Here is a 144,179-nt window from a genome sequence, read left to right as displayed (position 1 = left end):
GAAAAAGCCTGACTTTTATAAAGGAAGGGAGATTTTAGAAACACATGTGCTCATTTGGCTATATTTTTGTTGGAGTCAGGGCTAAGGACTTCTTTTTGAAGGATGTTTACAAATGTTTCCTTGAGGAAATATTTGCCACAGAAGTGACATTTTAGCAACTAAGATGTACCACACTGAAGAAAACATGTTAGCTGAAACAAATGTTTTACTTAGGGGAAAGGAAAACTTGCCAGCATAGATGAAGGTGCAAATACTCTCTAGATTCAAGGCTAGCTTGACCATGTTAGCAGCCCAGCAGCTATTTGGTGGAGGAAGGGATGGTGTAGGGTGCCCAGAGCTTCCCCAAAAGGACTTTTAAAAACAGAGATTTGTGCTGAGAAGAAAGAAGCCCCCAAATATCAAATGGCAGTTACAATAAAGTAATAATTTCTAGCTGTAACATGTTTCCACATCCTTCTTTTCATCCAAACTTTGAATGGGTGCCAGATATTTTTGTTTGCACACACATAACCTGCTTGCTCCATGTTTAAATGAGAAATTGACTATCTTGTTCAAACTGGAACAAATTGCTGAAAGAAATACAAGTGAGGCTGGGCACGGTGGCTCACGCCTGTAATCCCAGAACTTTGGGAGGCTAAGGCTGGTGGATCACTTGAGTTCAGGAGTTCGAGACCAGCCTGGCCAACACGGTGAAACCTTGTCTCTATTAAAAATACAAAAAAAATTAGCTGGGCTTCATGGTGGGTTCCTGTAATCTCAGTTACTCAGGAGACTGAAGCAGGGGAATCGCTTGAACCCGGGAGGCAGAAGTTGCAGTGAGCTGAAATCTTGCCACTAAACTCCAGCCTGGGCAACAGGGTGAGATTCCATTTCAAAAAAAAAAAAAAAAAAAGCAAAGAAAAGAAATGTAAGTGCTTAAATGACTTCTTCAGGACTGCGAAATCATCTATCATTTGGACTTTGAGTTGGAGCATTCTAAAGAAACTTGTTCTTTACAGTGATGCTGCTAAACTAAGAATAAAGACCGCTGTTGAAAGAGATGCTTTAGCAGTATCTGGATGAGAGATTAACTCCGCAAGAAGCAGCGGAAATCACCTATTTCCCCTTGTCCAACCCACTCAACTCAAACCACCCAAAACTGTCAGTGGATTTGAAATGAGAGGAAGTGGCTAATTGTATGACCAATAACAACATTGATGGTTAAGGATGTTAAGATAAGGGTAATTTAACTCATGTTTCTAACTATGAACAAATCAGCGGCAGGAATCAGAAAAGCACCAGCAATAACAATTGACTCAAAATGATCAATATTGGATGTTCCAGACCACAAATTTTCAAAGCAAAGAGTAGTTCATTTTATCTCAAATGGGCATCCATCTCACTATGCAGTCAGAGTTGTACTTCATCACCAAAGTTTAAGCTAGACAAACATGTCAGTGCCAAGCAAGACTTCCCAGCCTCTCAAGATATGAGAGGGCATCTATTTCTGAACTCAGCAATAAGACTGTCATCCATTAGTTGGTCCCATGTAAATGGTTGCTAAACAGCAGGCCACTAGCAGGCATTCTGAGAGATGTCAGACCCCCTCACGTGGGTTCACTTTCCCTTTCATGCATAAAGTACCTCAAAAGTATGACTGTAGTGAGTTCCGTGCCAGTGGCAATGGAAATCATGCCAGAACGTTGTTCATTTTGCACAGCAGACATTGGGTGATTGACATACTATAGAAAATTAAGTACTTTTCATATCAAGGTTTTGGCATGTTACTTACTTTGGGAGTTGGAGAGGGGGCACCTTTTTCACTCAATGTCATCTACACAAACAGATGTGCTACGGAAGAATTATCCCACCTTCTTCCCAGATTTTGACATGTGGCCTGATGCCCATGTTTGGAGGGAATCAGTGGCTCTTCCCCTATGACTGAATATTGTTGGTCCTTGAGAAATGGCTCACCTCCCTTACAGAGGCAAAGAGCTGGGTTCTGATCCCACGGAGCACTGTAGTATTTGCAGCCCATGTGCAAAGAGTGAAACAATCTCCTTTCTACAAATGATGATTTCTCTTGTTTCAGTGGTATGGCTTCTCAATGAACCTTGGCTTGCCTCTTGGGTATTTTCAATTCTGCAGTTGTGATTTTGTTTTCACCCTATCCAGGACAAAAAGCAAATGACACGTGTCCAGGTTTTAAAGTCCTTCCCCTTGACATGCTGATATTTAAACACTCTAAGACTGCACACTTTCTGTGTTGTCTTCAGCTGCTTAAGCCTAAATCTTGTGCCTGTAGGTAGGGAATGACTGGATACTATTACCCTGATAGCTGATGATAATATTTCTACATCCATTGCTAAGCTTCTTAAGTTTCTTCTTCACTTTAGCAGTGTTTCGCATATCATTTTCTAGAAACCGTACTCAATATGCCTTAGGTAAAAAGTAAGATTCGATACTACATTCATGGGAGATTATGTAGGACTAAGCTGCTGAGCGAATGTCTCAGCCTCACTCATCCAGTCTCTCCATAAATGCACCTTTATATATCTCTCAGGGGTAAACTGGGTCACTTGATGTTGTTTCAGAACATCTGGAAAATAGTCACTGGGGTAGAAGGGCTGTTAAAGCTCTTTGTGCTAAGGCTCAAGGGATATAATGAAAACATGGATGTGACACATACCAAATGATTCTAAAACATCCACTTGTTTGTAAGTACCCAAACTACTCATTATCTACTTTTACTTCAAATAAGAGGGGTTTGGCAAGGATGCTGAGTTCAGATATGTATTATTGCTCCTCACAAGCTTAAAATCCCTTTTCTGGTATTTTGGGACAATTGAGAAGCTAAGAGTGACTGAACTGAATATCCGTTTTGCAGTCCTAACGAAGAGAAGTTCCAGAGGAACAAAAGCATGCAGATGAAGAGGGTATAATGATGGTTGCCAGGAGCTGTGCATGAGGAGGGACGCAGGGGAGTTAGTGAAAGGGTACAATAATTCAGTTATGCAGAGTGAATAAATTTTGGAGATCTAATGTACAGAAAGTAACTTAGTTAATAATAGTGTATTGCATACTTGAAGTTTGCAAAGAGAGCAATTTTTTGTTTGTTTTGGTTTTGTTTGTTTGTTTGTTTGTTTTGGTTTTTGTGGGGATTTTTTGTTTGTTTTTGTTTTTTTGAGACACAATCTTGTTCTATCGTCCAGGCTGGAGTGCAGAGGTTCTACTCACTGCAATCTCCGCCTCCCAGGTTCAAGCGATTCTCTTGCCTCAGCCTCCCAAGTGGCTGGGACGACAGGAGCACACCACCACACTGGGCTAATTTTTGTATTTTTAGTAGAGACAGGGTTTTGTCATGTTGGCCAGGCTGGTCTCTAACTCCTGACCTCAAGTAATCCACTTGACTTGGCCTTCCAAAGTGTTGGGATTACAGGCCTGAGGCACCGTGCCTGGCGTGCTAAGAAAGTAGATCTCAAATGTTCTGACGATAAGGGAAAGAAAGGTAATGATACACATAATGGACATGTTAACTAGCTTGACTGTGGTCATCATTTTACAAGGTATATCAAAGCCCCACATTGTATGCCTTAAAGGTATAACCTTTTTTTTTTTTTTTGAGACAGGGTCTGGGTCTGTGGCCTAGGCTGGAGTGCATTGGCACAATCTCGGTTCACTGCAAACTTAGCCTCCCGGGCTCAAGTGATTCCCCACCTAAACTTTCCCAGTAGCTGCCACCTACTACTAGATGCCCGTCTAATTTTTGTACTTTTGTAGAGACATGGTTTCGCCATGTTGCACAGGCTGGTCTTAAACTCCTGGGCTTAAGCAATCCAACCGCCTCAGCTCCCGGAGTGCTGGGATTACAGACATGAGCCGCCATGTACAGCCTAAATATACAATCCTTATTTGTCAATGACACCTCAAAAAAGCTGAGGGTGGTGAAGAACAAGCACAGGACTGAGTCATGAAAAACAAGAGCCTGCAAGAGACCAGCAAGTTTCCACACAGTAGATCTGATATTGTCTCTATTGGTAGCTACTTCGGGATCAACTGCCAAACATGACCAACATAAAAGCAACTAGCAAATTAATAGCCCTTACCTTCCTAAGCCACTTCATTCACCAACTTTAAGACTTTTTTCTAGCTAGAGATTCAAAGTTTTCAGGTATAAAAAGTCTTTCCTGGAGCATCTTTAATTCTAAGCCAAGGAACTTCTTAAGTGATTGAGTAATGTGTTTTGTGATTCTCACTTCCCTTAAAATATTAATTAAGAAAACAAATGAGAGCTTCTCCTTAAGGGGTACACTGAGAGTTAAACCGACTGGCCTTCAATGCTAGCCATATTGCACTTTCTTTCCTGATTAGCACGGGTGCCAGGCTGTTCCTTCAAATTAAGACAATATGCTTATAGTGATGAGCCGTATTGGCCATCTATCTTCCTTTTGTGATCTGGCTCTCGTCGAGCTGAAATGAAGCCATTTCTTCTGCCTGGGGCTGATTAAACACAGAGTAAACCCAGTTCTCTAAGGAGGCTCTAATGATTCTCTGCAGAGCGCGTGTCAGCCCGGCACCTGCAGGCTTCAGCTTCTCTGTTTCTATCATAAAATGAAGCATCTGTTTCAGGGAGGTGATATCTTTTTATCATCCAGTGTATCGCTCTGGACGGAGTGGATGCAGCTCATTTGGTACACAAGGCTGCTGCACCACAGGTAACAAATGGTCCCCGAGGAAGTTCTGCTCTCATCAGGGGTAAAAAGGGCACAGCTTTGGGCAAAAACTTTTGGTAAAAGTCTTCATGGCTCACATCAAGTGGTCTTCTTTCAGTAAAAACAGGTTAGGAAGTGTAAAGGGGAATACTTGAAGTAAGACAATCCTTTATTCATCAACTCATTTATTCATTCATTCAATGAATATTTATCAAGCACCAACTAGGAGCGGTGCCCCATGCCAGGATCTGGGGAGAGAGAATAAATATGGCAGATGCAGCCTCTGCCCTGTTGGAGGTCAATGCTGGTGATGGAGACAGACATTAAACAATTAATGGTGAATTAAGTACTTAATTACCACTGGGAAAGGTATCCCAAATCAGAAGGCACCCTGGGAATTTACAAGGGGGACCTGATGCTTTGGGACTTCAGAAAAGACTCCCCTGGGGAAGTGACATTTAAGCTGAGATCTTAAGGACAATACGGAATAGTGAGTTAATACAAGGGTGAAAGATTATTTTTCAGCCAAGGAAATGGCATATTCAAAGGCCCTGGGGTGGAAGGTTGACACCATCCCACATGAGAAATGAGAAAAAAATCAATGAAAAGGAAAATGGCTAAAGATGGGGCTGGTGACATGGATAGGCAGGCCTTTAAGGTAGAGTTTTATCCCAGGAGCATGGTAGGCATGGGCAGTTTGTAAGTAGGGTAGTGAGAGGATTGTTACTACCAAGAGCTTTTCTACTATTTATCTAGTTAATAGTAGAAAACATAGAACTTCCATTGCCAGGCACTGCACAGACACATTTAATTTATGAGTTGCAATCAATCTAACATTTTTTCAACAAAGACATTTTAGCACACCTTGTAGGTGAGGCAATTAGGACTTAGAGGGGTTAGGGATGGTCTAGGTCCATGTAGCCAGCAGTATGGGGCCAGGTCTCCAACCCAGCCCAGCCAGCCCAAACCCTGGTTCTTTCCTCTGTGCCATGGTGCCTTCCCACCCACGGACCAAATAATGAACTGCTAAAAGTTTGTGATGTTTGTGCAACTTTGTACTTTTTCCAATTGTTTGACTCTTTGGGAGAACTTCTAAGTTACTGATTGATAATATTAAAATAATAATAACTCTATTTCTATCGTTATAGAATTAAAGATAGTACAGCAGGTTTACCTTATCTCTTAGAATTTTTGGCAAGAAGGGATTAAACTAGTGTCATGTAGAAACTAAAAGCCTGAGATCTGGAATTAGATTGACCTGGGTTGAAATCCCAGTTTGTCCAGTTACTGACTGAGTAACCCAGAGCAAGGTGGTTACAAATATTGAGACTCAGTTTCAACTGTGTAAAGTGGACATATTCACATCTACTTCAGTTTGTTGATATGAGGATTGAATGAAATAGCTAGGCAAACTAATTTTCCAAGTTCCTGAGCCACTCAATCCATATTCGCACTTGTCATCACCACCACCACTGCCAACATCTTCTTCATCATCACTGTTAGTTAACGGAGTTGCCAGGTTGGTGGGACACAGGACATCAAACAGCTCATCTCTTTCTCCTGGCAGGTGTTTTTGAGCCTATTGCAAGAGTGTTGTCCATTTTCCTGCTCTCTCATTATTGAAAGGAATGTGAACTCATCCCTGGCAGGCAGCTGAAGACTAAGTCTGCCTAAGAATGTTGTGCAGCTATTAAATTCAAGAACATTTGAAAATGACACAAGGCAATTCCAAAAAGGCTTAACTAACTCTACAAAAGGAGATATAGATGAGCACGGCTGGATAGGGGGCATTTAAAATGTATCTTTTAAAATAAATGACTACACCAGATAGGAGGACTTCGTTTTGCTTTGAAAACTGCTTTTTTGTCATTAGAGTTTTTATGCCTTTAAAAAATTATTTGAGGCATCAAATTGATCATTTTTAAATAGAACAAAGTTCACATGCAAATATTATATAAATATAACATAGGTGTGTATAGATGCGATGCAAGTTCCCCTGAAAAGTGTATGAAACATCTGAATTGAGAAAGATATCTAGACAAAGTCATCTGCTCCCTTGATGGTTATCTGGATTTCACCAGAGTACCTTCCATGCCTCTCCTTAGGCTGCTTGTAGCCAGGTTTACACAAAAAGATCCACAAAAATCACTTAATAAATTAAACAATGCTTATCAGAGCTCCCTGTCCAGTGCCTGGCATCTAGTTAGACTTTGATCAATGTTAGCTATTGCAATAATACAACAATGATACTTTGGGATTGCAAAAGCTTTTAAAGTCCTACACTTTAATGTCTATGTTTCACAGATGATAAAACAATGGTCCCAGGAGGTCACGAAACTTTCACAGTATTTCAGAGCTACTAAGACCAGAGCCTACCTGTAAGGACATGAAGAAGTTTAAGCAATCTGAGATCTGAGATAACCAGAAAGTTTCAGAATGCCTAGCGCTCTAAAAAAGCTATTCCTATCTCATGGGATTGTTCTTTCATCACACTAATTCCACTGGCATTCCTTTCTTCTCATCTGTCCCCACTAGGTTCTGTGAGGGCAAGGATTGTGTCTGCCTCATTTCCCACCATCTCCCCAGGAGCAGCACAGTCACCTGGCATACATTATGCATTCAATGAAACATTTGTAAATTGGATGGAAGTGTATCAGCACATACCCAATGCCAAAGGACATGCCGAACTGTCATGATATCCATCCCAGAATGACATGCAAGACTTGGTTAAATGTCAACCTTTTATGACTTTGAGAGATAAGACAGTTTTGTTACATAAAGAGGTGCTGAACAAAAACACAAGGTAACATGTGCCCAGTGAGTCAAACTTGTTGTGGCTGATCCCTTCTCAATACAACTTCCTGGCTATCAGAGAGAGAACTCTATCTACAATGAACAAAACCAGGTTAAAAAAGAAAAGTAAGGTAAAGCAGAAGCTATGGATTTAGTAGAGAGCTCTATACACTATAGGCATGCTGGTGACCACCTTCAGGCAGAAGATCTGTCCATTTGGAAATCTCATTGCCAATCCCACTGAAATTTGTTCATGGTTGTCTTCAATGTGGGTTGATACTCACTGTGGTCCTAGAGGCAAGGTGCCAGTGATGATGGAGAATCCTGTGACTGTATAGGAAGGCTCTGTCAACTGTCACTAACCCAATCCATAAATTCAAACACACCATTTGTCAGCAGCCCTTTTTCCTGCCAGCTTTGCAGGGTAATGCTCCTTTCCCTCAACATAAAGTGTCCAGAGATGGGCCACAAGAAATGGATGCGGTGAAAGACATGCGGGAATTGTAAATCACTCACTCTCTCTGAAATTCAAATTCATTATCTATAAAATAAGGACTGTAAGGCTTGCTCAATCCACCCCACCGGATGGGTGGAAGGACCGTAGAAGGCCACTGACAGGCATCTTCCAGAAGGTAAAGTTGATACAATTATAAACTGGTTTTCATTTCTTGAGAGCCTCCCACTAGGTGTTATAAGGTTAACAAAATCAACAATACCGTATGGCCCTGCCCTTCAAGGAGATTATAGTGTAGAAGCATGGTGAGTTGAAAAACATAGAAAGATATAGACACACACACACACACACACACACACACACACACACACACACGTCTGTTCTCTTATCAAATATCCTTGTAAAGAAATCCAATATAGAATATACTAAAGCACATGTTAAATAATCTTTGTTTGATTGATATTGACTACTCTCAATTTCACTCGAATCAGCATATAAAGTTTTACATCTTTAGAGAAGAATAAGAAACTTATAAATAGGGCCCTTTATGTGAAATCCTATAAATTCAAAATCAGGCATTATTAAAATGGATGAGAAAGACTTTCTGGAGTACATATCTGCCTCTTATTTCTTGTACAGGACCTGTATTTTCTGTACGAGTCCACAAGATCAAAGACTTGATGGACAGAAGTCACATATCTTCAACACAGGTAGAGGACTTGTGTTCATGAAAAGTTGGCGGTTTTCCTCCCTTATCAAACAAATGAGCACACTTGGTATTTTGCCAAAACTGCTTAAATTAGACTATATCTACACTTAACTTTGCAGTAAGTGCAAAAACAAAATCTCTAACATTTAGAAACAAAAGTTTCTTTCTTACTTCAGAGTTCAAGGCAGGGAACAACTTTCACTGACTCTCAGACATACTACAGCTTGAATGTTACAGGGACATAAAATGTATTTATTGTTGCTGTAGCTCAAAATTTCCATCCCACTACATTTGAACACTGATTTGGGGTTTACAAAAATAGCATCAGCAACACTGCCAAGGAGATCCTATAACCTTAACCCAAAGTAAATATGAAAGTAGAAAAGAAATGCAACCTTTTTAAAGTTCTCTCTATGCAAATATCATGCAGATGTCACTGACTACTGAACACTCCCACGCCTCTCCAATATCTGAACCACCCCGGAAAAACATCATGACAATCTCCTTGTTATTTGGATCTTTCACAGGTTTCACAGGTTTCCTTTCATTCTTATTCACTCTCTGTGTTGGTGTCTGTATCAACAGCCATCATCTGTAGGAGATAAATTTATTAAAAGTCCAATAAAGTCATCACCACAAAATCACAAAAGAAGCTTTTTATAAAACCTCTGGGTCTGTTTACATTTTGAGATCAAATAGTCACTCTATGCCTCAGCCATCCATTGAAATGAAATATATTAATAGTAGTGCGGCATGTGCTGAGACTCATGGGGCTACAAACTTCCTACCCTGCTATCCCCAAAACATGTATCTGCATGAATTTATGTCCAACATTGCTGGGGGTCTGGACTAAAAAATACTTTGGAACACAAGGTTCTGGGAAGACATGGGAACCCAAGATGGAACAGAATGCTGTGTGTTTCCCAGACAGTGCCAGAAACTCAGTCTGATTCTCTCTACAGAGAGACACTGCAAGATGACCCTGAAGGGGATACTTTCATAAAAGCCATTATGAAACTCAGGTCCAAATTGTACTGCCTACAGGCTGAAGTGATGAAGTGAGACACACAGACAGAGGGACCTGCCCCACACACTTCACCACAGACTTCACAGCCACTCTGACTCCTCCAGGAACAACAGTGGAGAACTGCTGAGCCCAGTGGAGCCCAGATGAAGCAATAGAAGAGGGGCCAGCCATGACAGGTGGTCTTGTTGGGGGCCATGGGAGGCTCTCAAGAACTATGAATGTTCATTTGACTTCATGTAATCCCATAACTGAGACCTAGGAATATGCAGGTGCCCTTTGTGTATGGAATGTTGGATTGAACATGCATTACCTACCTAAAACATGTACATAAAATTTTCTACATTTAAATTTAAAATTTGAGCATCACTTCAAGAATACTTGGCACCAAGTTCCCTAAAATACTCATTGATGATATGATACTGAATAAGAAAGCCTGTCCCTAAGGTTCCTTTCTCTAGGACAGACACACCACCAACACTGACATACCTCTTCTGTGTATTAGCAAACAATTTTATTAGCATATCTTCATACAGCTTCTAAGAGACCTAAGTTATTAATACTCATATAGTACAATTGCATAAACACTGGGAGAATCTGGCTTTTAAAATGCATTCAATATTCTTAAAACCTAAAAAGTGTGGCTCACCTTCAAAAAATGATGGGTGTCCATAATTGTGTCAATATACGTCTAGAATTTGGCATTTACCTTGTGATACACAATGAAGAAAATAGAACTAAGTACTCTTGAGACCATAACCCAAAGTATCTAGGTGGGGAATAGATTAGTCCGTCAAGCATACAAGTGAGGAACACTTGCTAACTTAAAAAAAAAAAAAAAAAAAAAAAAAGTTGCAATATCAGAAGCCTTCTAGTAACACAGTAGCCTAAACAGAGAACAATTCAGAACTGAATTGTTTCTTCTAGCTTCTGGCCAAAGCGCTAACAAAAAAGAAACCATCTAAATACCAAAGAAAGTTTTATTGTATATTCTTTTTGGTTTTTGTTTTGCTATACAAGAGATTATTAAAATTTACACTTGTAAAGTTAATTATATGAATCTTTCTTCCCACACCATCCTTGTCCCCTTAGCAGTTATTAAAGCAGGTGCATTTTCCCTGAATTGGATAAAATATCATCAAAGTCCAAAATTAAAAGATAGAATTACTAGCAAACGTTGATAAAGTATAGAAATTGATATAAGAAAAAAATTGTATCATCTCCTTAAACAAGACTATTGAAAAATTTTACCCAGTTAATTCAAAAGCTTTTTCCTGTCGTGGGGGGAGGGGGGGAAACTCTTACTATGAATGAATATTTTAGCATTTTGAAAGCAAGCCTTTGTGAGAAAATTCCATAAACAAAGAAAATTTTTAGATGTGTCAGATTCAACAATCTGCTTATGTTGGTGACATAAAACACACTAAGTCTTTCAGGAAGTCCAACTTTAAAAATGTTTTAAGTGACCAATGACATGAAAGAATGAATTTGCTTCAGCCTTTTCTTTTTGATATCAGTGATGTGTTAAGGAAAAGATAAAGTAACTCTTAACAAAGTAATATTTTATCTCCCGTGATTAGGTCTGTTCACAAATATAACAGCTATAACCAAAGTTTTATTAAGCAGTTCAACTTCCAATCTTGATAAAAGATATTCAGAACCAGGTCACATTTGTATTTTAAGTGTTTTTGTTTAACTATTCTGCAGAAAAAAAAAAAAGTGTTCATCAGTCATTCATATGTGATACTAGATTCAGTGGATCTTGCAAAATATTATGTAAATATTTGAAAAAACTGCTCTTTTCAATTGCAAGAAACCAAACTGTAAAATGCATATTGCGTGGCAGTGTAGATTTACTGTTTCAAATTGGATGATGCAGGCAAAAGTACTTTGTAAATGGTAAATAAAGTTCTGCATGTTTGCAAGTTATTCAAACTACTTGTGAAACTTCCTACATGAAGTTGATGGTGGTGGTGATAATTAATAACAATAACTATTATTTACTGAGTGAGTGTGCCAGCCACCATTCTAAGCACTTACATATATTTGCTTATTTATTACTCACAAGAATTGGTCGAAGTTTGGTTGAAGTAGATAGTATTATTATCTCCACTTTACAGATAAACACTGAAAGTACAAAGAAGTTAAGTAAATTGCCTTAGGCCATACAGCTCATCACCTTATGACTATTAAAGTAGTTCTTCATGCCTTCACACAACTGTAGTCACAAATGGACATGTTGGCACAGAATTTATGAATTACTGTGTAGTTAGAATATATGATCTAGGTAACCCAACCTATGGCCACATTTCTTTTTGGTTGTTAAAGTAAAAGCACACACGTGAACTTATTTAGATACCCAAAGATATGGCAGGCATCTTTGAACTAACGCACAGACTTGTTCTCTTTGTTTGAAATTGATTCAAATGAGTCATATGATCTGTACAAATACTTTTCCTGCTCTAGAGTAAGACATGCTAAATGTTTAATAAATGAGTGTGTGCTTCCCAGTGTGGCAGTGTTTGCCTTTCTTACTTGGTGTGTTACTCAGAAATCTTTGGTTTTCTGGCTGGGGGCAACTGCTCACACCTGTAATCCCAGCACTCTGGGAGACCGAAGCGGGTGGATCACCTGAGGTCATGAGTTCGAGACCAGCCTGGCCAACATCGTGAAACCCCGTCTCTACTGAAAAAAAAAAAAAAAAAAAAAAAAAACAGGCGTGGTAGTGCATGCCTGTAATTCCAGCTACCTGGGAGGTGGAGATAGGAGAATTGCTTGAACCCGGGAGGCGGAGGTTGCAGTAAGCCAACATTGCGCCACTGCACTCTAGCTTGTGTGACAGAATGAGACTGTCTCAAAAAAAAAAAAAAAAAAAAATTTGGTTTGCCATGAGTAAAAAGTCAGCTCAAACCAACTAAAACCAAAAAGGAGAAACACGTTAGTTCCAATAAGTGAGGAGTTTAGAGAATACAGGTTTCAGGTGTGGCTGGATCCAGGTACTCAAGTAATGTCATCATGCCCATCTCACTATTGCTCCTGCTCTGTGCTGCTCTGCTTCTCTCTTCATTGGCATCCTTAATCAGGCTCTCTTCACTGCAGTTAATGGTTCATATGTGGCTATTCTAGAAGTGAGCATGCTTCTTTCTTTACATCTCCAACCAATGTCTCAGGCAAGTCTTATATTGGCAGAGCCTGGTATCATGTACCCATCTCTGAACAAATCACTTCCTTCAGAAGAATAAGACATCTGACTGGCTAATCAAGAAGTAGGAGGAGGAGAAAGTGGGGGAAGGGAAGAGAGCATAGAGAAGATGATGGTGATAAATGGACATGTGACATTAAGAGTAGCCTCTCACAGCCCAGACGTGTCTTGCTGATTTTTATCTTTAATGTTATCACAAAAATTTAGCTTCCAAAAAAAAAAGAAGAAATAGACTATTCCATCTCCTCATTAGGTTATGTTCCTTATTTTTGCCTTATTTATTTTATTTAAAAGAAAATAATACAGAGTAGCTTTGAACAAGGCAACGCTTATATGGATGATGCCATTTAGGAGCGAGATAGTTTCTTTCTCTGCTTCATTGTACTTGGTGATAATTATGATCAGTGCCCATGGTGACTCTTCATTGTATCATTGCAATAAATTCACATTCATATTTAAAATCATAAATTAACAAGGGTTACTACAAAGTGTGCCTTATTACCCATTTATAATTTCTCAGACACAAGGAAAATAATGGGAGTTTCCCTGTGGTCATTTGTCACATAATAATATCCTTCTGCCCTGCTGCATACAAAGGTCCCATTGACTGGAAGAGCAGCTACACTTGTGTGCAGGGCCAAAGGATTGGGGAAATTCTCAACTGGTTTAACAAGAATGAGCACCACACCTTCTGAAAGGTCTGCAGTGACCAAGTCACAAAAACCGGGTCTGCACTAAGAATTGGGAAAAATTAGGGAAGTGCCTTTAGGCAACTAGAAACTGAGAGACTGAGAGTTCAGATAAGAGCAAATGAGTATCTTGCGCCATGCCTTACATTTATCCTGAAACTTCTTCCCACTCTCAACAGAGCGAGAGCGAGAGCGAGAGCGAGAGAGAGAGCGAGAGAGAGAGAGAGAGAGAGATCCAAGGGAGAGGTATTCCACAGCCACACGGGTGCCTGTCCTCACACCCAGACCCTGAAGCTCCCACAGCATTACTGTGAATTATATTCTCCCCCTTCCCTTGACTTTTTGTTGAACTTTTCTTTTTCTTTTAGACCCGGGACAGAACATTGAGTAAGTCATACTTCTCAACTCATAGCATGCTATCATTACAAGTTTATACCAAGCCCTTTACTCATTTGTTCATGAACTTTTATCTCCTTTTCCCCTTCCATTTTCCTCCCACAACCTGTAAGCAATAGCATTATTGTGTTTGATGACATCCTTGAGTTTGTATGCATTCTCATAAGATGCCCCAAATTTCCTTGTTCTGTCTGTATATGTACCTTATATACATATACATGTTTACATATAAGCATATATATACACGTATGCATTTACATATATACACATATATATGTTTATACATAAATGGTGCCCACAGACGTTTTTGTGGTTTTCCTCCCTCTTAGTCAGTTTTTAAGATTTACTCTGCACTGCTTCAAACTGCTGCATAGCATTGTAGGATGAGCCTCCCTGACACCTCATTACCCATCTCCCCAGTGGCAAACACCTCAGTCACCACCATCCTCACCACCACACCCAATGCCGGGATGGGTTCCACTCCCAGGAGCAGGACAGCTGGGTCATGGGGCTCATGGATTGGTCTCCATCTGACTTCCCTGCCTTGACTATGAAGCACCCGCCATGATGACAGTATCAGGTTCATAGCACGTGAATGGAAGAATCTGGGGCTCAAAGAGGTTAAGTGATACGCCTAACTTCACATAGCTAGTTAAATGCTGGAGTCCGGATTCAAAGCCAAGTTTCTCTGACTCCCAGGTTCACATCCTTCCACCATACCACACTGCCTTCTGAGACAGCCACGTATAAAAGGGTCCTGGAGAACCCCTGACTGGCCCGCACACTGGGAGGAGTGTGCACTGGGGTGGAACCTCGGGAAGCTCATGCCATTTGCAGGAGCCTGGCTCCTCCTCTTCCTGGGTGGTTCCTGGGATTCAATCTGTGAGGTGGGAAGCCTATACTAGCAGGACTCTAACTATGCTGAGAATCTGTTTCCCTTTTATTCCCTTTTGCCCAATAGATTCCGTTTTCTGAACCCTTCAGAGTGTCTACCAGCCTAATACTTCATGGTTGTGTGACAAGACCCCTATTTTAGCTGAACTAAGGAGAAAGGCCTACAACACTTCCATGGAGAGCTATGTTTCAATATCCTAGGCTGTAGGTAGCAAAGATTTGGTTAGGAATCTTTCTTGTAAAAAGGCCAGAAAAAGTATTCCTTCCCTTCATCAGGCATCCATTCCCCGCAGTGCCTTCAGGCCTACTGGGAGTGAAGAACAGGGCCTGCCGCAAGGTCATTGTACAATCAGAGGTGAGGGAGAGCCCCACTGGCTAGGGGCCAGGCAAACTTAGGTCTCCTCGCACCCTGATGCAAGCAGATTAACAACTACCATCTGGCAAGCACAGTTTCTCCATGCAAACTGCAAACCTCACCCCCCGGGTGAATCACCGGTGTGTCCAATACCAGTCAGGCCCGATGAAACTTTGATGGCTCTATTAATGAAGATGAAAACTTCAGATACGCCAAATACAGATTAAATGGCATCTTGGTAACATGATTATCTCTGAATTACTAGCTGCAGAGTGAGATGGCCAAGTGACTAATCACGGGGAAGGCTGAGTGCTTTGGACAGAGGATTCACTACTCCAGCCCCAGGGCATCATTTGCTATATCAGAGTCGTATTTTACTACAGGGAGCACCCAAGAGTGGTGGCTTCCACTACAGTAGAAAGTCACTCTGTTTCCAGAGAAGATTTAATTTCTTCAAGTTCTGAGATACCGAATGTAGAATGGTCTGAAACAAGATGACTAGCGTGTGTGTCAGGAAAAAATAAGGAGGAATCATAGGAATCTGGCAGACGTTCCTGTCAATAGCATTTTTGAAATTAACAGAAATGAAAGAATAGAAATGATTGAGAGGAAAGCCTAAAAGCCACAAGCCAAGCCATTTTCTCCCGCTTTCTTTCCACTTCTATCTTTAGCTCTCTAGTGTTTAGTAAGCTTTTCATTCTTGTTTGTTTGTTTGTTTGTTTGTTTGATGGAGTCTTGCTCTGTCGTCCAAACTGGAGTGCAGTGGCACTATCTTGGCTCACTGCAACCGCTGCCTCCTGGGTTCAAGTAATTCTCCTGCCTCAGCCTCCTGAGTAGCTGAGGACTACAAACTCCTACCACCACACCCAGCTACTTTTTGTATTTTTCTTTTTTCCCGAGACAGAGTCTTGCTTTGTCACCTAGGCTGGAGTGCAGTGGTGTGATCTTGGCTCACTGCAACCTCCACCTCCCGGGTTCAAGAGGTTCTCCTGCCTCAGCCTCCTCAGTAGCTGGGATTACAGGCATGTGCCACTGTGCTCGGCTAATTTTTGTATTTTTAGTAGAGACGTGGTTTCACCATATTGGCCAGGTTGGTCTCAAACTCCCAACCACAAATGATCCTCTTGCCTCAGATTCCCAAAGTGCTGGGATTATAGGCATGAACCGCCATGCCCAGCCTGTGTAGTAAGCTTTTCTATGCTAGTGCTTTCAATCCATTAGCACATGTCACCTCTGTGAGGCAGGCATTGTCCTTTCCATTTTCCATGTGGGAAAGCTAAGGCTTACAGTGTTCATGACCAGGCACAGTGGCTCACGCCTATAATCCCAGCACTTTGGGAGGTTGAGGTGGGAGGATCACTTGAGCCTTGGAGACTAGCCTGGGCAACAATTGTGAGACCCTGTCTCTACAAAAAAATTAAAAATTAGCCGGGACACCTGTGCTCCCAGCTACTTGGGAGGCTGAGGTGGGAGGATCATCTGTGCCCAGGTGGGCAGTGCTGCAGGGTGCTATGATCTCACTGCTGCACTCCAGGCCGAGAGACAGAGTGAGACTCTGTCAAAAAAAAAAAAAAAAAAAAAAAAAATAGTTAATGACTTGTCTGACATCACACATCAGCTGGAACAGGGAGGTTAAGAAATTTTCTTTCTTTCTTTTTTTTTTTTTTGAGACGGAATCTAGCTCTGTCGCCCAGGCTGGAGTGTAGTGGCGTGATCTTGGCTCACCACAACCTCGCCCTCCTGGGTTCAAGCAATTCTCTGCCTCAGCCTCCTGAGTAGTTGGGATTACAGGTGCCCACCACTATGCCCAGCTAATTTTTATGTTTTTAGTAGAGACAAGGTTTTACCATCTTGGCCAGGCTGGTCTTGAACTCCTGACCTCGTGATCCATCTGCCTCGGCCTCCCAAAGTGCCGAAATTACAAGTGTGAGCCACTGTGCCCAGCCCATCTTCTTTAAAACAGATGATCAGGACTTGTCAAGTGATGGTGATATTGGAGGAGTGGGATTGTTAGTAAATATCTGTAAATAATTTGGAATGGGTACAGTGGCTCATACCTGTAATCCCAGCACTTTGGGAGGCCAAGGCAGAAGGACTGCTTGAGTCCAGAAGTTGGAGACAAGCCTGGGCAATATAGTGACATTCCATCTCTACAAAAGATAATTTTTTTAATTAGCCAAGGGTGGTGGCATGCACCTGTAATCCCAGCTACGCAGGAGGTTGAGGTGTGAGGATCTCTTGAGCCTGGGAATGCAAGACTTCAGTGAGCTACTATCACATAGTTGCACACCAGCCTGGGTGACAGAGTTAAATCCTATCCAAATAATAAGAATAATTTGACAAATAAAGTATCTTTTAATTTAGCTGGAATTGTGTAAGTGTGTAAGAAAGTCCTTCCCCAGCAAATAAGAAATGGACTATGAAATCTCCCAGAATCTTTTTTAGCCCCTAAATAGCTATAAATCTCCTTACTATTTAGCCATGGGAGGCCCAAGACATGAATTGGTGGCATGGCACATGGTCAAATGTGCGTATTGTGTAAAGTTATCTAAATACATCTTGAGCAAGCCCACACTTTCTCCATTCTTTTGAAGTACACGTCCATGTATAGCAGACAGATGAACAAAACGCTGGTTCTAAGACCTCTGATATACTGTACCTGTTTCAATCAGATGCATAACTGTGGTAGGCCTGTTATTGTTTACTTTTCACACTATCACTAGCAACTTTAATTTTTGGTTAAGTTCTTGAAATCTCTTTCTGGAAAAGCAAATGAGATCACATTCTCCATTCTCCTGGTTAACAGTGTCATTATCACGCTGCAGATTCTCAAACAAACAGCTAAATTCCATTGTCATTCCGAATCCTTTCTCTTTCTTTTGTAATGCATTCACAAACATATTCAGTCTTCTGCCTTCTCAATGGAGAAAATGTTATAGAAACTACCGTAAGCGGTGCATAATTGTAAATGGCTTTTAAAAGCCATATGGAAGGATGAATAATCTTCCTTTTTGTTTCCATCTTTCCTAAATATTCTTTCGCTTTGTGTTTTGCAATACCTTTTGCACCCAGCTTTGGTCAAAATTGTTATTGGCCGTTTGCCAGTTTGAAATGTCCTACAAAATGAATTGCTTCCTTTGTAAATAAGAAAAATCTTGGTAACTTTGGAAAATATTGCTTGGAAATACCACACTGGAGCTATAGCTAGCTGTGAGCACTTTCTGTGGGGGCAAAGGAATGCAGTGAGTTTACTGTCTGTTCAGCATGTATGAATCATGATCCAGGTAATATTTTGTGCTTGCCTTCATATCTTCTGGCAGCTGTAGTTTGGGGCATCGCAAATATTCTTTCAAGAAAACACCATATATTTCCTCTCTCAGGGTGGCCTTTCATTTTGGGTTAAATTTTCAAATAATGCGAGTACCAGATGGAATTTGGGACAAATTTTTAACCACTGATTTATTGGCTGAGGCTTAATGAGGACACCACGATATTCAAATGAATAAGTTCACCCACTTGTATTGGCTTCCTTTTCTTAATTTTTACATTAAGAAGTTAATTTAGTCCTCTCACAATTTAAATGGCAACCTCTTCTAATATTATTCTAACAAGGTAACTTCTGATTTGGCCACTTTTTATCTTTTCTCTTTCTCCTATCACCCTGCGCTTTTCAGAGTGAAATATCTGTAAATGGCACATCAAGGACAGAAAACAGAGTTGTGAGTTCATTCTCAAACCAAAGCAGTCATCAAAATTAACCCAATAATGCACTGCAGGGCACTTTAGGGTACATTATCATATAGATAATAATGTCTGCAATTTTTAGGGACTTAGAAAAGACAACGGAATCACACCAAAGGGGAGTTATTAAAGCTCACATCTTTTTTTTTCTTTTTTTTGAGACGGAGTTTTGCTCTTGTTGCCCAGGCTGGAGTGCAGTGGCATGATCTCAGCTCACTGCAACCTCTGCCTCCCAGGTTCAAGTGATTCTTCCGCTTCAGCCTCCTGGGCAGCTGGGATTACAGGCGCCCGCCACCACGCCCGGCTAATTTTGTATTTTTAGTAGAGACGGGGTTTCTCCATGTTGGTCAGGCTGCTCTCAAACTCCCAACCTCAAGTGATCTGCCCACCTCAGCCTCCCAAAGTGCTGGGATTACAGGTATGAGCCACCGCGTTCAGCCTAAAGTTCACATTTTAAAAGAGAAATAGCTCTCTATTTTTGCCCATTGAAAGAAATTCTATACATATATACACTATGAATCACTATGTAGGATTATTAAAGCAACTTTCAATAGTTTTCTTCCCAATATATGATTCTACTTGAATCATATATCTTAATATATTATTCAAAATTATGAGAATAAAATTTTGAAGCTTTATTGAAATGATGGACTACTTAAGGCAGGATTAGATTAATGGTCACTTAAAGCTGTATCTCTACACTTTCATTCATGATGTAGATTGTTTTTTATTTTGACCTCTGAGAATTAGCTGAAATAAGATGTATTATGCCAAGATACCTGGACAGGAAATTGCCACTAGGTACGAACAAAAGATATCCAAGCTCTCCACTCTAATGAAAACGCAATCAGCCATATCTATACTTAGAAGAAAAGACAAAATATGCCAGCAACTCAGATATTTTGAAAATTGTCATTAAAACTCAGCTTATGCATAACTCATAGTGAGCGGTATCTAACTAATCAATGAATGAGAGGTACAAAGCATCAAACCTTGGTAATTTTCAGTCCCTCTCCCACAGAGTTTTAATACCATCTTAAGAAAAAAATCCATGTAAATGTCTACCTAAATTCAGAAAAAAATCTTATGTAGATAAAACATCTTGCATCTCCTTGGACACACTGAAGAGACTACTAATAAAAGCTACTCAGAATCACTATATAAAATAATACAGGTGCTCTATGACACACTGGGTCCTGTCATAGCCACATACTGAACAAAAATACAGTTAGTAGAGTCTGTTGGGTACAAGACATGGTAATTCTTCGTTTTTCCACATATCTCAAATGGTGTTTCCTCTGAAAGCCAAGTTTTATCTTGGGAAAGACTTCATTTTAAAGACCAAACATTACAGAATCTTAGAATTCAACAAAAATACAGACAATATAGTTTTAGTGAAAATTTTAATTGAGACCAACCTTTGCTGATGTCACTACAAGCAAATATACTATCTTAAAAAATATTAAAATACCCAACTCTCAGACTTTATTTCTGTGTGGGTGTGTGTTTGTGCATGTATGTGTGTATATTAATGCAAGTCTTTTCTACAAAGAAACTTGGCCACAGAACTCCTTCTGCTTTGGGAGTGTTGTATTTTTGTTTTCATATGTGGCACTGTACGTATTTCTATAGTTGTGTACAACTACATTTGATTAAAATCTGTCAGATTTATCTTTTTAGCAGGAGAAAAGAAATATGTGTTTCTCCAGAAAGGAAATCAATGTGTCTTTATGATAGATGCGGAGGGGAAAGCTGGAGACTGTCGCTTTAAGTGATGAAGCAGAAAGACAGGGTAGCTATCACAATTGGCTGCCGACATAATTGTCGTGAGGCAAAGCCCTGTTTAAAGATCATAATCCTTGTTTATAGGGTAGACTTACATTCATTGACTTAGTAGTTATTACTCCAACTTGTTAAGTAACAAAATCTTGCATCTGAGGTATCCATAGTTTGCTTTGTTTAAATTTCTTTAGCAACATACTTTGGACAGAGCTGTGCTCTGTTGCTTTTCTGTAGTACAAGGAAGATTATTTCCCTCCTTCTAGGAAGGCACCAGGCTTTCAAGCCCCTGTAAATGTATCAAAGAATCTCCCTTCTCAAGGCAAACAGGAGAAACCCAGGCTATGCCAGAGACAGATGTAGCAGGAAGCATACTCAAGGAAGGATGGGAGGCTGCTTCGTGACAAAAATATGTCCAAGGGTCTTCTCCCTTCTGTTGGAAATCTCTTTCCTCCCTGAGATCCCCAAGGTCTTCAGACAGAGCTACGCCAGATGGAAAAGAAAGCCTCTGCCCTTGCATTGTGTGACTAAGACATTCCCCATTCAGAGACGGTACAACCAGCAGACACCCTATTAGGATAGCCTAGTGGCCGGGCGCGGTGGCTCTCGCCTGTAATCCCAGCACTTTGGGAGGCTGAGGCTGGCGGATCACGAGGTCAGAAGATCGAGACCATGGTGAAACCCTGTCTCTACTAAAAATACAAAAAATTAGCCGGGCGAGGTGGTGGGCGCCTGTAGTCCCAGCTACTCGGGAGGCTGAGGCAGGAGAATGGCATGAACCCGGGAGGCGGAGCTTGCAGTGAGCTGAGATCGCCACTGCACTCCAGCCTGGGCAACAGAGCAAGACTCCGTCTCAAAAGAAAAAAAAAAAAAAAAGATAGCTTAGGAAAATTAGGTGAGCTCTGATGTCTTTGCAGCAGAAGTATGTATGCCTCTATGGTTACAGCCAGCAAAACCATTCTAATGAACTTGTAAAGCAATGTCAAGATCTGTGAACTCGCACATCAGTTGAAATTGCTATATCTTTTGTCTTATGAATGAAATCTGTCAGCAAAGTATTTAACGTGTTTATCTGCAACCAATTTCAATAATCGCATTCTATGCATAAGCCCTTTTTTTTACCTAACTTCTTCTAAAATGATATGTTGATTTCTGGTCCTCAATGAATATTTCTGGAAGGCATTCTATTAATATGAGTGTGTGCTCAGCGTATTAACCCAAACCTGATTAAATCGTTAAATGAAAAGGCATTGTATGCAAAGCACCCTAGTAAAGGGTTTGGAACATGATAGACACTCATCACAGGCCCATGGCTTAGTCATCACTCCTCTTTTCAACTTTCTTCCTAAAAATTAAATCAATAAGCACACATAACTAATGCATTTGTCTAAAGCTAAATGACTCTTTTCCACCAATGTCTACTCTCTACCCTTACCCCACTCCTGCAATAGCCAAGTTATTCAGAAATCAGGATTTAAGGATTCATTGACCACCATTACATCCATTACAACTAATTGGAAGGCTTTCTATAATTTACTAAAGAATTGTAATAACTAAGACACATTCTTGAATTCTGGTAACAGACTCTATCTAATAGTGGTGTCATAAGTTTTTAATACACTGATGGAATTTAATTTGCTAAAATCTGTTTATAATTCTTTATTGAAATTGGTCTTCAAATTCTGTACTGTCCTTCCAAGTTATCTTCACAAAACAATTTGAATGTCATTCCTTGTTGTGGTCAAAGAAAGTTTATATAATACTGCAAATGAAATTTTTAAAAGACTATAATGTCATCTGTAAAACCATCTGGTTCTGGCGCCTTTTTAAATGCAAGGTCTTTCACTTTCCAGCCTCTTCTACTAATAATTAATTTATTCGTATTTCCTACCTCTTCATGCTATAACTGATTTCCAGAGTCTATATTTTTACTTAAAAAAATCCATTTACTCTAGGTTTCCAAATTTATTTCTGTGGAGTTGTACGTAATATCCACCAGTAAATTTTCTTATCTTCTTCATATCTGTGGTTGTAGTTCCTTTATAATAGTATATTAATTTCATTTTTTCTCACTTTTTCTCTCCCTCTCTCTTTACTCATAATAGACAGAATTGTATCTAGTTCATCAATATTTTCAAAGAGCCTAATTTTGATTTTACTTACCCCTTTTTATGTTTGTCTTCTATTTTGTTAGTTTTAGCTTTTATCTTTATTAATTCCCTCCTTCCTCATTGCTACTTTATTGTTACTTTTGAATTTAAGTTCGGTATTTTAAAATTTATTTTCAATCCTTTTTTTAAAAAAAAAAATTTATGGGTATAATTTTTGCCTCAGTAAAAAGCTGTTTGAATGTCTTATATAGCAGGAAATATTCCTATTTTTATTACTCTAATTCATAACTTTAATTTGGTTATCTTCTTTGATCCAATGATTATTTAAAAGAGTGTTTTTAATTTTAAGAACTTTTCGTTAACTTTTTATGCTCATGTGTAGTTTTACTGCATTATGATCAGAAATGTAGCCTATAAAACCTCTACTTTTTAAATTTTATTTAGTTTTTTTGTGAGGTCAGATACCTATCAACTGTTACAAATACTTTATGGACACAGATGAAGATAAAAATTCCTGTAGAGTACATTGATACACACACACACAGGCACACATTTGCATAGATCTGTGTGTATGTTTCTGTGTTCTGTGTTACTGGATATCTTATTGAAATCCACTGTATCTTTGTTCACTGTTTGGCTTTTTTTTGTTTGTTTTTGTTTGTTTTTTGGGTTTTTTTTTTTTTTTTTTTTTTTTTTTTTTTTTGAGATGGAGTCTTGCTCTGTCACCCAGACTGGAGTGCAGTGGCATGATCTCGGCTCACTGCAACCTCCATACCTCCCAAGTTCAAGCAATTCTCTTGTCTCAGCCTCCCAAGTAGCTAGGACTACAAGTGACTGCAACCATGCCCGACTAATTTTTGTATTTTTAGTAGAGATGGAGTTTCACCATATTGGTCAGGCTGGTCTCAAACTCCTGACCTTGTGATCCACTTGCCTTGGGCTCCCAAAGTGCTGGGACTCACAGGAATGAGCCACTGCACCTGGCCTGTTGTTTTCTTAATCTACCAGATACTGAAAGTGCTTTATTAAATATCCCCACTATAATTTTTTTTTTCTTTTTTGGAAAGAGAGTCTTGCTCTGTTGTCCAGGCTGGAGTGCAGTTTTACTTTATGTGTTTGTCTCCAGTGTTAGTTGATATTTTGTGTTCATCATATTTCCTTAATAGGTTATGCCTTTTATCATTACATAGCATCTTTCTTTGAGGTGTTTCATGAATTCAAACTTGCATCCCAGTTGATCAAATACCTTGGGGTTTGTTGTTTTGTTATTCTTTGCAGTTGTCTAGGATGTCTTTGCCCAACCCTTAATTTACAGTATTTCACTTTGTCATGGGTATAACTCTTGTGGGGCATGAAGCTGGGTTTTGTTTTTTAACCTAGTCTGACATTTGATAAGGAATTCTACCCACTTGTATTTCTTGTAATAACTGATCTACTGAATTCCTCAATCTTATATTTAATTTCTAATTTTTTACATTTTGCTATTGTTTCTTTTTTACCTGTTTATATATATATATATATATATATTTTTTTTTTTTTTTTTTTTTGCTGACCTCTTTAAGTTTCTCTTCTTTTTTTTATTTCTTCTGGTAATTTGGGAGGTATTTTTGTTTGTCAAATGTGCTATACATTACCTTCCTTCCATAACCACTGAAGTTAATGTTGACTCCCCTATTAGCATATCATTAATAAATAAATATGTCATCCCACTGTGATATTAATTTCCCTGCCCCCTACCATCACACACAGCCACCCCTCTTAACTCCAGAGTTTTTCCCAACATCTCATTCTTTCTGTTCCAATAATCCATACTCACCAATGTTTTACAACATCTCAATTACATCATTTTCATGATCCAGTGTTTCCGATCCTTTTAGTCTTGAGATCTCCATTGTTTTCAGTTGTCATTTGGGTAGATAATTTTCTGCAGTGTTTTCATCAGAAAGGCTGTAGGAGTAATAAACAGAGTCCTTACCTGTTTCCAAAATAATTTTTTGGAACCAAATAAATAATACTTTCTTAATTATATGCTTCTTTGACTTCAGACCTTTTCTCACAATAGATTTTATTTCACCATCTCTAGCTTTCAGTTGACTTTTCTCTATACACTTCATGTCATCATCTTTCAGTTTTCAGTATAGCAGACAAGTATAACACTAGTTCAATTCTCCTTTAATTTTTTTGTCTTTTTTTTTTTTCTTTTAGTGGAGAACTGGGACTCATTATGTTGCCCAGGCAGGTCTCGAACTCCTGGGCTCAAGTTATTCTCCCACCACTTCCTCCCTAAGTGCTGGGACTACAGGCATGAGCTGCCACATCCAGCTCTCCTTTATTTTCAATAATCAGAATGCTTTATTAGAAAAATGTCATAAGTTTAGGGGTTTTCTTAAGGGAGAATTTTGTTTTATTTTTGTTTTGGGATTTTTGTTTTGTTTTGTTTTGCTTTGCTTTGTTTGGTATAAAGTGTCATAGGTCAGGTTCCCTGGGAAACATTCTGAGATGGGGATTTGTGGGCAGGAGGAATTTTACAGAGGAGTGCTCTTGAGAACAATGACTATAAGGGATTAAGAGGCAGGATTGGGCAGAGGGCATAACTCAGTAACCATGTGCAGCCTCAGCTGATCTTATGGGAGCTGAGTTTGAGTTTTCGAATTGGGACAAGAGAATCCTTCTTTTGTGCATCGCATCAACCAGTATTGGATACGGACAGCAGTGGGTGGGGAGTTAGGGTGCCCCAGTCCTGAAAGGGGTAGCTGGTTGAAACTCCACAGTGTCTAGTATGCGGAATAGTCATGAATTTAATGAGGATATGTTGAATTACATGTTTTTGTTTGGATTTGTTTTGTTTTGTCTTAATTCTTACTTAGACTCAGCTCTTGTAATCAGGAAACTAATGTTTTCCTTCAGCTCACTGAAATGTTCCTTCATTTTGGATATAGCAACCACTTTTCCACCCTTTCCTCTTTTTCTTCTGGATGGCTTATTTGCATGTTCCATTTCCTGGATCTGTGCTTTAAGTCACCTACGTTTTCACTCATGTGTTTCTGTCTTTGTGGCATGTTGTGTTTCCTTTTACTTAATCCTCCAGATCTCTAATCCAGCTGCTATCAAGAATTAGGCCATTTTTCCCTCATTCATCTAATAGCTATTTCAATGCAGACATCATGAAAGTAGGTATGGAAGATCTTTGTGGTGTTTCAATGACATATCCTTGAGAATGCTCATTTTTTTCATCTTCATCTCTCCGTCTCTTCTATCAACAATGAGTCGTATGTCCTAACCATTTGGGTTTCTCTCATCTATTTCCTAAATCCCACTGGAGAAGCTATGATTTTTCTTGAAGGTCATGTTCTATTGATTTGTACAGGTCAGATGTTTCGCTCTGGGCAAGGAGAAAGGCCAAAATGGTAGGGAAGTTTCTCTTCCTGCTACCATCTGCTGAGGCACTGAAAAGACTGACAGGACACCCAGCCGACCAGATGCAGAAGTTCATCTGCTTGTTTCTGCCTCACTTCTCCAGGGCTACCATGATTAGCAGCAGAGGGTCCTTCCATGGACCACATCCTGATGAAGATATGTGAAGCGTCTCCTTCAGGATCCACACAATCTGCTCTCTTTGCCCAGACCTTGAAAAGAGGCTGGCTTTCTCTTTCTTTGCTCCTTCACCTCTAACTCAACCCTCAGATGTCTCAGCATCCCCCTTAGCATCAGGTTTACTATCCCACTGGTTGAGGCCTTGGTACCTCATGGCTTGAAGGGGATGAAAAGGGAAAAAGTGTTAGGGATGGACACTCAGGCAGTATCCCCAAAGAACCCCCCAACCCCACCATGTTTTCTTAGGTTCTTCTGATGTGAGCTGGTCTCATCTTCCTTTTCAAATGGTAAGTTTCTTGATAGCAGGTTCACATCCCCTATGCCACTGCATTTCTCTCTGCAGCTACCACAAATGCCAGGCCATTGTAGACACTCAATAAACAGGGGCTGGCCTTGACAACAAATCCTGTTATCTTATTTGGTGCATTTCATAACCTTTCTGGCTAAAAGTAACAGTCCAACTGGCTGGAATACCATGTGTGAAACGTGCCAGAGTGTCTAACTCAGGGAGGCCCATGCATATCTACCCACTTGTCTTCCAAGAATCAGGTGATGCTGGAAAACTGAAGCTTAGTGGAGTTGGTGCCAGTACCTTGGGGGATAAGGAGAGAAAGTGTGGCATCGGATTTAGCAAAAGAGATTGGAGCTCCAATTCCAGTCTTTCCACTTACCAGTCAAATGATTTATCTTCTTTGAACTTCAATTTATTCACTTACAAAGCAGGTTAAGAAAATAGTTACTCCTTCACAAGGCTGTTACAAGGATTAAATGAGATCATGAATTAACATGCCTGCTACATAACAAGAGCTCAGTGACTGTGAGCTTCCAGTATTCTTGTTATGACCATTATTGTTACAGTGGGGAGAGGGGATGGGCTGGTCAATAGTTGAGGGGCAGAAATCAGGGAAGAGGAAGATGAATGGGGAAAAGAATGAGAAAGGGTGGACCTTAACTCTGAGTCTTCACCCAGAGATCCTGAAAACATTGACTATTTAAGGAGATTTTAATTCCTTTGCCAGTAATAGTGACATTTCTACAGACTGGGTCTGTATTTTTTTTTCCATTTTCCTAATGTCACATCAAACCTCCTAAGAGAGTGCCTTTCCCACCCAGTCACCTCAAATAGGGTCAGAGGTATGGAGTGGATGGGAGGAGGTGAGACGGAGCAGAAGTAATGCAGCCCCCAGCTCGTCAGCAGGTGCCCATTGTTGGAATTCTTCAGCTGTAATGGTCATTCCCATTTCTCCCATGGAGAAAGACAGCACCTCCTTTGACATTCTTTGTGGGTAAGGTGAAATCAGGGCAGGAGGAGCCACAGCTCCATCACTTTCTGAGTTGACCAGAGATCCCTCAGGAGCAGCCTGAGTTCCTGTGCCAGATGGCCCAGGTTCTAATTCTACTTCTTCCACTGAGTAATTGTGTGACCTCAGGCAAGGTACTTAACCTCTGTGTGTCTCAGTAAAAGGATGCTTTATTAACAAACTTTTATATTGCACTATTTAAAGGACTTTACAAATACAAATTCATTTAGTTCTTATAGCAATAGAAGGTAGGTCAGTGCCAGGTGCTGTGGCTTGTAATCCCAGCACTTTGGGAGGCCAAGGCGAGCAGATCACTTGGGGTCAGGAGTTCGACACTAGCCTGGCCAACATGGTTGAAACCCTGTCTCTACCAAAAAATACAAAAAGTATCCAGGCATGGTAGTGTGAGCCTGTAATTTCAGCTACTCGGGAGGCTGAGGCACAAGAATCACTTGAACCCAAAAGGTGGCAGTTGCAGTGAACCAAGATCATGCCACTGCACTCCCACCTGGGCAACAGAGTGAGACCCTATCTCAAAAACAAGAGAAGATAGGCCAGACAAAATGTGGTAAAGATTAAATGGTTAATATATGCAACATGCTTAGAGTCCCCTATTTGGTACACGGTAAATGCAAGCATGATCCGGTGTTGTCATTATTATTGTAAATGTTATCCATTAGCTGCCATCATCTTTTTCTCCTTCATCTTCCAGGGGTTCTGTTGTGGTATAGCACTTGAGGGCATTTTTTCTCTCCTCATTCCACCACCAAACTCTCCTCATTTCAGGGGGGTAGGGGGGTGGCATATCTAAGTTTATTGATTTATGGTTTTTTGTTTTTTGTTTTTTTAGCAATTTCAACTTTCAGATTTAGGGGCTACATATGCAGGTTAGTTAAATGGGTATACTGTGTGATACTGATATTTGGGGTACAGATGATCCCATCACCCAGGTAGTGAGCAATAGGACTCAATAAGTAGTTTTTTTAGCCCATGCTCCCTTTCTTCCCTCTCTGCTCTAGCAGTCTACAGTATCCATTGTTTATGTCCATGCATGCATGTTTGACTCCCATTTACATGTGAGAATATGCGCTATTTGGTTTTCTGTTTCTGTGTTAGTTTGCTTAGGATAATGGCCTCCAGCTGCAAACAGGTTGCTGCAAAGGACATGATATTGTTCTTTGTATGACTGCATAGTATTCCATGGTGTATATGTACCACATTAGCCAGTCCACAGTTGATGGGCACGTAGGTTGATTCCATGTCTTTGCTATTGTGAATAGCTCTGTGATGAACATAGAAGTGTATGTATCTCTTGGATAGAACAATTTATTTTCCTTTGGGTATATACCCAGTAATGGGATTGCTGGGTGGAATGCTAGTTCCATTTTTAAGTTCTTTGAGAAATCTCCAAACTGCTTTCCACAGTGGCTGAAATTGTACATTCCCACCAGCATTATAGAAGCATTCCCTCTTCTCCACAGCCCCACCAGCATGTTATTTTTTGACTTTTAATAATAGACATTCTGACAGGTGTGAGATAGCATCTCATTGTGGTTTTTAATTTACATTTTTCTGATGCTTAGTGATGTTGAGCATTTTTTTCATGTTTTTTGGTTGCTTGTATGCCTTCTTTTGAGAAGAGCCTGTTCCTGTCCTTTGCCCATTTTTTAATGGGTTGTTTTTTGCATGTTGAATTATTTAAGTTCCTTATAGATTCTGGATGTTAGACCTTTGTTGGATGCATAGTTTGGGAATATTTCCTCCCATTCTGCAGGCTGTTTGTTTACTCTGTTGATGGAGGCTGTTGTTGTGCAGAAGCTCTTTAGTTAGATGTTGCTTATACATTTTTGCTTTTATTGCAATTGCTTTTGTGGACTTAGCGAAGAATTGTTTACAAGGATGATGTCTAGTAAATATTTCCTACGTTTTCTTCTAAAATTTTTACAGTTTGAGGTCTTACATTTAAATCTTTAATCCATCTCAAGTTAAATTTTGTATGTGGTGAAAGGTAGGGGTCCAGTTTCATTCTTCTGCATATCCCTAGCCAGCAATCCCAGCACGATTTATTGAACATTCTCCCTGTTTTTGAGACACCAGTCATTTTAGTATTTCCATCACATTCTTGCCTCCCCTTGACACTGCTTACCTTTTCCATCCTTGTGTTCTGAATCCCTGCTTCTTCCCAGTAACTGAAATGGGTTCCAACTCTCCCCAAGCCCTCAGCATGCCAAGCACAGTGCTAGATATTCTCACCTATCCATAGTCTAGGACTTGGGGAAGCTGGGTGCAAACATCCATTCATCTCCAAAACCCAGTCCCATCCTATTTTACCAAATTATTTAAAAATATTCCCTTCACCTTCCCAACATTTTTATTCATCACTCTTAAACACTAAACTGATTTGTTTACAAGGCACAACATCTAAATGTTTAAAATAAAGATTCATGCTAACTTAATGTATTTATTATGATTCTCAGTTGTCTGTATCTTTTAATTTTTTAAAAAAGATAGTATGTGAGCTGCTATGTATCATGTAATGTGCCTTCTTGACTGGCAGTAGGTTCTTATTCAAGCACATAACCTTAAATAGGCCTAGTGACATGGATGTATTTGATATGTTAAGAGGAAAAGCTGGTTACAAAACATATGTAGAATAGCATGCTATTTTATACATCTGCAAAGATATATACCAAAGCAATCACAATGGCTAACTTGTAGAAAAGGCAAAAATTCTTTTTCAGGGTATTCTCCTTAGTTTTGCTTTTTGTATATTTTAATTTTTCTTTGTTCTGAGTATGTACTGCTTTTATAATGTCACAAAGAAGTACAAGAAACCATATTTTGGTGGGAAACATGGTTGGAACTTATCTCAACCAGTTGAAACCATCTTCAATAAAGCTTTTTATGTTTTGTTTTGTTTTACCTTTTTTTTTTTAAGATAAAGTCATACTTCGTTGCCCAGGCTGGAGTGCAGTGGCATGATCACTGCAGCCTCAAACTCCTGGGCTCAAGCAATCCTCTTGCTTCAGTCTCCTGAGTATCTGGGACTACAAGTGTGTGCGACCATGCCAAGCTAATTTTCTGGGGGGGGTTAGTAGACATGGAGTCTTGTCATGTTGTCCAGGTTGGTTTTGAACTCCTGGCCTCAAGCAGTCCTCCCATCTTGACCTCCCAAGGGGCTTGGATTATAGGCATGTGCCCCCACACCTGGCCCCATTAAGCCTTTAATCTGTTGTCTCATCAGGCTGTGCACTTGTCTGAAAGATGGCTCTGTTTATTGTGTCCTATCATGTTGTTAATTACTTTGAACTCAAAACATCTGGGTGGTAATGTCTATAGCTGTTTAAGATTCTTTTTTCCATGTTTTGAATACATAGAAAGGTATATAAAATTTTTTTCTGATCATAATAATGAAATCAAAAACAATCAATCCTATGTGTTGAAGGCAAAATTGACTTCCCTAGCTTGGTGCATGAAGAAAAACAAAGGTTGAGCTGAGTCCTCCCACTCTGCCCCATCACTAGCATCTTAGGATGCAGGGCACACTGCAGGCCCTTGGCCATGTCACAAGCAACCTCAGATAGAGGGCACTTACTCTCTCACCCCATTTTCTTCCTTGTATAACTGTGCAGTTTCTTAAACTACCCTTTGCCTCACTACATATTGTAATCACGTTCATTAATTTTCCAAGTGCCTCTTTTTCTTATCGTTCTAGAAGTACACTTCATATAGTGAAAGCTAATGAGCATGTGTTCAGGAAATAGTGAAGAGCTGAATTTAGATTTTTATTAAATTTGTATTTTATATTTTTTATTTACATTTTTCTGATTAAAAGTGTGTCTTATATTTTGTTTTCTTCTACAGGAAACAAAGAGGGTGATTATGTCTGCTCAAAACCAAGCATGTATCTGAAAAAGTAAAATTTCAATTAACTATCCAGATATTGCATCTTTTTGCTTTTTATTTTGTTTTTTTCGCTTTTTGTTTTTGAGAAGAGTGTCGCTGTCTCACCTAGGCCAGAGTGCAGTGGCGCCATCTTGGCTCACTGCAACCTCGGCCTATCGTGTTTAATTGATTCTCCTGCCTCAGCCTCTCAAGTAGCTGGGATTACAGGCACAGGACACCACACCTGGATAATTTTTGTATTTTTAGTAGAGACAAGCTTTCTCCATATTGGCCAGGTTGGTCTCGAACTCGTGGCCTCAAGTGATCCACCCGCATCAGCCTCCCAAAGTGTTGGGGTTATGGGTCTGAGTTACCGCGTCCAGTCCCAGCTATTATATCTGTTTAATATCAATACGTGAAGAGCTGGGTTGGTATGTGTTTGCTTTGCTTTTTGTTAGGTTGATTGGCATTATGTAGAATGCCACAGTGGAACCGAAAAGCTCATCTCTACTTCAAAAATTAGAATAAAATGAATTTAAATTTTTTCTTATACTTTTCTCAGGTGCCTTTGAAAAATATTAAGGGCACCAGGTTAAAGCTATTAAAAGGCATATGTTTGTAAGTAAGAATTGCAAGAACTGACGTAACTGAATATTAAGAATTACTTTAAAAACTAAAAACTTTGAACAAATATTAGCGTGGAAAAGTGGAGAAAAAGGGTGATTTAACAATTAGTTCCAAATAAATAACAGATTGGTAGGGGGTAGGCATCTTGTTGCCACCCCACTTAAAGACAAGGACTGTAGAGAATTGTCTTTAGATTCTATCGTGTCTTTGATCAGACGTAACACAGTGCTGGACACGTAGTGAATGTCCTTCAACACCTCCTATTCAGCATACATCCCACATGTATGCAGACACTGTGTGACCACCTGGGGCAGGTAAACAGAGCTGCTCCATGCTGCCATAGAGCTGAACCCGAAGTGTTCTGAGAAGTGTCCACTAATAACCCAGGCGAGCATCAAGGAAGAGAAACTGTGCAGAAAGAGCAACATCTCTAGGAGTAGCTTTTACAGGTGAAGAGAGATTGTGCAAGTGAATGAAAGAAAGTCAGGGATTCCAGGCAAGGGGAATTGCATGGTAAAAGGCACTAAGGTATAATGTGCCTAGCAAATAGACTTCTGCAGGACTGGAGAGCTGGATTTGTGGCAAGAGATGGCATAGTAGAAATGGGCTCAGGCCACGTTAGCAAAAGTTTTTCTTGTACACCTTGTTAAAAGTCTGAGTTTTGTCTCCAAGACAATTGTAGAACTCTTATGGTAAGGACTTTCTACAGAGAAATGACATTATCTTATTAACATTATAATGTTTAAAATATCACTATAGCAGCAGTATGAAGAATAGAATGGTAAGGAATTAATACTGGATGTTGTTGCAAGATTCTAGGCAAAAAAAATTTTAGGAACTGAATTAAGACTGTGGCTGTACGGGATAGGGATGGAGAGAAGGAAGCAGAGTCAGGCGATGACAAACAGCGGAGGCAGAACTTGTGAATCACCTTGATGAAGACAAAAGAGGAAGAGAATCGTCCAGGATGACCCTAGGTTCTTGCATTGAGTGACTGAGTAGATGATAGCTTATTTTCCCCGAACAGGCAATACAGGAGGAGATACGGATTTGCAGGGGCTACCAAGGGAGATAATCCATTTAGTTTCCTAGTTGTAGAACTTAAGAGTACCTCTAAGGAGGAAGTCACATTTACTAGCATATAAGAACCATGAGAATAGGGGACCTTGTTGGTTTCATTCACTATGTCCTCAGTGCCTAGCACAGTACCCAGCAGATGATAAATCCTGGTAAATTCTAGTTGAATGTGTGTTCCTGGACACGTTTTTGGGTCCAGGTCTCAGCAATTATTCAATGCTCGTTGGTTTTCTTCCATAGAAAATCCTAAAACCTCCTTTGATGTTAATAGAGATTGTCTTACATCCAGAAATAAGAGATTCTGCTCCGTGCTCACAGGGGCGAGTTACAAAACCATGACTAAGATTCCTATTGGTCCTATTACTCTTCGTTAACACATATAAGCAGGGCTGGTTAATTGTTAACTGACAAAAAAGCAAAAACTGCAATAATAAAGTTTGAAGTGGTCAGACAGAGAAGAATTAGTCACTGGAGTGAGCCTCTAATAATATTGTATTAAGACATGTGGCTTTCAAGTTGCCATTGAAATGATTAGGAGGCAGGGCGTGGTGGTGCATGCCTATAATTCCAGCACCTTGGGAGGCTGAGGTGGGAGGATTGCTTGAGCACAAGAGTTTGTGACCAGCCTGGGCAATACGGCAAGACTTTCTCTACAAAAAGACTAAAAAATTAGCTATGCATGGTGGCTCACACCTGTAGTCCCAGCTACTTGGGAGACTGAGGTGGGAGGTTCACTTGAGCCTGGGAGGTTGAGGCTGCACTTAGCTATGATTGTACCACTGCACTCCATTGTGGGTGACAGAGTGAGACCCTAGTCTCAAAAAAAAAAAAAAAAAAAAAAAAAAAAAAAAAAAAAAAAAAAAAAATTAGGAGAACCAAGTATAATTGTTAAGAATGACTATGAGCCAATTTAATTTGGTTTTAGAGTACCAAAAACTCTAAAAGGGATTGTTGCATTAGAACAAGAAACAGTGAGCAGTACATAGATCAAATAAAAACCTGGAAAAAACTTTAAGAAAAAAGAAAAAAATCTAATAAATGTCATTTCTACTTGGAGAAGTTGGAGCAAATCTTCCTTGCCAGGGAAGCTTGAATTACCTGCCTATCCCTTTAAGCATTTTCATGTACAAATCAAACACAGATGGCCCATTACATTTATGACCTCACTGTCGATTACTCTAGATGGAGCATGCATTAATTATTGAAATATTTTCATAGTATACAAGTTTTTAGTGGGCTACATTGCCACAGATAATTTCAACTTTCTGATTAGAAGCTGGTATAAACAATTTTATTTATGAGAATTAATCTCTTGAATGTAGTAAACACAACGAATACAGTAGTGATTTTTCCCCCCATTTAACAAAGCCAAACTAGGAATCCTGGTCTCTATCCTTGAAACTCAGCATTATGTTAGCATTGCATACAATACATAAACTCTGCCAAAATCTATTACAATTGCAGTAAATTTTGATTACCGGAGTTGTTTGTTATTTATGTCTACAAGATAAAGATAATATTGGGAATAGCCCTCTTCTATTCAACGTATACATTACTTCCATAAAATATCTTGTTTTGTAAACAGTAAAAAAAGAAAAAAAGACTAAACTTGGTTGAAGCTTCAAATTGTTGCATCTACTTTAGTTCGAGTCAATAAGCACTTTAGATGATATGGAAGCCCACGGAAGGGTTTAGACTTTTAATCGTGCCCTGGTTTTTTTTTTTTTTTTTGAGACGGAGTCTTGCTCTGCCGCCCAGGCTGGAGTGCAGTGGCCAGCTCTCAGCTCACTGCAAGCTCCGCCTCCGGGGTTCACGCCATTCTCCTGCCTCAGCCTCCCGAGTAGCTGGGACTACAGGCGCCCGCCTCGTCGCCCGGCTATTTTTTTGTATTTTTTTAGTAGAGACAGGGTTTCACCGTATTAGCCAGGATGGTCTCGATCTCCTGACCTCATGATCCGCCCGTCTCGGCCTCCCAAAGTGCTGGGATTACAGGCTTGAACCACCGCGCCCGGCCTAATCGTGCCCTGGTTTATCTCTGGCATGATAAACAAAATGCTCGGGCCATTCACTGTTAAAGAACAATAAAAACATTCCAGTGAAGGAGTGCGCGGGAGAGAAGGCATGTGGAAAAACATTTTGCAGGACCTTAAGGAAGACACGTATTTTCTATCATTCTGGAAGAAAGCTATTCATTCAACAAACATCAACTGAGCACCTATTGTGTGCTTGGGACTTTTCTAAGCATTTGTAGTGCTTTGGGATGAAAAACTAAACTCTGTTTCTGCCAGGTATAGATTCTAGCAGAATTGATTACCTCCTTAAATCCTCTTTGCACAGAGAAGGAAGCTGAAGCTTAGCAAAGTGAGCTAACTAACCGAAGATTACCCACACAGAAGGCAGTGAAGCTGAATAAGAGCCCGGGCCATGTGGCCCCAGAGCCCCTATTCTTCACCTACCATATCTCAGTTGCCTTCACCATTTTCACCCTTTCTCTGGCTCGAAGGTCTATTAATCTGGGTCATTGTGCATTTATATTTAAACGTAGGCAGTTGGACTTCCTTCAGTCTAGGTCTTCATTTAGGTCAGTTAGCTTTTAAAAAATAGTTATCTGTATTTCTTCTCTCTGAAATTCACCATAGGAAAGAATGTTCAGGTAAAGAATGGCACAAATAAGACAGGCATCGCAGAAATGCTAATTTTACAGCCCAGTGGGATATAGTGGCCCTAGAAGCAGCAAGCAAGGTCAACATGCAATTATTGGTTTCTTTCTCCGGCCCAAGCCAAAGAGGTATAGAAAATTATACTTCTAGCAAACCACATATAGCAGCGCTGATGGCACTGTGCTTTCACAATGGGTTGCACAACACAAAAGAGAGAAATTCCTGCATACCTCGGGGACAACTAAGGCTGGAATAATATGATCCTCAACCAGAATCGTGCAAGAAGATAGAAATTTAGCACATGTATTAGGTGAGAATCCTCTACCAGTGAGTAATGCTTACATATAAGACCCCTCTAGCAAACATTTATAAGACACGCTGCTAATGGAGAGAATTCATGTAAAAATTAATGATATATTAATTAATTTAATGCTGTTCAATTAATTTTGGATATTCATTTCATTAAATTACAAAGTAATGCATTTTTCTGCTTTTTACAATAAAACTCTCTCAAGTCTGTTTAGCACTTTATACATTTAAAAACTCTTTTGCTATTGGTGCAAGAGAGAGGATCAGAGACATCTGACAACTTCTCTGAGGCCATGTCAAATTTGGCAGGGAACAGCCTAGAACCTAGAGTTACAGATTTACAAGGTCAGGCCATGAACATTCTTTCACATTATTCTTATTTGATCCCCAATAAAGTAGGTATTATCGTGTTCACTGACCATAGGAGAGGCTGAGGCTTAGGGATGTAGAACAAGTCAACGCTCAATTCCATTCCAAAAAATGTAACTGTGCATACAAATTCTATTAAGGGTGTGTTGGTAAGAGGGCATGGCTATTGGGAGCCAAAGTGTGCAAGAAAAGAACATAAAATATGCAATAATGTACAAGGTAAAGAAGTTGTACCATGGTAGAAGTAATTAATTTTATCTAGAATGAAAAAAAAAGGTCCAATCAATTATAAATACAACTGATTGTAAAAACTATAATGATAGTGATTGGACACGGTGGCTCATACCTGTAATCCCAGCACTTTGGGAGGCCAAGGCAGTCAGATCACCAGAGGTCAGGAGTTCGAGACCAGCCTGGTCATGGTGAAACCCTGACTCGACTTAAAAAATGCAAAAGTTAGGCAGGCGTGGTGGTGGGTGCCTGTAGTGCCAGCTACTCAGGAGGCTGAGGCAGGAGAATTGCTTGAACGTGGGAGTCGGAGGTTATAGTGAGTGAACTGACATCACACCACTGCACTCCAGCATGGGTGACAGAGCGAGACTCTGTCTTAAAAAATCAAATCAAATAAAAAAGAACTATAATGATATTGTGTATTGTGACTGGTTATGTAGTGTCTGATGCTATGGTTCCTTACAAGATCATGCAATACAATTACCTTGGACACTTGAAAAAAAGTAGAATCTTGTACCTGTGGAATCAGACACTTTGGACATAGAGGGCATAAACCCGGTTTTTAACAAGCTGTATTGGGGCGCATGGTCTAAAATCTTGCTATTCAAAGTACGACCCATGAGCCTGCAGCATCCGTGTCACCTGGGAGTCTCTTAAGAATGCAGAAACTGAGACCCAACCCCAGATCTACTGACTCAGAATCTGCATTTGGTTAAATAACAAGATGGCCTGGTGATTTCCTCTAGACTTTATAGTTTGAAGAGACTACAGTTTTCTGGTTTCTAGTATCCCTTACTACCACATTCACCTTATCAGAAAAAAAAAAAAAAAAAAAAAAAAGAAGTCAGCATGACTTGAGCTGTTTTTAGTGAATCCATGAGGGATCTAAGTGAACTGTTTCTATTTCCAACTTCCTTCTCAGTCTAATGTTCTAGATTTCCATCATCCTCCGATAAAGGTTTACCAAATATCCAATTAAAAATGTATACTAAATTCTGTTGAAGCTCAACATCTAATTCATGGGCTATCAAGTGTTTCATTCCAAAATTCACCTTCAGAATATTTTTGAAAGTAAAACATCATTTGCATATCTCTAAATTTCCACTAATTCTTCCATTTTTTACAGTTCCTCAAAGACTAGTAAGGTGCGTTGGCAATCCCATTGGTTAGTTTTCTTCATCCTCTCATAAGATAATCAATCTATAAAAATCAGGATATCGGGGTGTGTTGTTAGTAGCAGGAAAAGCTATAATGAGTTCTACCCTTATACTGAGGCTTCAGGTTTCTCTTTTAAGTGTCGATTTAAACCAGTGTCCTCAAGTGAAATCAGGGTGGTTTTTAAGTTTGCCCATCTCAAGTTCCTTGTTTGCAAGAGCAATGTGTGCTCTTCCCTAGTTTTGGGGGAACCCCTCCAGCTGCCTTTCTGAGGCTAGGAAAAGACAGAATCCTCTTTCTCTGATCCAGCTCTCACCACTCAGCTAGGAGCAATACAGCTACTGTAATGCTTGGATTTCAATGTCCACTGAATATAACATTTTTTTTTTTTTTTTTTTTTTTTTTGAGATGGAGTCTTACTTTGTCACCAAAACTGGGATGCAGTGGCCCAGTCTCGGCTCACTGTAATCTCTGCCTCCTGGGTTCAAGCAATTCTACTGCCTCAGCCTCCAGAGTAGCTGGGACTATAGGCATGTGCCACCACACCCAGCTAACTTTTGTATTTTTAGTACAGATGAGGTTTTGCCATGTTGGCCAGGCTGCTCTTGAACCCCTGACCTCAAGTGATCTGCCTGCCTCAGCCTCCCAAAGTTCTGGGATTACAGAAGTGAGCCAATGCACCTTGCCCACATTTTAAAATGTTTTAAAGAAATAAAATAACTTCGGCCGGGCGCGGTGGCTCAAGCCTGTAATCCCAGCACTTTGGGAGGCCGAGACGGGCGGATCACGAGGTCAGGAGTTTGAGACCATCCTGGCTAACACGGTGAAACCCCGTCTCTACTAAAAAATACAAAAAAAACTAGCCGGGCGAGGTGGCGGGTGCGTGTAGTCCCAGCTACTCGGGAGGCTGAGGCAGGAGAATGGCGGGAACCCAGGAGGCGGAGCTTGCAGTGAGCTGAGATCCGGCCACTGTACTCCAGCCTGGGCGGCAGAGCGAGACTCCGTCTCAAAAAAAAAAAAAAAAAAAAAAAAAAAAAAAAAGAAATAAAATAACTTCTCAATCTATCACCCTGACAAGTTCATAGTCCATATAAAGTTAAGTTTAAATATGGGTTTGCCTTTTAAGTGTCCTTAAGATTACCGTAAAACCTTTTTCAATATTAATATAGACTTTATAACATTTTAAAGCCCATATAATATTTCAATATTGATATGTTATATGTATGGAATCAATCTACTATTCTTGGACATATAGTTGGCTCCCAATTTTTCATTATTATACATAAATTCTAAAAGCTAATTTTAGAGATTCAATCCCAATATTTGACAGTAATCCTTAAAGAAAAAAAAAAAAAGCTCGTGCAAGACCAGGATTCCATGGCTAACTTCCACGAGGCTTCTCATAAATGTATACCATTAGTTACAGGGGGAACAGGCAGAAAAGGGTAGAGACAACTGTATAAAACAGATCCTTTTTATCTTAAAAATCAGCTGAAAGTACATGTTCTACTAATAGACTCGAAGTATCATTTTCATCTCTGAATTGGTATACATAACATAGTCTAAATATGTTATTAATATAGATGGGGTTAGCTTCATTGCACTTAAGGGTTCTGAGTTACAAACAATCCATGGGTTATACAGGAGGCCATTTCCTGATTAGATGCCTGCACTAGAGTAGGAGCTGAACAGAGACTTAACTGTAGCATAACATTTTAATACAGTTACAATTAGATTACATTTTCACATTCTGTTTTAGACTGTGGAGTGGAAAATACATCCATCACTTAGAATGTGTGTAACCCTTATTTAAGTTATACAGGATCAAGCCATTTCACTTAGGACTTAGAGGTTAGCCCAACCTCTGACTTCTGGTTTTCCTCTCCGATTTTTTTTTTTAGACGGAGTTTCACTCTTGTTGCCCAGGCTGGACTGCAATGGTGCGATCTCGGCTCACCACAACCTCCGCCTCCTAGGTTCAAACGATTATCTTGCCTCAGCCTCCGCAGTAGCTGGGATTATAGGCATGTGCCAACAAGCCTGGCTAATTTTGTATTTTTCGTAGAGACGGGGTTTCTCCATGTTGGTCAGGCTGGTCTCGAACACCCGACCTCAGTTGATCTGCCCGCCTTGGCCTCCCAAAGTGCTGGGATTACAGGTGTGAGACACTGCACCGGCCTCCCTCTCCCATTTTAATCCCTGTCATTGTCTTCTATTAACAGTCACACTCATCTGGTGGAAAATGAGGAAGACAGAAAAAGCCTCATGGAGTGGCCTGACTTTGAAGACATGGATTTTTCTGCAGTTGAGGAAAGGGCATTCTGGCCAAAGGAAGAGTAAAGAAGCAGGAAAGTTGAGGGAAGGGTAACCATTTCGTTTTGCTAAGTTAAAATATACATAAAAGAGAAGAAGAAAGGAAGTTTTTTAAAAGACAATTTTGGGAAAAAATCATGGAGGACTTTGAATGGCAGGATAAAGAGTACAAGTAATAAGAAGCTATGTTATACAATAGCCAATCAAAACCAGATTGGGACCAGGAAGGATGATTTGTGCTTGCAATCTCAGCATTTTGGGAGGCCAAGGTGGGAGGATGGATTGATCCCAGAAATTGGAGACCAGCCTGGGGCAACATGGTGAGACCCCATATCCACAAAAAATAAAAGCTAGTTAGCTGGGCATGGTGCTGCATGCCTGTGGTACTAGCTACTCCGGAGGCTGAGGTGGGAGATCACTTGAGTCCAGGAGTTCAAGGCTCCAGTGAGCTATGATTGTGCCACTGCACTCCAGCCTGGGTAACTGAGGGAGACACTGTCTCTTGAAAACAAACAAACAAAAATACTAAAAACCAGATTTGTACTTCATGAAGATTTAGCAGGGTAAAATGGATGGAAGAAAGAGGAGACTAGCAGAGACAAATTAACATGAAGCCACCAGAACAATTTAAAGGTGAGTCTGAATGAAGAGGCAGCAATAAGACTGGGAAGGAGGTCATGGGTGTAAAATACTATGCAGAGGACCAGAAAAACACTGGGTGAAGGGGACAAGGAAAGTGGTTCCCAGGAGCATCCCCTTCCTGGGCCCTAAATCCTAAACAATCACCACAAATCTGATTATAAGTCTTTCTACCTTGCCCCCAAGGCTGTCTTTGAAAAATAGTAAAAATGTGTAGGCCTCAGCTATAAAACTGGCTGAGACAATTGTTTGAATTTGGACATGTGTTATGATCAAAATGAAAATGTGTCACTGACTTTATTGATGCATTTTTAAAAGACGAATAGGCTTCTTTTGTTGACCTGATGCTCCCCAGTTTCTGAATGTCTGGTCACCTCAATGGCCCTGAGCAGCTCTGTTTCTGAACATCAGGCTATGCCCCCGTGATTAGCCTGCCTGGCCCCAGCTTGCCCCAGAAAAGGAAAAGCTCAGTAGCAAAGGCATTCTGGATGGTTTCCATCTTCTTGGAGAAGCAGAAGCAAAATTATTAACAGAGTATGAGACTGGCTGTAGCAATGTGTAGGTTTCAGTAGAGTTGAGAAAAGCTGTATCAGAGATTATGGTAGGACTTTCATTTAAAATTAAAATTGCTGGATAATATGGCAATAACTAGTAAACATAAATATGCATACTTATGACCAAGCAGTTTCACTTTAAGTGTCCATGTAGAGACACGGCATAAGAGTATTGTATTATGCATACGAGCATATGAGGAATACTAGAGTACATAGGAAGTATGTACCAGGATATTTACTAATGTGCTATGTGTAATAGTGAAAAGGTAGGAGGAATCTACATGCCCATCATAGGAGAAAAACTCAGAGAGCATGGTCTACCCCTGTCATGGGAAATTCTCTAAGTAGTTAGAAAGAATGGGGTATATCTGTTTCTCCTAACCAAGTAAGATCTCCAAAACACGGATAAGTGAAAATAACAAATGCACAATGATACATATAATATGGCACATTTTGGTGACTCATTTGGACAGAAAAGGGACTGGCAAGATGCATATCCTTGGTAACATAGATCACATCAAGGGAGGCAGAGAAGTCATAGCAAAGAGCACTTTAGCCTTATCCTTTAATACCTTAATATTTACAAGTAGAATAAGTATATAGTAATTGTTTGGTGTTTCAAAATTTATTTGAAAATTTTAAATTTCTTAGTTCTAGGGAGTCCCTTTTCGCATTAAATATTAGATCTTACACCAAAGATATCTTTCTTTCAAAATGATTGTTTAAAAAAGTCAATAAAGGCACTGGTGTAATGCAGGACCTAATCGTTGAATAACAATAGAAAGATAGAACAATAGATACATAAAGAGATAGAAAGACAGAGAGACAGAGAGATAGACAAATCAGCCAAGCTACTTCCATAGCCAGTTTCCCGAAGAGTTGCCAATTTTATGCAAGATTATCAAGGCAACTCTGTTCAATATAATGATGGGACCCCCACAAGTTAAATAGTATAGCAAAATAAATATCAATGGCATGCCACCTGAACTGCCAACACAGGCAAATCCTTGCATATGTCATATTTAAAAGGCAGAATGAAACATCAGGAGACTGAGATGAGGTCCAGGAATGGAGCCGATTTAAAATCAGAACTGAAGAATCTAGGCCGGGTGCGGTGGCTCACGACTGTAATCCCAGCATTTTAGGAGGCCAAGGCAGGTGGATCACGAGGTCAGGAGTTCAAGACCAGCCTGGCCAAGATGGTGAAACCCCGTCTCTTCTAAAAATACAAAAATTAGCAGGGCGTGGTGGTGGGCACCTGTAGTTCCAGTACTCGGGAGGCTGAGGCAGGAGAATTGCTTGACCCCAGGAGGCGGAGGTTGCAGTAAGCCAAGATCATGCCACTGGCACTCCAGCCTGGGCAACAGAGCAAGACTCCATCTCAAAAAAAAAAAAAAAAAAAAAAAAAAAAAAGCAACTAGACTGAATTTATTCACTGGAATATTTTTCTAGGTTCAAAAATCAGTGGAAGCAAATTATTTTCTAAATTAGAAACTGTATCTGCAATACCTTTTTATCGGTTCCCATTTTAGAGGACAAGGTAGAGCTAATGCAATGTTAATACAGTTTAGCAGATAATGATTATTGGCAAAATCATCTTTTGCTCCCTTATGACTTTTTCACTTAAAAACTTGATGGTGTTTGGGGTAAAATGTCGTAAGAGACATTCTAGCACGTGACAGAAAAGAAAATATTAACTCACTATGTAGCCAAGAGATGGATTAATCTTTCAAGCAATTCAAAAAGAGAATTGGAACATGAACTCTAAAAAACAATTCAAGTATCCTGAAAACGGCTAAAATACTTCTGCTTGTAAAAGGACCCTTTGGTGAATCTCAGGTATTTTGGTCACATCGCTTCAACTCCTTAATTCAGAAGTTAAGTTTTAATGTGAGTTGTTTCAGTTTTCATGTATTTAAAAGTAATAACCACCGAAACGGTTTTTACAAAAATACTTCTTTGAGCCTAATGTTGAACACAGTCTGCACTGCTGAGCATGTGAGAGTCACTCTGGGAAAAAGGTGTTTAATGAATAACTTTACAGTAAAAGGCCTTGAAAACTTCCTCTAAACATTAGATCCGTGCTTTCTTTCTGAAACACATTAACAGCCTCCAGAAGCTTCATAGATGCTGGCAAGCCCGTTTTAGGCAGACTTTTGAAGTCCGTGACATTTGTGTGCAGGGAAAGGTGCCTGCCCGCTCCCCACCCCGCCCCCAGCCCCTCCCCCACCCAGGCAGTGTTTGGAGATCCTGTTGACTTAAGAGTTTTGCTGGAGAGAAAGATTGATAAAGCAAAGCAATCGGAGTTATTTCCTATGCATGAAATTGATTAAATGCTTCACTAAATGGCTTATAAATTTGCTTCTCATATTTCTGTCACCCACTGAAAAGATTACAGAAACTCTGCATATAACTATGTTGTATACAATACCAAATTACAAAAGGTTGTAAAAACTAATGTTTTGTTTAAAGTTTTGAGCAGGACCATATGCCTTCAGTGACCTTGAGTAAGCTATTTTAATTCAAAACATTTCAAAGAATATAAAGGGGAGAAATATTCAACTACATAACAAACCAGACCAGTGGTGGGTAGATCTCTGTTAACTATGTTGAACTTCTGCTCTGTTCTACGAGGGTGTAGAGTGAATCTCGTCATACAAACGCCTTGTGTCTGGAAAGCTTGGAAGCACATGTGGTGTCTATGGGGATATATTTACAAAGGAGATGAAAAAAGGGCTTTAGGACCTCCCAAAGTTGAATCCGCTCTATTATTTCTAGTTGAGAGACACATCCTAATGAGTTCTGAGTCTTGCAGAGACTTGTAAAACTATGTAGAAAAGGTGACAAATATTAACAAGGGTGGTGGGGTTGTTTTATTTTGGAGGAATTTTTGTTTGTTTGCTTTTAATCTTTACACATCTTTCAAATGTCAGCTAAGTTCTATTCTTTCTACCATGTGACAATTTCTTCTAACTATTGTGTAACAGTTGGAAGGGATGTTAGCATAGAGGCGATTTACAAGCAAGCAGGTGACCTGCAGATGTTATGGGGAAACTAGCCCTTTTCTTAACACAGCCTTAAAAGTACCTGCACTGCTACAGGAAAAATGATATTCTTTCATAACGTTTATAAGACATCATGTCCCCGGCAAGAATTAACATTTGGCATTAATGCACAGTTCTGGCCATAACTTCTAGAAAAGAAATTTTACAACAAGTAATGTGCTTATATCCCTCCTGGCCTGCCCTCTGTAATACATATCCCCAACCTTTCACCTTCAGAAATAGCCAGTGCGGGTACAAAGGTAGCTGACACAGCTATGGCCATCTGGAGCCCTGTGAACTAGAAAAGACCAGGGAAGTACTGTCAATGGAGGGGGGCAGAAGTACTTTCTAACATCAGGCCCAGTCCAATGACCATCTGCTTATGCAACCAGTTTCTGGGTACAGGCAAGTAGTTGCACTGGAATTATCCCTCATATATGAAAACACAATGTAATCTCACTTAGTAAAACCCAGGTTTCTTTCTTTCTTTTTTTATGAGTACCTGTTCTGGGAGATATGCCAAAAATTCAGGGATAATTTAACCAAACCATCAACAACTGGACAACTTATTTAACTCTTTGGTGAGTGTCACATGAACCTTTTTGCTGGCATCAAGCCACCACATAATGAATCCTGATGCCAGACACAGAGGGTTTGAAAAATTAGAATACAGGAAGAGGTTCCTTACTATACAACATATAAAAGAACTAGCTTCTACCAACAGGTATTTGCCATCTTAGAAGATAAAAATCTGTGTCTCCTGAAAGTCTATTCCCTGAACTCCAATGCTACAAGCTTCTCCTTTATAAAATGGTTTGGGTAATCAAATCTATTGAAGATCAAATGTCCTGGGGATTCACAGTGCATAGTAATGTGCTGGAGGCTTTTGGGAGCCCTGCTGCAAACACTCCTATTTAACTCAGGTTAATCTACTCTTTCTAACTTGACCCTGGACATTTTTTTAATTCGACGTTTTGAGACACGGAATTACTCTTTCAAACGTATTCTGGAGAACACTGCTTTAAATATATTGCGTGGCTGACAAACGAGTCCACCTCTTTTGAAAGTTTAGCAAGCCCCTTTAGGAGGACCCTTGGCTGAATAAAGGAAGTCCCAACCCAACTGCAAGAAGGTCTTTGCCATTCCTCTTCTAAGGATATGCTGACCTTGGGCCATGCATATTCTCCTCTTCTAATTAAGACATGTTGCATGGTCTGCGGCTACCAAAGACAAAAACAGTAGACCTCACTAATTTGCCCATGGGTTTCACAAATGGCACCGGTTACCTAGATAAATATTAGTCATACATCAAATAAATGCTTCATGTACATTTATTTTTCTTATGGACTCCTTTTCTTTTAAGATTATGTACAAATCCACTCTTTCTTTCTACTTCAAATAATAGACAAAAGCTATGTTTATTCTTCCTATTCTATAATCAAAGTCACTCATACATCAAGATCATTCAAGAACGCCTAGCAGTATGCAAGTGAATGAGAGTGGCATGATTGTGAAGATAATCTTGGATCTACTCTAATTTAATTTTTTTAAGTAAATCATTTGCAAACTCCAGCACTCTAACTAGTACTAGTAACAAATTACCCATGAGGAGCCTCAGAGGCTACAGATGACAGAGCTGTGTTGCAACACCTTGGCAGGATCTTTGTACTACAGCCTTGGTTCTCAAACTGCAGAGTGCATCAGAATCACCTGGGGGCTGTGTTAAAACACAGATCTCTGGGCCCCACCCCTAGTGAGTTTCAGTTTCAGTGGGTTTAAGGAGGGGCCCAAGAAAGTGCATTTGCAACAAGCTTCCAGGTGATAGGAATGCAGCTGCTCTGGCTGGGGGACAGCACTTTGGGAATTACAACTGTACAGCAGTTCCCTAACACCCCCAATCAGGATTACCTGGAATCTTTGTTAAAAACACTGAGTCCCACCCTTAGCCCCAGACTCCTGAGATGGAATCTCCAGGAAGGAAAGTCGGGAATCTGTATTTTTAATAAACTCCCCAGGGGATTCGAATCACGCAGCTCTGGACTACTTCAACCTGAGAAGAGGGGCTTGCCTTTTAGATCTGGGCCTGAGGTCTTGAACCTTTGCCTGCCTCTGGACACACGGACTCTCCCTGCTAGAGGCCCCTTCAAAGTGCAAGCAGGCTGAAGACACGTGAATGCCTCCTCCAATAACTTGTCCAGTAATTGGTATATTGATTGCTAATGTCATCATGTTTTAGTATATGTAAACCCCTCACTCTATGACACAGCCCCCAACAATCCAAAAAGTCATTGTTTGTTCATTGTGACTCCCAAACTGGCCCTTGTCAGCTCCTGCTGGAGGGCTTGCTGATAAAAATCAGCAGATGATTGGACGCACACATTCTTAACATGACTGACCCATGACATCTCAGAGGGCAGCTCAAGAGCCTGTCATTACAGTACAATACTTTTCTTTCTTCCTTCTTATCTAGCCCAGATGACTTCGAGATTTTTATTAACTCATTAATGACTGAAGATGTCATTAGAACCAGTGGGAAGGGTTTTTTTTTATTATTATTATTTTCTTTCTCTCTCTCTCTCTTTTTTTTTTCTTTTTAAGTGGGAATAAGTGTGCAATTTGCTGGGAACAGGGGAGGGGCTCATTGATGAAACAGCTAAGACAAACCTAAGTGGGGAGACTCTTGGACTTTATTAGAATCGGAAATCTGATCGACAGGTCCTGGACCTGCAAATCTGCAGATAGAAATACCAAGTTGCTTCAGAAACATGTTGGAAAGAATGGGACAATTTGATCGATGAAATAGCGACCCATAAAATTCAGTAATTTTTATTGTATTGTGGGCCCAGTCTTTCCAACATAACAGCTAAACAAACAAACAAGTCAGAGTAAAGCTACTGAAACCTCTAAATGTTTCTTAACCTACACATTCATTAAACTATATCTTGTTTCTGCGTGCTTTTAATTTTCACATCTGCAAAACTGCTTTTAGAAATCAAATTAGATCTTTTGAAGGCACTTAAATTATAACAACCTTGTGTTTTTTTATATACTCTTGGGTTTCAGCCTTTTCATCTGGGTTGTGTGTTCAATTAATAGGATATCTCAAGGAAGGACTAATCATTTTGAAAACTTAAGAATATGAAAAGCAAGCAGACTATTTTCATTATAACTGATTGGATTGAGAATAAGCTACAGAGGAAATGTTCAATAATTATGATAACTTTTTTAGAGGAGATCACAAAAAAACATCAGTCACAGAAGGTGCTTTTCATTGCGACAAAGGCTTTGAAATCCAGTTTCAGTAGATTCCTCTTTGGGCTTCAGCCTCGGGCATGTCAGAAGGCTGCTCTGAGAGTGGGTTTTACACTGATTTTTATCAGCCCTGGATAATTCACTTGGCAAAGAAAACATCTATTACTAGATGTATCTCATATGTTACTGAATGTTTACTAAATTTTACTACTGTCAAAACACATTGTAAACGAACAGATCCTCATAAGAACCAGGGAAATCTATTCCTCAGAAGAGAAAATGGTTGTCTGAGGACCTAAAAAGAGTTTTGCCCAAGGAAATTAATGCCAGTAAACTATGACCAAGATGTAAATGTGCTTTAAGCCAAGTTTTACACTTAAATCATCTAATGACATCTTTCTTTCTTTATTTGCCTGGTGGAGAATTATATTCATTACATGTTATGGTAAACAGAATAATTAGTTAATATTTACAGATTAATTAAATACAATCATTTTATCTAATTCAGTAATAACAGTGCTGAATTTTATCTTTCTCATTTCTGAACATGATGCCGAACACCCAGATGAAACCTAGGAGAAGGAAAGAGTCAAAAATCCAGATGTTATTAAAGATCCAGATGTATGGTATCAAGTAAACAGAACATCAAGGATTTTTACTTTTTTTTTCCATTTTCATCCAGATGTTTGGTGTCATATAGACACAGTCTTAATCTGTTCAGTCACAATCACAGTGTTCTTTAATATCATTTGCCAGTATTTCACTCCCTTTTTCACAGAATGATCTCTAAAAATCCTATGTAATTCATTCACGAGGAAGATAGGGATATTTTCTTCAGAAACAAAAATATAATGCCCAGTGGACTCATAAGACAAGATCACCATCCAGGATGATGCCCAAGTCTTTATGTTGGAAAACATTTCATGTCTGCATTTTTAAATGATGAAAGTTAATTCAACTTAAATGGTTTGAATGGTAACTTAATTTTAATTGACATGCACATGCGAATTTCAGTCCTAGTAAGTAGCTTTGGAAAATAACAGGCTCTCAAGTGTAAATGATGGTCATCTTTTCAATGGGCTCTTTTCCCAATTCATTCACTTATCATTAAATCCTAAAAGAGATTACCTGCCATTTTAGCAATAATTTCTGCTAATTAAAGCACTGACCTGGGGACTTGATGCTGAGCCCCAGCATCTCGTTTTTCTGTGTGACCTTGAGCCAGTCACTTAACCTCTGAGCCCCAATTTTCTCTTCCTTAAAAAAAAAATTAAATAACAGACCCGATTCTAGTGAACCCAAGGATCAAAAACAAGAACTGGGGGAGGGCAAAATCCTTTATGAATATAAAATTATCAGTAATACACAGAACATTTTATCACGAGCTTTACATATCATTGTTACATAAATATTATTACTATGTAAAAGTGTCATTACTATTAAAATGAAATCCAAGAGGGCACAGTAGAGACAGTCATGCTAAAAAGACCTTGTCAGTTATTTACTGTTCACAAATTAAATACAGCAATGACTGTAATCCCTGGATGTGCAAAGCAATACCAGATTCTACTTCCTTGTGCTGCCATGTTTCACCAAGCTAAATCTGAGAAATAGTTTCAGTGCTACCCTTTTCATGGTACTAAACGGACTAATCGTAAGACACACTGTATCTCTGATTACAATAGGACACTTCTGCCACTCCAGGACCCTATGCGTGGCTGACTGGTGGACTTAACTTTGACAGACACATGCACCCTCCTCCCTCCTGGCCAATGGCAAAGACTCAAGCCTTCGCATAGAGCAAATTGTTGCTGCTGAATATTCAAACAGATCTCATGGTTTTCATCATGGGAGATTGCTTCCACTTTTTGTGTGTGTGTGTTAGTAAAATGTATATCCTAGGAAGTTATTATCAAAGAACAAGCTTTTCACCAACATTCCTCGGTACAATATAAGAGGGTTTCTAAGTGAGAAATCAATTCATGCACTTGTAAAATGCTAAGCACTAAAAATCTCTGAAACATTTTAGTCTTACACTTTTCTGTAATGGCTCCGAGATTTTGGGAAGAGACGTGGAAACTTTTGAGTTGTGCATTTAAGATATTAAAAGATTCTGGAAGTACAAAAAAGGGAATAAAATAAATGAAAGGAAGATAACTTCATTAATTTTAAATTTTAAAAAATTCTGCAGTGTCAAGATGCTACAGTCAAAACAAAAAACAAAAAGCAAAAACTCACACATCAAGAAATTTCTTTCAAAGTTTAGCCCAACTCTGTGCTCAATTATATGACTACAGAGAAGATGGGATGAATAATCAAGTTTTAGTTCTTCAACTTTGAAGGCACAAATCACTCATTAGCATGTTGCTCTGTTTGATGCAACTTACTTGGAAGAGCCAGAAATCAATACAAAAGGAAACAATAATAATAAAAGGAAAGATTTCTACTGTCATAATAGGGAAAGGTGTGTGAGCTGGAAGAAAGTACAGTACAGAAGCCCATGACAAGTCATGATAAATGGGTCGTTATAAAATTCATGTTTAGGCAGCACCAGGCCGCGGATAATGCCATTCGTCATGGCAACACGAGGCCGCTAATGAGCCCTCATTGCATATTCATGTTTGTGGCATTTCTTCCCTCCCTCCCACCCTGAACTAGTGCCTGGAAATATCTCCACCTCAAGCTGAAGCTCAGCTTAGGCCTTCTTCTTCTTCTTCTGTCTCTCTCTCTTTTTTTTTTTTTTTTTTATTTGTTATGTTGCAGCAATTACACTGTAAAAGTGCTGCCCAAGATTGATTGCTCTGATCTGTAGTTCAATTGTAAATTAGAATACACATCCCCCCAGGGACACACGGCCCCTATTTGTGATTAAGAAAAAAGCCCCATAATAGACTAATAGCTAAAGTTCTCTCTCTTTTACTTTCAGGCAATTAGCTTGATGAAATGGCCTCTTTTTGTGTACCCTGGAAGTGTAAACCGATATCATAATGAAGTATATGATGTTTATTCTATTATTTTCACCTTGCTGGGTATGCAGGAATGCATAAGTAATGGCTGCTTTGTCTAGTACGTTTACTGATTCACAAGTAAACTATTTCTTAAAGATGCAGTGTATGTTTTCTGAGGCTTGAGTTAAGTAACTCCTAACTGTGGATTAACCTTCACGCAAACGTCTACTGCAGGGGCAGGAAAACGAATTCCCCAGGTTGGGGGACAGCATGATACTGATATTCAAGAGGCCTCCAGCCACTGGGGCAGCTCTGGGATGGATGTGGTGACAAAGTGCAAGTGCCAGCACTCAGGATCAGTGCAGACACCAGGGTACTTTGGAAAAATGTTCTATAGTGATTTTAGGCCCAAAGAGACTCCCCCTGACTACAATGTACCCTTCATCTCCCCCAGTTACTTGTGGAACACCAACTCACTGCCTGCTGTAGGGTGGCTGAAGCTCTTCCTACACAATGGTCATACAGTCTTTTTTTTTTTTTTTTTAATTGGATTGCACCCTTGCGCCCACCCCCCGCCAAAAAATGTCTTGTATTTTCAAGATCCAAAAAGTTGGAAAGGAAATATGCTTCAGCTTCCTACATGCACCAGCTGACACAGAGCCAATCCACTTGCAGTTTGTGCATTACCAAAGCCATTTGTGTTGTTCCTATGCAATATTTTAATATTTGTTTTGTTTTCATTCATGGGGATCTCAAAATTAGAGGGAAAAAAAGGGTGCCCTACATGACAAGATAGAAAAAAGAAAAAAATAGAAAAGAAGAAATAGAAGAAAAAACAGAAAAACAAAAATCTATCTTGCTCTAAAGCATTTTAGGGTGGGTAACTTACCAAGATGTTAACTACTCTTTCAATTCTATGTTCCAATTACCCGCTGTTCATCCATAACCCAGTTTGTTTCACCCCTCAAACCCTTCCTGGGTTTGTGTTGTCTAAAAAATCCATCCTTCTCTTCTTTAATATGAATCCAATTTGAGTTTCTAGAAAACATAAGGAAATCGTTTTTATGGCAAAGGATCTCAATAACTTTTAACGCTGAGTTTGATATGCACCTTTAGATGTCTTATATTTTGAAACTAATGTGTGAGATAGTTGTTTGTCACATATAAAATGTGCTTGCCTTTCCTCCAGTTACTTAGCTCCTTCTTAATTAAACAAAACATTTTGGGGAAAGCTTGTTACTGTATTCTGGAAAGTAATTCTATTGTTACATAATTTCCAAAAATACTACAAGGTGAGTTACCAAGAAATATTTCATGAAAATTCACTTTATGCCTTCTTTTCTAAAAATCAAAAGTTTTTATCAATCTTTATTTGGGGGACTGACTTTCTCTTTAATTTGTACAACATTGAACTGCCTTCTGAACTATAAACCTGCAACACAATAAGTATAAATTTTCACTGCTCTCAGAAACTTTTGAACGTCTATCCATATTGCCATATTTGAAATATGCTATTTTCAATTTTCAAATGATACTGAGCTTGGGTAGGGCCTCTCCATTCACTTACATAACCTGTCACATTTTTAAGTATACTTTTTCTAGAATAACAATCCTCCTATTTATAAGGCGCTTTACAATGTTTAAAGATTTTTCAAATAGATTGCCTTATATAAATAATTCTATGAGATAAATGAGCCAAATAACCTTATTATTACCACAAAGTTAGAGGGGAAATACTATGACTCAGAGAGGTTATGCAACTTGCCCAGAGTCACAGGTTAGTAAGTGCCAAGTTGAGCCTTGTCCCCAGGTCTTTAACTCCAAAACATGAGCTCTTTCTGGTATGCAGTTCTGGCTCTTCACTACGTATACATTCCAGAAGCAGCAGCTCGCCAAAATCTCACAGCTCTTAACATAAACAAGATCTGTGATCTTTATTTATACATGAGTAAGATTAACAAATGAGTTTGAAGACACATATGTGCACACACACACACACACACATGCCCTTCTTGATAAAAACCTAGGAGAAAAGTTAATGAAATTCATACTGTGGCAGGGTGCGGTGGCTCATGTCTGTAATCCCAGTACTTTAGGAGGCTGAGGCGGGAAGATCACAAGGTCCGGAGTTCGAGACCAGATTGGCCAAGGTGGTAAAACCCTGTCTCTACTAAAAAATACAAAAATTAGCTGGACATGGCGGCACATGCCTATAATCCCAGCTACTCAGGAGGCTGAGGCAGGAGAATCGCTTGAAACTGGGAGGCGGAGGTTACAGTGAGCCAAGATTGCGCCACTGCACTCCAGTCTGGGCGACAGAGTGAGACTCTGTCTCAAAAGAAAAAAAAAAAAAAACAAAAAAAAAAAAAAAACAGAAATTCGGACTGCATTGTTACCTACCAACCAAAATTTAAGATAATCTATGTTAGATTATAAACATATACTTAGACTGGGTACATACCAGGCACAAAATTGAAGCAATTATCTACATAATTCAAATTTGAGAGACAAAGGATTACCACTCTTCTCACAGTCCATTAATTGGTTTTGTATGTCCAGAGATTTGGTTGAGCCTTTTCGCCAAACATCTCTTTAGGCCTTTGCACTGCTATTCCCTCAGCCCACCCTTATACCATGTCACATATGCCTATCTGAGTAACTCAATCCTGACCACCAATTTGGATTCAACTCAAAGATCACTTCTCCCTGGAGACATTCCCTGACTTCTATCCATCCCCTTATCCCTGTTCCAAATACCTCTTTGGTTTGCTCTCCACTAAGGAGCCTCCTTCATCCCAGTTTTGAAGCCAGTGAAGACAGGATTCTTGAAGACAGGATTTGGATCTAGAATTCAGCAGATATAAACATTTTTAAAGGTTGTGCTGGACCTGTCTGCCAAGGTACCTCCCATGCTCAAGACCCTCTGTGTGCCAAAAAGCCATGTTCAAAGCCCCGGGATTAGCAAAGCAGTTCTAGACTGTTCTTTGCAAAGTAATGGCCACCATTTCAGTCAGCAGTGGGCACCTAAACCATGGTTTGCCCATTGTTGGAGTAGCCTTGAGATGACAACTTCACCAAATAAAACACCTAGAGCAGAAACCGCTGAAGTAGACAAAATCATGTCAGCCACGAATTTTTTTTTTTTTTTTTTTTTTTGAGACGGAGTTTCACTCTTGTCCCCCAAGCTGGAGTGCAATAGTGTGATCTTGGCTCACTGCAACCTCTACCTCCCGGGTTCAAGCAATTCGTCTGCCTCGCCTGCCTCAGCCTCGCAAGTAGCTGGGATTATAGGCATGCGCCACCACACCCAGCTAATTTCTAATTTTATATTTTTAGTAGAGATGGGTTTTCTCCATGTTGGTTAGGCTGGTCTCACAATGCCGACCTCAGGTGATCTGCCTGCCTTGGCCTCCCAAATTGCTGGGATTACAGGCGTGAGCCACCACGCCCAGCTTGGCCATGGTTTTTATGAGAAATGACTGCTGCCTGAACCTGAGAAAGAAATGACTCCAGAAATGAGCCCAAAACACTGTATAGATACTTCTAAATCTCAGGTGTAGCATTACCTAAACATAGGAGAAATAACGGTATATGTCACTATGTCTTTCATTTATTCATGTTTTCATTCATTCAGTAATTAATTCAACAACTGCTTATTGAGTCTTCAGGAGATAATCATAAAAATGACATCATTCCGGCCCTCATGGAACTTACAGTTTAATGGGAGAGATAAATATTATATAATCACGCCAATGAATAGAAAATTGCATACGATAATAAATACGCAAAGTAAAAGTAAGAATAAAGTGGAGCTTACAGTGAAGGCTTCATATAAACAAGTGCTTCAGTATAAAAGGTGTTGCAATAGAAGCCTTAAGAAGGAGGTTATAGATAAGAGTATCAGGAAAAATGAAAACATTTCCAAAAACAAGTGGAAAGGTCCAGGAGTAGGAAACAGCTTGGAAGTGAAAGAAATAATACAGGCCAGCATGCTTGGACCACTAGGACCTGGAGATAAAGCAGAATGTGATGAGACGTAGGTGAGCAGAGCCACATCACATAAGGCCTTGCAGACCACATGCTTAGGTAGGAATTTTGGAAGCCACCTTAAGTCTAGTGTAAAGCAGCTGAGGGGTTCGAAAAGCCAATGATCAGACCCACAGCAGCTTAGAGGGTGATAGTGTTGTCCCATTTTGATTAAGAAACCTCAATTTGTTAGGAAAGAAAAACACAACTGTTATATTTTTCCAACACCAACTAAGCAACCATCCTCTAGGAAAACACTTCACCTTCACTGGGGGAAAGCAAACGCTTCTTTACCCCATGTCCTGTGTGAGCCCAGCACCAGGCCTGCCAGCACTGAACGGAGAAGACCTGACACCAGGTATGACATCAAAAAGTTTATTTGTTTGTTTTTGTTTTTATTTATTTATTTATTTATTTATTCATTTATTTATTTAGAGACAGAGACTCACTCTGTCACCCAGGCTGGAGTGCAGTGGTCACTGCAGCCTTTATCCCCGGGCTTCAACTGATCCTCCCACCTCAGCTTCCTGAGTAGCTGGGACCACAGGTGCATGCCACCATGCCCAGCTAATTTTTGTATTTTTTGTAGAGAGGTGGTTTCGCCAGGTCATCCAGGCTGGTCTCAAACTCCTGAGCTCAAGCTATCCTCCCACCTCGGCCTCCCAAAGCCCTGAGATTACAGGCATGAGCCACCACATCTGGCTTTCAAAGAGCTCTTGATTCAGTTCTGAGAAACATTGACTGCTCTTGTGATAGCAAGCCATCTGCTAAAATGTGGTAGCACAACTAGAAGATGCTTTATGGGGTCTGCATGAAATATAGTCAGAGATTGGTTCAAAGATCCCATAAAGCACTCATGCTCAGCATCTTGAGATGCTGGCCTTGACCTCATGACACACTCCTGAGTCACTTTCCTATACCCACTGATCTGGTTAGGACCCACCCACACCGAACCACAGCTCCCTGTTAGAGCACGTTGCTGTCATCGCTCGTTAATGGTCTTATCTCCTGCACTCAGCAGTGTGCTCCACAGAACAGGAAGAACATGCATCTTATTCACCCCTTTATCCCTAATGCCTGGTGCAATGCAGGGCACTTTTAGGTGCTTAGTCATGTTGGTGTGCTTCATTTGTGTTATGGTATGCAGCTACGTGTTGTAATTGTTGATTCATTTTACTATCTCCTCCTGTGAGTTCTTCGCGAGTAGTATCCATGCCTCCATCTTTGCATCTCCAGTTTATCAAAGAGGCTGGCTCATAGTTGGCACTTGATTAGGATTGATTAATTGATTAGTTAATTAACATATGGATAAAGCAATTAGGTATAAAGGACTTTCCTAAATGCAACCAGCTCTACTTCGCTTTTAGTCAGTCACAAGATGAATAAAACCACATTGTCTGAGAATCTTGCATATCATCAATATTCATTGGTGAGAGATGCTTTCTTAACGCTGGTGTTTTATGCATTTCTACACGTTATTATACATACCAGAAAAGAGTGCATGTAAAACTGCTGGAGCCTGAATAAATCCTCTGAGTTAACACTATTGAATCAATTTCCTAATGTTTAGAATGTGCTGTGGTTATGTGATATGCTTTCTTTGGGGAAAGCTGGGTGAAGGGTACAGGGGATCTCTCTGAATTATTTTTGCAACTTCAGTGAGTCCTATATTATTTCAAAATAAAATGTGATAATTTTTAAACACTTTCTGATTTTTATATTTACTTTTACATACATTTTAGATATTTCTATAATATCTAAAATGTAGTTAAAATGTCATAAATAATAATTAAATGATGTTATCATATATTACACTAGCATACAGGAAAGAAAATGCCCTAATTTGGGGCACTATTCTTTTTGTCTGGCTAGGTTGGCATTTAAAATATGCTAGGAGAGGAAGGAGATGCATTACTTTTGCCTGATTCAAGCATATTTTCGAAATGATGTTTTTATAAACAAAGTGCCAACAGCTATGATCTTATCTTCTCTCTTCTTTTTATCCTAATTCAGGTCAATAGCAAGTATTTCTGCTCTCTTCTGCAGATTCTAGGTTTTGAAAGAGAGGATGCAATTACGAGCAACGGGGAACTGTTAGTGAAAAATTCACCAAGAAGTCAGAGAGTGCCTTTAGACTTCTTTCTACCCAGTGTTGTCCTGTTAAGAAAATAATGTCAGTTTCAGAGAGCAATGTTTTAAATAAATAAGGCTAGCATTTACAGTATTGCTGGAGTTTTAAACTACATTTCAAGATCCCACGGTTGGTTACATGGATAACAACGTAGGTCATCACATCTAAACTCTGAAACGTAGTAGGCAATTCCTCTGCTACCTGAGAGATCTGAAAACCACCAACAAAAAAAATCCATACAACAGATTAAGGTAAAATTTCAATATATCTTAAACTGCTTAAACATGTAAGTTCAACATCCCCCCCCCCAAAAAAACCCTCTTTCAGCATAAAGAGCTGCAGTTTCCAATTCTATTCAATTAATTAGCTTCCTGTAGTCAATCAAATGAAAATTCTGAAATAGCCTGTAGATGTCATAAACCTAAAGTCAAATTCAAAGACGAATGACATTCTCCCATACGCTTCCTTCTTCTCTGGAAACTGCAAACTCATTAGTAGGTACATCTAAGAAGTATACCTGCCCAGAAGTCCCTGTAGTTTTGTGATAACGTATGTAAAGTAAGTTCAGCTCAAGGTATGGCATGGTAGTTTCATCCTACAGACCCACCGGTTTATCCCGGAGAGATTCTGAAGGACACAGTAAAATAACCAGGTGCAAAGAAAAGAGTGCCTCCCTGCTTGTTAAAGCTCATTAGAGAAGGGCATCCATCTTTACTTCTTCAGGACAATATCCATGAACTGTAAAAAATAGAGTTTTACTTCGTAAAGGAAAGGGAGAATAAATGCAAGAATTTTTTAGGATCTGGCATATTGAATCATGAATCAAAGAAGAAGAAACTATAATTACCTCTCATTCTATCGAATAGAGAAATTTCTTCCACACGATCTTTTGTGTGGTAAGAATAAAGCTTCATTCCAAAGAAAATCCAGTTAAAATATCCCAAAAGAAATAAAATACAAGATCCTGCAGCTCTTTGATGCTTGCTACTGGCCAAATCTTGCAATTAGAATCAGTCACTGTAAGTGCTGAAGTCGTATAATGCTAATAGATCACTTTATAATGTGAACAGTTTTTTAAAGTTGTATTTAATTTTCCATCATTACAGTACTGAATACCAGTAGTGTCTGTGCATTCTGATATAGGTTCTTAAGTCTCCAAAGGGTACAGACTACTGCTTGCCTAGGCATTGCTTAATTCTGGCTTTAATTCTCAGAGGCCTGAATTAGAGCTGTAAAATGGACTGTATTTCAACTTTCTCCCTAAATGTGTTTATTTTTATTCTCAAACCAAATGATGAGGGCTCCTTTTTATTTCATAATTATTTTATTTCAAAAAATATAAATTGGGGTGAAGTGTATATGTCTGAATGTGTGTGTGTGCACATGCACACATGTGTGTGGTTTTCTTTAAGAAAATGAAATGAACCAGAAAATAAGCCCTTAGCAGTAACCTAAGAAATAAAACAAAATCATTTACAACACATGGGATTGTTGCAGGATATGTCAAGATTAGATGGTTTTAAGGGAGCTATCCTGAATGTGGAAGCAATTATAATGAAATTCATGACTCATTAGCAAACATTCCATATTGTGTTTCTCATTTCTGGGTCAATGTTACTAGGAAATATAGACTTAAGATTTAGATGTTTCACTGACTTCAATGCCAGATTATAGATAGTTGGACTGTACAATGACATAAAGCAAAGACTCCAGGGTTTTGAAGTTTTTCACTTCTCAGATGTAGGCAATTTGGTCTTAAGATACCTATGAGCAAAGTAACTTCAAAAACGTATTGGTAGGAATTAAGTTGGTGATAGAAGGGTTGTCTGTAAATGTGAAGAATTACCTGGTGCAAATGCATATACTGGTGGATGACGGTGGGGATTTTGCCTGCACACTGCTTGGTATGCAAAATGGCTGGTGAACTCAAGTACCCAATACTGTACGTAATGGGAACCAGATGTCTAACAGAGAGAGAAAAATATTTTATAGCAATAAATGTGACATTGACTCTTAAAGGGTTTGCTGTTTTTAAACAACTTCCCAGTCTTACTTTCCCTCATATTTTAATGTAGTTTAAAGTAGATTGTGTAAGGAAATTATTTTCATATTTTAAAAGAAAAAGTATTTAACTTGCCACTAACTTATAAAATGCAGACATAAGGAGAAATGATCTGAATAAGATAATTTTGGAATTCATTCATTTACCAAAGCACTATGCTCAGCAATGCAAAAAAAAATTAAGGCAAATAAAGCATAATTCCTCCTGCCCTTAAGGAACTCAAAACATACTAGATGTGATAAGATGCACACAGCTGGATGGGGACATGGCACAAGCAAGCCCTGGGAAAGACACTCAAAGTGCTTCAAGAATTCCAAGGAGGAAAAGAAAAGGCGATGCGATGGCCAGCAGGTTCCATGAAGGAGGGTCCCGCTGATCCATCCTGCTCAACATCTCCCCCACCCACCCCTCCTCTTCACAGCACTAGGCCACCTTGGTGAAGGCCCTCCTGCTCTCTGGCCAATGCTCAGCAGCTTTGCTCTCTCAGTGTCCCCACAGTCACACCCCATGCAACCCTGACTTTGCTGCCAGGGTAGTTGTTCAGAAGCACTAATCCAGTTGGGAAGTGGGGTACTCTGATTATTAGATTGCAAGCTCTGTAATGAAGCTTGGAGTTCACTCCCTGCTTTGATGATATTGGTTGTGACCTTGGAGAAGTCACTTAACCAATCTCCCTCGATCTGCTTTTCCGCTTCCCTTATAGCAAATGTATTATATGCTTGGAGTCAGGATTTCATGAGCTGCTGCACACCATGTGCTTTGCACAGCGTCAGCATGGAGTCGGGGCACTGTTGGAAACTCTTTTAGCTATTATCCGATCAGTCATCCAATCTAGTTTGTTTGTTTGTTGGAGACAGAGTCTTACTCTGTTGCCCGGGCTGGAGTGCAGTGGCGCAATCTTGGCTCACTGCAACTTCTTCCTCCTCTGCCTCCTGGATTCAAGGGATTCTCCTGCCTCAGCCTCCTGAGTAGCTGGGACTATAGGTGCCTGCCACCATACCTGACTAATTTTTGTATTTTAAGTAGAGACAGGGTTTCACTATGTTGGCCAGTCTGGTTTCGGACTCCTAACCTCGAGTAATCCGCCCACCTTGGCCTCCCAAAGTATTGGGATTACAGGCGTGAGCCACCGTGCCTGGCAGAGGAACTCATTTCATTCCCTGGCTAAAAGATCAGCCATGCCTCTGTTGCCATGGTGGAATAGGGGCTCATTATTGTCAATTCTTTCGTTTTTTCAAGGTAAGACAGAAATCTGTATTTTTTACCTAAAATCTCCAGTGTTCATTGTTTTTAACTAAAGAGAAAAATCAAATACTATAACTTTAGAACAATTAAAACCCCTGGGGACCAAGTGGCTAACTGCATGCAGACCTTGGCTCATGGAATGCCTTATTCTGGGATTTCCTTACAGGTGCACACCACCAATCTAGCAAATTTAACTTCTGGGAAATTTAACTGGCCCTCTAAATGTTTGCATATCTACTTCCCCAACAAATTATACTCTTGAGGATAAGGATCATGTAGGGTTACGTTTGTCTTTCCAAGGTGCCTAGCACAGTGGGTGGCTCAAAGAAGCATCTCACTAAACTTCATATTGATATTTTCCAGAGCCTTGAAGCCAGGGAAGGGTCTGCCAATGGCAGGTCATTCCAGGCACATCAAAAGATAAAGATGTTCATATTCCAAATGTCCCTGTTTCTAGAAAGGAAAGATTTTACAGATACTGTAAGCCTTAGTCTACATCTGACTTCCTTAGGACCATCTGGAACTCTTCCTATGATGGCTGCAAAGCCCTCTCCATCATTAGCAACATTCCATCCAGCTCTCAAAATATAAACCTAATCCATAAATCTAGGCAGTATATAAACCTAATCTATACCTGACATGTAAGTGAATAGCTAAATGAATTAATTAACTTTACCCCAAAGAGTCCCAACTCAAATGTCAGATGTGACGTTTTAATTTTGTTGGAAAGTGAACATAGACCACATCCTGGACTCAGAAAGAAACATGTTTTCTCTAAATCCGAGGCCAAGAAGAAAATGGTTAAGGCTAGGGTGGTGGATAACACTGAAGATTCAGAGACAGTCATCCTAGTGCATGTTTTTTGTTGTTGTTTGTTTTGTTTGTTTGTTTGTTTGTTTGTTTTTGAGACGGAGTCTTGCTCTGTTGCCCAATCTGGAGTACACTGGTGTGATCTTGGCTCACTGCAACCTCCGCCTCCTCAGTTCCAACGATTCTCCTGCCTCAGCCTCCTGAGTAGCTGGGATTACAGGCACCCGCCACCATGCCCAGCTAATTTTTGTATTTTTAGTAGAGACGGGGTTTCACCATCTTGACCAGGCTGGTCTCCAACTCCTGACCTTGTGATCTGCCTGCCTCAGCCTCCCAAAGTGCTGGGATTATAGGCATGAGCCACCACACCTGGCCCCTAGTGCATGTTTTAAATAATTTTTATGTCCATAATCTTTGATCCAATAATGCAACTTCTTGGCATTTTTCTCAAAGAATAATTATGTGCAAATATTTGACTGTAAGGATGTTCACTGCCATTCTGTTTATAATGTTGAAAATAGAGGCCAGGTATGGTGGCGCATGCTCCTAATCCCAGCACTTTGGGAGACTGAGGCGGTCGGATCACCAGAGGTCAGGAGTTCAAGACCAGCCTGACCAACGTGGTGAAACCTCATCTCTACTAAAAATACAAAAGAGGCAGGAGAATTGCTTGAACCCAGGAGGCAGAGGTTGCAGTGAGCTGAGATCGCACCATTGCACTCCAGCCTAGGCAACAAGAGTAAAACTCCATCTCGAACAAGAAGAAGAAGAGGAAGAAGAAGGAGGAAGAGGAGGAGGAGGGGGAGAGGGAGGAGGAGGAGAGGAGGAAAACAGAAGGGTTTTTACAGGAGCAATAACAGAGTATTGGTTTCATGATTATAAATAATGAGAGGTGAAATCTACTGAATCCTCACTTATGTGACAGAAAATGTGCTGTGAGCTTTAAGAATCATTACATCATTTAACCTTATTGTTGTGCCTATCTTACAGAGGAGGGAACTGAGGCATAGGGTGTTTAAATAATTTGCCCAAATCACATAGCCAACAAGTGTCAGAGTGGGGCATTTGAACTCAGTATTCTTTAACAGCAGAGCTCAAGTTTCTCCCACAAATTGCACTTCTCCCATAAATATTGAGACATCCACAATAGTCACTGTGCAGCCATGAAAATTATAATCTAGGAGGACATATGATGACTCAGAAAAAAACGATGATGTGTTTTTCAGTGAACAAAGCCTGTACCTATCATTCTGCACAGGCATTGTTAGATGAAAATATCAGAATCCCATAGACACTGCTCCATTAAAGACGAATATGAGGTAAGGATGCAAGGCTATTCCACAAAATTCCCTGCAGGGATCAGGGCCAGGACATAAGGAGTCTCTGCCCCCAGATCTCTGCCATCTCTTCCTCTGCTTCTTACTGTCTCCTCTACTCATCTCTTGCAAACCACCTTCTCCACTACAGCTTTAGCTTTCAAGGAACAAATTCTAATCCCCTGTTGGTACGGTTTGGCTGTGTCCCCACCCAAATTTCACCTTCAATTGTAATAATCCCCATGTGTCAAGGGAGGGGCCAGGTGGAGATAATTGAATCATGGGGGCAGTCTCCCCCATACTGTTCTCCTGATAGTGAATAAGTCTCATGAGTTCTGATGGTTTTATAAAGGGGACTTCCCCTGCATAAACTCTCTTGCCTGCTGCCATGTAAGACATGCCTTTGCTTCCCCTTTACCTTCTGCCATGACTGTGAGGCCTCCCCAGCCATATGGAACTGTGAGTCCATTAAACCTCTTTCCTTGACAGATTACCCAGTCTTGAGTATGTCTTTATTAGCAGCATGAGAATAGACTAATACATATGCCAATGTGCTATTATAGCACCAGTCCTGCATATACTCTAATTCAATCCCAGGGAAAGAGCAGGGACTAGTCCAGCTGGGCCAGATGTCCATGCCTGTTCCAATCAGCTGGGGCCAGGGAATAGAGTTCTGTAGAACTGGTTCAGTAACATAGGAAGTAGCTCAGAGGAAAGCACTGACCATCTATTGATAAGGCAACAAAAATGTTGCCTTACCATAATTAGATATAAAAACCATAATTAAAAAGAAAAAGGATGAGAAAGGCCCACATTAAGTTGTTAACAGTGTTTCTGTCTACAGTGTTTTTTTTTTTTTTTTTTTCTTATTTTTGCTTGTCTGTGCATTCTAAATTTTCTAAAGTGGACATATATCACTTTATACTAAGAGGATAAAAGAGATCTAACCTACATGGGGATTAAAAATGAATATCCCTTGGCCAGGCACAGTGGCTCATGCCTGCAATCCTAGCATATTGGGAGGCCAAGGCAGGCATCCACTTGAGGCCAGAAGTTTGAGACCAGCTTGGCCAACGTGGCTAAAAATATTTGTATTTTTAGTAGAAAAAATACAAAATTTTTAGAATTTAGTAGAATAATACAAGAATTTTTTTGTAGAAAAATACAAAAATTTTGTAGAAAAATACAAAAATAATATTTCTATTAAAAATACAAAAATTAGCTGGGTGTCATGGCACAAGCCTGTAATCCCAGCTACTCAGGAGGCTGAGGCACAAGAATCACTTGAACCCGGGAGGCAGAGGTTGCAATGAGCAGAGATTGCACCACTGCACTCCAATTGGGGCAACAGAGCAAAACTCTGTCTCAAAACAAAACAAAACAAAACAGAAACAAAGAACGAGTGCTATTAGGAGACTAAAGGTGCAAATCAAGATTAAAGGTAATTTCAGTGATGATGGAATATAGTAAATGCTTACCAAAGAAAGGTTAGCAGTTGAACAGCAAACCCCACCTCAAAGCCTTGGATTGGAGCAAGCTTCATCATGAAGATCTCAGAGATGCCGGGCATTGTGGCACCAGGGCCCACCATCCCATTACACTGTGCTGGACAACTGGCTCCTGGGATAAGACAAGTCAGAGCAGAGAAGGGCGTGAGTCACGTGGAATATAAGATAGGATTTGAGGAGGCAAGAGACAGTGGCCATAAAGAAGGAAAACAAGATTGAAAATGTATATTTCAAGCAGTTGACTGAGGAATGAGACAAGGGCAGAGACAAGTTCACTGGTCTGAAAAACGGCAATGGAGTAGCAAGTAAGTAGGGAACGAGAAGGGGAGTTGAATCTTTTTCTTTTTCTTCTTTAATTTCTTGCTCTGTCACCAGGCTGGAGTGCAGTGGCGAGATCTCAGCTCACTGCAACCTCTGCCTCCTGGGTTCAAGCGATTCTCCTGCCTCAGCCTCCCGAGTAGCTGGGATTACAGGTGCCCATGACCACACCCAGCTAAATTTTTGTATTTTTAGTAGCAACTGGATTTCACCGTATTAGCCAGGATGGTCTTGAATCTCCTGACCTTGTGATTCTCTCTCCTTGGCCTCCCAAAGTACTGGGATTACAGGCGTGAGCCACCGTGCCCAGTCCAAATCTTTTTCATGCACAGAAAGGATAAAGTCACAGCAGAAGAACAAAAAAGGGAAGGTTTTTGGACCATTGCAGAATGATGTAATTGAAATAAAGGATAGTTGGTCATACCAAGGCAGGGCAGAGGAGGATAAATAAATCATTGAGCACAGTCATAGGAGTTTGAACAAGGCAAGTAAGCATCCCCACTCCACAGTGAGGGAACCTCAGCCACTGCTGTCCTATTTTCCTTCAAAGCTCTCCAAATGATCAGTGGCCACAGGTCTTCCCAAGTACACTGTGCCTGTGAAGTATATGAATGCGAGGGTTCATCTTGCATCCACTTGGTACACGTTCTTCTATCACCTCACTCACCTGGTGAATGGGTATTTATTTTATTATTTTTCACAGAATACTTAATTGACTTTGATAGCTCCAACGAGATTGGAGATTGGAAGCTCCCGGAGATCAAGAGGCTGGGAGTAGCTGACACCATGATTGGACACTTTAGCAGTTTTAAGACATGTCCACGAGTTCTTTAACACTCCTCACATCCAGAGGAGGTATCAAAATGCCCTGCCCTTGAATCTGAGCTGACCTTAGCGATTGGTGCACAATAGAAAAGGTGACTTGGTAGGTCAAAAATTATCATTCGGGCCAGGTGCAGTGGCTCACGCCTGTAATGATAGCACTTTGGGAGGCCGAGGTGGGCAGATCATGTGAGGTCAGGGGTGCGAGACCAACCTGGGCAACATGTTGAAACCCCATATTTACTAAGAATACAAAAATTAGCCGGGCATGGTGGCGGGCACCTGTAATAGCAGCTACTCCAGAGGTTGAGGCAAGAGAATCGCTTGAACCTCGGAGGTGGAGGTTGCAATGAGCTGAGATCACGCCACTGCACTCCAGCCTGGGCAACAGAGTGAGACTCCATCTCAAGAAAAAAAAAAAAAAAAGGATCATTCAGCCTCAACCTTACTCTCTTGGGACACTCATCTTTGGAGTCCTGAGTGGCCATGTAAGAAGTGCAAGGATGAGCTGCTGTGAGGAAGTTCGGATTACATGGAGTGACCCCGTGCAGGGATTCTAATTGACAGCCCCAGCTGAGGAGTTGCAGCCATGGCCAGCATCAACCAGCAGACACGTGAATGAGGCAGCCTCAGTGATGACTCCAGCCTTGGCCACCACCAGACCTCATCCTTATCTTCAACAAAGACTGTGTGGGAACCACCCAGCTGATCCCAGTCAACACTTAAAACAATGACAGATCATCATAACTTGATTATTGTGGTTTTAAGTTAATAAATTTCAGGTGGATCTGTCATGCAGCAATAGATAACTGGATTAGAGTTGGTTCTCAATACGTTTCTATTAAATTTCATCCAATAGCAGAAAAGAGAAGGCAACATTTTCTCTTGATTTTTTTCTCCCTTTTTGTCTAACTATTTTGTTCCTTGGTCATTCTCTCCTTATATCCCCCCCCCCTCACTTTCTCTCTCTCTCTCTCTGCAAATTCAGAATTCTCCCCTTTTATTGTGGCCATGGAAGCTGGAGAAAACAGAACTTCCATCCAGATAGCCAGGGCTCTCTCTATGTATCTATAAAAGGCCTCTGTTTTCTCTCTTTTGGCATAAGGAAACTCAATTCCTTTGTTTTTAACTGCTCCCATTTCTCTGTTCTGTACTGACTTTATTCCTCCTTCCTGAATGATCTTTGGGTCTTCTGTGTACTTTTTAGGTTGTAAAACAAAGAACAAGACACCCTACCCCAGTGATGATCTTGGCTATAACATTACCCTCATCTGGAAAGCGCTGTTATTTTTGGCCACCTTCGGATCTTCATGTAGCTGTTCCACCCCTCTGCTGCAGGAGCTCCAACTCACTTCCCCAGGCAGTCCAGGGGGTCTGCAGACAGCAGCTGCATCAGGAGCTTGAGTGGGAAGACAGCAAGCCGGGTGGTCAGAAGACTCTCTGTGAGGATGCGGCTTCAAATGAAGCAGTGTAGGCGGGAATGCATGAACCCTGTGGCCTGGAGGCTGCCTGGCTCGCCTGGAGTGACTCATAGAACGGTGGCTGAGCAGCTGATAAAGTATAGAGGCAGAGGGAGACCCAGAAACTGGACCGGAAATCTTCCCCCACCCCCAATGTGAAAGGACATCTGTTCCATCTGCATTGCCCCTTCGAGGTAGCCTGACCACCACCTGAGAGTGTTGCCCTGGGGCAAGCCTAGGTGGGCACACATCGACCGGTTCACACCCTTGCTCAAACACACAGCATCCTGCATGAGCACAGAGCTGCTTGGCAGAAAGAGGAAGAAGCCAGCCCCCAGGAATGGCAAACACGTTGTGAAAAGGACCACGGGCAGGGTTGGCCGGGCGAACTAGCAGCAGGCCAGGCAATATCATCTCAGGTCAAGGAGAAAGCTCCATAGCCAAAAATAGCCACCCTTCCCAGTTGCCACAGTGTCTAAAATTATACCATTGGAGATTTATTCCTTTGCACACCTCACCTTTGCTGGGGGCGGGTCCAGGGAGGACCCATGAAATGTCTTCACGTTAAGGTGCAAAAGGCCTGGCAGCTCCACAGAGTTATTTGGCGGTGGGAAAGGAGGGAGATGTTGAAAGGGCAGGAACAAGGCAGAGGAAGTGCTGGGAAGGGACAGCGTTGGGCAGCTTCTCCTATTTCAGAGTTTTACCCTGAAGAAGCCTAGCTGGCAGCTACATCATAAAACTGAGGCCTAAGCAATTTGCCAGTGAATTTGAACCATGCATGTAACAATTCTAATAATTTATTCCTTGAAATGTTTCCTATAATACATTATTATGCAGAGCTGCACATGCCTGTACTTCAAATTGCCTAAAAGGGGGGAAGGGGGGGGAACCATACATTAAGAGACAATTAAAAAGAATAACAAGAGGCAACATGAGGAAACAGCGTGTGCATATGCCAGTCAGGCTGGAACACAGAGGGAGCTGAAGGCAGCCAGGCAGCCCATTGCAACCAAAGGCTCGGTTTCTGGGGGAAGATTCCCTCGGAAATTCAGGCAAGGACTGTCTTTATAGGTAGAAGTTTGGATAACCTGACCCTAGAAGATTAAGCAGTAAACAAAATAAAAGCAAACAATCACTATTCGAAAGTCACATCCAGTCCACTGCATCAATACACAACAGCTCCATTGTAAAAGTTCCTAAGACATAGATAAGAATTTCGGAAAGGTAAGTCCACCCTGCTTAAGCCACCTCTGAGACAGAAAGCTAAGTCCCATGGATGCCCTGGTGGGCTTTAGGCAGTGGCAGGGATAAAATAGGGAATGGAAGGAAACAGACTATGAGGAAGGGAGAAAGGGAAGAATGAAAGAACAGAGCCTGACAGTGGAAACAGCTGGTTCCCTCAAGAATAACCACACCTCTACACCAGTTGGCAGTTTAAAAAGAACTTCCACGTTAACTTTGCCTTCAAACCTCCAACTCCTGTGAAAGAAGGAAGTTTACTCTCATTTTTATAAAGGAGGGTTCTTTGGATTAAAGCAATTAGGTAACTTGCCCAAGGCCGCACAGCTGGCAAGCTGGGGACCATGGTCAGGTCTTGAAACCCAGTCTAACTAACTACAGCCCCTGCTTTGTTTATTCCCACAGTGTTGGGAGTTACAGAACACGGGGATTCAAGAAATGATCCTCCTGAATCTACTGAATAAATTCCTGGTGATTTTAGTAACCAAGGCTTTCCTTCTCAACCTTAATTCATTTATGCACTCAACAAATAATGATTGAGCCTCAAAAACTACTGGGCATTGTTCCAGAGCTGGAGTTCACCTTCATGGAGATTTCACATAGGGGGCCCCTTGACGGCTGATGGCAACTGTCCTCTTTTCAGAGAGCCACTCCCTGACTGTGCAATGCAAATTGGCTCCAGCCACTCTTTCAGTCTTCCCATAATACTTATTACCATCTGAAACCATGTGGTTCATAGATTTATTCACTACACTACTGCTTATCTCCTTCTCTAGAAAAGTAAGTCCTTCAGAAAAATGACCCAGTCTTATTTGAAGCTGACTCTCTAAAATTAGAACAGTTCCTGTACATAATAGATGCTCAATAAATATTTGTCCAATAAATGACATTGAATACCAAGGAAAGCTTTTTACCAGTGCCTATTATGTTCACAAAATAGTGTGAGACTACTTACATAAATCATTTCATTTAATCAAGATTATATATGCCAAAACAGGAAATATATGAAGAAAATAGGGGTTTAATATTAGTGAAGAAACTGCTTGGAAGAAATAAGGGTCAATTTGAAATGTTTCTATACTGTGCCACTTAATGCAAGAACAAGGGCTATTTTGTGACATTAAAAGGCAACAAATTTAAAACCAAGAAAAGGAAATACTTTTTAAAGCAGTGTATAATCTACCTGTGGAATTCAGTGCCGCAGGATATTATAGAGGCAAATAGTCTAGCAAGATTCAAGAAAGGATTAGACATTTATATGAATAGGAATAATATTGGCAGTTACACTAACTGGGTTAAAAAGTTACAAGGCATGTCCGTCCTGGGCTCCAGGGCATAGCTGTTCACCAGCTGGAGTGAGGAAGGAATGTCCCACTGGGATGGAGCATTGCAGAACTGGCCAGATGCACAATGGTTCGTATTTTTGCCGTCTTCTGTAACATAGGCAGGGACCACTGCCAAGGGGAATTTTCTAGAATAGATGGACCAATGACCTCTAAACATGGTGTTTCTGTCTTCTCCTTGAACAGTCCTGAATAGGAGATGGAGGTTGCATGTAAAGTCTTTTAGGATTCGTACCTGAGAATTTTTCAATTTCAGAAAACAGAAATGGTAAAAACAACTTCCCTCTTCCTAATGACGAAAATATTACATGGAATGAAATCATGCCCTGCCTGTAATCTTATTAGCAGCACAGCCAATAGTGCCAGGAGGCTGCCTGAGCACTTCCAAACTTCAGTGTATTGGAGTCCTTGTAGAATCTCATACAAGGACATCATCTACCCATGTTTTACATCCATCTATCACTGTGCCTTATGCATATGTGCTTAACACAGGTGTTTAATGAAAATGCATTTCTGCAGATGTGAAAAAAAGCCTCTCATAATGCCGTCCACTCACCTAGCAAAGCTTCTCTCTTTATTACAGAGTCAGTCACACTGCCAGGCACAACCTTTGATTCTTGGTGATGTATGCCATGCATTTTTTTCATTCTAACATGAAAAATCCAAAAGGTAGTTGTTAGCTATGCAACGAAATACAAGTGTTCACAATGGTGTGATATCATATTAATGAAAACATCAAAACTAAATGATGTGTTATACTTGCTTACTTTATCGACCTCAGTTTTCCAGGTGCAGGTAACACTCTGAAGAAACTGTATCAGTATTTAAATTATTAGAGATACAGGCCAGGTGTGGTGGCTTATGCCTGGAATCCCAGCACTTTGAGAGGCCCAGGCAGGTGAACCACTTGAGGTCAGGAATTCAAGATGACCAGCCTGGCCAACATAGTGAAATCTCCGTCTCTACTAAAAATACAAAAATTAGCCGGGCATGATGGTGTGCGCCTGCAGTCCCAGATACTCGGGAGGCTGAGGAAGGAGAATGGCTTGATCCTGGGAGGCAGAGGTTGCAGTGAGCCAAGATCACGTCACTACACTCCAGCCTGGGTGACAGACTGAGACTCTTTCTCTAAGAAAAAAAAAAAAAAAATTATTAGAGAAAGACTTTCCCCAAACTGAGGTGTAAAGAACATTCTGCAAGCCAAAACAGAAAGGGAAATTTTAGTTTAACTCTTGAACCAGCAATATACCTGAAATTTTCAAAGTTTCCTGAAAAAAAAAAGATTAAATTAAAATACATACAGCAAAATGTTGTATAAATGTTAATATGTATGTTTTTCTGGAGAGAGAGAAAGAGAAACTATAGATTCTATCAATATCTTCAGCTATGTTCTCACACAATATAAGTTAAGAAAGTTAAGAAACACTAATCTAGGTTCCAGTCCAAAAGAAAATTCTCACCTAAGTCCGGACAAAGTCCTTTCAAAGTCCTTTGCAACTACATGTAAGACTAGTTCCCTTGAAGTTTCCTTAAATTAGCAGAATAATATCAATTAGATTCTCTCGGTCGAAAATTATTCATATAGGGCCTAATTCCCATCCAGAGGGAAAAAAAAAACTTAAAACATTTAAGTGTCGAAGGCTACCTGTTATTTCATTAACTGGTTGCAAATAAGTTTTTTAGGTTTGGCCATTTTCTCAGTCTATGCTTTCCTAGTTATTTTTTCATGTGGTTATTATAAGAGAAGAGCTTTTCTGATTTTTGTTTGTTGGTGTTTTTTTTTTTTTTTGGTTGTTAATGTTTGTTTTTTACTTATAACCACATATTATGAGGAATGATAAGGTGTTATAAATTAATAGTATAAGCTCTGTAATCAATTAGGATGGGTTGAAATCGCACACCAGGCTCCAAATGAAACAATCAGCCTCCACAGGCCTCTCTTTTTTAATCTGTAAAATGGAGATATAATAATATTTACCACACAAAGTCTGTGTACAAAATAAATGAGACAATGCCTATAAAACATGTGGCATTGTGCTTGTCATATATTAGGTGGATGATAAATATTACCTAATAGTATGTATATTTTGCCTATGTATTTACAAGCATTAAGAGTGCATATCCTGTTTCCTTATTATCACATAGTTATCTTGCATTTTTATGGGCCCTTGATACACACTGCAAATGAATTTCCAAAAGGGTTTTGCTAATATAGCCTATCATAGCAATATGACAGTGTCAGTTTTACCACTCCTTGGTTAAAAATGGGAATTACTATCAACCAGGAATAAAAGAAAAAGACCAAAAAAAAAAAAAAAAAAAAAAAAAAAAAGCAGGGAAAGAAAGGAAGGCAAGAAAGAAAAGATAACTTAAAAAAATTTTTAATGTGTACATGTAAGCTTTTGTGTTTCTATATCTAGGAAAAGAAATCTGTGAATGGTCAAATTTCCATTTGACATCAGCCAGTTTCTTTCCAGACACTTTCTCAAAGTGTTGTACTTCATCTTTCAAAAAGCCTCATCCTACAGTCACACACCTTGTAGTTTTCTGGCTGAGTGGACTCACAGAAGGGATCCATGGTTTCCTGGTTCTCTGCCAGATGTCCAGTGGTCCCACGAAGGCCAGAGATTCAACTGCCTGCCACCCTTGTGAAGATGTTGCATACAAGACGATTCCCAGAGGAACTGGGACCTGGTGAGGCCAATATACAAATATTTTCTTGTAAGGTAGGATAATGCAGAATGAAACAGCCTACATCTGACCACAAGTCATGGGAGGTGTAACCCAAGGAGGCTTATCACCTGAGCTCTGAAAGGGATAATCTGAGAGGAACAGTTGGTTTGTGCAGCTTTTCAAGAAACTTAAATAATACCTGGTTTTGTGGGAAGAGAAAGAAGAAAAGAAAAGAAAGAAAAAGACCAGGCACGGTGGCTCACGCCTGTAATCCCAGCACTTTGGGAGGCCAAGGCAAGCAGATCACTCCTGACCCGGAGTTCAAGATCAGCCTGGCCAACATGGTGAAATCCCATCTCTACTAAAAATACAAAAAATTAGCTGGGCGTGGTGGTAGGTGCCTGTAATCCCAGCTACCTGGGAGGATAAGGCAGGAGAATTACTTTAAATGGGAAGGTGGAGGTTGTGGTGAGCCGAGATCATGCCACTGCACTCCAGTCTGGACAACAGAGCAAGACCCTGTCTCAAAAAAAAAAAAAGAAAAAAAAAGGATAAAAAGAAAGCAAGAAAACACTTTAGTTGTGGGTACTGGATTTACTGCATGTCAAAGTGGGGAGATTGACAGTGTTGACTTGGAAATATTCTAATTCTAGGCAGCCAAATGGAGGCTTTTCCTCACCTTCTCCACACCAACATCTGGCAGGTCCCCTCTTTCTTTTAAAACAGTTCCTGAGGAGGCCCAAAATTCATTTCATGTCTGTATGATTACTGTTCCAATAAGAAAACTGTGACCTCCCTGTTTTTTTGTTTTGTTTTGTTTTTTGAGACGGAGTCTCCCTCTGTTGCCCAGGCTGGAGTTCAGTGGCATCATCTCGGCTCACTGCAACCTCCGCCTCTTGGGTTCAGGCAATTCTCCTGCCTCAGCCTCCCAAGTAGCTGGGACTACAGGCATGCTCCACCACCAAGCCCGGCTAACTTTTTGTATTTTAAGTAGAGATGGAGTTTTACCATGTTGGCCAGGATGGTCTCGATCTCTTGACCTCGTGATCCACCCACCTCAGCCTCCCAAAGCCTCCCTGCTTATTCACACAAATCCCCAGATGAGAACTCTCTTCCAGGTGGACGTAATTTATAGGGCTGATTCAACAGCTTCTCTTACCTTAGTTACCATGAAGGACTCACATTAAAATGCTTAGAAAAGATTAGAGTTGGGCTCTTTTGACATTTGCTGGTGGTGTGGATTATCAGCTATATTCCTGAATCTGGTGCTGGCTAAAGAGGTTGAGAGGATTTGTACTCCAAGATGGGACCACTGGCATGACCTTTTTCCTTGGCTCTGTGGTCAAGCCACCCACTGCTCCACTTACTACCTGAGTGACCTGAGGCAATCATTTAACCTCTCTAGACCTCTGCCGCCTAATCCAGTACATGAAGATAGTCACACCTGCCTTGCAGAGTTATTGTGAGGGAAGCACCAGCTTCTGGTACATGGGAGATTTTATTTACACATGAACATATACATGCGTGCATACACACAGATGTGTACTTCAGTTTTTGAAAATCACCTCCATTTTATAGCTCACAAGGTGATTTTTGAAAAGTCAATCAAGAAAAGAAGAAAAAAACCATTTTCCTCTCCAACAAGAAAAAGCAATTAAACGTCAAATATTAACTGTTCCTGGGAGTGAATTTTTTTAATGGGTTAAAGGCTTGGCCATTATAGACCTCCAATATGTAATTTCTAAGAAAGGACCAGGTAATATATTTTTTTAAATTAAGTGGAAGACAAAATGCTGGAACCAGTGAATCCATTCAGAAAGCACTTTTTTATCCATTTTCAGTAGCTTCCCAATTGCATCATGCCTTTTAAGAGGCCCAATTTGTTTAACAGCATTTTATTTTAAACCTTTACTTGTGAAAAGCATTGATTTATGATAGGCTGATTAAAGCAATGGTGTCTTAAACAATAATGATTTCAATTATAGGACTTTCGCCAACGTGCATTATTCTGATTTGCTCTCCATTCTTGCCACATTTTTATTCACAAAGGAAGGGGTAGGGATAGGTGATACAATTTTGAAAAGTCCCTGGACAAATTTAATATCAGAAAGGAATATATAGACAGATGGACTGATGTACCTTTTTTGATTATGTGAATGTATTGTATTTTAATATGCTCTGATAAACTCTTCAACAGCTCCCTGATGAGCTCCTACTTGGTATCATTAGGGTTATTTAGTGCTTGGATTCGGCTCAATTCCCACTGGTGCCACACTGAGGTTGTAGAAATGTGCACACTACAGATTCACTCCAAGCCTAGCACTTAGAGTCTTCTCTTTTTGTGAAGCTGGAGAAAACAATTAAGCTCACACTTAGATCTTTAACTTGTTCAAAGCCAACAGCCATAGAAAGGCATACTAGGCTCACGTGGTGGCTGGCGCCTGTAATCCCAGCACTTTGGGAGGCCAAGACAGGTAGATCACTTGAGGTCTAGAGTTCGAAACAAGCCGGGCCAACACAGTGAAACCCTGTCTCTACTAAAAATACAAAAGTTAGGCAGATGTGGTGGTGGGCACCTGTAATACCAGCTACTCGGGAGGTTGAGGCATGAAAATTGCTTGAACCCAAGAAAGAGGTGGAGATTGCAGTGAGTTCATGCCCCTGCATGTAGAGACATGGCAAAACCCTGTCTCTACAACAAATACAAAAAGTAGATGAGGATGGTGGTGCTAGTCCCAGTTATACGGGAGGCTGAGATGGAAGGATTGCTTGAGCCTCAGGAGATAGAATCCACAGTGAACTATGATCTCACCACTGCACCCTAGCCTGAGCGACAGAGTGAGACACTGTCTCAAAAAAAAAGAGAAAAAGAAAAAAATGTGAAGTCAGCCTGGAGTCATACGCCACAGAATTCAGTGTATCCATCTAAATCCAATTCAGAATGCAACCTAACATGGTGGGGCGGGGTGGGGGCGCAGTGCCAGGGGCAATCTATCACATTTATTAATAATGGCAACTTGTGAAGGAGCCCTTCCTAATGGGGGCTGCTATTCCTAATAGTCACTATGCACGGCTGTTGACTAAACAGTGCCACAACTTCAGAAATTAGAAATTCATATTGTTATGCAAAGTTGAAGGTTCTTGATTTTAAAGCGTGGATAAACACTGGCCCAATTCAGCCTGCAGGCTGCCTGCACAATGCTCACTAGTTGGTGTACAACTGGCCAATCAATCAAGTTATTGAACAGAAGATAGGCCCAAAACAGCACCATGCTCTGCAAGAACCTTTTTAAAAATTATCAAAGTATTTCAGTTCATCTATTGTGCAAACATTTAGTGGGAATCTATTATGTGGTAAGAACCATGAGTGGAGTACTGGGAACACAAAAAAAGAATAATATCCATTAGCCTTTAAGGGGATGACAGTCTATCATTTACATATATGAACTATGAAAGATTTTGGGTTAAAAAACTAAGGAGAAATTCAGTCTAACATTGAGTCCCAATTCATCACGTTTATTTTTAGTTAAGAACCTCCTTTGTTACCCTTTAGGTAAATTAGTTTGTCCCTATGCTCTGCTTTAAAGCATCATTTTAATTTCAGAGCTAGTCCTGTGAATACCAAAGTCCATGTAGGATATATTCCTCTTAAAATCCCCAACAGCAATTGGAAGGGAAAATTCCAATCACACCTTGATAGAATTTTTCTCCATCAAATCAGCTTTACAGATTTCTTAATTAGGCGCTGATACTAACTGAGCCCTCGCATGATTTAAATCTAGCTTTTAATCTCAGCTATTCTATGCTGCTGTAGTTTTTATGAGAACTGACCAGCAAATGCTTTATGCTTTAATCTCTCTGGAAAATCACCTTAATAATTTCTTAAACTTTTTGGGGGGGAATAGAAGTCCCAAGATGCAAATGAAGGCATTGAGGTTCAGCTATTAGAATTTGTGGTTTAGCACTTGAAAAATTATGTGCCAAATTGCTTTACAGAAGAAAATCAGATCAAAGTTAAGATTCTGTTTAAACTTTGTCATTATTTCTCAGACTCCCTTTTTAAATGCCTTAAACGTGCCTCCATTGAAATGTATATAAACTTTTTCTCTCTTCCTTTCAATATGTTGTTGCCATTCATTTCCTTCTCTGATGGCATTGCCTGAAGGAAAAGCTCTCACACATCACCACTGCGGGCAGGATATGGAAACAGCCAAAACAGGTGGTGCACTGTGCTAAGAATCGGCATTGAATTGATTTAAACACAGCATTTGATACATTCTCTACCTTAATAAGAGGCAATTACAGGAGACCTCATTTCCTTCGTTGCATGAAAGTCCCAGCCAAACTTGAGTGTACAGTTCCCCTTTCCTTCCTCTTCTTCTCAGCCCATCCCCATGAAGTTCTTCCCAGCGAGCATTAAATCACAGGTAATGTGCTCTACCTGCTCTGGACACTGGATATTGTAAAGCATCGGAACCTTTTTATTTGCTTTACAGGGATGACCATTCTCCTAAGGTCATTGACTTTCTTAATTAGAAGCTACTTTGAGGCTGAGCACAGTGGCTCTTGCTTGTAATCCCAGCACTTTAGGAGGCCAAGGCGGGTGGATCACGAGGTCAGGAGTTCAAGACCAGCCTGGCCAAGATGGTGAAACCCCGTCTCTACTAAAAATACAAAAATTAACCGGGTGTGGTGGCGGACGCCCGTAATCCCAGTTACTCGGGAGGCTGAGGCTTGAACCCGGGAGGCAGGGGTTGCGGTGAGCCCAGAGGGCACCACTGCACTCCAGCCTGGGTGACAGAGTGCGGCTCCATCTCAAAAAAAAAAAAAAAAAAAAAAAAAAAAAAAAAAAAAAAAAGAAGAAGAAGCTACTTTGACAATTCTCCTCCAAACCCTTTATGTGACAAGTAAAGGAGAAAAGAATGGGAGAAATGAAGTGACCTGCCCAGAGTCACACAGCCAGTTCCTGTGACTACGTGGTCTAGCCCTCTCTCCACCTCCTCTCTCTGCCATCAAAGGAATAACAGTTCTCAAATTGGAGTTTTATGTAGGCCTTACAATCAACACTAACTTATTATAAAAATACGAATGGGCCCTTGTTTTATGCCAAGTGCCATGCCCATCTTCAGAGACTCAATAATGAACCAGGAACATTCTAATTCTGATCCAATCCTGACCTGCTAATGACTCTTCCTCACTGAACTGCTTAACAGAATCATTCTTGGCTAAACATCACACAGAGTGTGAATGTGGAGAGGAAACAGAACTTTCATCTCAACTCCTCCTCATTTTACAAAAGAGAACACTGAGGCCCCCAGAGGTCTTAAGAGTGAGTTCATGTTAGAGGTAGGCCTAGAACCCACAGTGCTGACCACCCAGTGAAACTCTTTTCACTTCAGTACATTCATCTAATTCAGAATGCATCTATCATGGGGCCCATTCTATCACATTTATTATATAAATGTCCTTTGTCATTTTTCAGATAAGTTTGTTTCTCTCTATGGTCTGCTTTGAAGCTCCATTTTAACTTGAGAACTAGTTCTTTAACTGCCAACATCTACATAAGATACATTCACATTAAAATCACCAACAGCAATAGGACGATGGTCCCTGGGACCCAGAGTTTAGGCACCTATGCGATGGAACTAAATGATTAGCAGTGTGCCCAGCAATAGCACACACTCATACCTCTGAAAGATTCAGGGCTGATCCGAGGAAGTGGTATCATAAGCTGTGGTCAACAGAAATACTATGATGAGTGTTTGGAGTGTCCTCATACTAATGTAATGTTTGGACTCAAAACAGATATACTGAAAATACAAGCTACAGTTTATATATTTTTTCAATGATCTTGCAATTCAATCGTGTTGGATAATTTCAGCTGAAACTATAGATGGAAACTGGACCCATTAAGGAAGGAGTTAGATCTTCTATTTTTTTAAAAAAATGTGATCTTCCAATAAGCGGCCTCTGGACATAACTACAGAAAATTAACACAATAAGTAAAGCATTATAGAACAGCTATTAACTGATTATGATAATAAAAACCAAATGGGGGCCTTAATTCTGCCCCTCTGGGAAAGCAGGACAGATAAACAATAGAAAAAACAAAAAGCATGGAATAAAGGATAATTGATTTTAAACGATAACACAGATACCTGCCATTATGTTTTAAAAAAATACAGATCTCTATCTTCATTTGGGGAATGATAGGGGTAAATTCTTAGTTCACCTCAGTAAGACTTAAGTTTGATACTAATAGGAGTGCTTTCCAGGCTAACAAATTGGAAAAATTAAGGGGTGCTGACAAGGAGGTTCTTAAATGCCAGGCACATGGCTATAATGACTAAATTTACTGTTTTACCAAAATTAGGAGCCCTTCCTGGTCTCCCTCAGAGGAAGACAGAATCTAACCATTCACAGTTCATGCTCCATCAGGGTGGGACAGGAAGTAGGATCCAATAAAGTCAGCAGTCAATGCAAAGGCCAACCGTGACAGAGGAGAAAAGAGAAGACAGGGTGTCTACTACCTTGGGCAGAGGCTGGGGAACCCTTTAATGGCACCCCAAGTACAGTAATGCCTGTTGACTAAATCCTAAACTTCTTGAGCATGTTTGGGGTCAGTTCTATGTAGAAATTCATACTAAAGTCTTCATTTGTTATCTAAAACACGGCCCATGTTCCTGCCTTCAAACCTGGCCAGAACCTAACAGCTTCTCTTTTAAGTGCCTGCTTAGGTGCCAAGTGTCCAACTAGATGCTTTCCAGAAGTTGTCTCTGATTCTTACATCATCCTTGCAGGGGAAAGATGCTCAATTTAGAGTTGAGAAAATGGAAACTCAAGGTGATATACAGATGTGTTTGAGGTCTCATGGTTTTTAAGCCGTGGCTCATCCCAAAGGCCACCTCTACTTGGAGAGGTTCACCATTCCACCTCTCCACGTGTAACCAAACACTCTTGCTAAACATTGCTGTTTTTCCCCTCAGTCTATTTTCACATATTGTTCTAACCAGTCTAACCCATGGAACCAATTCTTTTTGCATGGCACATACAAAATCCAGGTTATTTTTACTTTTCTCTGGCAGAAAGCCAGCATAATTCAAATGAAATAACCATTTCTATGTGAGAAAAAACTTTAGCATTTCCTAAAATGGAAAAATAAAATGTCTTTTATGCAAGACACTAACTTTTAAGGTGGCAGAAAATAGCGAGGTAGTTTCTTATGATTTGCTAAATAAATCAAGGGTGATTCCAATTTTTATTGTTTTGGTCCAAGAATTGAAGGAGAGTTCTCCTACAGTGAACCATGGGTGTTATGACTCAAAAAGAAGCCATCAGTAGATAAGTAATGAGGCTGTGTGTATAGAGATAGAACATTCTTGTATACAAAAAGGGTAAGACTTATTCAGCACTGAGCAGGGAGGACTGGGACCCATACATTGGGACTAGGGTACAGAAGGTTCAGGAATGGAGACTGAAAGTTGAAATCAAAAACACATCTATGGGCAAGAGCTTATCAAAAATACAGTGTATTCCTAGCAGTGAAATATTAAAAGCCTTCCTAATGAAGAATCTTTTTAAATAATTTGGAAGTTGTAATCCTTTGCAATAAGACAGGAAAAATAAAGAAATTACATAATTTTGGGAAAGGAACAGAATGATCATTATTTGCAGATAATAATGTTATCTACCTAGATGATTCAAGAGAATCAAATTGACAAATTATTTGAATAAGAAACCAGTAAAGTGGCAAATATGAAATAAAAATGCTTAAAATGCTTAAAAAATAATGTTGCTCAGTGAAGTCATGAAATTGAATAGGGAAACTGCATGCACAACAGCACTGAATAAATGTGAGATTGTATTGAGAAACTACCTGATGGAACTACAACTTTACAGAAGTTCATATGAAAAGATTGATGAGAAGGCATGGTTTATTTCCACATGAGAAAACCCAGTTTTAAAAAGACCTCTAATCCACACACATTAATCTATAAATTGTACTCTTGCTCTCTCTTTTTTGTTTTTTTTTTTTTTTAAATCAGAATCTTTCTCTGTTGCCCAGGTTGAAGTGCAGTGACTGTATCATGGTTCATTTAAACTCCTAGTCTCAAGTGATCCTCCCACCTCAGCCTTCCAAAGAGCTGGGATTATAGGTGTAAGCCACCGTGCTTGACTTAAATTGTATTTTCTAACATTTAAATTTGGAACTTGATGCATTCTTATAGAATAACTAAAAGAAAGCATCATCCAGAATACCAGGCTTAAAGAGGGAGAGCTTACTTTACGAGACATAAAAACATATTCTTGAATTACAATAATAAAAAGGGAGAATTTTGGCAAAAATGATGGAGACAAAAAGATAATAAAATAAGCATGAAAACACATAAACAGGCCCAAGAGCATACATTTGAATCAATAAGGAAAATAAACTCTATTAAATAGATTCTTATCACAATGACCAAAAAAAAATTCCAGATAAATAAGAGATTTAAATGTTTCTATAAATAAAAGGAGCCACAAAAGCACTAGTAGAAAATATTGGTTAATACTGATTTTACTCCAGGATGGGCAAAGCCTTTTAAAACATAAAGCAGAAGGAAGAATAAAGGAAAATATTTATGTACTTAAATTCATCAACATATCCATTAACAATTAAAAACCAAATGACAAAATGGAGAAAATGTTTGCAATATATGATAGTGAGAGAGTTAATAAACTTAATATGTAAAGAACTTTTATAATTTAATAGAAAATTAATGAAAATCTCCTTGGAACTACAGGGCAAATGTTAAATAAACAAATATTTTAAAAAGCATGCAAAATCACCTACACACAAAACAAGACAAAGAGTCAAGAAATGTAAAGAAAGTTAGCATCACAAATAATCAACATAATACAAAACACAATGGGATGCTATGTTTCTTATCTTTTGGGGGGAAGAGTTAATGATGGTTCCTGAAATCTGTATTTGTTCATATGCACCCTGAGTGAGAATATAAATCGGCAATTTTGGAGGGCAACTCTACAAAATGTAGCCAAAAGTAAAATAACAAAACAGAAAGAAGGCTTTGACCCATGATTTTCACATACAATAATTTATCCAGAGGAAATGAAGATACACAGGAAGATTTTATAAAGGCAACAAGTTACAAATGGTATCAATGTCTGACTAGAGGTTAGAGGAATGAATGAATTAGAGCCTCTATAGATAAGGAAATGCAATGCTGGCACTGAAATCATGTTTTGGAGGCTGGGCACAGTGGCTCACACCTGTAAATCTAGCACTTTGGGAAGCTGAGGTGGGTGGATCTCTTGAGCTCAGGAGTTCGAGGCCAGCCCAGACAATATGGCAAAACCCCATCTCTACAAAACAAACAAACAAACAAAATTAGCTTGGTGTAGTGGCGCAGGCCTGTAGTCCCAGCTACTTGGGGGAGCTGAAGTGGGAAGATCGCTTGAGCCTGGGAGGTCGAGACTGTAGTGAGCCCAGATCACACCACAGCACTCCAGCCTGGGTGACAGAGTGAGACCCTGTCTCAAGGAGAAGGAAAGAAGGAAAGAAGAAAGAAAGAAAGAAAGAAAGAAAGAAAGAAAGAAAGAAAGAAAGAAAGAAAGAAAGAAAGAAAGAAAGAAAGAAAGAAAGAAAGAAAGAAAGAAAGAAAGAAAGAGAAAGAAGGAAGGAAGGAAGGAAGGAAGGAAGGAAGGAAGGGAGGGAGGGAGGGAGGGAAGGAAGGAAGGAAGGAAGGAAGGAAGGAAGGAAGGAATGAAGAAAAAAAGAAAAAAAGACAAAAGAGCCCGAAAAGCTACAGAAAAAGAAAAAAGATCCCGGAACGAAAAGAAGAAAAAAAGCAAATAAAAGAAAGAAAGCCGCGCAGCCCAAAGAAGAAAAAGAACCCGGGAAAGAAGAAGAAGAAAGAAAGAAATTATGTTATGGAATAGTTTTAGCAAAATGAACAAATATTTACTATGACTTATCAAATGGGAAAAGCAGCCTGCAAAATAGTACACTACAGCAGGGTCTGCACTGCAGTTTCCAAACACACAAATACGTATGCGCAAAAAAATAGAGGAAAAAGATTAGAAAATGTCTATCAAAGTGTTCACAATTATTATATTTAAGTGGTGAGATCAGAGGCAATTTTTATTTACTTCTTCATGCTTTCCTCTAATTTCCAATTGTCTTACAATGGCCATGAATGGTCACTCTTAACCACTGTACCTCTTTGCAACTAAAATTCAATATTTTCTTGTGTTTGTTTCAGTCCTACTTTGCCAGAAATGTGCAGGCGTCAGGTGGACTGCCTGAAGAAGATGCTGCAGGAGAAAGTGAACCCGGACCATGAGGCCTCTTGAGCTTGTGAGTCTATGCCTTCATCTTGTACTGGCTTTTTCTTTTCTTTTTTATCTGTTCTCAGAAAGTTTGCAGCTTCCAATACCATTTTATTTGCTCCTCCTGTGAGTGACAGACCAGAGTGTCCCAAGAATACTTAATGTATTTTGTGTCAGGGGCCTGTGGGTCAGTAAGGTTATTAATAAACATCGCCTCTTGTTCTAATTTAGGTCCCTCCTCTCCTTCGTGCCTCTCCTCCTGCCCTGCTTTTCCTTTCGCTTCTCTTTCTGTCTGACCCTTTTCCCCTTCTCCCTGATATAAAGCATTCAGCCTTCATTTTAGCTCAACTTCTGGCACTTTTCCCATGACATTTTTTTGATGTTGGGTGGTGCTGTTACATTTTCATGGGGAATTTCATTCCGGACGAAATGCTTACTGTCCTAAATCAATTTGATGCAGGCTGATATGATGCTATGATCTGACAGGCATGGGAAGGTGAAAGGATCACTAAAATCGAGGCAAAATGTGGATGAGGAGGGAGAACACCTTGTTTTTAAAACAAATTCCTGTTTGACAAGATTCACTGACCACAAAACTACCCAGAACTTGAGAGGCCAGTATCATCAACCCTACATAAAAAGAAGTGACGTTTGAAGGCAGAAGGCATATTTGAATTTTGGTATTTCTTATTATCTTTAATAAGACAAAAAGAATTTAACAAGTTTATCATGTATATTTGGATATATGTATATCAATTTTATGTTCTATTTAGAGTTTGACCACCTCAACTTATACTTAGATAAGCCTTGTTTTATTCTTGCTGATTGTATTACACAAATTGAAGTGGCTACATTGCCATCATCACTACCAAATTCTTAGACACACACTCTCCAAAGTCCCCGAATATTGTCCAAATCCTGTTCAATTTTTTTTTTTTTTTTTTACTTTCTAACATTTTCTAAGTGCAACTTCAAACTGGAGGTTGTTTTCTAAACTGAAAAATATCAACTCCCCACCAACACACACACACACACACACACACACACACACACACACATAAATGCATGTGCTCTTTTCAATTTACTAAATTTCAGTTACTTTCTTCTAAAAAACACAATATTGCATCTCCTATCTGAGCTCTAAGGGAGTTACACGTGACAATGGGAGTTTACTTAACCATGAGGAGGCAATATTTTTATATAGGAAAATATATAAAGAGAAATGCATAATTTTGTATTGAATTATTTATACTTTGCAAATTAACCTATTGCATTTTTTCATATTCAAGGACACATTGTTCGTTTTTAACATGACCTAGACCACTGTTCTCAGAATGAGTGGAATGAGTGATGTCATGTTTTAACACATGATTAATTTGACTTCAAACTAGGGTCCTCATATTGTGAACTACTTTTTTAAAATGGAGAAATGAAAAGAAAGCTAAATTTATTAAGGAAAAAGATAGTTTCCTTTTTCTAAGTTCGTTATCATTAAACATACTAGTTTTATAGCATTAACAGAATTGCACCTGATTTTTGGTCTTTCCCAAATTGAGAAAGAAAATCTATGGGAACTCTGAATGAATTAGGCATTCAACTTCTTAACGGTCACCCTTAACCACTGTACCTTAATAGCCAGAGAGGCAGGATCCTAAACTCAGCTAAAATCTCCACCGGAAATAGACACTAATCATACTTGACTGAATGTCTAATTTGGTTCTTTGTTTACTCTTTATTTTTCTGTTTTTCTTTCGATTAGATCATTCTTACCTGTTCTATACCAATAATCAAAGGGTGAGTATAGCTTTAAATGTGTTCTGTTTAATGCATAGTCATTTGTTATTCATGGAATAATATTTACTTTTTTTAAAAGGTATTTTCTCAATATTCATAGGCTTGCATAAGCATTGTTAGTATATGGTGGGGAAGAAAAGATGAAAAAGAGGAAAGAAGCTTTTATTGAGTGCCTACTAAGTAGCACACACTGTGACAGTTGCAGGCCTTCACTCATTGGTGCATGTATGTTGCACTAAGTGCTTTCTGATGTTGTCCTCACAGCATCACTGTGAAGTTACCGTCTTAACCTAGGATATAGATGAGAAAAATGGGGCTTAACAGCAACACACCCAAGATACACACAGCATGGCACGAAGCCGGGATTCAAACCCAGGCTTTGCTTGCCAAACGATGGCACTTCTGATGATTAGGAGCAGGCTTCATGTTTACAGCTGTGAGGGCCATGACTCCAAGGAGAAAGGATTAAATCCTGGTGTTTGCTGCAACCAGAGCTTCTAAGCTGATCACTTAGAAGATATGATTTGGGGATATCTGAGGGGCCAAAAAAGACCTTGCAAATAATCACATGAGATAACATGCTGGAAATCACTGTGAAAGGTTTAATATAGCTATCATCATATTAGCATGACAATATATATGGGATACATTATAACACCCATAACAAATGTGATTCAACTTGGATGTACTAGTGACTTTCAGAAGGTTAGCATCTTTGTGCCTTTGTTTTACGTATTTTTAATTTTCTATATTTAAAGGCCATTGGTTCCAAGAAGCTCCTTTAAATTTTGATAAATAAATGTTCTGAAGATCATCTATGGGGAATTCTTCTCCCACACATAATAAGGTTGGATGCAAAGCACAGTTTTATGCCCTGTAGCACACTTTTTTTTTTTTTTTTTTAATGCCCACTCTGTTTTAGCTGCTTCCAAGTCCCAGGCTGGGATCCGCAGGTTGTGGGACAAGGAAAAAGAGTGTGGTGAGTATCGGGCTACAGTTCTCAATGCTCGAGGGATAAGATTTCTTATGAAAACCGGCAGCTTTTTTGTTCTGCCTCAGCCTTTTTAACACACAGCCAGGTCTCTCTGTTCAGCTGCGCCCGCTGTGGTTGTGACTGTACCGGGATAAATTTATGCCGCTGACAACCCCCATTGAAGTGTCTCGGTGGCACAGAGTCAGTGGGAGTTATGTGTATATAAGCACCAGCAGACCTTGGCCCGCTGAGTGTAATAGCATATCTGCCTTGGGAGATTATGGGTATGATATGGGCCATGCGTAATGGATAGGGCAGTCTGTGTACAAATTTCAAATGACTTGCTACACCCCTTTAGGATGGTTGCTGTCAAAAGTATTAGCACGTTACACGCACAACAACCACATATCATATTACCCGTGGCCCCTACTCCTACAGAATGGCTCCTCCCACCTCTTGCAGTAGGTAATTGCTTCGGGGTTACCTATTGAACACATTCAAAGGAGAAAACACTGGTGAATTTTATTCTTTGAGCTTGACTGTATTAATATAGAAGGAGGAAAATACCGACTGTGTTTAAATTAACATGGACAGAAGATCAAAGGGAATTACAGTGTAAAAGATATCTCTGGAAGATTTAAATTTCCAACCTGATGAGAACTGGCTTTAACATACTGAAGCTGAACCCAGGGGAAGGTTACATGGCTATGCACCTGAAAATCAAGACCTATCCTGATGGCAAAGCTTCACTTGTGATGTGAATAGAAAGGTAGGAGGATGCAGCAACTTTCACATCATGCACGATGCCTAAAACATTTATTTTTTAATCATACATTTTTAAACGAATCTGCCTCAGGCCTAGGAATCTACAAAAGTTGAAACAAGCTGAAGATCTGATTAGGAAACACTAGCATTCCTTGGTTAAGCACCCCCTCGCAGACTGGTGCAAGCACAAATTAAGCAGAATGCATTCTTCTTTTCTGAGCTGAGGGTAGACTTAAGTATGTGTCTTTCCTAGTCTTCCATGATAAAAGAGGCATGATAGACTAGATCAATAAAGACACTGATGCTATTATAATTCACAGAAAGATTAGTGGCAAAATGACCACCATGGAGATGGTCTGAGGTTGAATGTACACAACTTCTCTTTCCATGGTCAGGACCTCTTTTTTATAATCATGTTGAAAATCTGTTAACATTAGGAGCCATAGCACTGATTGTAGTATCTGCTTACATGCAGTGTCTATAACACTATGGAAACCCATTCATCGTATTCTCAATATATTAGCGCCAAATGTATTCCAGGCACAGCATCAGTCTCTGGAGCTACAGATATAAACAAGCAACTACCCTATCTTTAGGACTCTTGTTTCTATTTATTTTATCTTCATTAATAAATAGTGCATGCTATGTGCCAGGCACTAGTCTAAGTGCTTTATATATTTTAACTCATTTAATCATCAAAACAACCATATGTGATAGTTACATTATTATCCCCATTTTAGAGATGAGGTAATTGAGGCACAGATAAGTTAATACACCCAAGGCCACACACCTGGTATATTGGGCAGACCCAGTACTTAAACCCTGGCAAATCTCATTCCAGAGACCCTGCCATTAATCACTACTTATGAGTTAACTGAAGAAATACACATGCAACTATTTTCAACATAATCACTAGTGACACCGAAGACCCCAGAAACTCCAGAAGCCCTGGCATCTGCAATATTTCGTTCAATGACTGGGCAAAACTGTAAAAAAGAAAAAAAAATTCCTAGTACATTTGTAAAGGAACAAAATATAAAAGAGACAGATTCTAAAAGCTACCAAAAAGCCAAAACACAGTGAAATTTAATGGGGATAAGTGTGAGACTGTTTTTAAATGCAATAAATCCTTTGTACAAGCCCCAGATGATTAAGATTTGACTCCAGGATATGGGGGCTCTTCCTTGATGAAAGGCTCCATTTAAAGCCAATCACACGGTGCAGTGGACAGATACTATCCCTGATGGTCATGTAACTTCTGAGTAATGTACTTGTTTTCAGACACTTTTTAAGAGACTGGCAAACCAAGGTCAACTCAGGGAAGCAAATCTCTTGAGTCTAGGTCATATGGGGAACTGGGAACTTTAGCCACTAAAACAAAAGCAGTAGATTGAGGGGCATGAAAGTTTTCAAAGATTTGAAGGTCTATCATATGGTAAAGAGATGAGATTTTATTATATTCCTTCTCAAGATAAAATCAGACAAGAGAAAGATATTTCCAATACATCGATTTTTGCTTTCATGCAAGGAACAAAGCTTTCTAAAAACAAAGTTTCCCAGTGGTAGCAGTCTTGGAGAGCATGAACCCTTCCCCTCCATCTCTCCAGGTGGCCCTGGCCAAACTGGCAGCCTTCACTCAGACCTTGTCATGTTTATGTTACCTTCCTTGAATCTGCAACTCCTGAAAATCGCTCCATCTGCATCTGTTTGATCATCTGTCCATCTCCAGAACTCTGGGTTCAGTGGGAAGATGGACCAACGCCCTCCAAACTTCCTTCCAAGCTAGGATTCCATGACTTCTTGATTCCATTATGGAGCCTTGAATTCCAAAAAATTTTAAAAGCAGATTATCTGTTTTACAGATGGAGGAATGTCAAAGTGCTGAGTAACCAGCCAGAGTGAGAGGCAGACAATGACTCCCTCTCACACCTAGATTTCTGCTCACACTTGAATAACTGCTTCTACACAACCAACCATAACATCGTTACAGAGCAACTTAGTCCTAACCTTATTCTAGAAAATTGGTCTGCTCCCCAGTGGCCACTAGATCATTTAGCTGAGAGCTTACTATCATTTCTAAGTTAATTTGTGAGTTAATTGTAAATGTCAGGAAGCTCTGACACTGCAGAAAATGGTAAATTGTTGAGATAAACCAGGATCTGAAAAATCCTAAGTTGAATAAAGTTTGTTTTTTGACCAGTTTTTATCAGAAATATATGTTGACTTGTGAAGGGTCTGGAATGGCATCATATCGGAGTTGCCTCAGAAGATGGCCCTGCATTAAGTGCACACAGGATGATGGGATAACAAGTGCTTTCCAACTCCAAGACTTGCACAATACTCCACAATCACAAGCTCTGTTGTCTTTTTATCTAAATGGCTATCCAACCAACAGAGCTTGAAAAAGAACAACTCAGTCTCTGCCTGTGCTTACTTCCAATTTGATGGTCTAAGATGGTATTCAGTGTGGTTACGTTTCTTTTGAGACAAGGTCTCAATCTGTCACCCAGGCGGGAGTGCAGTGGTGCGATCACCACTCATTATAGTCTTGACTTCCCCAGCTTAAGCCATCCTCCCACCTCAGCCTCTGAAGTAGCTGGGACTATAAGTATGAGCCACCACATCTGGCTAATTTATTTTATTTTATTTTATTTTATTTTATTTTATTTTATTTTATTTTATTTTATTTTATGTAGAGACAGGGTCTCACTATATTGCCCAGGGTGATCTCCAACTCCTGGGCTCAAGTGATCCTCTCGCCTCTCCCTCCCAAAGTATTAGGATTAGAGGTGTGAACCACCACTCCCAGCCCTCATTATTATTTTTTTTAACTTTGAACACATATGCATAGCTATAGCTACAGGTAAAATCATGACTTGTCTTTTCAATACTGCTGCACTGAGCAGTCCTGCTCTTCAGGAATAGATATCTCTTATTTCTGTTCCTTGTCACTTGGTTATTTTCCTCCTGGCAAGGTCAAGCCCTTAACATCAGGATTATGTTAAAAGAAAGACCAATATTTTCAAAAACTTCTGGAATTATCAGGGTTATGCAAAATGGAGACTGACCTTCCTTTGTAGAGGGAGAAACCTGCATCTCCATCCCAAATGGTTCAAATCTCTATCAACTTCAACTTTGGAGTTTTGGCCAAATGTTCCAAATATCTCCTTTTTGCCCGTAATATCGGTATTTGCCACAATCTTATGTCTGATCATTCTCAGCAACACAGTTCTCCTGGTAATAACTTCACTTTCTACCATTTGTGACTGACTAATCCACAATGTATTGAAAATTAGAGTTAAATTAGAATGCTATGGTAATTAAGCACAAGATGGCAGGGAGCCTTTATTTTCTGACTTCTTTTATAAATATCATTTTCGAGGAGTGGCAAGTTGAAAAGCTGTATCCTGACACAGTCAATTAGACTCTTCCTGAGTTGACAAAACCCATGCCTTCATGGCAGGGGATCTATGTGCTGTGTTACCTAGAAGATGATATTCAGTTCCCCATCCATTAACATTTTAGGGAAGGTAACACAGGGCTTTTGCTACATGCCTTCCTCTATTCTCAGACACACAGGTCAAAAGAGAAGTCAATGTTAGGCTGAAATTCCTGTAAATTACAATCTCCAGTTTGTGGACCAGAGCCAAAGGGCTCTTGGCTACAAAGTGTAAACAGATCATTGTTGCCTCTTAATCTGGATAATTGGTCCCAAATGCTGTTGCCACTTTTCGGATCCATGGTTTTCATACTTTTTAAAGAATCTGGAACTTTTCTCCATTGGCAGGGAAAAGTTTGAAGTGTAATTCAGTCTTTTCATCAGCACTAAGACTCCTATAAACAGCTAAGTGATTTCATTTGGGGGCCTGCAGGCAGGAGGCTTGGGGCCTACTTCGAGAGTTCCACTCCATTTTCCCGTGTCCATCCAGCTCTCCTTAGCTCCCACATTCAAGCCAACCACTGTGTGTTTACTTAACATGCACAGCTTCTGAAAGAGCTAAGCAGACTCGGCCACCTCTTGAAGATGTTGGCCAGATTTCAGAAGCAGGGCTATGTCTGATTCCAGCATAATGTACTCTTATCAAAACATTCCTTGAGGGTGATGCGCTGTAATGAATTTGGCCTAAAATCAGTTGTTTTGTGACATCATCTCCTGAACAAAATCCTGGGGACATCATGTGAGAGAAGGCAATGTGGTGTTCTGGGAAGAGACCAGGCTTGGGAAGGATTCCTAGGGATACCAACTGTCTGAGCCTGGGTCCCCCAAACCTTTGTTTCTCTATCTGTAAAACAGAGATAATAGTAAATGCCTCGTAAATTTATTATGAGGATTAAATGAGATAGTAAATGTAAAGGTTATTACTTTTAGGGGGACATTCCACACATTATTATTATGTAAAGCATTTTAAACTATATTTTTTAAGCCTATCCTTCTGCTTCAACCTACACAAAGAAAGGAACAAAATTTTCTTTTCCTGCGAAATCTCTGACTTGGACTTCAGCATTCCAAGAAAATATAACTTTTACTGTGGGTCTTGCAAGACAGTGACAAAATCTAACAGTGTTCTCTTAATTTGTTTTTCTTTTAGACCTTCCTCTTTGCCTCTTTCCAGCCACCCTAGTGACATTCTTAGGCCATTGTTTTTCTTCTAAATACTTCTAGAACACTGTTGAGTTCTCTATTAACTATTACTTGGCCAACGTTCTACTTGTCTAGTTCTTTTTATCTTCCCCTCTCACCCTGTCATTTTTGTATTTTTTTCTTTGAATTCCACTCAGTTTATCTCCATCTCTTCAGCACTGAGGCATCCTACGTAATGTAGTTTTCCAAGTGGAAGCTCAGCAAGGACTTACAGGAGATTTGGGAAACCAACTCCCTTCCTACTTCTGGGATAAGAAGATTAGACAAGAATGAGCTTGTCTACTTTGGCTTTTTCCATTAAATGTACTACTGCCCTCAGTCATTAAAAAATGGGAAAGCATGCCTCCCATTCACAGTCTGCAGCAATTTGTTTTCAAACAACATTGTGATAGCATTTTCTCTAGAGAGGAGGTATGGCATTGTACTTAAGTACAGAGATTCCAGAACCAGACATCTGGGGCTCAAATCACTTTTACAAGCAGTATAACCTTGGACCAGTTGCGTAACTTCCCTATGCCTAGTAGTCTTTCTCATTTTTACAAAATGGGAGTGATAGTATTTGCCTAGTACTATCTATGGTAAGCCAAACTGAGTTAATACATGTAAAATGCTTAAAACAGTGCCTGATTATCGTAAGCACCCAAGGAATGTGAGTTAATAATATTTCACCCTCATTCTGCTTTTTAGAAAACCCTATGTATACTTTACATCCAAATGCTGCTAATTTTCTCTTCCGGACAGTCTTATGTGGTCATCTTTCCCTGTACATCATTGAAAATGTGCTTTATATACTGTTCTTCCCTGATTCAGAACATTATGAAATAAGATAAAATAGCAATTCCAAAAACATCTTCTAGTTTACTCCATGCAGCCCATCATCTATTTATCATCAGCTAAAGTGGGATGAAACTTTTATTATGAACCCAAAATGCAACCGTAGTTTACCCCAAAGTTAGTAAGTCTGGGTTAGGTTTAAGAAAACCTGGTTTGAATTTTAGGTGAACCTCCTTTCTACTCTCAAATGTCAAGAGAAGATTTACAGTTTCAGGTGGATACCAAATGAAATTTGGTAAGTTCATCTGTGTTTTACTTTGAGTTTGTCATTTGAATGAACTCAAATTTCATACAGCTTAATCCTCATATTTACAGTTTTTCTGCCATTTTCACCTCAGTTGATAAAAAAATTAAATAAAAATTGAGACATGCTGTTCAGTATGTGAGCAAATTGCAATATTACAGAATGCATACGCTCCTTTGTCTCAATGATAAATAATTATGGAGAAAGTATCATATTATTGGTAAAATGTGCTTCAATGAGTCAAACTATTCTTGGAGAATATTCTTCTTTATCTACTATGACATTTACTTGCCATGAAATTCCAAACTGATCAGATAATAATTAACAAAATTGTGTTTCCATCACTTTTAAAAATCTGCATTTTGGAGATCAGTTTTATCCCTGGCTCAGTTAAACTGTGATTTTAAAATCAAATTTGTATGATTTGAGCTTTCTTCATTTTTTCATTTCATCCCCCAGAAGTCAGAAGCCCAGACTTTAAGCTAGCTAATTTCCTAAAATTATATGCTAGAAGTTTGGCAGATTTAAGGACAGATATTTTATGTCAAAATGATAGGTTCACAGTTCCTGATTGATGATCTTGTATATATAAATGATATATGCCCATTAGACACAGGGGTCTTCTGGAATAAGGAGCTTAAGCAAAAGTGAGCTTAGAGAAGTTTCTAAATCCTAAGTTTGCAGAGACATGGGCAACATGCTTCCAGTTTCTGTTTTATTATAATGCAAAATAATCTTAAATAACTTACATACGGAGATTAGTATATCAAAGAGCTCTGAAACATTATTTTGCCTAAAACTGCCTGCTTCACTACAACAGTTAAGTAGAAGCTCTGTAGTTTCATTACACTAAATGCCTGCGTTTTAATTTAACTAAACAAAGTTATACTGGGATAAAGTTTTTTCCTTTAGAAATGTATACTATGTAAAAGTCCCTTCAAACACCGCTACTATCTTTTCATAAGTTAACTACATTTTGTACTATTTTAAAAATTAAAACCTGGAAACATAAAAGTCATTTTTTCTTCGAATTTGTAGTCCCAAAACTACTGCTCATAAAAATAAACTTTACAACATCTTTGAGAATCCAAAAGAACCCCGGTCAAGATTTTTTTGGCTAGAAAAGAAAGCAGTTTTGATATTCAAAAATTTGGCTGTTCTTAGTCAATCCCCAAAAGGAAAAAATCAGCTAATCTTAGCAAGATGGTAAATTTAAGTGATTCTGTAATCTAACATAGTCCTAAATCACGTTTTAAAATATGATCAAACAGTAGAGACTGGGAAAAGACAGAAACTTTAAAAATAACTCAAAATAGAAAAGTTGAACATTTCTTTAAGAGGCTTTTCTGTTTCTAAATTAAAGCATGAATAGCATCTGAAAAATAGCAGCAAAGTTTGTGCTGGCATATTCCACTTAATAGCAACAAAAAATTTCACTTAACGTATTCTACTACTGGATCATATAAAACAGTATGAAACATCAGATTTTTGTTGGTCAGATATTCTGGGTGTCATCCTAGAGAACAAGCCAGCTATGGACTCAGCCATACACAGGCACTAACATTCATGGAACATATGACTCTGCACACACACACACACACACACACACACACACACACAAACATATATACACGAAACCTGACCAGGCTCTGCTCTGGATCCTTGATAACTCTGGCATATTGTAAGCCCTGGAAAGAATTTCAATCTACATGGTTTGAAAATAGGGGCCTTTTAAATATGCTGCATACAATTTGTGATGGTCATCTCTAAAATGCGGCTCCATTATTCCTTTCCATTTTGAATGAATGAGGCTAATTAATTTCAGGCCATACTTGATGAGGTCAGCACCATACGAGGGGTGCGTGCTAGACATTGCTAATCTCTTTCAGCTGAGAGTGATGAATTAAAGATGAAGCATGCCTTTGCAGGCCTAATTTAGAATGTATATCAAAAAACCTACAGCAAATAATACTATACCCTACAACAAAGGAAAACTTGTTCTCTCAGGCTCCCTGAGTTGTGTTGATTTTAAAGACATTTTCAGTCGTCTTTGGAATTCCAGCTGTGGATGGATGAACCATATCAAGAAAATCAAGCCTTCTCTCACACATGGCCATGTGGACAAGAAGTGGGATTAAAGGAAAGAAAGAAAACAAAAACAAAATACAACGATCTGGGTTTGATCCCTTGTGTATTAAAATTCCACCTACACATTAGGCATTTTTTTCAGAGCTACCAGACTAACAAAGATCCCAAATTAGCAATACCTGTATTCAAGCAATGACCACCCAGCTCTGCTGGGACATTTCACAGCAATGTGCTAAATGAGGCAGCCTTGTTTTTAAAGCAGATATCCTAATGAGGCTTATTAGGTTTTTCCATGTCTCTATTTTGAAAGCCAATAGAGATTGACCAGGTAGATAATGTGATACCTTTTATTATGCCAAGAAAGAAATTGTAATACAGATGCCTCGAGGCCAAAATGTTCTTATGAAAGTTAATGCTAAGCCAGCTTCTGAGTTGGGAAAAGGGAGGTACTTGCTGATCTGAACTCTAAAGCGAAGAACGAATTAGTCATAATTTCTCAAAGATGACTATTACCTATTACAAGTCCCTAAGGGTGGCAAGGAAGGTGGTTTTGCCCAGAGACTGGGGAACATAGCTTGCAAAAATGTTTTCAGCCTATCTACCAAAAAAAAAAAAACAACCCTGACAGGTTATTCTAATGCATTGGAATTTCCAACTAACTGGTGGTACAACGGCTCCTGACTTTGTATCCCAGTAGCCCTCATTAGAACAAAGCTGCTTCGAATTAGGTCCAATCTGCATGCTGAATCAATCTTTCATCCCTTTGATTGCTTCTGAAAATATTTATATTTCTTAATAATGCACATTTTGTCTTGCAACTTCTGATTAAACCCAGACGGGGGTTCCAAAACAGGCAATGGATATGAAAGGGTGATTTGGGACAGGAAAAGAAAAATAAAAAATACAGGTTTTTCCCATTGGGGAACCATTAGAGAATATAAATCTAACAATTTGGGTGATGGAGGCATCAGAGGACCATTGTGATAAATACAGATTGGAGTATTATTGTGACTTAATGGAGATGACAGAATATTCTTATTACTGTGTGATTCTTCATTGTAGCCTCCACTATTTAGCTGGTGAGTTTAATAGGTTTTATGAAAAACTACTGTGAGAGAGACCTAGAAAAATTTTATATTACAGCCAATAATAACCCAATAAAAGTATCACATCATAAAATAGAGAAATGGTTATGATAGGGACATGATCAGATAATCTAAAGTGTCTTTTTTGTTGAGCAAGGAGCATAGCGTAAGGAAGACGCTTTCATGGGGTGAGGATTCCTGGTTTGGGGGCCAAGAGAAAGCGGTCCAGTTTCAACTGCATCACCAACCAGGTCAATGACCCTAAGTAAGTCCTCTAACCTCTACAGACCTCAATTTTCTTTCTTTCTTTCTTTCTTTCTTTCTTTCTTTCTTTCTTTCTTTCTTTCTTTCTTTCTTTCTTTCTTTCTTTCTTTCTTTCTTTCTTTCTTTCTTTCTTTCTTTCTTTCTTTCTTTCTTTCTTTCTTTCTTTCTTTCTTTCTTTCTTTCTTTTTCTTACTTGGAAAATAATGGAGGTAAGGATTTTCTTGCAAGTTTTGAATTCTATGGTTTTCTAAAGAACCATCGTTGTTTTAAGTATTCAGTACTCTCTGGAGGCAAGAAAAAGAAAAAGGAGACTTCCTCTAATGCTGAGTGTCCTCAAGACAGTCTCCAAGAAGCAGGAGCCATTCCCTCACACAGTGCACTGTGTCACGTGCCCCTACTCACCTCTGCAGAGATGGATGTTGCTTCTCTGTTCCTCTTTTTTCCTCTTGGGAACCATAAGTGAAAGAAGTACAAAGTGCAACGTCCGTAGATCCATTTGACCCAAGCAACTCATTTTAGAGATGAGGAAAGTAAAGGCCATAAAGGTTGAGGTCACCTACTTAGTTAACTGGTAAAGCTAGAATTTAAGCGAGGTCTCCTTATTTCCAAACCAGTGCCTATTCTGCCATGACACACTGCTGCAGAGTCTAAGGAATTTTATATTCTGAAAAGAAGTGGGGTTTCTTGTGAGCATTCAATACAATTTAAGACTTCTTGTAATTGGAAACAGGAACATAGGATAGGTCAGTAGCTTTGAATTGTGACTTCCTGGATTTGAATAATATGCCTCCACCTTAATAACAATGTGAATTTCAGGCAAGTCCTTAAACTCTGTAAGTCTCATTCTGCTTGGTTTTCATTTTTTTCTCTTGGATAATAGAAATAATAGCAGTATTTACCACAGAGAGTTGTATAGAGATTAAATAAAGTTACATAAATAAATGGTGACCATAGTTCTGGCATATAGTAAATGTTAGCTGTTATTAGTATCATCACAATTTTATTTTTATTTTTATTTTTTGAGATGGAGTCTCGCTCTGTCGCCCAGGCTGGAGTGCAGTGGTGCGATCTTGGCTCACGGCAAGCTCCACCTCCCAGGTTCATGCCATTCTCCTGCCTCAGCCTCGTGAGTGGTTGGGACTACAGGTGTCTGCCACCATACCCGGCTAATTTTTTGTATTTTTAGTGAAGGCAGGGTTTCACCGTGTTAGCCAGGATGGTCTCCATCTCCTGACCTCATGATCTGCCCACCTTGGCCTTCCAAAGTACTGGGATTACAGGCGTGAGCCACCTCGCCCAGCCATCTTCTCCTTTATTTACATAATGATGAGTGAAAAAATCCTGAAAGGAACCCAGGAGAAATAGGTTAAATAGGTTCAAAGTCCATCTGTGCTCCTATTGGCTCCATGACCTCAGTTTACTCATCAATAAAATGGGAATTCAAAATCTCTTCTTGTACAGGACTTCAGTAAAAATCAAATGAATCAGGCATATGACCACATTTTTTAAACAGGTAGAGTCCTATAACAATACAAGTGTTGATGGTTTTATCAAAATGTAATTATCCCTAGGTTGGAAAGCCTCTGGATGCTCAGAGTTGGTTAATAAATAATAAAACGAGATAATGCCCCTGCTTTGCTTCTCAAATAAATCAACTTAAAAAAGAGATATCTAAAATACCATTAAATCATAAAAGAATAAATGCATGTCCCCAAGTATCACTGCCATCTATTGAATTCAGTTCTACTGTTCTCTATTTAAACTTGCAGTTCTCTTAGAATTAGATCTTACCAGAGCATTAGAGGACTATTAGGTCACAGGGTTTACAACAGTAAACTTACTCTCTTCTTTGCCTTCCAAGTAAGGGAGAGAAAGACCTAAAAGTTAAAACACACACACACACACACACACACACACACACAGACACAAACATTTTATGAAATGTTAAATGATGACCTCCAAGAAGCCTTCATACCCTCTCGAAAATATTGCCAACCTTCGCTATTGACCAGCTGCTTATTGTGCATAAACTTAAAAATATATTCATTATTGAGATATAATTTTGTTTAAGCTAAAGAAGCATCAGGGGATAGAGAATTGTTTTGTACATGGGATTAGTAAAGAGTTGGGGCCTAAAAGTGTATGTCTATTTTAAAAAGAAATTTTCTGATTGCAGATAACTTCTCAATTTGATTTAGTGTCGAACGATAGTGATGGGGTTGATAAGTGAGCATTCATCGGTAATTCATCTTGTGCTGGTAGAAATTTACAGCAAAGCAGTGCTTTCCCAACAGTGACAAGCCCTATTAATCTTCTTCAGACATATTTCAATAGGTGCTCCCATCTGTGGCCAACATCTAAACACTCTGGCAACACTGGCGACTTGAAGACACCTTCATTTCAAGTTACACTAGTGAAAATGTGATACTAGATTGTACTCTATTTTTTAACCTAATTCTCTCTCTTCATTCAATTAGCCTTTCTTGCCTGGATTTTTCTGCTCATGTGTAACGTCATTTTCTAGGGAGAGCACTCAAAGATTTGGTTTCTTAGAGATGCACAATCTCCCCCAAGGTTAGCAACCAACAACTTTTTTTACAAATTAAAATTGCATAGATTCCAGTTCTGACAGTCGTTGGCCTCTGGTCATGCATGTCCTTAGAAAGTAGAACCTGTTCAAATAAAGCCCGCCTGTGCATCGAGAAGGCTGAGGAAAAGGGGAAGGCTCTAGAATCCATTTGTGTTCATATTCAAAATGCACTTTATTATTCTGAACTATGATGTAAATTTCAGTGTGAGGGAATGCTGGAAAAGGAGAGACAATTTGAAGAGGGTGGTGAAAAAGAAGCCCATAATTCAAAATATGTTTGCCCAATATATTTAGTCCATAGGATGAAATCTATCTCCTGTCCTTTTGCATCATTGGAGGACCTCCTGTTAGAGCAGGAAATAAAATAATCACTTTAGTAATAGATTATTTCACTTAAATTGCCTTTATTCTACCAGCAACATGCTCTGGCTGTCTGCAAGTTCAGACTAGGTGAAAAATGGGGAGGGGTTGTTTGATTTTGGATTGCACCTAAGTGCTTTTTTTGTGCCATTTTCAACCTCATAATGGGTTTGGTCTTGCAAAAAAATTGGATTTCAACAGCATTTTTCCTGTGCACTTTAGAAATCTTTCAAAAGAGAAAATTCTCTGACACATTCTTATTTAGGAAAGGTTAGATATATCTGCATAATGGATGGACTTTTTTTTAACTTCACTGAACTTTTTTGTCATATGTGATCTGAATATATATGTGTGTGTGTGTGTATACACACACACATATGTTGGGGAGAGTGTGTACACATGTACGTGTGCTCCTATATGTTACTGGTTTGTATGTGAATATACTTACATATAATAATATCAGCATTCTCAAAAAATGTCTCCCTCCTTCACACAAACTATTTTTCACAATGATCGTTTGAGTTTGTTGTAGAGCTCAGTAACCTTATTGTAGGTGGCAAGTTTAAATGTGCCATATTAATAACTTGTTATCCAAGACAAATTAAGTTCTTATGTGTCAAAAGCACTCGGCACTGGATTATCTACAAGACAAGTATTTATTGAATAAATGTTGAGTCCAATTTCATTTTAATGTGACTGACTGTATGTTTCAGCCTCTTAGGGAGAGATAAAAAACACTCAGACCTATAACTGTGTTGCAACATTACACCTAACTTGTCTATTTCTATTATTGTGTCTTAACTTAGAATATGGAAAGAAGGGTTTTTTTTTTTTTTTTTTTTTTTTTTTTTGGTTGTTGTTGTTCTGAAGAGCAAAGAGAAAGATAGAAAAACGGCTGGCATTCAGCCTAAAGAGAAATCATTGAAACAAATTAATCCTATGCTGTTTAAATTGACATGGTAATCCATCATCAGAGAAGGGAAACTCTGAAAGCAATCTAGAATCTGCCCTGCTCTTTCACTGGCCCTGGAGGCACAAAGACAGATAGTAAAGGAAGGAGGGGGGAAATCATAAAAGTTAGGAATGCCAGAGAAAATAATAAAATTGGTGGTATCAGCTCTCACTGTCCTGCCTCTGCAAACCTCCTTTGGAAAGGAGAGGTTAACTCTCAACAGTTGCTTTCCCAACTTTCCCCCTAAGTGGTAGGTCTCTGGAGCTGAGCTCTAAAAGTCTGCCTCCTTCTCTAGGCTGCCAGGCTGCTCACCTCAGTCTAACCATTGCCTGCCGCGTTTAAAAAGTTGACCAGCCAGGAGCTTGGCAGGACCCACAGAAACAGTTCAGTTTGCGCAGAAACTTTCCCAACATGGTAAGGGGCTTCATTTATGGGGTTTAGGATTTGGATGTCTTTTTATTTTGTTTTGTTGTTGTTTGGGGTCTTTTGGTGGGAGAGAGAGTGAGAGGGAGATGTTTTCTTCATTTTTTTCTTCCTATCTTATTTTGTACTTGATGAAAAAGCATGTTATTGTAGTTTTTAAAAGAAAACTTTTGTAATATCCCTAAAAACTTAGGCAAGACATCATGCCCTGTCACTTGTCTGTCTTTTATTTTGGAGGCTTATTTTTCAAATCTCTCTACAATTCAAAAATCCTGCAATGTTAAAATTTGCTTTTAAATTCAAAAAGTATATAAAACTGTAAAAGTGAAGTGTCCCATCTTAGTAGATAGTTAAGATTTTTAAAATAAAAGAAATTAAAACTTATTAAGAGCTTCATTGTTCAAACACACTGAATCCTAAGAATTGTTTTTTCTCTTGGACTTAGTTTATGTAATGTTTATGTGTTTTGTTTTTTAGGGGAGGAGACATTTTACAGAACATACCTTTCTCATTACTACCTGGACATACCAATTTGAACACAAAAGTGAATATTATGTTTTTCAATTTAATAATGCATTCGACTCTAAAGGTGAGACAATTTGAAAATATTTTTAACTTCAAAAATTCACTCTGTTAACAATAGACAGTATGTGAAGACAAAAACCCAAATACCTTTGTACCAAAAGCAAAAGGCAGAAGGATATCAATGTAAACCCTACCCAACAGCTGCCCTATTTTAATTTATCTAGGATAGTGTTTCTTCTTGTTTATTTAAAAAAACTTAGTGTGTTACTGAAACTTCAGAATAAACATCGCACCTCTTTTCTATAATTAGAATTTTTATTCACTGATTTTAAAAAGGGAGTGAATAATTCTTGTATGCTGACTAATGCTTTTTAAAATACATACTCATAAAAGACAAATTAAAGGCATTTCCAGAGTAAATGGGAAAGGAGGGTTAAAGACTCATATTAAATATTCATTCATCCACAGCCATGCCAGTTGCAATTTTAAGAGTTGTTAGGAAAGAAGAACAGGTTTAGTTGTTTGTTTTTAATAGAACCTGGGGGGTTGAAGTAGTAGCTCTTCAATAACTGAACATTCAAATTGCACTTCCTGAAAAAGATTTGATACTTTTGAATTTGTTTTCAATTTATATACCATGTACACTTTAGCAAAATAGTATCTAATTTTAAAAGCCATTAAATTAACCAAAATCACATGTAAGAAAAATAAGTGAGTAAATAAACATCGTCTTTATCACTCAGAGGAGGCTAAGAAGAAAAGTATCTTTAAAATCCCCACTACTCAAATATCACAATACTACTATCTTTTTAATACTTGGTAATGTGGCAACAAAGTATATGCAAAGAAATTGCAACATATCTTTAGAAGTAAATAAGTTATTAACATACATTCTACAAAGAAATGGGCTTCCCCAATTTTGCTAACTTATCCCTGATGTGATGTGACGTGGTCCTGCCAAGAAATAACCAATGTGACATTTTTCACTGAATTCAATATTCCCTTCCTTTAAGGTTCTCAGTTTTGCTTTAAACTATTTAAAGCGACTTCCTCTCAATCAATTTACCTCAGTCAAGTACATAGAAATCTCCTAGATAAGGTTGATTAATTTATTATGAATTATAATAGATGGATAGGAAAAATATCTTTATCTACCTTGTATTCAAACTAAAAAGAAAAGTATAAATTTTATTTAAACAATACACTTTGTAAACTCTCAAGCTAATACTTCCTATGGTCAAGAAGCTGAATATGATGTTAAACAGCCTTCTCTTAATTTTACACAGAAGTTCTTTATTTATTTTTAACATTCACCTTCAACTTTTCCAGAAATCAGCCTTCTAAGAGGAGAAATGAGGTTGTAACTAGCTTGTGCATGTTTCCCTATTATGACACTATGTCTGTCTCTGTCCACCTACTTCTTTATATTGAAACTGTCCCCCCCCCAAAAAAAACTTATAAAAACCAATAGAATGGAAATAACTCCTTAAACTATTTTTCTCCAACTGCAATTCACCTTGAGTTTGTGTTTTAAGAAAATTTAATTAAATCCCTTTTGTTGTTCTGTTTGTATTTTCTTTAAGTACTACTGATGCAGCTAATTAACCATATTAATTTATCTGGGTATTTGCCTTACTAACACCTTCACATTTAAATGACTGGCACTTGATACCATTTGATTAATGCTTTTTCTTGACATACCAAAAATTAACTGCCATTTAGAAGATTTCATTACCAGGCTCTTGAGAAAGAGAAAAATGTAGAACCAGACAATAATTCCTCACTCTGTCCACTGCTAAGTATGAACTGATGTCCACATGGCTTTAGATGCCTTTGGAACTTTCTCAGCAGGAGTTGCCTTACAATATAATATTGGTATTAAAGGCATGTATAGCCACACCACACTTGATTAAATGGGCAGAGAGCCCCCTTATGCCATCACCTCTAGCTATAGCCTATTCTCCTTTAATTCTTCAATCCATTGAAAAGTAAAATAGACCGAGTAGTATATCCCTGAATTTTTAAATATTTTGGCAAAAGATGCTCACCTTTTATTTAAATGCCCTGCCAAAGTTACCAAACTGCAAAATTGATGGTTTTACTTTGAAGTGTCTTTCTGTGATTTTGCAAGCCACAAAAGCTCTACCATAGCTAAGTTGCTTCAGCCTGTATTTCAACAATGGTGATTCTAAGGAGCTCATTCAAAATTCTTTTTTGCACTGCCTTCTGCCTTTTTGCCAGTACACATGAGTGACAGCCTCTATCTAGTGCTTGAGTATATGAACCTTTAATCCATCAAGGAACTTCTAACACCGTAAGAATATACACACCCACGTGCATACACCTTCATGCATGTAACTATCATACAACTACCCATTAGAATGCCACCAGGTTTGAAACCAGCAGCATATATTTTTCTACTCTCATCCAGATTCTATGGCTGTAATTTGGCTACTGACAAAATTCTAAAATTAGCTTTTATTTAAATGAAATAAACCATGTACTTTTTTTTCTTTTTTTTTTTCTTTTTTTTTTTGTTTTTTTTTAGTTTTTAAAACTAGCTGCAGAGCAATTTACGGTTGTATACATGGTTAGCAATATTTTTTAAATGGACTAGGCGGTCAGTTAAATACAAGAAAATATTTCACTATATTATATTTTCTTATTCCCTAAAGTCCATCTCCATGGAGTGTGCTGCGGGTGATGGATGAGACTGTTGTCTCTCTGAATGGAAACCTGCTTTCGTAGGAAGGGTGGAGGTGGGAGAGGACCAGTGAAGGGCAGAGCTCTAAAATTCTGGCAACTACAGTGAATATACCCTTTCTTCCTTTTTTCCTTCTTCCTTTACTCCCTCCCTCGCTTCCTTTTTGCTACGTCTCCTTTTGGTAGATTAGTGTAGTTAACCTTTGTTCCGGCCAAGACCAAGAAGGGTTAATGGAGACCCGGCTCCTGACACCCTCCAGGTCAGCTTGGCTTGCGAACTTCCAACGCAGGAATTAGAGGATTACCGAGGAAGGAATGCGAGGTACCCGATAGCCTCACACCTGAACACGGTCGCTTCAATCCACTGGGATTCATTTAAAAATAATAATAATAAATTCTCTTCTGGAAAATAGTTAATTGGATCTGCAGCTATATTTCCTGTTGCACCGAAGAGCCAAGCAGGGCAGCCTGGATTGGATCCCTCAAGCTGCCAAGAAAATCGAGTAATTGGAGGGTGGTGTGGGGGTGAACCTTTCTAAATAAATAAACAAACGTAGGTCGCTATCAGTTGCTTTAGGGAGCGCAGATATTTAGGAAAAGGCCAGGAGCGGGAAAAGGAAGAAGAAACGAAAAAGATTCTCCCCTTTTCTTACCTTTCGCCCCTCCTCTCCCCTCCCGAAATTTGCGCCTACTTGATTATTTGCAGCTGTTTCGAACCTCAAGGTTTGTTCACAGTAGCGAGCGAGACTTGCGCTTGGAGAAGTGAAAAGCCATTTTCGCGCCAGGACTTCGCTGCTTGAGTTTGGGGGTTTTGCTCTCCCTCCCAGCAAACTCCCCTCAAAGCCTTGCTAACTTCAACAAGCCCTGCCAGCCTTTACTCCTTGGCCACTTGGGTTCGCAGTACCCAGCCAAGGGCCCCGATGGGTTTCCATCGCTGGGGGTGGCCTGATACCCCCAAAGCTGAGTTCCCGCCTAGGAGAGCACGCAGACGTCCTGGGGCTTCCTCGGGGTCTGTCACCCTGCCCCCTGCCTTCCTCCTCGGCCTCAGATGTCGTCCCACCTGCCCACGAACAGGGAACCTGGAATTCACTCTCCCGGCAGTCCTCAGCGGGTTCTGCCACCCGGCGGCCGCCCCTGACACCAAGTGGGTGGGAGGAAGAGGCAGCTGGCGGGGATGGGCCATTGAGACTTCTTGAAAAATATTAAAAGACAGGATAGGGTAGAGATTTCTCCGGGAGAAAGTTCGAGGGTGCATCGGGTCGCGGCTGGGAGTACCCGAAATGCCAGCAGGAGAAATGCAACCCGTTTAGGCCACACCTTTAATCCCCGAGGCTGTCTGGAGAGACTGCGTGTGGGGGACTTCCTGGTGTTCCCACACCGCGCCTGCAATCCACTCCCGCGGCCACCTGGCCACTGCCACTCGCGGCGAGAAGCCAGTGGCTCCCAAGCCCTCGGCCCCGCGGCGGCCCGCGCAGCCTTCACCCTGCGCCGGCACCACGAAGCCTGGCCGCAGCGGACTCCCTGCAGCTTGCTGCGCCCTCGCGTCTCCCGTCGAGTAGGGAGGAACAGAGGCCTGAGCCGGGGAGCTCCCTGGCGGTGGTCGGGCCGCCCCCCTTGAGGCCTGCTCCCCCCTCTCAGCCTCGCCAAATCCCTGAAAGCCCAGTCCCCCTTCGTCACCCCGGGGGCTTCTAATCACTCGGTATCGATTTCCCTAACTCTTTTCATCCTGTTGAAGACACATCTTAAAACACTCCAGCCCAGAGTGTGCTCTGGGCTTTATCCACACTAATAAAATGATTTACCCTTCTCTCCGCGCTCTCCTCACAGAGGAAAATCGTTCGAGCCCCGGCTATTTGTGTGTGATCAGTAAATATTTAGTGCGGTGACATCCTCAGCTAGGCTTCGGATCGATTCGGGGCCCACCGGGAGGTGCACACGGTCCGGGCGGAGCCGCGCCGAGCTCGCCGAGGGGGCTCCTCCCGCCCTCGCCGCCGGCCGCTGATTTACTGCCCCTGCAACCAGCTGAGGGGGGCGAAAGCGCGCCTGGAAAATTGGCTTTTCAACCTTTTACTTTTGACATTCAGCCACTTCCCCAGGCTCTAATTCTCGCCCCCACTCATCCCTCCCGCCCTACTAAGGGGTGCCCTGTGCGCCTTGCGAGCCCTGCCAGCGACAACGCGCGGCGCTCGCGCCCTCCCGGCCCCGGGACCACCTATCACAGCCCTGAGCCGCGACACGGGGAGGCCCTGGCCCCTGCTATGGGGGTCGCCTCCTTAGAGGAGAGATGCTCTCCTCCCGCCCACACCTCTGAGGGAGGAGAGGGGGTGGAGAAGCCGAGAGCTGCATCAGCTGGACGACAAGCCGCCCTCCCTGCTACCCTTTCTCCGACCCCTCGGCCTTTCCCCTACTCTAGAGACTGATCCTCGACGTCCATCGGGCGGGATGGCGTCGGGTGGGAACGTTACTTTCCTCCCAGAAAAACTCCCCTTTCCTAGGACGAGAAAAAACGCTTAGCTTGGAGGTGTTAGGTGGAGGCCTCCTGCCCTGATATTGGCTGTGAGAGGGCTGCGGCCGTGACACTGTCGGTGTCCCTTGGCCCTCCGGGCCTTCCCCGGGCGCAGACGATTTCATTAGTGCAGGGCCGCACCCTGGACCTGGGACATCGGGCAGTAGGCTCGACCTGGAGTAGGGCACTGCAGGGTCCCGCCGCGTCCTACGGGACCCGCTACCTAGGTCTGCTACGTTGCCTGAGTAAGATGTGAGGAATCCCGATCCTCGGACTCCACTACTCTTGGGCCGGGACTTCGGACCTGAAAGTCTCCCGCAACGTCGCCCACCTGTTAGCGAGCTTGTTCCCTTCTCACCTGGGGCCCGGGCCTTTGCAACTCCCCTGGGGCCCAAGGAGGAAGGGGCATGACCTTGCTGAGTCTAGGCACCTCTCCAAAATGCTAGCGCCCTCTCCTTTGTCCTACACATGATTTTCTAAACAACCTTATCTGCAGACTATATCTTTATACTAATGCATACTTAATTGGTCCGTCTTGACTGTCCATATAAAACAATTTAATTAGGGTGCTTTCTTGCTTTGGAGAGCAAAGGAAAAAAAAAAAAAAAAAAAAAAAAAAAAAAAAAAAAAAAAAAAAAAAAACCCTGCCCAGTGCTTATTGTATTTAGCACCAATACAGGCAGAAAATGTAGCACAAGTTTTTGGTTGAAAGAGCACCTCTGTGCCCATTGAAGGGCGTTGATCCGAAAAGACAGAAAGGACAAGTAAAATCGATTTGAAGCGACCCTCTCTGTCCCTTTCACACCATTCAGAAACTCCATTCCTTCTAAGACAAAGACCAGCGCCTTGGGAATTCTCAGGGAAAGAGAGGACTCTAGTCCCACAAGTTTAGGGCACTTTTTAAAAAAATCTTCAATATTTCACTGAAAACTCACACTTGATGCTGTGTCCCCCAACTGTGGGTTCCACAGATGTCCCCTCCAAAGTGCCAAGTTGCAAGGCTGACAAACCCCCTCTCCCCTGCCTGTTTGGCCTTGTGGCCAGGCCAGGCCAGCCTTTTAGGGTTAACGTAGCCCTCACCTTTGACCTCCGAGATCGGAATGGCTGCCAGCACTACAACTCTGGCCAAAGTTAAAAGAAAACCACAACAACAAAAAAATGTTTTCTGCTTCCAAACCCAGGGAAACCAGTTCTGGTTCAGCCGCTTGAGCCACCTTACCCAATAGCAACCTCCATCCCTAACTTTTTTTTTCCTTCTTTTGCAAAGAACTGCCTGAGCCATCTCTGAAGGAGGGAATTTAAGTTGTCAGGGCTCCATGGCTGAGTTGTGGGTGGGGTGACTTTCTTGGTCTAACTGGTCCTCCATTAGGAACCCCCGAATGCCAGGTTATCCCACTGGTGCCCGAGCTGGGGAAGGCAGTCATCAATCAGAACTGGCAGGAAAGGGAGAAGGGAGAGGAGTAAGATGGGCAGGGAGGGGAGGGAAAAGGCCAGGCTGTGATCACCTTCACCTGCCCTGAGCCCGGCCTTCCTGTTCAACTATTCCTCGACCTTCTGCTGGGGATGAAGGGGGTGGGGGCGAAAGGGAGGGGGCACCCCCGAGTTACACAAGTGGCCTCCTTCTACTAAGAGAATGAGTTCACCTCCTCCCCAGAGGAGCCTCACCATCCATCCACTCAGTATAACTGATGAGACAAACCGCAAGGAAAAACTTCTGTAGCCCATATTTATGGTATTAATGAATAGTTAAAAAAGATTTACACTTCTTATGATCAATATTCTGAGTTATTTTGCTCAAAGTATATAATTACAGTGTCTTCAGAGTTTTCATCATTGTTTGAGGTGGCAAAACCATTTGTAATTTTCATTAGCCAGTAAACATGTAATTAACATTCAGCACTGTGTTTAACTTAATTCCTGTTTAAGACAAGGACAAGAAGCAGCCGAAGAGCGTTAGTTCCATTTGTCAAGTCTGACATACATCTTACCATAACAGTTTCCTAAAATAAAAGATCCGTGTTTCCCCATTATTCTTCTCTTAAAACAAAACAAAACAGAAATCCATTAGTTAAAACTGTATTAAACTGTGAGAGGCAGCATAGTTTATATTCAATTTTCACTAGTTACCATATTCCTGCTTCCTTTATTCGTTTTGGGGAGTAGAGAAAGGGAGGAGGTGAATCAAGCATTCATTATCTGAAGGCATGGAATGGGGAACCCCTCCCCCCAAAAGAAATAGATTTCCTTCTCAGGAAAGTTCTAGAATGAGGACCGGAAAGGGGGGAGGCAGAAATCCACAGGGGAGAGGGGGAAAAAAATCACTTGGGGAGACTTGAGTTAAAAGTAGAAAATGAAGATTCCAACGGATTCCTAGGAAAAATGTTGCCCTACTGTCTCAAGTTCTATCTTTGATCCAGGACGAGGGAAGCCTGTCTGCCAGTCTGCGAGGCTGATGCTTTTTCCCCCTCCTCTTCCACCTCTGTTTTTTCCCAACTTGCTTTAGGATTAGCCTCCATCCCTCTCGACCCCAAACAGTGGAATTTGGCTGTGCCTTGGGTCGTCTTGCTTCGCAATATCGCCTATAGTTGTTGGCGATTTTCTGCTGAGGCTGAGCCGTTTGCTCCAGCCTCCGACTAAACTCATTAAGTTGGGAGATTTTTTTCAATTGGACGGGGTGTTTTTAAAGTCTCGTCTTTCCAGCCCCAAACAAGGTGTAACAACGCACTCTTCCTTCTAAGGAATGAGATGAGAGACAAGGATCACTCCAGACATCTCCTACCTACGGTTTGGGATTTTTTTTCTTAAAGGCGAGGCTTGCATTCCTCAGCAGCTATGTACAAAGCTCCCTGAAACCTTGTCTCTCTAAAGTTAGTGTGCAGGGTTTTCCAAGGCTGAGAGAGCCTAATACATGGGGAAGCACTTCCTTGAGGTGGAAGATCTCTCCCTTCACCTTTCCTCTTTTTCCCTGCAGGCTAGTGCCTACTTTTTATCAGTTTGCACAATCGCTTAGATAAACACCGAGGAGGAGATTCTCTTTAATTATCAAAGACACATCTTTTCAGGGGGCCAACAAAGCATTTATTTCACCCGCCAAACTAAAGGAGAGTTATTCCAGTTTAGGAGGAAGATGCAAGCGGTTTGGGATCTTGAACAAGGCAAATATGGTTTTGGTATGTTTACTTACAGTATTTTTTTCTCTCTCTTTCCTTTCTCACTTTTCTCCTTGTGCTGTGTGGGGTTGGGGATGACTTGGGTTTTTCAAAATATCGGTTTGCTAACGCGTATGAAATGCCGAGGACTGTGGTTTAAGGGGTTCGGGGAAGGGGGGAACAGAGTCAATTCAATGCATTGCCATATTTTATTACATGTGTGTGGTAGGAGAGATGGTGGGGGGGAGGGGGAAAATACAATTGCAAAGCTGCCAAAATATGATTAAACCGAAGCGTTAAGACTGCGGAGCCTCCTATCTCCTCGTACTGTCTCCTCAAACTCATTTCCTTCTATAGAACAAACTAAAAACCAGTCCTATAAGCGTGGTTTTCCAAGCAGCAGATGACTCGGTTTTCTAGCAAAGGAGCTGCCAGGCTCGCACTAAGTATAAGAATTTACTGTTCGCTTTGCCTCTGCGCTTCATTTTGCAACCTTGTGCAACTGACAGCCAGGCAGGCAGGGAGGGAGAAAAGCCTAGCCCGGCGCCCTCGGCCACGGTTCGGGTAGGCGAGCGCTCGGTTAAGCTAGGAGGAGAATCGCGACGAGAAGGGTACTCACCATCGGGCGGGGTGGTGGAGCTGGCGTGCGGGTTTCAGGCAAACGTTTACCTTTTTGCTGTCTATTGCAACCGCGCCGGGCTGACTTAAGAAGCAATTCTGTGCTCTGTCCAGAACATTCAAGGAGCGGTTCCTCATTTTTAAAAAGCCAGCGAGAGAGACGACAGAGACAGAGAGAAAGAAAAAGAGAGGAGGGGGTGAGGGGGACGCACATAAACCCAGTTCAAAAAAAAAAAAAAAAAAAAAATCACCTCTTCGCCAGTGGCTCGGGAAACGCAGAGGTGGCGAGATCCGAGTACGGTCCAACCAAGCCAGAGCCAATTAATTTTAAATCCTGAAGAATTATTCAGATTAAAATGTACAGAAGTTTCATTCTCCTATGCCTACGTGAGTCCAAAGTCGTTTCCCTTTAAGAGCTCCTTTTCTTTTAAAGTTGAATTTTAGGCAGCTAGGACTCTTACACTAGGGGGCAGACAGATACTGTACTTGCTCCAATCTTAAGCAATTTTTTCCCTCCCAGCATATGCTCTGATTTAGCACTGTAAATTTTTCAGAGGACCCAACTCTGACAGCCCCTGGTGATTTTCAAAGTACCACAAGCCAGTGGTTAAAAATTGCATTGACTTGGAAGTTCAGAGGGACACAATGGAAGCCCCTTTCCCTATTCATGGAGCTCCAGTGTGGTGGAAGAGAAAAGCACACACGGACTAGATTGAGGGAAAGGAGGAATTCAATGAATCCTGGAGGACGGAACTGGTTTCTACTGAGTTCAGAGTTAAACTCGGCATTTGCTGGGCTCTGTATTCATATTGTGATTTAATCTGTAAAGAAATACAGCCCATCAGGCCACTTTCTGCAAGAAAATTATATTCCTGGGTATTGAGTTTCTTTCTTTTCTTTTTTAGATTAGGGCAAATGTTGTCCCACCTTTCTCTAGGCAAATTAAAGCTTGCCATTCTTCTCATTAAAATAAATTTACATCTGCAAAAAAAGACTGAGTTGGATTTTTAAAAAACAATAATATATTGATTTTGTCTTCTCAGAGCTTTTCAACCTTAGATGCACAGCAAGTGAGCATCTCTGGCAAAGACATTTGAAATGTTTTTGCCTTTTTTCTTCTCAGTCTGTAGTCTTGTCTCTTCTTCTATGCATTAAAATTAAGTATAATTCATACGGTGATTTTTTTACCCCTTGTAACAGCATTTCATAACTGAATGAGTCCTAAAATACAGAGTGAAACACCCTGGCGCTATGGCAGCCCTGTGATCATTTGCCTAGCAGGCTCCAATTTTTTAAGATATGGTTGGGAAATTCTTCCATTTCAATCTAAGGTCATCAGAGCGTACTTCAAATTCCAAAAATCTCTGAGTGGACTGGGGAAGTTCTTCCTCCTCGATATTGTCCCTTCCCATGTTTGTAAAAGGTAATCTGCTATGGAAGTCTCCTCATTCAGGAGGTGAGATTAAGATTTCCCTATAATCAAATATTTTCATCCTCTATTGAGATGGGAATGCCCATTATATTTCCTATCTCAACCCCAGTCTCATCACATCTCAGCTGAGCTTGTCCCTAATCTACTGACATTTGTAACATTAGCAATTCCTGAATCAAAGAGGTTGAAAGGGAAAACAACAACAACAACCAAAAACCTCCTCTGTAATGATTTCTTTTCCATCCTTCTTATCCTCTTTAGGAGAAAGTTATATTGTGTCTCTAATCAACCTGAAATTCCCAACTTGGCTTCACTCTGTGGCAATCTTATTACACACCAGGTTTATGATAGTTCAATGTCCACTATAGATTTGTTGGGCTTTTTAAAAATTTATTTAACAACTTTCAAATAAACGGAGAACCTGCAGCTTTAGTGAAATACGTGATTTCATCGGAGAAAGAGTGAGGGTTGAGGAGGTTTCAGGAATGAAGCTTAAAAGACTTCTCCTTTCCTAAAAACCAGTCCTTATCTGCCCAGATCTTTAGTCCTTACCTCATATTCTGCCTATGTGTGTAAAGAAAATTGAATGTAAAATGTAATCTATATATGTCAATTGTATGTATGGTTTATTTTAAAAATATCTTTATCCTGTCAATTTTTTTTTCCGCTACCAAGGATGTTTTCTGTGGTTGTCAATTTACTCTTCATATGTGTTCATTTTTTCCTAGAGCTCAGTGTCTTTTGTGTAAAATATTTTAATTGTTCACAAACCTGGTTGGTTTACCGGCATAAGGTTTTCTCTTGGTGCAAAGTGTGTACAAAGGAGACATAATTTTCTTGTATAAATGTGGAATAATAATAATTCACTAACTGGTGATAATCAAACAACAAGTTTACTGTGTTGGAATATAGTGTGTTCTGAGAGCAATTCTACATGTTTGATGTTTAAAACCAGACACCCTGGAATTCAAAGACACAACTGTTTCAATTATTTTAGCACATGGAGCAGGATGGCAAGAGGCTATGAAGTTGTTCTTTTTGCAGTGACTTCTTGAGGTAGAATACGACTTGTGTTTGGTTCTTGTGACCTGTATTAGTATTATTCCCCATTAGGGGCAGAATCTCTGGGTGCGTTTTAATGACTATATGAATGCTTAAAAGGAACTTGAGGAACAATGAAGTCCGTACTCAACTGTTCTATGACCTAGAAGCATGGTCGGTGAAGTCTTTGTCTGTGTACATTGACAAATGTGCATCTGATACATGTGCGCTTACATGTGTGTGCAGAGGGTGTGCACAGGGGAGGCTAGGCGGCTGCCTCCTCCTGTCCATCAGTGGGCAGAGGTCTTTCCCCTCTCACCATGACTGGGTGTGTGGCAGGATGTTGGCTGGACAGTTAGCAAAAACCAGCGAGAGAGGGTAAAGTTGAGGAAAATTGATTTTAATTGCGTCATGACAATGAGGTGAAGTCTACTTCTGCTTCTTAGCATCCGAGATGCTTTATTTGGGCAATTAAAATGTCAGGCCACATACCTGTGAAATGTTAACCCTACAAGGAATATGCAGAAACAGGACGGCTTTTATCCTCTGAAAAGAATATATATATGTGTGTGTGTGTATACATGTATATATATACACACACACATATATATATACACACATATATATGTATATATATACATGAGCCACCAAACCGAACAAGTGATCAGAGTCAATTAAGAGAAGGGTTTGCCATCACCCGGATTTGGCCAAATCTTTCGTTTGGAAAATGCCTACAAGCTCAGTTCGTGGCACCTTCCCACCCTCACTCCCTACCCCTCTGCAAAGAAACCAGGGAACTTTTCTTTGGCATTGTGGGCACTAAGATGCGCCAGGAGTCCCGGGTGGTGCGCGAGCGGCGGATTTCGTGACATCGCCAAGTTGCAAGAGGCAAAGTCCCCGATTCCATCCAAAGCCTCTCGCGGAGCCTTTAAGAGACGTTGTGTGTGCGCGCTGCGCTAGTCTCCCCGCCGGGGCGGAAACCTCGGGTGCGGGATGTGGGGCGAGCAGAAGCAGCGCTCGCAGGGCCAGCACCGGCCCATCCCCCGCTCGGCGGCAGCGGCGGCGCGGCCAACCCGTCCCCGCACCCCCAACCCCGGGTCCCCCGGGCTCCCCGCGCCGCGCCGGCGACGCCGCTCGCGCTAGGACCGGGCTGCGCCCGCGGCCGCCATGGCGGGGCCGCCGCAGTCCGGCCAATGACGGCGAGGGGGCGGCGCGCGCGCGCCTGGCCAGGCCAACCCCGGCTGCTGCCTTATAAGGCGCGCCGTCGCCATGGCAACGTGCGCTAAGTTGCAGCAGTCGTGTCAAAGTTCACTATATAGAGAGCTCAGTGAGCTGATCGCGGAGAAGCCACTTCTGCCAGCCCCGGCGCCTATAAATCGCATTCCCTCCCGCGCCCCCCTTTTTAGCATATTTGATCACTTTGATTCTCTGTTCTTTTCTCTCCGCGGTGTGTGTGTGCGTGCGCGCGTGTGTTTTCTTCTCCTCCTCCTCCTCTCTCCGAGTTGCCTCCTTTCTCTGGGTGCCGTGCTGCCTTTTTTCCCCTCTTTCATTCTTTCTCTCCGTCTTTTTCTCCCCCCTCTGCGCACGAAGGATGTGCTTCTAGGTGGTGATCTGCCCTCCTCTCTCTCTTTTATCATTTCTCCCCCGCCGCCGGCGAGTTGACTCTTTCCCTATGTGTGTGAGGCGGCGGCGGCAGCAGCAGCAGCAGCGGCTCCGGCGGCGGCAGCAGCGGCAGCAGCGACTTCAGCGGCGGCGGCGGCGCTAGACGCGGCGGCTCCGGGCCCGACCCGGCGGCTTCGGCGGCGGCTCCGGCGGCAGCGGCGGCCCGGGCGGCCCGCAGGGAACGGCGAGCGGCCTCCACCCAGCGACTGCGGGCAGCGGCGGCCGGAGAGAGCGAGGCGCGCGCCGGACGCCCGGGGCAGGCGGCGGCGGCGGCCGCGGCGGCCCAGCGCCAGGACGACGCCGCGCAGTGCCCGACGAGGACCACTTTCATGCTGATTCCCCCGGAACCGGGCAGCGCTCCGGCCACTCCGCGGGCCGCCGGCCTCCGCCCCGGCCTGCCTGGCTCCCTGGGCGCGCCCGCACCCGGCGCCTCCGATCTCCTAGTCCTCCTGATTTCAATGGCTTTCCTGAATGGCTGACTGTGGGCTGCCCTGGACTTGGCCCCCGGACAGTCGCCTCTCCTCCTCCTCTACCTCCTCCTTCACCACCTCCTCCTCTTCCTCCTCCTCCTCCTCTTCCTCCTCCTCCTCCGCCAACTCCTCGGCTGCATACCAGCTCTAAGAGCGAGAGAGTGAACGAGAGAGGGAGGGAGAGAGTGAGAGCGAGCGAGATCTTTGGAGAGATTTTTTTTTTTTTTTTTGCCTCCTACTTCTGTCTTGAAGCCAGACAATCGACTTCAGCTCTCCCTCCCCTCCCTCTTTCTCCACGTTCTGCTCCCACTCGCTATCCTGTCCCCATCCCCTCCCCTCCCGGCGGAAAGCCCCCCGAAACCAACAAAGCTGAGCCGAGGGAAACAAACAAAACAAACACACCGGGCCAGACAAGCAATCGACAAAACTTTGCAAAAGCAAAAACAAAAAAGGAAAAACTAACCAACCTCAACCAACCAGCCCCCGAGCCACTCGGGGCGCCCTCCCGCGCCCTCTTGCACCCTCGCACACACAAAAGGCGGCGCGCCGGAGCCCGAGACCCGGGGAGCCGCCGCCGCCCCGCCGCCGCCCGCAGCCAGGGGAGCAGGAAGTCCGGACGCGGCCCCCATAGATATGGCAATGGTAGTCAGCACGTGGCGCGACCCCCAGGACGAGGTGCCCGGCTCACAGGGCAGCCAGGCCTCGCAGGCGCCGCCCGTGCCCGGCCCGCCACCCGGCGCCCCGCACACGCCACAGACGCCCGGCCAAGGGGGCCCAGCCAGCACGCCAGCCCAGACGGCGGCCGGTGGCCAGGGCGGCCCTGGCGGCCCGGGTAGCGACAAGCAGCAGCAGCAGCAACACATCGAGTGCGTGGTGTGCGGGGACAAGTCGAGCGGCAAGCACTACGGCCAGTTCACGTGCGAGGGCTGCAAGAGCTTCTTCAAGCGCAGCGTGCGGAGGAACCTCAGCTACACGTGCCGCGCCAACCGGAACTGTCCCATCGACCAGCACCATCGTAACCAGTGCCAGTACTGCCGCCTCAAAAAGTGCCTCAAAGTGGGCATGAGACGGGAAGGTATCGGCCTCTCATTTCTCCTTCCCTCGTCCTGGGTCCCGGGGTCCTGGGTACGTTTGGCTAGCCTGCTCTGGGTAAGGACAAGAAGCCCCAAGCTCTTCTCTTCGTATTGCAGCGGAAAGGGGTTTTATACTAGAAGCGAGTTCTGCATTGGAACCCAAACCCCAAATCCGCATGCTTTGGCCGACTGATTTCCTTCTTTACTCTGTCTTTGGGCTGTTTTCATTTGCTTTGCATTGATTGTGAGTTCACTGGAGTCTGCCTTTCTGCAAGGGATGGGGTGTTTGTTGTTGTTTTAAAGCCTAGTTTACTTCTCTCTCTCTCTCTCTCCCCTTGTTTTTCCTGCATGTTCAACATGTCCCTCCCCTTCACCCCTTTCCCCAGCCCCCACCCTCTCAAAAAAAAAAAAAAAAAAAAAAACCTGAGATTGTACTTTTGTACAGGAGGTTCAAATTACAAATGGCAATTTTATGCACTTCGCCGTATTAACGCTGCCGCCCGGGCAGCGCTCATGTGACCCTCCGTGGATTAACATTCTGCTAAAAAAAAAAAAAAAAAAAAAAAAAAAAAAAAAAAAAAAAAAAAAAAAAACCTCTGCTTGCTTTTTTCCTTTCACTTTTGAAACGAAGAGAGCGCGATAGGAAGTAGGAAAGGGTGGGCGAGGGGCCCTGGGCGGCTGCTTTCGCTCTGCGCGAGTTGGGTCTTTGTGATATAAAATTCGCCGAGCGCCGCGAGCGGTGCTTTGCCAATGGCGCGCTCGGCGCGGGGCGCGGGCTCCGGGTTGGGGCGAGCCAACGCCGGGGTTTCTTTGTGTTTCTGCGAGAGCGACTCTCCAGGTCCGGAGTCAGATAACAGCCTGAGCCCGAGCCTCGCCGGCTTTCCCCGGCCCTTACAGGCCCTGCCCAGGCTCCGCTAGTGCCGGCCGCCTGCTCCCTGCCTCTCCCGGCTTCCTCTCTCCTTAAGCCGGCCTCTCTCTCTCCGCCCTCTACCTCAGTCTCTTTCTCCGAGCACACTGATTAGACAGACGCCAGATCTGCGCTCTCTGCTTGTCTCTCACTGGGGGTTCCCCGCCGGGCTGGGGCTGGGGCTTCGGGGTTTGTGGGAGAGTCGTTCCGGAGTGGCCACAGGCCGTCTGGGGTGAACCCTCGTGCCTTTTGCAAAAGCGTCTCACCCTCCCCCCAGACTCGCCCCTCCCGCTCCCTCTCCTCCAATCAATAAGAAATATCAGCTGTTTAGCAGTAAAGAAGAAAGATGCCCTCAGAATGCTACATCCCGCCCACAGCGCCGGGGACCCCGAGGCAAAGTGGCCAATTCTGGGTCCTCGGTGGACCAGCCCTGAGCGGGCCTCAGAGGCAAGTGTGCCCCTCTGACCCTCAGAGCTCGCCTAGGTGGTGGTTTCAAAGAAATGGTGCCAAGAGCCTGGCGACTCCAGGTCTGTGGCAGGCCTGCCTGGTTCTTGCGCTGCTCAGGGCCTGGGTCAGGTGGGGGTCGGGCTGGGGCAGACCCCGCCGGGGAACCTGGGGACTGAGGCTGGTCATTAACTGTGGAGTGTCTCCTTTCCTCCCCGCAGCGGTGCAGAGGGGCAGGATGCCGCCGACCCAGCCGACCCACGGGCAGTTCGCGCTGACCAACGGGGACCCCCTCAACTGCCACTCGTACCTGTCCGGATATATTTCCCTGCTGTTGCGCGCTGAGCCCTATCCCACGTCGCGCTTCGGCAGCCAATGCATGCAGCCCAACAACATCATGGGTATCGAGAACATTTGCGAACTGGCCGCCAGGATGCTCTTCAGCGCCGTCGAGTGGGCCCGGAACATCCCCTTCTTCCCCGACCTGCAGATCACGGACCAGGTGGCCCTGCTTCGCCTCACCTGGAGCGAGCTGTTTGTGTTGAATGCGGCGCAGTGCTCCATGCCCCTCCATGTCGCCCCGCTCCTGGCCGCCGCCGGCCTGCATGCTTCGCCCATGTCCGCCGACCGGGTGGTCGCCTTTATGGACCACATACGGATCTTCCAAGAGCAAGTGGAGAAGCTCAAGGCGCTGCACGTTGACTCAGCCGAGTACAGCTGCCTCAAGGCCATAGTCCTGTTCACCTCAGGTAGGAAGGAGCCCTGTCTTCTCGTGCCCACGGGCTCCTAGCCCAGAGTTGGGGCCCAGAGAACTTGGGAGTCCCCAGGGCAAACCCAAACTGCTCCTTGAAAGGCCAAACTGTTGAGTGCAACTTGAAGTGGGAACTTTGTATAGCTGTTGGGCACCACCAGGCCTGTCCTGGGGAGAGGAGAGGAAGGCTGGACTGCAGGAAGGATGCTTCAGATAGATTCCCCAAATGGGCCATAGGGCAGCCTCTGCTGCCTATTTCCCCTACCTGCAGTATCCAGATTGGGATGCCCTCTCCTGTTCCCTTTCCTGAGCCCAGGCCCCCTGGGCCTGCTGGGCCCCAGGGAATCTTTTCTAGACCTGGGTTTTCTCTAGCACCCTGGCTGGACCTCTAGGAGATGCCCTTGGGCACTGGAGCAGCCCTGACAGTGTCTCTACAGGGGCAAGTTTGCCCCTGCAGAGGAAAAGTTTGCCTGCTAACTCAGTAGCAGTTGGAGCTCTAGGCAAATCCAATCTGAGGGCAGCAATTTTCAAAATCATATTCTTACTATAATGCAGACTGCCAGGAGAGGGGAAAAGATCTGTCAGGAAGGGGGCAAGAGGAGGAAAGGGACCGTCATAACTCTTTAGAATGTCTGCAGGAGGTTGAAGACTCTGGCCTCTTGCTTCCCCTGCCCAAGCAAACACTTAAGGCAATTTTCAAACAACCCAAAGTGTATGCCAACTTGGGCTGGATATGGATGTTGCTAGAGATATAAAACCATCACTGACTGCATTATGCAATCTAATTAGTTTGCATGTAGTTTAACCTGTGTGAGTAATAGATCTGATATTAATTAACTCTTGAGGCAAAATGATTTTTGAAAGTGTCTGGCTTTCCATTTTGGGCCACACCTGAGCTTTTTGGCTGCCTCCAGGTTGAGTTCAGCATAGCCCAGGTGGATGGAAATCACCAACCCCCTTTCACATTCTTATACTAAGTTGTCAGCTGATCCCTTTGTCATGGCTGAGAGGGGAAAGGGGTTTCCGATTAAGAATAACAGACATTTGGACATTAGCAGGGCTTGGAACCTAGTACCCACTACAATATTTTAAGCTTGTAACAGGAAACGAGGAGAGATGTGTAGTTTATGTGGCAAACATAAAGGAGGTCCACAATCTTTTCTTTATTTGAAAGAAGTCTGGGGAACTAAGTCATCAGCTGAATGGCTTGCAGGTTCTGAGTCTTCAAACTGCTAAGTCTTGTACATTGCTGCTTTCCACATAAAATCTCCCCGCACAGCCACCCCAAATTCTGCCTTTGGAAGTCCTTAGGTAATCAATTAAAGGCCAGTGTCTGGGCAGGGAAGCTGTTTGCAGAGGTTTGGATAGGGATTATTTTTCTCAAGAGCCCCTCATATCTAGAACGTTTGCCTGCTGCAGATATGCAGGCAAGATATTTCCCTACCTCATGGCCACCTTCATCCCCGTCCCACAACACAACACCCAGCCCACCTTCTTGGACGATGGAGGTAGTTGTTAATTTCTTGATATCATTGCTAGCTCTCAGCCTTACCCTTGGTCTTTCAAGGAAAAAAAAATGCCTGATACTGTCATTAACAGTTTAATTTATGACTATTTGCAAAATGTGGAGGCCTGTGTGGAGAATGCAAATCGCCTCACAAAGAGATAAAGGTTCCTGTTATCTGATTCAGAGGGAGACACACAGTTCCGAGGATGCAGAGGGAAGGAGTCCTATGCAAACAGATCTTTTAGTTCCTGTCCACAGACACCTCTACATTCTGTAGACATGCAGAGTCCTAGATATACATATGAGGAAGTTGCATGTGTGTTCTGGTTCTTGGGGTGGAGGTGGTGGTGCTGATTTTCTAATATCTGTTTTAATGATTCACAATATGCATGTGTTAACCCCAGTCTTGTCTGGGGAGCCCTGAAAGGTCAGGTCACAACCTGAACCGCCTTTACTAAGAAGCTTCTCATTTCAAAGGCACTTATTGTATTTTCACATATCAAAAAAGAAGAGTGTTTTCCTGAAGATAACAGGGAGGGGGGATGCTTCTTGGAGGGACCTGGGTTTTAAAAAATAAAGGGGGGTGGGAGAAAAAGGGAGAGAGAAGAAAAGGGGGAAAAAGAAACAGCTCAAATGAACAGAGAGATCACAGTTTGCATGGCTGCCCTTCAATAGGCTAAACTGACAAGATCAGTTTTAAAGGGCCACTTAAATCAGTTTCAAAGACTGGAGAAAAATGAGTCGCCCTCTTTGGGGAGAATCTGAGGCTGGATCGTGGACGCCATTACTCGGGACTGGGCCAGGTTGTCCACTCCCAACCCCCACAAACCCCTATATAATTATAAGTCAAACTATTATTTACAGAGGAGGAGGGGAAAGAGTGCTGCTAGTTTTGGTTTCTTCTGTTTACTGACTTGGGCCAGATAGACCCAATGCACTTTTGCTTGGGCCTCTCAATGACCCAGGCTAAGGACTCAGGCAGTGAAAGCCTGTAGCACACTGAGCTATGTTTTATTTTAAAGCAAACACTTCTTCAGTCTCTTGCTCTTTCTCCTTAAGTTTTCAGTACATAGACATTTGCTCCAACTCCGGTTGGGGCAGTTTGACAGAGCTCTGTGCACACACCTCATGTGACCCAATTCAAACCTCTTAATCTGATGACTGAATTCTTCTTCTTCTTCTCCTGTTTTTAAACTTTCTTCCAGATGCCTGTGGTCTCTCTGATGTAGCCCATGTGGAAAGCTTGCAGGAAAAGTCTCAGTGTGCTTTGGAAGAATACGTTAGGAGCCAGTACCCCAACCAGCCGACGCGATTCGGAAAGCTTTTGCTTCGCCTCCCTTCCCTCCGCACCGTCTCCTCCTCAGTCATAGAGCAATTGTTTTTCGTCCGTTTGGTAGGTAAAACCCCCATCGAAACCCTCATCCGGGATATGTTACTGTCCGGCAGCAGTTTTAACTGGCCATATATGGCAATTCAATAAATAAATAAAATAAGAAGGGGGAGTGAAACAGAGAAAGAAAAGGCAAAAGACTGGTTTATTTGCTTAATTTCCTTCTGTTAAGAAAGGATATAAAAGGATGTTACAAGTTTGCTAAAAGAAGAGAGGGGAAGAATTTAATGGACTGTGAATTTCAAAAAAAAAAAAAAAGACTGTCAAATGAACTTTTACAGAATGCATTAAAAAAAAAAAAAAACTCCTGTGTCGGTCAGAACAACTTGCTACTTATCATTTTTGTATAAAAAGGAAATTAGTCTTTTTCTTTTTTTGCTAAATTTTTGAAAAACATTGCTAAAAGTGCATTTAAGGAGATTGGGAGAAAATTAGCAGAATGGAGAAAGTAAGTCTTTTTTTTTTTTCCAAATTATTAATTGTCCTGTGTCTATGTACCTCTAGCTGTTCTTTTTTGTACTTTTCTGGTTCCAAACCAGTTTATTCTGTGGTTCTATAATAAGTTTTGATATAATCTTGGCTTCTTAAAAACTGTGTATCATTAAAATATATGTTCTGCAAGAATTAAAACTGAGTCCATGAAAATATCATAGGAAGACATAAAACTTTAAAAGGCAACTCAAAGATGATGGAAACGCACTTACAAGTGGTGACCAAAAATTTTAGGTGAAGTTGAGCACTCTAATTAGAGAACTGGAGGAACCACATATAACACTTAACTTCCCCTACCCTGCCCCTCCCCAAAAGACACCATGACAAACCTAGCTTTTAAAAAATATTTTAAGAAAGAGAATGAACTGTGGAATTTATTGGCAGCCAAGGAATGTGTCCAAGACACATGCTGAGGTTTTGAATAAAAAGTGAACTTTTGTAATTTGAATTGGGTCCCGCTTAGTTCTTGAATTGTTATGAAAATCCTATATCTGTTTGTATATTTGCAAACCCTTTGTATTATAATTGTTGATATTTTCCCTTTTTAAAAAATACCATTGAAATCAGCATGACAAAAATAACACTGTTGGCACTTATAGGTAACGTGATTGATTCAGTATCTTAGAGTTTACAGTTTGTGTTTTAAAAAAACTGAAGGTTTTTTTTTTAAGTGCAACATTTCTGTATACTGTAAAAGTTATAATAACTGAACTGTTTGGTCGAGTCTTTGTGTGTTATATTCCAAGGAAAATTGAAAGTATTCAGAAATTAAAATATTATTTGATATCTGAAACCTGGCTGTCCCCACTCACTGTCTTTACATCTAGAAGAGCCCCTGTGAGCTCTCGCTTAGCTGGCCGGGTGGGGGGCAGTGGGGGGAGGGCATTTGTTTACTCCCCTCAGTCAGTTTGTTCAAAGGTGGACTAGTGTATTTGCCTGTTTAATTTGGGTGTGTGTGTGGGTGGGGGGGAGCTGAAGTTAATGGTTTATCTATGGTTTAGGAAGTGCCATACTGATATAGTAAACCACCCCCATTCACCTAATCCTCCTTTTAATTAAAAATGGATTTTCCAGGAAAAAAAAAAGGCCCTTATATTTGTCACACTTAAGTGCCTGCTTAGGGAAGGTATTGTGAAAAAGTATTAGAAATCTTGAGATCAGTATCTATTTTATGATCAGAAAAAAAATACTCTTTTGTACATTTCTGACAGTTACTCAGAAGATCGTTCAAGCAAGCTAATCACAGCATTGTAATTAGAGGACAGTTGTTTGCAATGAGTTTTTCCTTAAGTAGGTGCGATTTTTAAAAATATTCTGTGGTTCTACTCTAGCGTGGTTGTTGATAGAGTTTCAAATTCAGTGATACATGTTATAAGACTGAAGGGTCTATTTTTAATGTATATATGATAACTTGCAGTTGGGTTCCCTCTCCCCTCCTCACTTTACCTTCAGTCTGTGAGAGCATGACCACAGGGTCAAGGGAATCTTTTCCATTGGAGTTATGTACATAAAAACACATCGACATTTTGACATTTCAGATTGTGTAGCTACAATCTGTACTGCTCTTGGGATCCTTTGTCCTTAGAAGCCAAGTTAAGGAAGAGAAAGCAGGACAGAAAAAGGAAGAAGGAAGGAAGGAAACTTTACAGGGTGTGCTGATTTAAAAGTAGTAACTATTTCTTTTGGAGTTTTTTTCATTTTTCCTCTTTCTCTTTTCCTGGTTTGGAGGAAGCTCAGTGCTGGGAGCTTGCAATTTTGTTCTTATTCAAGGTTTCCAACCCACCCCCCACCGCCAGTACTTCATCATGTTGTGGTTTAATTTTAAGGGGGGGAGGGAACTAGTGAGAGAGGTGAAAAGGGATCATTTTGTAAAGTGTATTAAACGTTAATATTCAGATCGTCAATACATGCAGACCAGTAAAATCTGATTTGTGCAGAGTTTTCCATCTGACTCTCACTGATTTCTGTAGATATATACATATATAAATACAAGTATGTTCTTACGGCACAGTATTGCTGACCTTTAGTTCGAGGTTTTGTCGGTTGTTGTTTATTTTCTTCCTCTTGCAAGTGCTATCCATGTGAGTGTGTGAAGTTTCTCTAATAAGTAAAACACAGGCCCTTTTCCTTGTTTGTTTTGTGTTAGCTTATTGTAAACAGCCATTTGTTGTAAATTATTATTGGCATTAAATTATAATTTATGATTTTCAAAGCAAAAGACAATCCCTGTTTTATTATGCTTTAAGCATGTGTCCTAGACGTTGGAAATCTCTCTCACACTCTTAAGTTTCAGCAATGAGCTTGGGGTTTGCGAGGCAGAAAAACAGGACCCAAAATTTTTCAACCGGTTAAAACAAACCCCCTTGTATATGTTTAGAGTGGCCGGAGGAGGATCTGTTTAGAGTCTTGAGTTCGGTTTAAGTTTATTGCATTTAAAGAAAGTTTTTCTTTTCACGCTGAGTTAGAACAAAAGATCTTTGCTGCGACTGAATTGGACAAAAGACGAGGGCTGGGACCCAGCGAGCGCGTTCTGTGTGAAATTGACGAGATCTTTAAAAAAGCTGCTAAACATGGCGACTCTTTCCCTTTAAGTGTCTCTTTTTCCTTGCTGGTTTTTTTTTTTTTTTTTTTTTTTTTTTTTTCATCTGATCTGAGCTCGCTTTATTTCTTTTCCCAACCCCGCTCCCCCTCCTCCTCGTGGCGCTCGGGGGTGTGAGAGAACCCAGTTAGACGCGAAATGCAACAATAGTGCAAGGAGAGAGAGGGGCGCTCGCTGCTTCTCGCCACTTTCAAACAAACCTGGGGGAAGATTGCGCCCGGGGGGGATTCCAGCCTGCTCGCTCGGCTCGCGGTCGCCCTGCCTCGGCCTTTCACCATTAGCTCTCCCTGGGCCGCGAGGAGCTGGGGCTCAAAGTTAGCAGGCGACGTCCAAAGCTGGTTCCGCGGAGACGGCTGGATTAGCATCCAGCCGGCTGTAGGGACGGGGGCCTGGAGTTGGCAGCTGCTGCGGGAAAGTGCCTGCCCCCCAGCCCCCGCCCCCACTTACGTGCGGCAGAATTCCGCCAGCGCCCCGGGAAAGTCCGGGGTGCAGAGCGCGCGGAGCTGCACTCCTGGGATGTGCATTAAGCGGCTACAGACGGGGGGGGGGGGGGGGGCGGGGGCGGGGGGCGGTCAGGGGGAGCTTGAGCGTGTGAAACTCTGCCTCGAAGCTCGCTTTTGACTTGGTCCTATGAGCTGAGCCAACATGGCGTCTCCCATTGCACCGTGAGCGCCGGGCTGCCAGGCACGGCAGGGCCGGGTAATAGAAAACACATTGGTTACCAAAAAGGAAAAAAGGAGGGCGGGGGGCGCTAAAGACCATTCCGTCTGCAGGACGAAAACCCTCTTTTAAACTCTTGCTGGCAAGTGAGTCCGATCCTCGATTCTTTAATTAAAGCAACAGAATTCGTAAGGAAAATATTGGTAACGCTGTACCCTCTCCCCTCCCCCTCCCATATTCAGGAGAGTTGATTTCCTGTCTCCTCTCCTTCCAAGAACCAAATTAGAAGAATAAAAAGTCTGTATCCGCAAATGATCTTAAATGTTTGAATGATATAGGGGGAGGGGGAGAGGACGGTCTTCACAGACCTCGGTCAGTTCTCGCGCTCATTAATGCAGGGGCTGCGCCGGGGTTTGCGCGGGCCGGAGCGGAGCTGGGGCGCGCGGGGGGATGGAGGGAGGGCGGAATGCGAACCCCTCTGGACTTGGGCAGAACTTGCTGCTTGCACGTCCAAGTTGTGGGAAAGGTGGCTTTCTGGGAGGAAGGTTGAGTGGGGGGTGGGAGAATCTAGCAGGGGCTGAGGGCCGGTTCCAGGCGGGTGGTCGCAGACCCTAGAAATGTGTGAGCCCGCGTGGACTGTGCCCCTGGCAGGAGAGCGACTGCAGCGGAGGATCCTCTTTCTCTAATAGGTTTGAGAGTAGGCAAGGGCGGCCGTGGGACAGACCTGGCCTCCTAGAGAGGGTCTTCCGAGGGCCTCTGCAGAGATAGTGGATCCGGGCCCAGGCCCCGTTCTCGGGCCGATGGGGAAATCGCCCCGCTACGTCCAGCTCCATCCCCAGCACCGGCCAGGACAGCCCTATCCCGCAGCCGCCTGGGAGGGGAGCGAGGTACTCTCTGAATTCCAGGCCTCGTCAAGATTTATTGAAGTTGGGTTTAAAAAACGTGCTTCAGATGATTTTTCCCATTTTCTCAGATTTCAAAGGCTCCCTGCAGTGTGGCTGCCTAATTAATGGTGAAATTCAACTAAATCTAATTATGCAGTAATTTTAAAGCAGTTAGTGCTGGGCGTTGGTTTGTAATAGGACCCCAGTTTTTTAAAGTTTGCTTACTGTGTTGGTTTAGGGGAAAGCTATCTTTTGTATGGTAAAGAAACACCGGGAAATAGTTCTACTGTAGGAACCAGAGGGCTAAGAACCGCTCCCCACCCACCTCTATCTCCATCCCCAATTCTATGTCGTTTTCCTTCTGTTTTTTTCTATCCCAAGCACACGTTAAAAAGCTGAGCAAGGTGCTAACCCAACAAGGAGACCCTATTTCATAGTCAGAGGGGAAAGGGAGAATCTTTCATGTGGAGACACAAAGAGCTTGGTCCTGGAGGCCTCTGTAAATGCCCCCAAACCCGGGAAAGGATTCTCATCTCCTCTAATAGAGAACAGATTTCCTCCTCTTAACATCCATTGTCATTAAGGCACAAAGCTGACTCTTGGAGTTATAAATCTTATCGTCCTTCTGATAACACACTTGTAATAAGTTAGCGTCCTATTCAAAGTGAATTGTAAAACTGCCTCATTTAATATGGCATCTGTGTCATTAAAACTTTTATTTTTCTCCCCCTCGTGTCTTGCAGGTTTGGCCTTGGGGCTAGCGCTGAAGTCTCTGCCTCTGGGGCCTCTGGGGTAGGGCTGAGGGGAAGAAAGGTGTGAAAGACGGGCTGCCTGGATTCAGCCTCTGGATCTTAGACTGGGGTGAGACACCCGAGGCAGAATGGGCCTGGGGGGTGGTGTCCCTCTCTCCCATCTCCCCCGGAGTGGCCCCCTCGAAATGACGTTCCTTGAAAGAAACATGCTTGTGATTAGCTAAGCAAACACATCTGCTTTCGGAGTTGGGCCTTCGTTAATTAGCTGAACAAAGGGCCGTTTTGCTTTTTACCTTTTGCTGGGGAGAGTGTGTTATTTCAGGAGTGTTGCGGGCCCTCCTCTTTTCAATTGCAGCCACGACGTTAATTTTATTGGGATTACTGATGGGAAATGAGGTGGCGCAGGCTTCCGAGAGGAAAAGCTTGATCATTACCCCCTTTGGAACTATATTTTTCCACCCAACCTCCTGCTTGAGAGGAGGGGGTGGGGGGCGAACTGCGCAGCAAGTTCGGAGCAATTGGAATCAGGCTCTCGGTGCGCTGATCTCGGGTGACAGAGCGTGTGTTGAAGCTGAACTCTATAATTTGCGCTTCTGTTCCTTTATTAGGCCTGGACAACGAACTAATGAGCTTTGGCCCAGTACAATGTCACTTGTATTTATTTTCTTATGGCAACTTTGAGATAGCGGAAGTGTTCTTTACCAAGAGCCAGGGAGGGCCCGGAGACCTGCTGTCCCGGCCCGGGTTGGTGGCTGCGTCCCGGGGGATCGAGGGCGCGGTGAGAGCACACGGAGAGCCGGCAGAGCTCGGGGACTGGGCTTTTAGGCGAAGCTAATGGGGCCCTCAGGAAGGCGTTAGGCCCTTTGGAGGCCCAGGCATCCCTACAGGACTAGCTCCCTGAGGATGAGGTCGGGGGGCGCGGGGCAAGTCCAGGGCAAGTTCCCAGGCACGAGATGATCGAAGGCGCGAAAGTGGCATGGCTTCTTCCTGGCGTAGAGCAGGGGGCCCTTCCGCAAGACTGCCAGGCCAAGGAGCCCTCTGAGCAAGCAGATCTACACCGCCCGGTGGCCTGGGCGTCTGCTTTGTGCTGCAGGAGGCTTGGCCCAGCTCTGTTGCTGTCTGGGTTGGGGGTGATATGGGGTGAAGAGGTTGCTTTAAAGGGGTTCTTGGGGTCCTGGGCATGTGGGGACTTCCTTTCTTCTCTTTCTGGTTTGGCCACTCCAAAGGGTCGAAGTTGGAGAGGCCTGGAATAAAGTGAAGAAGCAGTGGGGGTTGGAGGGACAGAAAGGGTCGGCAGTGCGGCGTCCCTTGTTCCCTGACAGAATACGAGTCCACCACGCTGGGACTGTGGGTGGGGGACAAGGGAAGGGAAGCTCCAGGAACTGCGAGGGGAGCTAGTACTTCTCTCCACAGCCTGCAACTTCCCAAGGCTCTAGCCTTGCTCCCGCCAGGCAGCCCTCGTTAATAATGCCTGGACACCGTGTCCCTGCCCGCTCCATCTCTCCTTGCCTCTCCTCACTTCATCTCTCTGCCTTACCACCCCCTCCCCACCTTTTCCTTCCTTCCTGCAAATGGGTGTTAACGTGGGTCTTTATGTTCTGTCTATAACTAGGATGTAATCACGCGCCCCATGCCTCTCTCTAAAAGCATTTAATAAATGTCTATTAAAGCGCTACAAATGTAAGATGAATTTAGTGGCGCGGCTGCCTCCCTGAATCCGAACGGTAATGATGGATTTATCAACGGGGATTCGCCTTCAGCCCAGCGAGGAAGGTTTACTCAGCAAATATGTCGGCGAGCACCCACCCAAATGCAATCATTTGACCCCTTGCGGGCGATAGCTGCGGCGCCCCTTCCCACCGCTGGTCCTGGTTGGCCAGGGTCTCTCGGGGACAGAGGCCGACCTGGACGACCAGAGAGGTGGCCTCACCGATCCCTTGGCCTCTCGCCCCCTCCTCTGTTTCCTCCTCTCAGCCTGAGGCTCTCCTGGCCAAGGGGATCGGATCTGGCGTGTAGGTTTGGTGGGGAGGGAGAGGGTGGTGGCGGTGCCAGAGCACAAGATGAAGTGTGGGCTGTCTTGGCGTTGCCAGGAGACATCAGTGGGTGCCGTCGTGCCCTTCTTAGTTTGGAAGGGGCACAATTGTACCCACGTCTCTGAATGTGAGCTTAAGTGCCCTGCTTTTGACCAAATCTTAGGGTCTGGGATCGTGGCTGACCCGGCCCAGCCCTGGGCCCCATTGTAGGAAAGGTGACTGTAGGACAGAAGCCTCTGGTGCCCCGCCCCTTGGAAGGGCTCAGGTGTGCCCAGTACGAGTGCCTTGCATGCCCATCCTCCTGGAGCTCCCCAGACCCCAAGCCAAAGCAGAGGTGCCTGTTACCAAAGGTTGGGGAAGAGCCTCCAAGGTAGGGGCAAAACTTCCATATCTCTTTCCCCCAAACTGATCTGGCTTCTCCCCTACCTTCCCCCACCGAGGCCACCCGGCCATTTTAAAGTTTAGTGGCTGTGGACTTTTAGAATTTGGTTTGGGCTGTGATACTTACCGCACAGACCCAGTGACCACCACCTCTTTCTTTTTGTCTTTTATCTGCTCTCCTTTCGAGGGGGAGGAAAGTGCTGGCCTGTTCCATCAAGCCCAGTTCGCATTTGCTTTAGCCTCTGATTTCTCTTTCTTCTTTGGAAATTTCATTGAGATGTCTCTGTACTTCGCTTGTCAGTTATCTTTGTTCCTTTTAAATAAAGGGCTTTTAAATGGACTTATTGCTCCCAGCGTGGGTTCCTCTCTCTAAATGTTAGAAAATTGTGCCATCTACCCGCTATGCTGAGTACTGTCACACTCGGAGACCTCAGGGACCTCCGGGCAGGCTTCAATGCTGCAGTGTCAGGGGCCGCGGGCAGCAGGAGGAGGGGGCGGCTCACGTGGATTTTTACAGATCTCCGCCTGCAGCCGGCCCGCTTGGCCACGCCAGGGCACGGCCCGCGACGCGCGCAGCCGCCAGCTTGATGGCGGCGGCGAACTTGGCTGCAGCGGCAGATCTCCGACCAAATCGCAGGCGTGGCTGGGACTCTTCGCTTCTCCAAGATACAGCTGGCCGAGGGGGACCCGCGGGTGGTTTTGGACCCCAACAGCAACTGGGGGTCAGGGATAACGGAGGACAATGGGGAAGGGAGAGCTGCCTAGGAGGGGGACGGGGTGGATTTTGCTGCACCGCTTTGGAGCGCTCCTGCGGAGTCTCTAGGCCGGTCTCTTTCCCTGGGGGATGCCAGGCTAGGGGCAGCGGGGAGCGAAAGCCGCGGAGTGGTTTCCCTGTCTCTTGGCCAGAGAGAGCTGTGGTCAGGCAGTTCGGCTGCAACTTTCAGATCCATTTTCTCTGGTGGAGACATTTCTGGTGTCTTTTTGTAGGCCAGACTTCTTTCCTTTGGGGGAGTGTGGTTTGGATGGACTGAATCTGAGCAAATCAGGTGTCTGATGAGTGGTCTCTTCACCCCAATCCCGCCTCTGCAAAACATCCATCTGCAACTACAGGTTCTTTTGAATGAGTTAAAATGGATTAACAGTTTGGAATTTATTATGTGGCTACCCCTTGAAGATGCCTTTCTTGTTGTTGTTGTTTTGTTTTAACCCATTAGGAGTATTAGCTAAGATTTCCAAGTGTCAGTTGGGTATTTATGCTTGTGGAGGAAAAAAAAAAAACTCCGATACGGTTTATGACTTTTATTACATGCTTCACACTGTTCGAGAAATGGAGTTTTAAGCAACATACAATTAAATCTATATTGCTCTTTGGAAAAGGGCCAAGGAACTCAGCAATCAATTAGTTTAGATCTTTTGATACTTGTTGCTAAAATCAAAGTATAAAACTACAACCCTGGCTATACCTAAGAATAGCTTCTTTTCCTATTTTTTTCAAGTCATATAGCTATCACATAGGAAATGGCAGCTGCCTTATTTCCCCAAGTTTCTTTTTTCTGATTCTTCTGCATAGATTAGCCTTTAAATAATCAAACTATTTTCTCCACCCCCCCCCCCCACCCTTTTTTCTCATTGCAGTTTCTCATCTGCCTTTACCTGCCTGGTTTAGATTTTAAAAATGCATTTATTTGTAATATGTATTATTTTTAAAATAAATTGTTCCTTATCCTCTCTCTTTCTTCCCCCTCCCCTCGCCTGGCAGTAAGAAGGGAAACTATGTTGTTTAATAATCACAATAATACAGTGATTTCTAGACAAAGGCAAAATTAAAATTTTTTTTAACCACAAGAAGGGAATCAACCTCTCTTTCTCTCTGTCATCTCTGTCTCTTTAAATAAGCAGCTTAGGAAATAATCTCCCGCATTGAAGAGAAACTGCTTCCTCCTTGAAAATGCCACCGTTCCCACCTCTCTGGGCCAATCCCTTGGACTGTCGGCTGTCTGCCTGTCCAAGGCCCTGGTTGGGGGTGGGGGTGCGCCTATGGAGATCCAGGGGCGTAGTGAGAAGGCAATGGGGTCTCGCCCGCCGACGTGTGGCTGCCGAGGCGGGGCTGACAGCAAGTTCTAAAGAGGGGCAGCTAATTTATTAAGTAATTCTTACTTCGCTTCAGCATCTTCTCCCTACAGCTCCCGAGGCTCCGGCGAGGAGGGGGAGGGGTCTGGGGCTGCGAATCTCCCCCTCCGCATTTCCTTCTCCGCCTTCCAGGCTCCGTCAGCCCCTTCACCAGCCTCATCACTAATTAAAACGCCCTGTGGCTTTGGGACTGAGTAGGCCGGTGGTTGAACTGTCATCTCCGCCAGGATGGGAAATCTAGAACATCCCCTCTTCTGCAAAAAAGGTTCCGAACCCAGTGGAGTGACTGGGCGGAGTGTCATTAATCTCTCTCCAGAAGCTTTCCTTTTCCTCCTGGGGAGTGAGGACTCCGGCCTTTGCCTCCCTCCAACACAGTCTCCCTGCTAGGCCCCACCCTCTCCGCTGTCAACCCCGCCGTTGTGCCCATCCATATGCTGCTGCCCTAATTGTGAGGAAGGTCTGGGAAACATTTTCTTTGCGCTAATTTTATATTTCCCCTTTCCCCTTGCAACATTCAACATAATTTTGCGCTGTCACTGTCACTAAGATTGTGGTTTGCTGATGTCTCTACTTGGAAACATGACCCCTTCGCCTCCAACAGGGAGTCCTCCCCTTGCTTGCAGCCTTTAGTGCGGCCCCTTCTCCAGCGGGGACTTCAGAGCATTTATGAAAATGCTGGGGCGAGGGTTGGGGGTGGGGGCGGTGGGGAGGTACTGATAGTAGTGAAGGCCAGAAGGGTTCCTACCAGAACCCTACAATCATTCCAAACCCTCTTTTCCTATGACAGCAGGAGCAAATGTGGTTTTGATGTGCGTTTGGTTGTTGGCTTGTTTGTTTAATAAAATCCGTGTGTGTGTGTGTGTGTGTGTGTGTGTGTGTGTGTGTGTGTTTTAATGTCTCAGTGTATGTGACAGGAAACCACTTTCAGAATTTCCCTTTGAATTTCTTTTTTGTTTGTTTTTGTGTCTGTCCTCCTCAATTTCTCTTTTCTTTATTCCCCTCCCCACTACATTTTCTCTGGCTAGGCAATAATCCCCTGGCCCAGTGGCCACGCTCCTGGAGATAAAATCCATTTATCCCTTGTGTTGCCTCACTGAGGCCCGGTTATCCAGGGCCTTTGGCGACAGACTGGAACAAACAGAGATGAAGGTATTTTTTTCGTTTTCCACACCTGCTCCTCCCTTCCTTCAATGTGCCAGCGTAGAGGGGCTCTAGAGTTGAACAAATGTACCCACAGCTACAGGTTTGCTCTGGTGCCTGGTTGTGGTCCTAGTTGCTATTTGTTTGTCTCTTTGGAAAGAGCTGTTAGTTAGCTGCTCTCCACAACAGTCTCAGAGCTTGCTTGCACCAAGGTTGGGAGGTTTCAGAGTGATTATCTCATTTCGCTGGTGCAGAGGGAAGCTGCTGGCAGCCCCTGGATCAGACATTCAGTGGAAGGCCCATGTCACAGACCCAACCCCAAGGTTAATTTTCCCTCATTAGCATCTCCATAGTCTGCTCCTTGCAAGGGATCTCAGGTCCTTGCTGCTGTTTTCTCCCTTCTCACTCTCTCTGACGAATTCACTCTCACTCATGGTCTCCTCATCACATCCTTACGTTCTGTCAGGTTCCTATTGAATCCATAGACTGATCGCTGAAAATCCATTTCATCAGTTTCCAACCAGTATGCCTATTTTTAGTCCTAGAGCCCCTCTCCTCCATCTGTATCTCTCTATCCTCCATGTACCTCATTTACAAAGTGTTCTGCTTTATCCAAATTAGTTCACTTCCCCCCTTTTACTTTCTCATACCCCCTCATTCTTTCATTGAGTTCTAGCAAAAGCAAAAAATACAAAATGGCAAAGTTTGATGGGTTAGGGGAGACCATCCCAGCCATTTAGAAAGAAGCTGGAGGTTTGTAATGACAGAAAAAAATGACGAAGAAAAGAGAACTGCATTTGTGGCTTAACTGGGAGAATGTGTTTGTGTGTCTATATCTTGGTGTGTTTTTAAGATTTCTTTGAACTGCTTTTGTGCTGACCCAACAAAGGCATTTGCTGAAGCTAGTCACGGTGTAGGAACTTTGAGTTAACCTCTTATATCAAATGAATCTTTTCATTTAGAGTCCAATAAATCTCAATCTCTAGCTACTTTTTGTAGACCCAGCTTGGGTTCAATGAGACAAAACTGGGGCTTATAGTAAAGTCCAGATAAAGTTTGCCAAAGTTGTTTTTTCTCCTCCATCCTTTTTAACCAACCTGAAAAATTTCCACATCCAACAAATTAAAGCTCAACAAATAAAAGTAGCAGCTCTTCCTCAGTGAGCAGAAGGTTGGGAATTTCTTTAGCATTTCACAGCAAAGCCTTTTCACTGAAATGATTTTCCAAACTCAGAGGCCAAAATGATTTATAGTTATTCAACAAGTCATTATTTGGGTATTTTGTTTAGGTGGGGCTGAGACAATCTAATAATCAGTGTAAGATGGGTGGGTGGGGGGATTGGCTATGACCAAAAGAAGAGTTAACACCAGAAACATGAAAGCCAGTCTGGTCTCCAGGGATTGAATTTGGGAAAGAGCCTGCACACGGCTGCTCCTGGGCCATAAAGAAATACATTGTTAACAACAACAAAACAGACAATACCCTGAGTTCTGCCTGGATTCAGAGCTGAGCTACTTTCAAGATATTTTAGCAGCACTGTTCATTTTGATGGGGTTTCTGGGCCATTTGAAATTCAACCTCTAGCCAGCCTGCTCATGGGGTATGGTTACAGAATTCATTTTCTGATTTACTACCGCTCCTCCTGTATTTTCTTTATTTCCTGATGGCCTCCCATGGGGTTAATCTTTTTTCCCTTTCTTTTATATTTTCCAGTTTTGTTCTCCCCACAAACGACTCAGTGTTTTTCCTGTTTCTACTGATCACTCATTTGCTTCCTTTCTCTCTTTCCTTCTTTAAGAGCCAGAGAAAAATAAAAAGAATGGGAAGGGGATTTCCAAATCGTTCTTTTCTAAGCATTATTAATTGCTGTTACAAGGCAAAAGATTTTTAACCAATAACAAAGTTGTAAATTGCCACTGACTTTCAAATATTTCTCAAATGTCAGCTCTGATTGATTTGATTAATATTCCACTCTGAAATAATTTCAGCTGCACTTATAATCAGTTCTGCTCATGAAGCAAAGAGCAGACTATCACTGCTGCATGGGATGTGACCACTCTGCTTTTACTCTTAATGTGAAGTTTGGGGTTTTGTCCTGAGGCCCAAGGTTCTGAGAAGGTGTACAGGCAGTTGAGTTTCAGGGATGAAGTGGATTGGCATATCTGCATATATTCAGTTATTTATATGTAATTTTGAAAACTTTGTTCAGGAACCTAATTGTATTGAAAGAACAAACAGCATAATTTCCTAGGTCTGCCGAACGTTTTTTAAAAACTTAATATTCGAGGCTGAAGGAATGAATTTTTAAACAGTTCCTAAATCGAAGGAACTCATCCGAACCCTATTAATTCTTATCCTACTGGATAGCATTTCTGAGAAAGAGTGGGCCTACTCTCTGCTCAGACCTATGGGAGATTCGAGTTACTGGTGGGGAAAAACAGTGTGTGCAGGGACAGGAGGGCGGGAGGGGCTCAGCACAAGACAGGAGCAGCCAGAAGACTCCACTTTTGGGGATTGGGGTTATAGTTTCCCAAGGTCCTTTTTCGTGCCATCGTCATATCCAGAATGTAATTTTTGAAGCTATCAATACCCGCTGCCTCCAATACCTCTCGAGTTTTAATCTTAATTATATTATTATGTGAAGTACTCTGCTGTCAGGGCATTGAACATGATTTATGACGTCTGCCTATTAAGGGATCGATTGTGAATATCGCTACTATCATCTATCAATATTCTCAAGCCGTGGGTATTTCTCGCTCCACGGTAGTTATTTGTAATACCGAAATGATAGACTGCAGGAAAAGACTATTTCTTCTTCAGAGGACTAGCTTTTCAGGAGCAGCAGAGAGTTAGTGTGGTGAACCAGGAGACTCGGAGAGTTCCAACCACATCTCACACCCAGAGAGAGTTTAAAGTTTTTTTGTTTTTGTTTTTTAATGTAAAAACCAGTGAATTCTCCCGTGGGTCTAGTAGAAGAAAGCAAGCCAGAGTCGTTTTTAGGGAAAGGAGTAACCTCTGCAGGTCGATATCAGGGGGCGAGGGTTTCTAGCTGCCAGGTGATTTGCAATCAGACTAGAAGGAAAACACCGGCAACCAGGGGCCCCTTTATAGGAAGATGGCTGGATGGGGGCTGCTGAGGGGTGCTGGGGGCAGACTGTGTATTTCTGCAGCAGATGCCTGGTCGTACCTATGCCGGTGGATTCGGAGGTGTTCAGTTTCTGGGATCAATTAAGACTCGCTGGCTGAGCCCTCGCTGCATCGCCGCTTTCACCTGCTCCTACCTCCTCTGCATAGGTGGAAGCCGGTGCGAAAGACCTAGTGGCCAAGCCCGAGGGAGCCTGAAAGCAGAGGTCTTTTGTCTCCAGACAGAGAGCAGCGCCTGCTTTTTTCCATTCTCACGGGGCGCGGCACTGGGTCACCGGCGAATCTCAGCCTCCTGCGTTAGGGGGATGGGAGGAAGAGTCGGAGAATGGAGGAAAACTCCCGTTCTGGCTGCCTGGAGCTGGAGGCTAGAACACCCCGGCGGGGTGGGGCGTGGAGAGCGGCCCGAGTGCCGCGCCTGGCCCCTGCCCTGGGAGCATACCAGGCCGCGAAAGCCGGGGGCCGCCTTCTCCACTGCTGAAGCCTGGGAGTCAGTCAAGCGCCCTCTGGCACCGCGAGGGAGGCGCACCTCTCCTGGTGCAGCGTTGCCGCGACCTGAGCAGGAGGAGGCACAGGACGCGGGGCTCCTGAACTGGCTGTGGACTTGGCCTCGGTGCACTGAGCGCTCCCCATCTGCCTGAGCCTGGCCTTCGCGGCTCTCTCGGCCCAGTCTACGTTCTTTTTAAGGACTTGAGCTCGAAGAAGAGCGAACGTGGCTAGAACCTGTTGACCTCCCCTCTGGCCTGGAAGTCCGCACAGCTCGTGGCCACACGCTACGGAGTGGTTGTCAGGGGACGACGGCGGGCAGGTGGGGAGGACGCCTCGGTCTGGCTCCTGGATGCCACCCCAGGACGGACTGGGAAGTGGAAACCTTGACCTCAGCCACACAAGGACACCTATCTGGCTGGCTGCCTGCCCTGGCCCAGCCACCCGGCTCAGAGGCCTACCCTTGGCCATAGTGGTTTGTCCTCAGGCTTGGAGGCCCCAGAGATGTGGACACAGTGACTGGCACGTAGTAAGCGCTTAATAAATGTTAGATGGTGGTGTCAATCATTATTAGGCACATCCGGTTTCCTCCATGAGCATCTCCCCTCTTACACACATTTATTCCAGGCCAATAACATGCCTAGCTAGGTCCTTAAGCACCTCTACTCATACCCAGAGGCCCATCAGCTGCCTCTGCCCCCTCTGAGCCTTGGAGCTGCAGCCCTCTACCCCTGACATGCGGGAGAAAGTCAGAGGCCCCTAGAGCCCCCCCTAGTGTGTTTTCCAGGCCTGGGACACCTGAGCAGAAGACACAGAGGCCTGAAGAAGAGTTAGCAGGTTCCTAATATGCCCCATCCATGTCAGCACCAGCAGAGGGGAATTCTGGTTAAATAAGAATATTCTGGACAGGGAGTTGGTGGTTGGTCAGTTAAAAAAGAGAGAGAATCCTTCAGTAAGGGATGCATATATGGGAAGAGTGGGGGGCAGTAGAGCCAGGCTGATGCAGAAGAAGCAATAGAGGCTGAGTCAGAGCATCGCAATGACACCTTTTTCTTCCAGAAAGAATTCTTTAGTTAAGCCTTTAATCGATCTTTGGTGAGCAATGAGTTGTGGGAGGTAGTGCCATTAACTATACATACAATGTTCATGTAAGATTTTAATAATTTATGATCTTAATAAATATACTGCCTTCTGATTCTTTTTATCAGTAATATTAATACTGTTGTTGTTGTTGTTTAAACGAGATTTTAGTCCTGGTTCGTCCCCAGAGCAACTGCAGGAGCCGTGCCCAGGACTATTGTCACCTGCTGCGCCACAGCTCATACTTCAGCCTGCTTAGCTCCTCTTCCCTCTTCCCCAGATTCCCCAGGCTATTGGATATTCTTCGGTCGGGGCCCTTTTTAAAATGACCAATGTCTTATCAATACAGGCTACCCATCCTCTCTTCGTTTCTAACCATTTTGCAGTGCGAAGAGAGACCCAGGCACAGGCCAGGCGGCGCGTGTCACTCGGCCTGAATTGCACCGTAATCGCCAAAACCTTGGCCTAATTTGCAGCTAATAGATCTCGAGCGAGGGAGTCGGGAAGAAACCAGTGGCTTTGGAGGGATCGGAAATTAAGGGACTGGAAGGAGGATGTGATTCATATTATTCTCCCCCTCCCCCTCCTGCACACGCCCATGTGTCTGCTGGCTGGGCCTTTGGGGACGCGGCCCCTCGCTCTCCGTGGCCTGTGTTCCTGTTGTTCGCTTCTCTTCCAGAGGACCACTGTGTCTGGGGCGCAGCGCCCTTCGGTGCGCTCAGACCTCGAGCCCTCCGACCGGCTTCTCCCAGTCCCCGGGAGGAGGCGCTGGTGCCCGGGCCGGCCTCTGGTCCCTCCCAGCCGACATCCTGGAGCCCCCATTCACAAAACCCCTCCTGGAAGAGGACACACACATACACACACACACACACACACACACACACACACACACACACACACACAAACCCCACACAAGCACTATGAGAAGGGGAGTTTGATCTTGTCTCATTGACGTCTCGGGTCTGAAAGGAAAATCGTTTGGGTAAACAGCCAAGCTTCCAGGCTTAACGCCCGGCTCCCGCCCCCGCCCCTCCATCCCCTCCAGCCTCCCCCACTCCCCTTCAACGCCACCCGCCACCCACACTCGGCTCCGCAGCCGGGCCCCGAGCGAGCTCCGCGAGTCCTGGCGGGAGCCGAGGGCTCCCCGGGTTCAAAGGGCCGCAGCCCCGAGGGAACACCCTCCTTGCTGTGCCCCGGGGGGCAGAAGCGGACTGCTGGGCGGTGGGACCTGCCTGGGCCACGGTAGGAACCGCGAAACCTCCCGATTCCCTAAATAGAGCTGGTCTCGGGGGAGGGCGCCGGGGAGTTCGGAGCCCGGAGGGACATTTTTGCCAAGACCAAGCGGAAGCCGAGCCCGGGCGGCTGGCTGCGCCTATGAGTTCCGCCACGGGTCTGACGGGGCACCCTGGACCCCAACAGGCAGTCACAGGCGTTTGCACATTTGTGTGCACGACCACGGGCAGGGGCTTTAAGCCTCTGCTAGCTGCCTCGGGCTCGGCACACCCTTGGGTGATTACTCTGCCCCCACCTCCCTCCAAGCGACCTTGGCTCCAGGAAAAAGCTTTAATCTGCTATTAAGCGTTTTCCGAAGTTTCTTTCCAAAGGAGAGTTCTTCACTTAACTGGCTGTAAACATAATTAATAGTTATTAACATGCAAAAAAACCTTTGTGGTGTTTGAAAGGATAATGGTCTCTCTCTAGCTCACAGTCTTAAGCGTGGAGAGAACCTGGAAATCTGAAAATCTCCTGATTAGATTATTAGAGCTGATTATACAGTGATTTTCCCCGTTCTCTAATGAAATTCGTCTCTCTCCTCCCTTCCTCTGTCTCTTGTTCTCTCTTTTTCTTTTTCTCCCAGTCTCAATCTCACTCTAATCCAGGAGTCATTAGCAACACCCTCTGGCTACATGTTTTGCATCAGTGAAACATTGTGACATAGTTGTAATACAAACTCGGCCGCCTTGCACTGCATCTTGCGGTAGGAAGTGTAATAGCAATAAAAATCATTTTTCATCTCCAGGCATTATTGGGTGAAAAAAAAAAACAAACAAACAAACAGAAAACCTGAATGTGAGAAGAGGAAGGGGTGGAGGAGAGAGAAATGAAGGGAGAGAAGAAGGGGGTGGGGTGGAGTTTGAAGAGAGAGAGAGAGAGAGAGAGAGAGAGAGAGAGAGAGAGAACCTTTTCCAGTTCAGAACTCCTTTTCCAAACTGTAGGCATGCAGATTCACACATATCATTTTCTATGCTTTCCTCTCCTCCGTTTTTGTCCTAGTTTCTCACTGCTGGCCATCAGTGGGCCCCAGGACCCTCTTGGGAATTCCCCCTATTATCTTTCATCAGCTGTCTTCTCCCCATGTTAGCACCAACCCCCACCCCCATGCTCAGGCCTCAAGACCCCCAGGGCCCGGGCCACCCCTCCTTAGCTGGCAGTTATTAGGAATGCTCATTCAAGTTCTGCTAGGAAATTGGGGCCTTTCTTCTGTGTGGTCTCACAGAAATCTTTCCTAGCCTGATGGAGAAGAGACAAACCAGCCAGAAAGCCAACCTGGCTGTTTTTCTGGCGTAATTTCTGAGCAAGATCTGAGAGCTCCTAATCAGCAAGGAGGAGCCCTGGTTACAGGGAGAGGGGGCACTCACTCTATCCCCTGCCTGCCCTTTGGGGACTCACTCCACTAACTCAGGGGACTGCGGAGTTTCAAGAAGCGATCTCTATGTTGGGATTGCTCGGGCAGGGAAATACAGGGGCTTACACAACACCAAATAAACTCTAACTCAAACTCTAACTCCACCCTATAGTCCCCAGTTCAGTTCCCATTATCTGTAGGGTCCACAGAGCTCCTTTAAAAAAAAAAAAATATTTGAAATTTGTAATAAAAACTACATTAAATAAAGGTTCTGCTCCTCCCTTCAAAACAAAGAAACCACACAAATCCTCACTGGACTGTGAGAGAGATGCTCTACTTTAAAACCATTTTTGGCATGTAACATTTGTTGTAACTTAAAACACCCATCTCTGGGATGGTGCACTTCGAAGACAAATTGAAGCAAAGGCTCACCATATAAGTGGATTAAGTTTTCTGTGTATTTTATGGTCGTGTGGATGTTAAGATTGGGGCAAACCTGTTAAGTTATCAACTGGATAAAATAGTGTCAAATACCCAGTTGCACCTTGGAAAGAAAGGCTGTGTAATTTGCAATTCTTGTCAGTTTCTACTTTCACCAGCGGATAGGTGTACATGTTGGGGGCTATATTTTATGGTTATTTAGTCAGCAGAGCCAAAAGCTGTGGCTGCAGTGTCCCAGTAGGCTGGCGACTGGCACTGCAGAACGCCTTTAATGCTGGACTGACCAGAATAAGTGAATTTTGGTGGAAATCATAATTGGGAAGGGATGACTTTATAGGCACCACCTCATGGGAGATATCTGCATTGGCCGCAGCTGCATGACCCGAAATACACGGCGGCCCGAACTAGTGGCTTCCTAAAGACCATGTCTCATTTATTTTATCCTTTCTAGGAAAGCAGCTCCCCAGCTTGAGTGACTACTTTAGACTTGGTGAAACTGTGCCTATATATTTTTCTCCTTCTCCTGTTATTTTCCCTTCATCCCAATGCAGCCACTGTGGGATCTGTCGGTCACAGATAATGGTTTTTAACCCGTCAGAAGGCCTGTGCGTGGCGACTTCTCTGAGGGTTTCGATTAGGGAAAAAGTCTGGGTGACGTTCAAGTTAGGCTGCAGCAGGCTGGGAGGCTCGGCGGCGTCATTCCAGTTTCTGCGGCTAGGTGGCGCTCCAAGGTACGGCAGCGCGCCCAGGTTTTCGCCACCGAGCGCATCCGCCGCCGCGTCCCCGCAGCGAGGCAGCGGCCACCGAGCAACGTTAACTCGGGGTTCCTAAAGCCTCTGAGCGGAAAGTCGGGAGCGCTCAGACCCACCTAGGCCGAGAGGTCCGCAGGGTGGGCGAAGGTCTGAGGCCACGACTGGGGAAGGTTGGCGGCGGCGAGGAGAGCTGTGGTGGCGAGAGGCCCGAGGCACACTCCGCGCGCCGCCGCTCGGGAGAAATCTTCGAAATTCCCGGGCGGGGCGGACGCTGGGGCTGCAGGTCCCCAGGCTCGGGGAGCGGCGAGCTGGAGTCAGCCTCGGCCCAGGCACACCGAGCAAGCGCCCAATCCACTACAAGCTCAGAGACGCAGCTTAGGGTTTTGTTGTTGTTCTTTTTCAAAGAAAAAAATAAAAGAAGGAAAATATGTGTTCTATAGTTGTCCCCCAAACTAAAAAAGAAAAAAAAAATAGTTTTTGTTTTTTCCTGGCTTTCTTCTTTTCTCTCATTTCCTTTTTCTTCCCTTCCTTTTCCTTTTATTTTCTGTAGTTTTTTTTCTTACCTCTGCTTTCGTTTATTTTTTTTCTGTATTCTTCCCCCTATTTTCTTAGAGCTCGCTCTCTCTGTGTGTGTGTGTCTGTCTGTCTGTCTGTCTGTGTGAGAGAGAGACAGAGATAGAGATAGAGCTTGAAAGAGAGAGAGAGAAAGTGAAAGTATTACCACCGGCTGGTAATACTAGAAGGCTTGAGCAAATGGTAGCAAAATTGAAGAAACTATTTCAATTTATTGAACGGACTTCAGTGCGTACGATTTCGTTTCCACGCTTCTGCTCTTTCTGAGTGTCTCACAAGCTCTGAGTCAAAGATGACTGGGAGAAAATGGTTCTCACTCTGCCACTCCTAATCTGCCGTCGTGGGGGCCCTTTAAAATCATTTTTGAAACAGTGATAGAAATAATAATAGTAATAGTCCCAATGAACAGCGTTTCCTTCTGGCATGAATTTTCTCGTGGTTTTGCAGCATGGTCGGCGGTACCCGAGGAACGCGGGCGGGCGGAGCGGCTGGGAGGCTGGGGCCCTCCTGCCAGCAGCTGGTTCCACGGGAATCCCCTGACCTGTGAGCTGTCCCCCTCTCTGTGGCCCTGGGTCTCGGGCCTGGGCTCTCGAAGCTGCTGGGATGCTTTGCTGCGCCTTCGACATGCAGCCGCTGCACCTCTCCCTTGAGCCGCATTTCCGGCCACCTCACCTTCCTTGAAGTTTTCTAGTATGTAAGGAGGAATTTTCGGCCCAATTTAGAAGTCTGCAGAAACTCAGAGGGTCAGGTCATTAGGAATGTTAACGCAGCGACCAAGAATTATAAACATGATCTGAAAGTCTCTTTCAATTCATTTCTTCAGGTATTTATTTGAGCTAAGTGATGAAAAGTGACAGTTGTGAAATAGACAGCTTTTAAAAGTAATGAAGTCAGATGAGGCTTTAACCTGTCGATTGCTCTAAATCAACTTTGAAAAAGAGGAATGAAGAATGTTATTTGAGCACCTAACCGCCAGCATTTGCTGTGCCGGCTGTCGACCCTGGTGGTCTGCCAGCACCTTCCAGGAGGCAGGACACAGCGAAGCCCTGCGCCTGCAGCGTGATCCTCAGGCGACCTGCAGGATTGGGGGCCGCACTGCCAAAAGGCGACATTTTGGTGTGTGGGAGAAGGAGGGTTCCATTTCCACTCAGACTTTTGTCATGGGCTTGGGCTATGCAACGTATCTGGGCAGGTGACCCCAGCCCTTAGCACAGTTGGTAATTCAGCCAGGCTGCCACCCATGGGACTGAACCCCGAAATACAGATTGGCGCCCAGCCCAGCTCCCCAGCTGGCTGAGGGCGTCTACTTCCTTCTTCTAGCCGGTTGGGGAAAGCCCAGGGCCTGCATGACTCCCGGACTCTTACTAACCCTTTAGAAATGGTGGCAGCAGGGTGAGGAGGATGAGGAGACTAAACTTCTCCAGGGTGTGGGTGGGTGAGTTGGGCCGGGGCTGAGTTATGTATCACATTAAATGACTCTCTTATGTGAGGGAAACCCGGGAAGGAGGGGGCCTGGGGGCTGAAGGCAGGATAGAGCAGGTGTCTGAAGTTCTTGGGGGGAGGGAAGAAGGGTCCCATTCCCCCGTCAGGGCATCCAGAATGCCTTCTGAAAAACATGAACTGGTTGAGTGTTTTAAAGTAAACCTTACACACTCTTTTGGAGATCTCAGTTCCCTACAATTGCAATTTCAGTCTTAGCCGGGGTAGGGAAGCTATCCTTTTCTCAGTGACTTCACCCCACTCTGTCCTTGTCTGCACTCCAAGCCTAAGCCCGGGAGAGTTCCCCAGGCCTCTGGCCCTCTGCGTCTGCTAGTCTCTTTCCCCCAAGACTCCCCGAGGTGGGGAGAGCACTGGTGCTCCTTGGAGAAATTAAGGCGTCCAACATTCTTTCCGAGGTGAGGCTGCTTGAGCGCCAGCAACAGGTCCTACTGCACTTTCTTTCCCAGCTCCTTCACTCCGCTGCTCTCCATCCTCATTTCTGGGATCAAATGGGAAAGAGGGAATACTCCTCGACCTCTCTCTCCCCTTGACTATCCAAAGCAGCCCGAAGATGGCAAGGAGACTGTGCCGGGTCTTCGGGCAAATGCCCCGCCGGGTGGCTCCAGAAATGGCCTGTGACCTGCACTCGCCTCGGAGAAATTCCAACTCTTGTTTGAAGACTCCTACTTAGAGGAGCCCTCTGAGGATACGCCCCTGTAGAAAGTGCACCAGAGGGAAAGTGGAAAGAACCACGCCCTCCCGAGGCGCTAGCCAGCGACTCCCGTGCCAGCAGGGCCAGTGGCTCCTTTCGGCACCACCCTGGCCTAGTGATTTTCTGCGGCCTTGGAGGGGTGCGGAGAGGTGAAGCCGATCTCGGGCAGCGCCCCTCCCCTTGCAGGTCTAATTTCCCTTCTCTGGGGACCTGGACGCGGGAAGCTAGGCGCCCAACTCGGGCATAGGCGGCTCGGACCCCATCGGCGTCCAGCCCGCCTTCGGAGTTAGCTAGAGCTGGAACCTGGCGACCTCGGGTGTCCGCAGCAAGCTGTGCGGCCTCTGGCCTCCGTCCGCTCCGCTAGCGCCAGGGCTTTCCGCACCCCAGGCGGGGGCAGCGAGGGCGTGGGGGTCTCCTAGACCAGCCCGGGTGACGGCGGTAGGGGACCGGCAACTTCCATTTTCCGACCCCGAGAAGGGAAACTCAACAGAGGGGGCCGGTCGAGACTCCTCCTCTACTCCGCCCCGGGGCAGCCCGGCTTAGGCTAGCGGCGGGTCTCCGCCCGCCCGAGCTTTTCCATAAATCAGGCCGCTGGCAGGCTGCTAATTAGCTCGGGCCGAAAAGAATAGAAAGAGGGAGAGTTCGGTAGCGCACTGTGGGGTGGGGGTGGGGACTCAGTAGGTGGGACATCAGAATTTCTCTAGGACCATTGGGAGACTCCCTGGGGTACCTCAGCAACACCCCCGCCCTGCACCCCCGGCCCAGGCCACCGTAGACCTCCTCCCCCTAACCTGGGCCTGCAAGCAGGGGCTTTGGGCTCACAAGCCTCCCGCACTGCGCTCCCCCGCGTTCGACCTGGCCCGCCCACCCACGCCGAGTCCCCCTCTCCTACTCGCTGAACAAACCCAGAGTTAATTAACTCCCCTCCTTGCCCCCTGCAATATCGGAAGACTTTCAAAACTCATCTCCAAGTGTTTCCTCTTTAAGCCTAAAGCTTGGAACAACCGCCAGGGAAAGAGGGGAGCTGGGTCTAGAAGAGTCGGTCACCTCCGAGCTTTCGGGCAACAAGACTTCCCCACAGATTGTGTGGGTTGTGGGATGAGATGCAGCAACCGTATTTCTCCTCTCCCAGTGAAAAGGCAAGACGATCAATCAAAATTAGAAATAACGTTAAAGTTGGATTTTTGATTTCCATGTAAATTGCGAACAGAGGATGTGGCAAGTGAGAGCGACTTCTGTTTATTTTCTCTTTTCCTCCCCCATCCTTCTACTAGCTCCGCGCCCCTCCCAGCCTTCCCGCCCTTAGCCGGGAAAGGACTCTGAGATGACATCACCACAGAGACCCGCGGCCTCCCCGCCCCCGGCCCCGGGACCCCGGAGCGGAGATTGACAGGTGTCGCTCGTTAGGACAATGCCTTCCAGGTGCCACTGTCACAGTCCCATCCTTCGTAACCCGCCCTCTTTGCCCCCTTCCCTTCCAACTCTCATACCTCCCCCCTTTCTCCTCTGGGGTAAGTTCTCACATTCGCACTCCCAACCCCCAGTTCCTCGCATCTGGGCACAGGGCCCCAGGTCTAGAGATGCGGGCAGGGGGCCGGAACCGAAGGGCAGGGGTGGCAGAGGCTCCGCCTGCTGCCTGCCGTGGGGCCGCTCCGAGGTGCCAGGAACTCCGGTAAGGGTCCCGGCGGCGGCAGCCCGGGAGTGGGCAAAGAGGGAACATGCGTGTATTTTAAAGGGATCAGCGCGGTCTCTGGACTTCCCTGTCTTCGCTCTCCACCCCCGCTCCCCCCGCAATGCACACATAATATAACAGACGCGAAGATAATCCTGCCATCTGGCAAATCCCAAATTTGGCGACCAAGCTCGGAAAGCAACAGCGACGGCTCATCCCGGGAGTAGGTGGCTGGTCCTGCCGGACTCTCCGGAGCTGGGGCAAGGGCGGTGGACTCTACCCGCACCTGCCCCCACCTCTGCCCCATCCCCGCCCTGACCGGGTAGAATGTGGGGTTTTTCTATTGCATTCGTCAGCAGTTCTGGGTGTCTGGAATGGGGGAGCTGTAAGTGTGAGGCTCCGACCCCACTTTCCACTAATGCTGCCTCAATGAGTTAAAACCCAAATTCGACTTCATTATGTACAACCGAATGTAAATTATAGCTAGGCGGTCTGTCGGCGGCGATTTAGATCATTTGGTGATAAGGATCACACTTATTAGATTTCTTCAAAGCCGATGGGGGTTTTCTTTCTTTCTTTCTTTCTTTCTTTCTTTCTTTTTTTTAAGGAGGGCATTTGTGCTAAATTGCCCAGTGCTGGTGTGATAACTGTCAAAAGTTTGACATCAAAGGAGCTAATATTATTCAGTTACCAGAGAAGCTGTCTGTCTAAATAAGAATATCTTAATTACTGCATCACAAAGGTAGAAAAGGGGCCGGATCTGAAAAGGGGAGAGGCATTCAGCCGCTCCTTTTGATGCGCTATCTATATTAGACCGATGCGCCGTTCTTAATCAGGCCTAGTCCGATTTCCTTTCCTCTCCCGGTCGGTCCT

General features: G+C 42.5%; 1 protein-coding gene and 1 long non-coding RNA gene across 5 annotated transcripts; one reads left to right on the top strand and one right to left on the bottom strand.

The window, feature by feature from the left end:
* Positions 1 to 48,223: 48,223 nt before the first annotated feature.
* LOC104660840 lies at positions 48,224 to 109,010 on the bottom strand. 2 transcript variants are annotated; one of them, XR_747767.2, is made up of 8 exons: positions 108,848 to 109,010; positions 71,613 to 71,767; positions 69,633 to 69,724; positions 66,300 to 66,433; positions 63,865 to 64,006; positions 53,554 to 53,640; positions 51,686 to 51,834; positions 48,224 to 48,420 (listed from the first exon to the last, which is right to left on the bottom strand). It is a non-coding gene; the product is annotated as an uncharacterized LOC104660840 (long non-coding RNA). The 2 variants fall into 2 exon arrangements; XR_004057402.1 differs by lacking the exons at positions 48,224 to 48,420; positions 71,613 to 71,767; positions 108,848 to 109,010 and adding an exon at positions 69,844 to 69,952 and having other exon boundaries at positions 51,653 to 51,834.
* Positions 107,368 to 121,977, top strand: NR2F2 (nuclear receptor subfamily 2 group F member 2). 3 transcript variants are annotated; one of them, XM_030931103.1, is made up of 3 exons: positions 107,368 to 107,999; positions 115,847 to 116,374; positions 119,089 to 121,977. In XM_030931103.1, the coding sequence occupies exons 1-3, from the start codon at positions 107,957 to 107,959 to the stop codon at positions 119,361 to 119,363; spliced, it is 846 nt and encodes a 281-aa protein (XP_030786963.1). In that variant the 5' UTR covers positions 107,368 to 107,956; the 3' UTR covers positions 119,364 to 121,977. The 3 variants fall into 3 exon arrangements, with proteins under 3 accessions (XP_030786963.1, XP_010359627.1, XP_030786964.1); XM_010361325.2 differs by lacking the exon at positions 107,368 to 107,999 and adding an exon at positions 112,411 to 114,276 and having other exon boundaries at positions 119,089 to 120,558; XM_030931104.1 differs by lacking the exon at positions 107,368 to 107,999 and adding an exon at positions 114,294 to 115,628.
* The last annotated feature ends 22,202 nt before the right edge of the window (positions 121,978 to 144,179 follow it).

The sequence above is a fragment of the Rhinopithecus roxellana genome, chromosome 5, assembly GCF_007565055.1.
Source record: "Rhinopithecus roxellana isolate Shanxi Qingling chromosome 5, ASM756505v1, whole genome shotgun sequence".
Lineage (NCBI taxonomy): Eukaryota > Metazoa > Chordata > Mammalia > Primates > Cercopithecidae > Rhinopithecus > Rhinopithecus roxellana.
The sequence above is the reverse complement of the archived record's forward strand: the minus strand, read 5'-3'. Positions and strand labels throughout refer to the sequence as shown.

What these genes read in the sequence shown, in the direction of transcription:
- NR2F2 (XM_010361325.2), top strand. Translation starts at nt 113,835, where the DNA reads ATGGCAATGGTAGTCAGCACGTGGCGCGACCCCCAGGACGAGGTGCCC. An exon ending in AGTGGGCATGAGACGGGAAG is followed by an intron (nt 114,277 to 115,846) that starts GTATCGGCCTCT and finishes TCCTCCCCGCAG; the next exon opens with CGGTGCAGAGGGGCAGGATG. An exon ending in CATAGTCCTGTTCACCTCAG is followed by an intron (nt 116,375 to 119,088) that starts GTAGGAAGGAGC and finishes ACTTTCTTCCAG; the next exon opens with ATGCCTGTGGTCTCTCTGAT.